Here is a 128,372-nt window from a genome sequence, read left to right as displayed (position 1 = left end):
GCATTACGTCTATTGCAATACCCTTTGTTTTAACCCAAAGATATGACTTACACCACCTTTAAGTAGTTTTTTTAGTAAGTATTAATTTCACCTGGTTTCTTGACAAGTTAGTCTGAGCCACTTGGTGGGCTGAGATTAAACCCTGGGCCCAGCTCGGAGCGGCCATTTCCAACAGGGCTGTCGGCTAGACGACATGCAGCATGCAAAGGAAGGACAATGAGAAAAGCAGAGGAGAACAGGACAGAGAGAGAGAGAGAGAGAGAGAGAAGTAGAAAGAGAGAGAGAACAAGGGAAATAAGCATGGGGAAAGAAACGATAGAGAAAAGATAGAGAAGTGAGAACACTAGCCAGCTTCGGCACCACCTGAGGAGGCCAGCCCACTAACCCAGTGGTTCTCAAACTTTGACATTTGAAGGTCTCCCCTGAACTTTGACAGTGTACAAATGGAACCAAATGGATTTAGTTCCATTTGAATGCTGTCAAAGTTACAGACTTGTAAGAGTCAATGAAGACCCCCATAAAGGAACCTAGAGAGTCCCTGGAATCCACTTTGAGAACCAGTGCACTAACCCTTATAACTAAGACCTGGGGCCCATTCCACAAATGCCTTCTGAATCAGTAGTTCTCAAGATTTTTTCAAAATCATTTCCAAAATACCATCCCAGGCCGCGTTCTCGCTCGCTCTGGATCAAGAGTGCCTGCTAAACGACTAAATTGTAAATGGTTCTCAAAGCACTGTATGTACGGACCACCTCTCCCAGGCCGTGGTCCCCCGCAGCCGCAGGCTTCAAAATGGCCACCCCTGCGCCTGTCCTCCGAGCGCACCAAGGTAACTTGCCTGAATGACTGGAGACCTGCCGCGCTCACCACAAATTGTCAACAAATAAAAAATAAATAAAAAAGGCTGGCGAGAGATTGCATCTGTTCCCATGCTACCTCCGCCCATGCCTCGTCGGACTCGTGGCAATGTGCATACGCGTCTAAACAGATCCACCGACAATGCAATTGCCACGGCTGTTCACACAGCCCTTTCTCACCTGTAGGATGAGAGAGAGGGTGGAGGGGGACAAAAAGTGCACGCGCATGCTTTTTGTGGACTACAGCTCAGCAACAGGCACGTGCACACATAGACATCAAAGGGCGCTTGAGCCCCTGCCCTTTTATCCGTCTGTAAAAAGTGCCCTCTCCAGACCGTGAATGCAGTTTTATTGTGAAAGAAATGCAAATGCCCTCTTTCCATGCCATACCCGAAGGCAGCATTCAAGTGAATTGACTTGTCCAAACTCTCCTGAACTTGAATGCAGTATCTTATGTTGAAAGAATTGCCCTCTCTGTGTAGAAATCCATACACCAAATCTCTTGTATTGAATGGATTATGCTTAGTTCAGTGTGGTATAACGCACCGGAAATAGCCGACCTCCAAGCCCACAATGCTGCAACGCATTGTGAGCTTGGAGGTCGGCTATTTTCTATATTTCCACCAAATGCCCTTTTTAGAAATGTCAGCCCCTGCCTCTCTAACATTCTCTGCACGTCCCTGCTCAGCATTCAACCAAAATAGCTCCTGCCAAGTTTAACACAAGAGAGAGACCCAGAGGCCTGCAGGCCAGCGTGTGCAACCGGATACCTGACGAACCGCCACCTAGTGGTGAGAATAGGCAACATCACTTCAGAGCCCCTGAGCCTCAACAACACAGGAGCCCCGCCCCCTAAGGGCGGCAAGGCGCCTCCTCTCTTCAAGTCTCTGTACACACACAACCGTGTGGCCACACACACAGGGGTGTCACACCAAATTCTGGGCCCTGGGTGCAAGGATTCACCGCGGGCCCCCCCATGAATGTTCTTCATGTAAGGGGAGGAGGTTTAACCCATTTAGACATGGGAACGCATTATTATGCATTATGCTGTGCTTTAACTATTGAAAAATAGCAGATATACAATCTCAAAAATGCTTGAAAATGTGTGCAAGTCTTTGAATATTTCAAATCCTTCTAAGGTTTTTTGAAAAACCTATGTTTCTATGTCAGTGGTGCTCAAACTTTTTCATGTGAAGGACCCCCAAAATGATATGTATTTGGTCACGGACCCCCAACTCCAAATATTTTGTTCCAGGGACCCCCCCCCAGAAGCAAAAGTTTGCTTAAAAATACATATATTCAAAGATTTGCACAAATTTTCGCGACTTTTCAAAAATAGCAGATCTACAAGCTCGCAAGCGGCACTCGGTGCCACACTTTGAGCTTGTATATCTGAGTGCTATTTTTCAATAGCTAAAGTATAAAATTATAAAGGCCCCTCCACCTGGGGCCCTAGTAACTCAGTCCCACTCCCCCCCCCCCCCCTTCCCCCCCTTGTGACGCCCCTGCACACACACACACAGCTCCAATGTCATCATCAAGTATGCCCGTGACACGACAAGCGATAGGCTGTATTGTCGCCGTCGTCGGCGAGACTGCCCTGCAGGGACGAACGAGGTCAGATGATCACTGACACTTTGGTGTCAGGAGTACAATCTCACTCTCAGTGTCAACAAAACCACGTCTAGATGATCGTAGACTACAGCGGCGGTTCTCAACCTTTTCAGGCCACCACCCACCCAAAATAATAATGTTTGAACCGAGGACCAACCAAAATAAGGATAAAATATGATTAAACATAATCATATTTGAACGGGTAACTGGTTTAGGTATTAAAGCAGGGGTCTTCAACAGGGGGTCCGTCCGGGACCCCTAGGGGGTCCTCAGAGTTACTACAGGGGGTCCTACAAATCTTTGTGTGATATAAACTTTTTTCTATATTAACCACTTGAACCCTAGCGTCAATATTCTGAGAACTTTTGCCAAAAATAGCCGATCTACAAGCTCACAACGCCTCGCGCTGCGAGGCGTTGTGAGCTTGTAGATTGGCTATTTTCGGCAAAGCTTTGGTGTAGAGGGGAAAAAGAGCAGACAAAGTACGGAGTGAAAGGTAAAGTTTATTAAGTGTTGACGGTTCAAGTGGTTAAATGTCTGAAAACACAAATTGACATGAATCCAAAATACACTGATGACTGTGCTGTCAAACGATGAAACTATATGGAATCCACGAAAAGGTGGGGGTCCCTGCTTCATCTCTCTCTCAACTAAGGGGTCCTTGGCCTGAAAACGTTGAAGACCCCTGTATTAAAGAGGTCTTAAGAATTCCTTAAATTGTCACTTTACTGACATATGGGGGACCCTCCCCCCAAAAACAAAATCACGTGGGAACCCCCCTTGGGGGTCCCGAACCACAGGTTGAGAACCACTCAACAGGACATCATACCACCAGATCTCTGAGCGTTTTCTACCTGACTGCCGTCAACAAGCACTCCAGCCATGCCTGTTCGACACACAGGATTACTTTTTCTGTGCACGGCTGCACAGGCGCTCTGCTGCTACTGCTACTTATGTTGCCATAGCTGAGTGGTTTAGTGAGCCCGCCTGGTGAGCCAGGTACAATTCCAGGCCTGACCAAACAAGCACCAAGCGCCGTAGAATGGATGTGTTCCATTGCCGATATGTTCTTGTAACCATGCGCCTTATGTATGTATATCGACGTTGTCGGGTGGAAACCTTGTATGTCCAAAACATTATCATTTTAAAAATGATTTAAACTAGTGAAAACAGACGATCTATAAGCACACAACGCCTCGCACCGCGAGGCCTTGTGTGCTTGTAGATCTGCTGTTTTCACTACTTTTGTGCAACAGCCTTGTATGGTGAAGCAGGGCTTTACTTTGCAAAAGAAAACAGCAAATTTGAAACTTGGAGATACGAGGTTTCTGCCTGACAGTGACAATATAATTTACTCTACTCATCTATTTTCCTTATCTTTCTTTGCATCTCTATTCTCTTCCCCTTTCCTGAAAACGGCTAATGATTGGGAACTCGTATGACAAAAGAATTTCACCCACTTTTCTACACCTGTAAAACTGTGATGTGACAATAAAGTTGAAGTTGAAGAGATAGGAGAGATGTAGACATCGAAGAAAAAAAGGTAAAAAGTAGAACAGAGAGACAGACGACAATGCAAGACCAACAGGCATGTTAATAGGCTACTAGATTAGTAATTAAGAAGAACGCCAGACAAGCCAGCTTTCAACTATAAAGATAAATTATGCAATTTTTTGGAACGCCAAGTCCATATACCACACACACACACACGCGCGTGCGCACGCACGCACGCACGCACGCACGCACGCACGCACGCACGCACGCACGCACGCACGCACGCACGCACGCACGCACGCACGCACGCACGCACGCACGCACGCACGCACGCACGCACGCACGCACGCACGCACGCACGCACGCACGCACGCACGCACGCACGCACGCACGCACGCACGCACGCACGCACACACACACACACACACACACACACACACACACACACACACACACACACACACACACACACACACACACACACACACACACACACACACACACACACACACACACACACACTGTATACAGTCACTCAAATTCTTGTTCACACACTGAAACATACATGAAGAAAATACGGTATATAGTGCAAATACACAAACAACTGTATTCCCACGCACTGTTACTGTACCTTGGCGATCTTGGCTTCATCCTTCTTCTTCCCTTTCTGTACTGAAGCAAAGTGATGTCTGGCGCTGTCAAAGTCTGTCATCTTCCTCTCGCGCTTTGCTATGCGGGCCTGCGGGGGATAAGAGAGAATTTTCAAAAGATGTTATGGGTGCATTCGGAAACCCGCACCGGTTGTGTGCTCAGTGTAGTGAGTGCAGTGGGCGTGACGTTGGAGAGTGCGTTCAGTGTGGCTTATTTACGAACGACCAGTTTTAGAGGCAGCTGTGCGCTTTTTCACTCTGAACTCTGAAGGTAAACTTTCTGAAAAGCAGCAGTTGCTAAAGTATTGAAAGGAGATGTAATTCCTAACATTGGCATACCTGCTGTTAGTTTACACGTTGATGCGTGTGAAACTATCAAGCCCAAACAACCAATTAAGCTGCAAATGTTGCATTTTTGCGGTCATTTCCTCCATTGTTCACAGCTGAGAAGCGCTCGAGACATGGATGACCATGAAAACCAACCAATCAGAACACCGCACTGACGCACCACACTGCCAAACCCCATCTTCTGAGTAGGGTTGGAGAGTGCGTGCACTCAGAACACCGGTGCGCCGCGCACTGGATTTCCGAACGACAACGCACCAAGTGCACTGAATAAACAAACGACAACATGGCACACCAGTGCATTGAGTGCGCATTTCCGAACGCACCTTATGTTTCTAGTCACTTCTGTCCCTGCCAGAGGTTTCCGTCCAATTGTTTTAACAGGAGCAATATGGTATGAGCAATATTGCGTTGGAAAAGCCGAATTGTAATGGGACATTTTGATAAAGAGATAACGTGAGGCCACAAAGGACACATGGAAACTTGAAAAACAGTGCATTCATTTGTGAGACATTACAGTACATTGCTTTACAACAGGCAACCGTCTATAAACACAACACCAGATATCTGTCTAAACACCTGAATGTGGCCAGAGAGCTCTGTCTTCTGGTCTGTGGAATGTAAAATAAGAGCACTGTTTACCTATAACCCTAACCCTAACCCTAACCCTAACCCTGCTGTTTTTACTGTTGCTACACTTAAAAATATAAAATAAGTGTGAAACCATATACATATTCAATCATAGCTATGTACAGTATTTTCTGGACTATAAGGCGCACCTGACTATAAGGCGCACTGTCAATGAATGGTCTATTTTCAAACTGTTTTCATATATAAGGCGCACCTGACTATAAGGCGCACATAATAGACGCTACCGTTGCGTTATGCATCAAACAGATGGAGCTGTGCTAAAGGGAATGTCAATGTCAATGAATGATCCATATATAAGGCGCACTGGACTATAAGGCGCACTGTAGTTTTTTGAGAAAATTAAAGGCTTTTAAGTGCGCCTTATAGTCCGGAAAATACGGTAGGTATTTGGATTTGGACGTATTGAGGTATGATCACACAGCCCCAGAAAGTAAAGAAATAAGTGTTAAATTGAGCGGTAATTAAAATCTTACCTATCATGTTATAATGGGCTATTTACTTTTCGGGCAAGTGTGCATGACCTTTGGGCAAGTAGAACATGACCTGTACTTGCCCGACGGGCAAGTGCCTCTGAGGCCTTAGTGTCAACCCCTGCAATACTGCAATGTAGAAATACTCATAATGAGAACATTCTGCATAATGTACTCAATAACAATCAAAAACAAAGTCAAACGTCTAATTCCAATTTTCACATGTTGAATCAACCAGGAGTGCAGCTTCTATCTCTTTTCGGGAAAAAAATCATTAGATCTAGTATATACGCCAAAGTATGGCTGCCAGCTGATAAACTCTATTTGTGCGTGGCGGACTAAAAACGCAGAGAGCGCACTCTGTCCCATAGCCTGTGACGCACCTGTCACTCACTTCCAGGACCCTCCCCGTATCCGCCTTCGACTCACCCGATTGGACAGAGGGGGAAAACCGGTGAATGTATCTGCTCCAGCATAAACGCAAGGCCTGCACGCAGAATTCCTCTACTGGCATGAAAGCGCTCCATTACCATTGAAATACATTGGCGGAATGGGGAATCCACTGTCATAGGTACATTGCGTGACCACAGCCTTACACAAATTTAGTACAGTAAAGTACAGTACTTGTGTAAATGTACTTAGTTACTTTACACCTGGTGCTACAATATACTGTATGAGCGAATATGTAAACTATAATGGACAGCATGGTAGGGCTAGATAGACACGTGTGTGTGCACACGCACGCACGCACGCACGCACGCACGCACGCACGCACGCACGCACGCACGCACGCACGCACGCACGCACGCACGCACGCACGCACGCACGCACGCACGCACGCACGCACGCACGCACGCACGCACGCACGCACGCACACACACACACACACACACACACACACACACACACACACACACACACACACACACACACACAACACACACACACACACACACACACACACAGATATACATACCTTAATGTCAGTGAACTGGGTAAGGTAAGTGTCCAAAGAGATCACAGGGTTTTCGTTGACTTTGTCATGATAGTCTGTCCATAGCACATCTGTCTCCTGCAAGACACACACACATGCACGCACACGCAAAAGTCATGACCCCATGTACACCTACATCTAACTAGCAAAGAGCTGTGGTTGGTTGGTAATTCTACTGGTGTCGCTAGTTGACCTACTCATTAGAATTAACCACCAAAGAAGGCATAGGGAAAGAACCACTGAAGAAGACATGTGTAGGGCAGCTAAAACCTATTCTAATTAACCACCAGAAGAAGAATAGGGTAAGGCAGCTACAACTCATAATTAACCACCGAAGAAGAAGCGGTAGGGCAGCTAGCTGCCTTTTACCTCCAAGTTATAATCCATCTCTTTCTCAATCATCTCCTGTAGATGCATGGGTGGTGGGGGGGATAAAGGTGAGAAACATGCAGTGATGAAAAAGAAAAAGATAAGCCACTGAAGATGTAGTAAGATGTAACTGTTAGAAGAACTGGAAAGAGGTAAGAGAGAGGAGAAGAGGAGAGGTGAAGAATATCTCCTACATTTCTGTCATTCTCAAAGAGGGATCAGAAAGTGGCCGGGTTGACTTGACACAAAATACTCTCATGATGAATTATTACACATTCATTTGAGCCCTCTCTCTATCTCTGTTTCTCTCTCTCTCTCTCTCTCTCTCTCTCTCTCTCTCTCTCTCTCTCTCTCTCTCTCTCTCTCTCTCTCTCTCTTTCACACAAACACTCAAACAGGAAGACCCACTCATAAGCGTTATGGCTCAAGCCCATGATTTATACTAAGGCTGGGCGATATTAGGAAAACTTTGATATTTGATAACGTTGTTGAATACCTCGATATTGATATTACTCATGATATTAGTAAAAACAATTGTATTATATTGTTTTTAATGTTTTTCTGCTTTAGGTCCACTGCCTGTCTAACCCAAATAATGAATATCATATCCATGCATGCACACTGCACAGCACACATAGAATTAAGAAATGAAATGCCTTATTTCCATTTTCCAACAATGGTTTTATTGAAATACCTCACCTGGTTACAGATGGACTGCTTTTTTGCATGTGCTACGTGCATGCATAGTGTGCCTGTTAATTTATTTGACACATAGACCAATACCTCATGTCAAGCCGTCTTCGTCGATACTGTATGTATACCTTGCATGCTGATACCTCGATATCGATATATTTTCGATATATTGCCTAGCCTTAATTTATACATCATTGTACACTTGTGTTGTGAGAGAGAGAGGGAGAGAGAGAGAGAGAGAGAGACATTGCCTTTCATCTCACCTCTGCCATGGAATCCATCTCCTCCTTGCCAAACCAATCAGGTTCATACATATCTGCCAGACAATCCTGTAGTCTTCGCGATGCCTCGTGCATTGCTGAAACAAGAGAGAGAGAGAGAGAGAGAGAGAGAGAGAGAGAGAGAGAGAGAGAGAGAGAGAGAGAGAGAGAGAGAGAGAGAGCATTCCGTTTATCATTTTATCAAAGTCACATCCAATGATGTAAAAATGATCCACTTTAATACAATAACCTACTGCTTCAGTTTGTGGACACAAATCTCCGTGGCACACAAATATATTACATATTAAAATAAAGCCCATAAGACTGACAGGCAATATCTACACTCTCACAGACAATATAGATTCTTACTTTTAACTGCTACGAGGTAAGCCTTCATGTCCCTCTGCAATTTAGTGCCGTCCAGCTGGAAACGCAAACACAAAATGTGTGAACAAGAGTTATTGCTGTCAGTGGTTCTGAAACGTTTTCAAGACCCCCCAAATTAAGTACAAGCTCATGCGCTGCTTACTGGTATATTTGAATAGTTGAAGTATAAGAAAAGGCTGATGCACACCTCAAAGGCTGGTTACCAGGTGCGTAAGACAAAAATGCATATATCAAAAAGGTTTCTCTGATAGCGGAATCAAAGAAGGGGACCTGCACTGTAGAACTTGCAAATAAGAACAAAAAGAAAGCTAAAACACTGTTTTTAAGTGGGGTGGGTCTAACATGATAGTGATGGGAGTGTCTTTGCGGTGTATGATTGCTTGTGCAGCCAATAGGCAAAATTTCCACTGACCACCATTCCAGTAGGAGCGAGATCATTTAGCGACCTACAACCGGGTCGCGACGTGGTCGGTAGTTTTCAGCGACCGGGTCGCTAAATCGAGCGACCGGGTCGCTAAATCACCGACCGCGCCGCTAAATCGACCGACCCGGTCGCTAAATCTACCGACCTGCCTGCAGTTTTAGGTCGGTAGATTTAGCGACCCGGTCGGAAGATTTTGCGCCCCAGTCGGTCGATTTAGCGACCCGGTCGCTCGCTTTTTCTGTGATTTAGCGACGCGGTCGGTGATTTAGCGACCCGGTCGGGAGGTTGTGTGGCAGGTTAGCCTAACTGAGGTAACGGTCGGGAGGTTGCGTGGCAGGTTAGCCTAACTGAGGTAAGGTTACTGAGGTTAGGTTTAGGGTTAGGGTTAGGGTTAGGGTTAGTAGGTCGGTGGAAGCGACCACCGGTCGGTGGATTTACCTACCCGGTCGCTGGATTAGCGTCCCAGTCGGTGGAATTAGCGTCCCGGTCGATGGAATTAGCGTCCCAGTCGGTCGATTTAGCGACCCGGTCGCTCGCTTTAGTGCCGCGGTCGGTTATTTAGCGACCCGGTCGCTCCATTTAGCGACCCGGTCGCTCGCTTTAGTGCCGCGGTCGGTGATTTAGCGACCCGGTCGCTCCATTTAGCGACCCGGTCGCTCGATTTTGCGACCCGGTCGCTGAAAACTACCGACCACGTCGCGACCCGGTTGTAGGTCGCTAAATGATCTCGCCCTCTCTCCACCATAATGTGGGTGTAGCCTATAAATGTTTGGTGACAAAATAAAGCTACCTTTCTTCTTATTTGCAAGTTCTACAGTGTGCGCCGGGTCCCCTTCTTTGATTCCACTATCCGACAAACCTTTTTGATAGTTGAAGTATAAAATAGGGTTAAAGTGGTTATACCGATTTTGCTGGGGACCCCCTGGAACCCCCTCAAAGAAGCCTGGGGGGTCCCAGACCCCACTTTGCCCCATATTTCTCAAACATGTAAACTCAATGTGCTCCACAGGAAACGCATGCAGCCATGCATAACACACAATCAAAAAATAGCATACATTTCCGTAAAGAGGAAGAAGGGGAACAACAAGGGCAACAACAAGAAAAAGTCTAGTAGTGTCTGCAGGGGTGTCACAAGGGGGGGGGGGGGGGGGGGGGGAATGGGACTGAGTTACTAGGTGGAGGGGCCTGGAATTATTTTATACTTTAGCTATTGAAAAATAGCAGATCTACAAGCTCACAGCGCGACACCGAGTGCCGCGCTGCGAGCTTGTAGATCTGCTATTTTTTGAAAAGTCGTGAAAATGGGTGCAAATCTTTGAATATATGTGTTTTTTAAGCGAACATTTCTAACTCAAATTTGGCTTCTGGGGGGTCCCTGGAACTAAATATTTTGAGATGGGGGGGGTCTGTGGCCAAATACAAATCCTTTTGGGGGTCCTTTGCATGAAAAGGTTTGAGCACAACCGAGTCTGACATAGAAACATAGCTTTTTCAAAAAACCTTAATAGAAGGATTTGAAATATTCAAACACTATTTTCACAATTTTTTCAAAAATAGCAGATCAACAAGCTCCCAGCGCAGCACTCGGTGCCACGCTGTGAGCTTGTATATCTGCTATTTTTCAATAGTTAAAGCACAAAATGTGAGTGAATCCTCGTAGCCAGGGCCCAGAATTTGGTGCGACACCCCTGACTATCTGAGTTCATAGAAAGTGAGAGTAAGAAGTAGTCACCATCTGTTTGTTGAAGTTGGCCACCAGCTCTTCAAAGGCTGTGTCTCTGGTCTCATCCGCTTTGCCCAGCTTCTGCATAACCTGAGAAAGACATGATGACACTCCTGAAATACACCACAAAACCACTGGCATTTCATTCACACTTCTATTATGTTTTTTTTCTTCTTTTTCTTTTTTTGAAGCGGTGAAAGCCGCTTCCAAGGAGTGGCTTTGTCTGTCCCGTACATGTTTTTTTTAGGATTCCCATAGATTCTCAAGGAGTGAGAATGTCTGTCCCGTACATGTCCCGTGCATGCAGAATTGAGGATTGGTCAAGCTTCACATGACAATTTGGCCCTCCGGACAAAATCATTCATTCATTCAGAATTCATAAAAATATAGAACTAAAGCACATAGAAAGTATAGATCTAGAACACAGAATGTATAGATCTAGAACACAGATTTCATAGCTCTAGAACACATAGAATAAAAATTCACCGCTTCACTTCGAACCGAGGTCTGATTTTTATCTTCCTTTCTTAAACCATATTTCTTTTTTACAGCAATACGGGAAAACATCTTTCCTATACTTGGCGGTTTGAGCAGTTCCTTTGAAAAAGTCATACTAAAGAGATGGTTGGCCAATAATATGTCTTAATTTTAAACTAAGTACTGATCTTTTAGAAGAAGAAAAACAATATGCATTTTGTTACGAACACTAGAAACAAGCCTCCGGGCTTTCTCGTGCCTTCATCCTTTTTCATTCACATTTCAATAAACTCTTCAGTCAATCAATAAATCAATCAACCCGCTTAATCCATAAGGTTACTTTCCGTAAGCCCAGTCCTCTGATATTTTATAGCGTGTACTGTGTCACGTGGCAAAAATAGCCGATCTACAAGCCCACTAGATCTTATAGTGACCAACCATCTCTTTGTTACAGTAAGCTGTATAGATCTGGAAATAGACCTGTGTATTTTTAGAAGGCCATATGGAGCCAAGGATCTCCTTTCCTCACCTGTCTCCCACATGCAGGCCTTTGTGAGTGTTCCAGCCATGGGAGCATCACCATTAGCAACAGTTTGAATGTGCGGTGGTGGAAAGGGTACTCATATTTTCAGGCCGGCACCACAGTACGTAGCAACATATTTGTTTCTGTAATTTTTGGAATAGTATTCGACGATTTTCAGAAAACTTAGGTCAGGCCTAAATGGGCTAAGTAAAAGTATCAATACTGCAATGTAGAAATGCTCTGTTACAAGTAAAAGTCCCGAATTCATAATCCACTCGAGTAAAAGTACAAAAGCATTGCTATCAAAATGTACTTGAAGTACCAAAGGTAGAAAGTACTCATTATGCAAAATGTCTCAAGTAGCTAAATAGCTTTGAAAATAGCTCAGTAGAACGGCTATTTCAAATGGTATATAGTATATAGTATATGTATAGAGGCCAGGGCTGAACGTGGTTAATGTATGTTTTGTAATAATAATCAAAATCTACAAAGTAACTTAAGTTTTCAAATAATTGTAGAGGAGTAAAAGTACAATATTTGACTCTCTGAGATGAAGTGGAGTAGGCCTACAAGTAAAAGTAACAGCAATTGGAAATTCTCCGGTGAAGTAGAACTACCCCCAAATTGTACTCATGTACAGTACTTGACTGTCCTGTTACAGTATGAAGTACATTGTTATCCTGTTAGTATACAATGCAGAACGCTGCACTGTCACTGGACTATTCATACCAACAAGAGCACATTGGTAGTCCGGCAGTTATTGTCTGATGATTGTGCCAAAGCAAAGCTCTTATGTGACTGAAATAAATACCCAAGACAAAACACTAGAGTCATGTATGCCAGGGATTCTCAACCTCAAACAGATTAATAATCTCTGCAACACTAATCTACACCATAGAAAACAGTTAATTACTTAACTTTGGAATTGATTATGACGATTAGGCAAAATAATGGCGATTACCTCACATAATTGCGATTAGACGATTATGTGACAGGCCCACAGCTGGAACCCCGCCACAAGAACCGCCGGGGGTTCCCGGATCCCAGACTGAGCTACTGTATGTTAGTAGTCATGCTGCACCAACAGATGTACTAATGTACTCTGTTGACTAATCTATCATCCATGTTGACGAATCACATCTGATTATGTCATGTCTATGTGTACTTTGTTGTCCAATGTGAATTCCTTGTACAGCGGAAGTGTTATAATAGGCTAACGACTCTGACTGAGTGTTTCTGTGGGCTAGCCGCTAGGGTGTGTGTGTGTGTGTGTGTGTGTGTGTGTGTGTGTGTGTGTGTGTGTGTGTGTGTGTGTGTGTGCGTGCGTGCGTGCGTGCGTGCGTGCGTGAGTGCGTGCGTGAGTGCGTGCGTGAGTGCGTGTGTCCACTGTACAATATTGTTGTTGTACGGATTCTCTCTCCTTCACTGACTTCTGCATTCTGTTAAGCTGCCAAGTCCCTGACTCGACAAAAAAAACCAAAGCATTTTCTAAAGGTCAGGAAAAGGCCTCAAAACTACGACCAAACAGGAAGTGGGAACAGGGTTTACGAGGAAAGAGGAAGGCTGTCATGAAAAAAAGGAAGGATAGGGCTATATCGGAAATAGAAAGACATTAGAGACATTACACATACACCATGGCACAAATGCCATGAAGTACAACTCAAAGCTGGAATCAGCATGTAAGCATTCCACATATTATTCCATTTTCCTTTTTGCCAAAGACCCGGACATAGAGACAAAAGGGGGGGAAAAAACTCTGAACCATTACTTTTATGCCTATAGATTATACTTGTTTGGATTGGTGAGCCTGTGGATCGACTTTTTTACTATTTTCAACTGTAGAGGGTATGCATCATATGCCACTCAGTGCCAATGAAGCCGATATGTGCCACTCAAGCCGATACTCAGTGCCACTCAAGCCATCGTATGCCACTCAAGTCGATACGTGCCACTCAAGCCGATGCGTGCCACTAAAGCCGATACTCAGTGCCACTAAAGCCGATACTCAGTGCCACTCAAGCCGATACTCAGTGCCACTCAAGCCGATACTCAGTGCCACTCAAGCCATCATATGCCACTCAAGTGCTTGTTGGGAAACTCCTCCTGACTCCTCCTCACTCCTACTGACTCCTACTGACTCTGTTTTTTGCCACTCATGCAGTAGCATAACATCCGGGTACGATGATGTCACCTCTATTTGCAATGCATGACACCTTGGTGCATAATAATAATATAATAGTTACCTACTCCTCCCGCGAGGGAAATTCAGTATTTGCAGTCCGACCCAGCTGCTTCGCAGCCCACAAGGAGCGCGTGAGCAATTAGGGGTTAAGAGTCTTGCTCAGGGACACACATCGACATTGCTATCCTGGCCGGGAATCGAACCAGGGACAACCAGGGCCCCAGGCAGGCTCCCTAACCATTCAGCTATGGCCACCACCGTCTTATGAGTATATCTTATGGGTATAATTCAGGCATCATGGTTAGCCGTTTGGTGCTATTGTAGCACCAAACATGTTTACTGCTGCAGAATGGAAGTGGGATCCCAAAACACAGATTGATCTTTTTTTCACTTATATCTATACTATAATTTTGCGAATGTCTGTCTGTCTGTCTGTCTGTCTGTCTGTCTGTCTGTCTGTCTGTCTGTCAGTGGTGAAAGTGAGCCGGAACGGCCGGAACCCCCGTTCCGTTAAAACATTTGGGGCCGGAACGGAGTTCCGTTAAGACGAGGAGAAGCCAGCTGTCAAAATCCCATGTTAAATAACCTCCCACAAACGCACGTCCAGGAAGAAAACAATAGCCTATACCAAAGTCAGATTAACATACAGTAGGCTACACAAGTGTTACTAGTTAGGCTATATTTTCTGATAAAGTGCTTCTAAATTATTCCCGTGGGTTTGTGTAGGTCAGTGTGATCCATTCTGTTCGCGTTTCAGTGTTTGTTTGACACGGAGCGAATAGAGGTGGGACGTTCGCGAACGAGTAGAGTCTTTTGAACGGCTCTTTGAAATGAACGATAGGATTCGGTTCACAGTAGGGAGCCGTTCCTTTCTAATGAACAGTGGCCGTCTTTTGAACGGCTCTTTGAAAGGAACGGATCCCAGAGATCCGGCTCACTTCAAAGAGCCATAAATCCCATCTCTAGGAGGACTCGTTGTGTCTGTGCCTGCATGGATGCTATTCTGCATGTGTAGTGGAGTAGAATTAAAAGTATTGGAAATACTCCAGTAAAGTAGGCTAGGCTATACTTAAAACCTGTACTTAAATACACTACTTTAGTAAATGTACTTAGTTTACTTTAGATAACTGGTTATAATAATATTAATAATAATATGGGTAATAATATAATAAATATAATAATAATATATAGATACTTACCCTTCTGTATGGAACAATGAACAATATGAACAATATGAAGAGGCTTATTATAGATATTTCATTTAGGATTTCAATCATGTTTCATGTTACAGTAAGTGTAATGCCGTTGCCTAATTCAGGTGTAGGACCTGTAGTGTTTTTATTGTGTGTAGGCCTATAACTGTTCCAAAATGCAGTTTTCTATGCATTTCAGGGGTTTTGGGGGGTTAGAGCCTCCCAATTTTTTTCGGCCGCGCAGCTTCGCCGCGCGGCCAATTTATGACAGTTCCGGCAAGAATTTCAAACCACTTTCACCCCTGCTGTCTGTCTGAGTGAGTGTCTGTCTGTCTGTCTGTCTGTCTGTCTGTCTGTCTGTCTGTCTGTCTGTCTGTCTGTCTGTCTGTCTGTCTGTCTGTCTGTCTGTCTGTCTGAGTGAGTGTCTGTCACAGCGTTTCTCCTCAGTGGCTGGAGCAATTGATCTGAAATCGCATCACCATTAGCATATGAACACACCTGACATAACTGTGAAGCCCGTTTGTGACTTTCACAAATCATGCTGTATATTAGCATTTTTATGGTGTATCTACTATCTATTCTGCATCTAGCATGAGGCATATCTATTCTGCATCTAGCACGGGGCAACATGTTTAACCAGCTCTGTGTGTGTGTGTGTGTGTGTGTGTGTGTGTGTGTGTGTGTGTGTGTGTGTGTGTGTGGGTGTGTGTGTGTGTGTGTGTGTCTGTGTGTGTGTGTGTGTGTGTGTGTGGGGGGGGGGGGTGTTGGCTGGCCCTGTTACAGAGATGTTGTCATGAAGATCGGTGCGCAGTATCTCTGTAGGCTTTAAACGAAACGGGTATTTCTTACATTGATGCTCCTACATATTATCATGCAAGCACCAGAAAGTTACTTTCCATCCCTCATATACTGTGTGCACAGTGCACACCCCATAACCCACACACTGCACATCATTTCGGAGCTCATATCTTTGAACGGGTAAGGACTAGTTTTATTAATTTTCCAAAACATAACAACATATAGGACAATTATTTTGGGGGGTCCCCAGATAATTAGCTTAATGTGCCACATTGTTTTCTCACTCAACCGTAAACAAACTAACATATGGTTTAAGAGTAGGGTTTATGCACATTTCTAAGTGACAATTTAAGAAGTTATTAATGCCTCTAAAATTACTAATTAAACATTGGCCAAATTGTCAAATATTAAGAGAAACAGAAATTGTGAAAATAGCCGATCTACATGCTCACAACAATGTGGATCTGCTATTTACACAATAGAACCTTGTTATACAAAATGTAATGCCTCAACCCTGCTCGTCAGGGTGGTGGTGGGGGGGTCCCCAGTTATAATATGATTATTTTTGGGGGTCGCGGCCTGAAAAGGTTGAGAACCACACTAGGGCATTCACGAATAGTGAATTTTAGTATTCGAATTATTCGACCTCAAAGTTTTCGAATATTCGACAGGACTGGCCAAACTGTCAAATATTAAGTAGCAAGAGGCAAACATTGTGAAAATAGCAGATCTACATGCTCACAGTGAGCATGTAGATCGGCTATTTTCACAATATTTATCTGTGGAACCGAGTCACATTAATACCTACAATTCCAAGTGCTTGTCAGGGTGGGGGTCGATCCCCAGTTCAAAAATGTTTATTTTGGGGGTCATGGCCTAAAAAGCTTTGAGAAGCCCTGGTATAGAGCATTAACACATTCATCCACCAGGGGCATTGACAACTCATTCTTATGACTGAACAACGTCGAATAGTGACGTATATTCGAATATTCAAATATTTGTGAATGCCCTAAACCACACTGGGGTCGATGACGAGAGAGAAGAGCAGAGAAATGCACGGTGAGGATGTGTTGGTTTTGGTCGGCCATCAGGATGTTGTTGTGGCGCATGGCTACAAGGTCGCGGTGCTAATCTGATCAGATGACTAACTTGGAACACATATGTTGGGGGCTCCACCACCGCGGCCACCTGCCACCAGCCTTTAATCCTGCCCCACACACCACTGCATGCTCTCATGGCCAACACGGGTCCAGGGGGACTTCCCCTACTACGTGAACACCCTCCCCCCCTCCCATCCACACCACCGGTGTAAAGTAACTGAGTACATTTACTTAACTACTGCACATACTCGAGTACAAATCAGACAAAACAGATCGGCTATTTTCAAATAGTCGATGTATACAGTGCATCATAGGGCTCGTGGCGCTATAAAAGGCAGATCCTTGGCCTCTAGGGAGTGCGCATACAAAGTTTTACACTGATCGGTTGAGTTATAGCTAAAAACACGAACCGGCCTGTTATAGTGTCACCAGGAGGCTGTTTTGAAATCATTTTAAGTGACATTTCTTCCTCTGCCTAGTGGGAATGATTTAAGGCATTTTGGTCAAAACGGAGCAATCCTGCAAACGTTTGAAGCCAATCTTAGTCTACCTGATTTTTGGACATAATCTGTAGAAGTACTGTCCAAAAATGTGTTTTGCTCAAATCTGCCTCATGGTGGAGCTAGTACAGGCCCATGTGAAAAATGTGGTGCAGAGGTTCTGAATTGGCATCCAGGGAGTGTGTGTGCACAGTTTGGCTGCGACCGGGCCAACGGCGCCGGAGATTAGCCTTCGGGACATCAAATATATATATCTGCTACAAGCTTGTAGATATGCCATTTTTGAAAAGCCAAAGTATAAAATGACACAGAAGCTTTCCCAGTTTTAATGGGTTAAGAATACTCCACTCGGCTCAGGGGGAGGGGAGTGGTGGAGGGGGGGGGGGAGACAGACACACACACATATGCCAAAAATAGCAGATCTACAAGCGTCATGGATCGACTATTTTTGGCAAAGAGATTTAAGTGTAGACAACTAAGAATAGAGGCTTTAGGTGGTTGAAAGGAGCACTGTGTAACTTTCATGTCCTATGGCAGGGGGTCCGGGACCCCTAGGGGGTCCTCAGAGTTAATACAGGGGGTCCTCCAAATCTTCCAATCCTTTTTATATTAACAACTTGAACCCTAGTGTCCATATTCTGAGAACTGTAGCCAATAATAGCAGAGATCGTCAAAGATGAGCTGTTTTCGGCAAAGATGTTTGGTGTAGAGGGGAAAAAGAGCAGACTAAGTACAGAGTAAAAGATCAAGTTTATTTGGTAATGACGGCTCAAGTGGTTAAATATCTGAACACACACATTGACATGAATCCAAAATACACTGATGATTGTGCCATCAAAAGATGAAACTATGTGGAATCTATTAACAGGTTGTGTGGGGGTCCCTGCTTCATCTCTCTCTCAACTAAGGGGTCCTTGGCCTGAAAACGTTTGAAGACCCCTGTTCTATGGCATTTAAACCCAGGCAGGTCCTTTGTATCGCTGTTGTCGGGTGGGAACCGTGTATGTCAAAAACCGTTGTTATTCATCATTTAAAGAAAAACAACTTAAAAACTAACTTAAAATAGTGAAAATATTTTCACTAGCTTTGTGCAACAGTCTTATATGACGAGGGATAGGACGGGGACGATATGCGAGTGCTACTGTAAATGTTTTGCAGTTGAGCACGAGGAGCATGCATGTTTTGGGAAGACAATTTCCAGATTTCAGTTTCATGCCTAATACCTCTTCTCAACCAGCAGTGGTGGAAAAAATAGTACTAAAGGTATCAATATGGAAATGTAGAAATATTCTTTTTGTAGAAATACTCTGTCACAAGTAGAAGAACATTTCTCAAGATGTACTTGAGTAAAAGTACAAAAGTATCGGCATCAACATATACTTAAAGTACCAAAAGTAAAAGTACTCATTGTGCAGAATGTCACATTTAACAACCCATTCCCTGCGAACTTAAAATATGGATGTGCGCTAAAACTGCCGGGAAATAGCTATATTTTATTAACATGATAGGGTTTTTTCAAAGCTATGATGATAAACCACCACCAAAAAGACCACTAGAGCGCGCCATCGTAACACTAAAACTTTCAGAATAAGCCATGTTTGAAGGATGGATAGGTGACGTCGCTCCATTGATTCACAATGGTAGACACGGCTATAATCAACGGCACGCCATATGTGCTCATTACTGTTCAATTCGTGCTTGATCGTCTAAAACCACCATCGGTCTGGGCAACGGATCGTATACAGACGCCACGCACACAATTTCCGAATCAAAATCTGATCTAGTGAAGCTGCGTAATGGACGATGGTTTGTATTGAGCTAAACGGCTAGCAGACGCTATTGTAAACAGACGAGGCCTGGTTTAGCGGTGACGTCATCAGCGTATCCTTTTTTTTCACGGTCTCTCGTTATAACCAGCTGAAGGTAAGGGAACCCATTTGCTCCGTCAAAATACCCAAATAAATGCTTAAAAAAAGCTTTTTATATAAATGTCGATTAATGTCGCTCGGCAGAGCCGCCGCTAATGAGAATGTTGTTTTAAAAGTCGACCCGCAGGCAAGAAGTTAACAAAATGTATGAAAATATTAAATCTTTTGCAAACAGCCGATCTACAAGCTCACAATGCGTCGCATCGCGACACACTGTGGGCTTGTTGATCTGCAATGGCCGAAATATATGGGGCTGAAGTGGTTAGAGTGTTTTGTAATAATGATTAAAAAAAAATACAAAAATACAAAAAGGTTTAAGTTTTCACATAATTGTTGTAAAAGTATAATATTTCCCTCTGAGGTGAAGTAAAGTAGAAGGAAAAGTACTGAAAATTGGGAGTACTACAGTAAAGTAAAGGTACCTCAGAAGTACAGTACTTAAGTAAATGTACTTAGTTACTTTACACCATTGTCAACCAGCAGTGGTCATATACCCAACCACAGTATCTGAATGTCGCAGGGAGTCCAACTACGACCATCGCAACTGTGTTTTTACAGTACCATACCGAGTGGATAAAACCTTTTTACAAAGAAAAGTTACATTGCAGCCTTCAATGTGCCCCTTTGGCGATGCCTATACATTACAAGATATCCCAAAACTGTACAAAAGTGTCCTACAAATGACAAGGTACATAGAGAGTGAAGGCTTGTGAGACAAACTGGAGGTTAGGGTAGACAGCAGGCAGGCAGATACACAAATAGACATCAAAGGGGGCTTGATCCCCTGCCCTTTTATCTGTCTGTAAAAAGTGCCCTCTCCAGACCACGAATGCAGTTTTTACTATGGTGAAAGAAATGCAAATGCCCACTTTCCATGCCATACTTGAAGGCAGCATTCAAGATAATTGCCTTTTCCGAACTCTCCTGGACTTGAATGCAGCATCTTATGTTGAAAGAATTGCCCTCTCTTTGTAGAAAACCATGCCGTACACCACATCTCCAGTATTGACTTGATATGCTGAGTTCAGGGTTTTACCACAAACCGAAAATAGCCGACCTCCAAGCTCACAAGCTCACAAGTTGTGAGCTGGGAGGTCTGCTATTTTCGATATTTCCACCAAAAGGCCTTTTTAGAAATTTCAGACCCTGCCTATCTAACAGTCTCTGCACGTCCCTGACAGCAGGTATAGCAGGGCGCTCTGTGAGGGTGAAACCCAGTAGGACACATACCCAGATTTAGGGTAAGGGGCCAAAGCTTGCATGGGCTGGGATAAGGTTATAGCTAAAGTTAGTAGTATCTCTATTAACTTTGTGGTCTATACTTAGCCTTTACTAAGCAGCATGGACTCTGTGTGTGTGTGTGTGTGTGTGTGTGTGTGTGTGTGTGTGTGTGTGTGTGTGTGTGTGTGTGTGTGTGTGTGTGTGTGTGTGTGTGTGTGTGTGTGTGTGTGTGTGTGTGTGTGTGTGTGTGTGTGCGTGTGTGTCTCTCAGGGTGGAACTTTGGAACTTTAACCACATGAACTCTAGTGTCCCCATATTGGCCATGTAGGCATACAGTAGGAATTCTGCAAGGTGAACATTGGTGGCAAAAACTACAAGTGTACATTGTCGTTGTTGATGTAGTTACTGGGACACCCCCAGTTGGTTCTCCATGAATGACAGACACTGTCACGTCACACTCCATGGAGACACCAGCCAATCGGAAAAGGGTTAATTTCCTCCAGCCCCGCGATCTACACTGCTGCCCATACTGTTGACCAATAAAAACAGCATTAAAAAAAACTGACTGACTGCCCGACTGGCAGGCTCCACCAATAGTTGGGGGGTCAAGGGGCCCTGCCCCTGTCCAGGAACTTGACAGGACAGAAGGGTCAGAATCAGAAATCCTATCAGGCCCTGCCCAACCTTTCTGACTTAAAAGTACAGGCCAGTGTCTGTACAGCTTGCAATAGAGTGGATGACGATTCTTTCATATTTTTAAAGGATAATATCAGTGTCTATTCATAGCTGCTCCGGCCATATATCGCACACAAAAAATAAAAAATAAAAAACTATTTTCCCATTGATTTGTTTTTAGATTTTGCGTTCACATTTCCTCCAAAGTCAATAACATTTTAGTGAAAATAGCTGATATACAGTATGTATATGTATATATTAGGTTTGTTTATGGGCATTGTCTGAGTCACAGTGATGTGACCGTGGTCCAGCCTATAGACCCTCCCATTAGCCAATTTGAATCTAGGATGCCGTACTGAAAAGGAATCCAGTGGATTCCTTAGGAATCAACCAAACAACAGGATGCTTGGAAATAGGTCTTTCTACTTGATTCATAATAAACCTTGACCTTGAGGCAAAGTGTTTTGTTTTTCCAATCACACCCTATGTGAATATTGCCAAAAGAAATACATCATTGTTTTTATTGTCATGCCACCTACAGCACATATGGTCCAATCTCACGTGAGCAGGGGTCATCATGTCCGTACATGGACAAATGTGTCCATGGCAAGACTTGGTTTTGTCTGTGGAATTATTTTTTACATTATAGTTTTCTTATTTTCATCATAAGACCCAATTACTGATTGCCAGTTTCCAGGTTTTCTTCAGAATATGTATGACACACAGTAGGCCTATATGTACTATGACATTAGGAGTCCACTAATACTAGTGGTTCTCAAAATGTTTTATTTGCAAGGACCCCCATAACACTGAGAGCGTACAAATGGAACCAAATGGACCCGTAAGGGTCCATTTGGTTCCATTTGTACGCTCTCAGTGTTACAGACCTGTTATGGTCATTCAGGGCTATCTCTTTGTGTCTTCTCATTTTGTATGTCCGTGGCAAAAAACAAATATTTTGACAAAAATGTTCACCACAAGCGAAAAGGCCCTGAACTACAGGTCCTGGCCTGGTCTCCCTGCCTGCCTGGCCAACTGGCCAACCATCCTCTCAAAGAAACAAACCCAATTTCCCCAAGCCTCTTCGGTGTTTACTGTGCAGCTCCCAAGACAAATAAACTATGTCGACATTTAACACCCCGGCGGCCACTGACTGCATGGTACCTGGTACAACTGGTCTCAGTAAGCTTAGCAATTGTGGTACTGTGCCTTTAAATCAAAGTCTCGCTTTTGGGAAGCTTATGGGGCAGCTTAGGGCAAAGTGTGCGTGTGTGTGTGTGTGTGTGTGTGTGTGTGTGTGTGTGTGTGTGTGTGCGTGCGTGCGTGCGTGCGTGCGTGCGTGCGTGCGTGCGTGCGTGCGTGTGTGTGTGAACCTGAGGTCTCTGTGGTGACTTACTCTCCAAGTTCACGGTTATTAATTGTTACATATTATGTAAAGGTACGTACATAAGAGTTATTGTTACATGTTATGTAAAGGTACATACAAGTTTTGTTTACATATTGTGTAAAGGTAGCCTTAGTTGGTCGTTTACTAGGCTAGTGTAAAGGTACATAAGAGTAAAAGTAAGCCATTTACCATGAGAGGGAGTGGGTTGTTGGCTGATTTACCACTGTTTCAGGGTTGTGGCACGAGGCGAAGCCGAGTGCCACAACCCTGAAATCCTGAAATCCAGTATCTGAACATGTGACCACAAAAAGTGGTAGAAGTTGCTACTTCTCTGACTAATGATTAATGATGATCACAGCAACATATAAGCAACATCAACTGTAGCTGGAGATTGTAGTATGTCCTGTTAGTTTGTAATAAAGGGTTTTATTACAAACTAGATAGATCCGGTCCATAGGAATATCCCTTTGTCTGATGGTTAAGATGTTGGACTCTCACTTGGGAGACCCGGGTTCGAATACAGATTACAGATAGATAGATAGACCTGACCACCACTAGTACTTTGATAGCCTCAGAGATTACACTATGCGTGTGTGTGTGTTTCATTAAAGAGTACAGTGCAGATAGGGGGAGGAAATGACGTGACCCAGGTCAGAAGCTCCCTGGAGCAAACAGGATGCCTCAAAGTAAATTATGACTCCGTCTGCAGACGCTAGTTGGCCTTACAGTTATAACACAAGTTAGCAGGTCTTTCCGTTATCAAACATATAATTTTGCGAATGTCTGTCTGTCTGTCTGTCTGAGTGAGTGTCTGTCTGAGTGAGTGTCTGTCTGTCTGTCACAGCGTTTCTCCTCAGTGGCTGGAGCAATTGATCTGAAATCGCATCACCATTAGCATATGAACACACCTGACATAACTGTGAAGCCCGTTTGTCACTTTCACAAATCATATGCTGTATATTAGCATTTTTATGGTGTATATATATCTATTCTGCATCTAGCATGAGGCATATCTATTCTGCATCTAGCATGAGGCAACATGTTTAACCAGCTCTGTGTGTGTGTGTGTGTGTGTGTGTGTGTGTGTGTGTGTGTGTGTGTGTGTGTGTGTGTGTGTGTGTGTGTGTGTGTGTAGGCGGGTGGGCGGTTGTCTGGCCCTGTTACAGATGTTGTCCAAAAATCATGCAGATCGGTACACAGTATCTCTATAGCCATTAAATGAAACGGGTATTTCTTACATTGATGCTCCTACATATTATCATGCAAGCACCAGTTAAAGTTACTTTCCATCCCTCGTATACTGTGTGCACAGTGCACACCCCATAACCCACACACTGCACATCATTTCGGAGCTCATATCTTTGAACGGGTAAGGGCTAGTTATAACACAAGCAGGTATTTCAGTTATAACACAAACTAGCAGATCGTTCAATTATAACACAAGCTAGCATGTCTTTCAGTTACTGTAAAACACAAGCTAGCATGACTTTTAAGTTATAATGCAAGCTAGAAGTTCTTTCAATCTATACTATAATTTTGCGAATGTCTGTCTGTCTGAGTGTCTGTCTGAGTGAGTGTCTGAGTGAGTGTCTGTCACAGCGTTTCTCCTCAGTGGCTGGAGCAATTGATCTGAAATCGCATCACCATAAGCATATGAACACACCTGACATAACTGTGAAGCCCGTTTGTCACTTTCACAAATCGTATGCTGTATATTAGCATTTTTATGGTGTATCTACTATCTATTCTGCATCTAGCTTGAGGCACATCTATTCTGCATCTAGCATGAGGCAAAATGTTTAACCAGCTCTGTGTGTGTGTGTGTGTGTGTGTGTGTGTGTGTGTGTGTGTGTGTATGTGTGTGTGTGTGTGTGTGTGTGTGTGTGTGTGTGTGTGTGTGTGTGTGTGTGTGTGTGTGTGTGTGTGTAGGCAGGCGGGTGTGTGTGCAGGCGGGTGGGCGGGCGGGCTGGGGGGGGGGGGGGGGGACAGTATCTCTGTAGCCATTAAACGAAACGGGTTTCTTACATTGATGCTCCTACAGTACATCATGCAAGCACCAGTTAAAGTTACTTTCCATCCCTCATATACTGTGTGCACAGTGCACATCCCATAACCCACACACTGCACATCATTTTGGAGCTCATATCTTTGAACGGGTAAGGGCTAGTTATTATAACACAAGCTAGAAGGTCTTTCAGTTATTATAACACAAGCTAGAGGGTCTTTCAGTTAACACAGGGCAGGTCTTTCAGATATAACAGCAACTAGCTGACCTTTTACTTCACAGGGACGTTCCCCTAAAGTAGACTGCATATACTAATGTCACGGCCTCCTGACTATCTGGTAAATTATGATGCACCCTTATCTTTTGGCTGCAGTGAGTGAGGGCTGGGGGGAACCCAGACGTCTGAGGTTTCCAACAGGTAGTTAGCTAAAACACTAATGTGACCTGGCATCATATAGATCAAAGCGAATTGACAATTGTCATAGAGTGATTTATATGCAGCATTGCATCACACTGCACGCATGATGCATGACAGGCCATGCGCGTATTGGTATGCAGAGCTGAACGTGTGTGTGTGTGTGTGTGTGTGTGTGTGTGTGTGTGTGTGTGTGTGTGTGTGTGTGTGTGTGTGTGTGTGTGTGTGTGTGTGTGTGTGTGTGTGTGTGTGTGTGTGTGTGTGAGACCATCCGTTTCACAGAGGCCATAGCAGAAAACTGGTGTTCAATTTCAGATCCCAAAATACACAGCCATTCTCAACTGGCTGCCAATTCATATATGCAAACATGCTCTCTCTCTCTCTCTCTCTCTCTCTCTCTCTCTCTCTCTCTCTCTCTCTCTCTCTCTCTCTCTCTCTCTCTCTCTCTCTCTCTCTCTCTCTCTCTCTCTCTCTCTCTCTCTCTCTCTCTCTCTCTCTCTCTCACTCACTCACTCACACACACACACACACACACACACACACACACACACACACACACACACACACACACACACACACACACACACACACACACACACACACACACACACACACACACACACACACACACACACACACACACACACACACACACGCACTCTCTCTCTCTCCCCCCGTCTGACAATCTTCTACGACAGTGGTTCTCAAAGTGGGGTTCAGGACCCCCAGTGGTCCCTGAGGTGCCCCAGAAAAATGATTGATAGTTTGGAAACCAAATGGGCATTATAATTCCGACAGTGTAGAAAATGGAACCAAATGGACCCTTTACGAGTCCATTTGGTCCATAGGGCACGATCACACCGCACTTTTATTCTACCTACGAGGGTGGAGTCTGCCAATGCATTTCAATGAGAATAATGTTGTTTGCTGTCATTTGCTGCAAAAAAAGAAAAGAAAAGAAAAAAAAAACCGCTCCAAGTGCGGTGGGACAGCGCCTTTAAAGAAGTAGTTCACTTTTTGTGTAATTTGTCACATTCCTAAATCAAAAATTTGGATGTGGTAAATTTACCCCCATTGATTCCGGATGGGGACCCAAATGGATGTGGTAAATTTACCCCCATTGATTCCGGATAGGGACCCAAATGCATTTGGGTCCCCATCCGGAATCAATGGGGGTACATTTATTGTAATCACATTATGTGACAAAAAACTAAAACTATTATTGAACTCAAGTCTCCATGGCGTGAGTAATCAATCAATATAAAAAATAAAAAAAAAGCTGATCTACAATTCAAACAAGAGTATGTCTACATTGCAGTACTGATACTCTTACTTAGGTAAAATGTGAGTACTGCTTCCGCCACTGCAGTCTTGTCGTGGCGTGTATCATCAGAGTGACGAGACAGAGAGGCATGGGGTCTATAGTTAGCTGCCCCGCCCCCGCCCATGTGGTCGTTTATACAGGAAGGCATGCAGGGCAAGGGGAGGAGGGGGGGGGGACAGGTGTAAGGCAGAGGGGGGGGGGGGGGAGGGGGGCTGGGACCTTAGAGATCAGAACAGAATGCAAGTGGTACACTGTAAACTCCTCAGTTGTTCATTCAACTCTTGACAGAGCGACGGGTCCATCTTTCCCCTGCTCGGGGTTAAATTCCGAGGTGGAAAAAGTACTCGCATACATTTCTTACTCGCGTGGAAATAGTCTGTTACAAGTAAAAGTCCGGTGAAAGTACAAAGTATTGGCCTCAAAATGTATTTCAACAGGACACCCTGTTGAAGCCCCCTGTATTAAAATAACGTGGGCCAGTGACTGATATGTTGACAAGGCCCTTGTGGTAAACTATATTTATCAGGAGCATCACGGGCAAGTGTGCAGCAAAGACAGTGCTCAGTTCTTGTAAAAAGACTTTTTTTATTTGCCAGCGACTTTAATTGAGATTTTGGACTAATTTATTGTATTGCACAGTAATTCTATTGAAATGCGTCAGTTTTATTTGACCTTCTTATTTTCTATTCTATTAAGTATTTGATACCTAGTATTTAGTGTCATTTTATGGCCTTGTTTTGTTGCTTATAGCCGGGGATCCAGTCCCTCAAAATGGGAGAAAAGTCCACCCAAAACTGTGAAAAGTGAGGGGGAAAAAGTGATGACTCATCACTTTTCACAGTTTTTGAGGGCCAATATTTTGCCCAAGGAATGTTTTTCATGCAAAACAAATGCTTGCAATGGATTCAGAATGATGAAGAACCCCTAGTTTGACCCCTCACATGCTACTTAAAGCAGATTTTTCATTTCTTTTTTTAATATTTCTAGTGGAGTCAATGGGACAGTGAATATACAAATGGCCATAACTTTCTTTTGCGACGTTTCCGGCAGAGCAGGCCTCTCATTCTGTGGACCTTAATGACCAAACTAATAGATACAACAGAAATAAAAAGTGTTGCAGAACATCACAGGTTCAACCCTATTCCTTGAGCTTTTGGGCATGTGGATCCCCGACTATTAGTCCAGCCTTTGCGGATGAGGATGATTCATTTGAACTATGATCCTGTAACTTCCCACCACAGAATATATTTTTGATTACAGCATCCATGAACGCATGTGACGTCATCCCACTTGTTTTAGCACCACTGAGGTCAAGTGGCATCATTGTGAAACAGACAAAGGGATTGGCCTTTATTTCATACCTGAAACAAGCTTGGCAAAAAGTGAAAGTATCAAACCGTGGTGCCTCATATCGTCTTCTCTCAAGGAAGTTAGGATTCTAAAACTTTAACAAATAGTAAGTCAGTAGTTCTCAACCTGTGGTTCGGGACCCCCTGAGAGGTCCCCGAATAATTTTGGGGGGTCCCCATTTGTTTTCTCACTCAACTGTAAACAAACCAACATACAGTTTAAGTGTACAGAGGGTTAATGCACATTTCTAAAGTGACAATTTCAGGACTTTTTAATACCTCTGAAATGACAAATTAAACATTGGTCAAATTGTAAAATATTAGAGGCTGAAATTGTGAAAATAGCCGATCTACATGCTCACAACACCTCGCAACTCGAGGCGTTGTGAGCATGTAGATATTTTGACAATAGAACAATAGAACTCTTATTGCTCGTCAGGGTGGGGGGGGGGGGGTCCCCAGTTAAAATATGATTATTTTGGGGGTCGCGGCCTGAAAATGTTGAGAACCACTGAGTTAAGTGACCTTTTTTAGATGAATATTTGATTCAATGTGGGTTGCTGGGGTCAGAGTCAAGGGGTTATAAGTCAGTAGTACAGTACTTGAGTAAATGTACTGAGGCATTTTGACTTTACTGGAGTGTTTCAGATTTTCAATACTTTGACTTCTACATCTCAGAGACAAATACTGTACTTTTTACTCCACCACAATTATTTGGAAAATGTAGTTACAAGTTACTTTGTAGATTATGATTATTATTACAAAACATACATTAACGACTTCAGCCCCCCCTGTATATTTTTGTCTACAAACTCACAATGCCTCGCAGCCTCGCTTTGTGACGCATTGTGAGCTTTTTGTAGCCTGACACTCAGCCTGAATTGACATTTCGTTTCACTCCATTAGTGGCTAGCGATTCAAGGTCTGGAACTAGGCTAAGCTTTTTGTATATTCTATGCTTTTGAAAACCTGTGAAATGGGACATTCTGAGTAATGAGTACTTTTACAGTGGGTGCTTTAAGTATACTTTGATACCATTACCAAATACTTTTACTCAAGTACATTTTGAATACCAAACTTTTACTTGCAAGTGACCATTTCTACATTGTGATATTAGTACCTCCAAGTCAGACAGACCTCCAAAGGGCCTCACCTCCTGTTCACACCACGACCAACCTCAGCAGGGGGAATTCTCGGTGGTGACGCAGCTGTTCTGTACTGTAAATGGTCTTGCATTTGATATAGCCATGTTTGCCTAACGTTCACCCATACCTTCACACCAACAGATAGGAGGCAACATGCAAGGAAGTCACCGTGACTGCTCATTTGGGAGCAGTTGGGGTTAAATGCCTCGTTCAAGGACACTTTGACGTGCATATTAGGAGGAGCCATGCAGGGTTCAAACCAGGAACCCCCTCTGCCTTCCAGATGGCCACGCTACCATCTGAGCAACTGATAGAGTCTCAGTGGGAGTAGTCTCGCGTAGCCAGACAACTATTCCACAATCTCCGAATGCTATATAGAGTCTGGAACGGCAGCTCCCGAACGGCGAGTATCGGAAGTAGCCAGTGCTGCACTGAACTGTAGTCCCATTGGAAATATAACAGAAACACAATAGCTCAGACAAAGTCATTCGAGCGGCCTATTCTTGTTATGAGTGTATAGTTTAAGAAAACGTTTGAAAACAACATGGAAGTAACACCAACAACACCAGAGAAAGACAAAATAATGCCCCAAAAAATAAAGAAAGGAGACATAACGCTTCCAGTAGGACATGTTATTGCTACTGCACCAAGGGAGCGGTTGCGTCACATCCGCTTTATCTTGCACTCATCATTTCTATTCCGGTTTGCCAGACTGTATGCCGGGAGGAGCATTTGGCCAAATCGCGGATGCAACAGTCTGGCCACGTGAGACTACAGTGGGAGACACAGGATTTAAACTTCTAGTCAGAGATTCAACATTTTAAACAGCGAAACCAGTTATAAATCAAGTATGGGCAAATTCTTCTGCAACTTTATACAGTACATAAATAATTAGTCAGACCAGACTAGTATTGCCATTAAAGATGGAAGTAAACACAGTAAGGTTATGCTAGCTAGACTGTTTGTACGTCAATATTCATGATGATATTTAAGACATGAGGGCTAAAGAAAGTGAAGAAAGGGGTCTGTTTTTAAATAGCCTACTCTTCTAATTGCATCAAGTAATATTGTTGCTTCAGATCTGTTGCCATATGAATGATCCATTGCTGTGCAAAGAAATGGTGCTGTTGAGGATCCACTGGACTTTTTTGTGTGATCCTTTCAGACAAAGTGTTTGACTGTACTTCGTGCCGTTGCTTTTCTGTCTAATAAAATATTCACTCAATCAAAAGGTCTGCATAAACAAGGGGAGATATGACTACTCATTCATGCTCTATCGTATGACAGTCACCCACTGAAAATAGCAGATTCTCTTTGGTGTCCGACACCGGCGTTCGTCGAAGTATAAATCGGGCTTAGCATCCAGTGCATTGGAAACGTACTTTAGGAATTCCACATCATCCGATACCGGTGCCAAAATGAACACATAGTTAGGTATGTGCAGCTGAGCTGCATGGTGATGGAGAGATAATGATAGCAGAGGCAGGGATGGCGTATAATCAGTAAGAATGTGGCACTGTGGCATATAGCCTAGTCTTAGGACAGTGGTTATCAACCTTTTCAGGCTGCGACCCCCAACATAATCATAGTTGAACTGGGGACCTCCCACCCTGGCGAGCACTTGGAGTTGAGGCATTACGTTTTGTATAACAAATTTCTGCCTCTAATATTTGACAATTTGGCCAATGTTTAATTTGTCATGTTAGAGGTATTAAAAAAGTCCTTCAATTGTCGCTTTAGAAATGTGAAGATACAATCTATATACACGTAAACTTCATGTTGGTTTGTTTACTGTGGAGGGAGAAAACAATGTTGCACATTAAGCTAATCATTTGGGGATCCCCCTGGGGGTCCCGACTCACAGGTTGAGAACCACTGTCTTAGGAAACTAGCTTGTGCCAGAGAGCTCGCAGGTTTGATGCCCTCATTAGTACTACTGTTGTATGTAGGCCTATGTTGTGTCCCAAGAGAACCGGATATGGTAGAGAGAGAGAGAGGTAGAAACCTATCGAGGTCCCTGGGTTGACAGACAGTCAGAGGCCCTCGAATATTTCACACAGTTTAAGGATTTTTAGGGTATCAAATGCTCCAGTTGGGTCCATCAATGGCCAAGTGTCCTTTCTCAAAAGATACCCGGGATAGCAGTGTCTGTCAGCTCTATGACTAATGTGGTGAAGGTACAAGCTAACCAGAGACAGCTGTAGAGAGGGGCCTACCACTTCTTTGTCTGTCTGTCTGTCTGTCTGTCTGTCTGTCTGTCTGTCTGTCTGTCTGTCTGTCTGTCTGTCTGTCTGTCTGTCTGTCTGTCTGTCTGTCTCTCTGTCTCTGTCTCTCTCTCTGTCTCTTTCTCTCTCACACACACAAAGAGAGAGAGAAAGAGAGACACACAGAGAGAGACAGAAAGAGAGAGAGAGAGAGAGAGAGAGAGAGAGAGAGAGAGAGAGAGAGAGAGAGAGAGAGAGAGAGTTAAATAAAACAATATAAGTAGGCCTACTTCATGTTTTTCTTTCACGTCTTTCTTTGCCCTCATCCAAAACACAATTTCCTCCCTGCTGCTAGCTAGACACTGAAGACACTTGTAGTTGTGGCGTCATTAAAGAGTAAACACCTGACGGCTTAAGCAACGAGAGTGATTAGGTCAGACAATAATAGACCAGCTATAGTTTGGAGCCTCTTCTACCGATCGATTTACTCCATTCTAAAGATCAGATCCCAGATCTTTCACCCATGCTTTCCGTTGTAGCCGCTCGGGCGCTGGTTTCACCGATGACACCCGGGGCAACGCAAATAGCACCGTCGGCCCCGGAGCGGTTTGACATTTAGCTAAGAGGTGAACCGAAGGGACGAGTGCGCCTTATAATAAACACCGGAGCGCAGTGCACGAAGGACCGTTAGTTTCTAGAGCGTCTGTGCACTGCGCTCTTGGTAGACCCATGACAATAAATCGCTTTATGATTGAGTGGGTTTAATGACATGTCTATTGTATTGTCAACAGGTGTTTATGAAGCGAAAGAACATACCTTTTCTTGCGCTCTGGTGAACCTTTTCTGGATGTTGATCCCCAACTTCCCCAGTTGATCCGGTTTCCCTGTCTCAGCCATGTTTGCGCGGAGTTTCGGGGGGTCCACCAAAAAAATTCACAACGTGGAGCCGAGCGGCGAGAGAGAGACCCTGATGTCGGGCAGGACTGCTGGTCAAAGGAGGGAGAGGTCTCCCCTCTGCGCTAAACCCCCCTGGAGGACTGGGACGGAGCTACGGGGTAATTCTAATCCCGGCCTAGAGCTCCTTAAAGGTGTAATGCGTAATTCGACACGCCCGGGGTTCATCAATTACCAAACGCACCCGTGCACGAAACAATCCTAAAACTTTGGGCTTGGTGCGAGGAAGAAAACCAGGGCGCGACGGACTTCAACGGAATCAAACCGTGTCTCCTTGGTTGTGTTGCTCCCTGGCGTTAATTGATGCTGCTCTTTAGTCCGATGTGGAGATATTGGGTTTCCTTTTGTGACATCGCCCGTCCCCTTAAAGGCACAGCAATAGAAACCGTTATAATTAGATGACAACTGTTGTCGAAGGCGAGCGTCGACACGGACCTGTTGTTGCTTTCTTTTGCGCACACACACACACACACACACACACACACACACACACACACACACACACACACACAGCTGTTTCCAATTCCACCCGCTTCTGCTAAAATCATCCCACTGTTTTTACTACTATGCGATTCACACGGCCATATGGCCATTATAGGCTATAATTCTAATGGGAAATATTACTTGTTACTTATTACATATTAGCCTACTCTTTAGAAAAGTTAGGCCTATAGCATATTACTTGGAATCGTATTACTTGGAATCAAGAGTAGGCTAATATATGTTATAGGCCTATTATGTTACATATGAGCCTACTTTTTCACCCCCCACCTGCTAAAAAAAAAAAAAAAAGGAAAAAAGAAAAGAGCCGGTCGATTTGACATATGGCCCAAGTGTGTGCCACCAAAACTGTGGGAGAAGTAGCACAGCAAAATAAAGTTTATCTGGAAAGAAAGAAAGAAAGAAAGAAAGAAAGAAAGAAAGAAATATGGAAGAAAGTCAGACAAGTATAGTCTGGTTGCAACCACAATAAATATGTAGGCCTGGCTATAGGCATACTATTTTTTTTCCCCTCTTTTTTTTTTTTTTTTTTTTTACATTAGTGATGGTTTATTACTGTTTTGGCAGAGTAATCCCTTACATTACTCGTAACTGGGTAAATGAATAATATTACAGTAATATATGACAGTAATAGATAACACTGCATAATTCACACATAATGGGCATATTGAGCAGACTATAAAAGAGATGTTGATGACAAGCCAGTAGAGGTCAGCAAAAGCGCATTTTACGCATGAGATACCTTATGCATTATGCACAGGGGCCTAACATAATTTACAAACATACACATGCACGCACGCACGCACGCACGCACGCACACACACACACACACACACACACACACACACACACACACACACACACACACACACACACACACACACACACACACACACACACACACACACACACACACACACACACACACACACACACACACACACACACACACACACACACACACACACACACACACACACACACATGCACTCACGCACACACAACCCCAAATTTGCACTTGCACTCAGGACACAAGAAGAAGAAGAGAGAGAGGTGGAGAGAGAGAGAGAAAAAAAACATTAGTCCAATAGGTTTCCTTAAAATTTAATTTCCAAAAATAGATCTCTTAATATCTCATCACCCACAACATCGTCACATTAGATTTCTATCAACAAAATACTCTTAAATAGATTATTATCACTTCTTCTAAATCTTTATATGCAGCTTTGGAATATTAAACAATAATGTTACATAGAGCTCTTTTAGAAAAACTGGAGAAAATCTCCATGATATATTTCTTTCTTTTAGCTTTTTTTATTTCCCACACAGTGCAAAAAAAAGGGTGGGAAAAAAGAAAATACATTTCACATCTTTCAAAATATACATAAAATTGGTCCAAGCATTTGAGGACATATTTAGGACTCTTGAAATAGAGCAGTAAAACTATTTCTCTGAACATTTTCTCCCATATAGGCAACGAGTGAAAGGTATTTTCCTGCGATATGGGTCAACTCATGCCATCTGTGTGAATGAGTTCACCCACGCAATCTCGGTACAGTCAAAACTGTCACAGAAAGTTTTTCACAACATTCCCCATCGTGCATTTTGTTGTGTCTGCAGATGTTTACATTGCATTCTGGGAACGTTTTAACAGGGTGGATCCCAGCTAGGATTTTGTCCATCACAATCCACGTTTCCTGTTGAACTGCAAAGTCCTGAGTGCACTGTAAAAAAAAACGGTGCCAATTTAACTCTGGTACTGTCAAAACCACAAGAGTTTTACTGTGAGTTCATTTGATTTAAAGTCCTGTGTACATGTCCATTTCTTATACGCTTCACTTAGTTCACTTAACACTCAGGATTTTACCACTGGAAGAAGTCTTAGGGCCCTATTTTCGTCCATGCCTTAACTCATTTGCCATGTTTTACTATTTAGATTTTTATCTTATCAAATAGCTGATCTACAAGCTCACAACGTTTCAATGTAGATCGACTATTTGACGTATTTGAAAATGTTTTTCAAAGTAGTAAAAAAAAAAGGCAAAGAAGTTTAGGGATAAGAGGTAAGGCATGGACACAAATATAGCCCTTAGTCTTAAATGTGTAAAATGTCATTACTCTTTTTTCTTCTTTCTGCACGGACTAAAAACAGCCATGAGGTGTGTGTGTGTGTAGCAAGGTTTTGTCCTGTCCCATGCGAAGACATCCCACCTTCTGCATGGGAGATGAAAGTGTAGCTGACCAGTCCTCATTGCCAAGAGGTCCATCAACTCGACTGTCTTTAGTTTAGCGGGCAGCACATGGCACACCAGAACCGAGAGGTTAATTTACAGTGAAGCTCAAATGGGCTACACAACGGCTTTGGCTACCCAGCGGGGACGCCCCTTGCCGTATGAACGCAAGCCCTCGTGGCAGCGTTTACGCGACTCCCTCCCACTGGCTCCCAGCAGACCCTCACCTGGCCACCTGGTCCGTCCCCCAGGGGTGGAAGCGTTCCGAGTCCAGCAGCAGCCTCCCCAGCCAGTGTAAGACCTGCGAGTACCAGTGGAGTCCGGTCCCCCGGGCGGCCTCCCTCGCCCCGGCGGTCCCGGTCCACCGGTGCAAGAGCCGGAGCGGCGCGAACGCCCCGTGGGCGAGCGCGTGGCGGTCGACGGCCGCGTAGCAGGACGCCGCCACCCCGTCCACCACCACTGTCCCCCGCTCGGTGAGCGGGGCGTACGCCCCCCGGCGCTCGCGCACGCTCACCCGGGAGATGCGCGAGAGCCGGCCGCCCCGCCCCGCCTCGGCCCCCTCGGTCACCAGCACACACTGTCCCGGCCGCGCGTCGCTGGCATACACGGCTCTCATGGCCGAGCCGTTCGCCGGGCCGCCCTCTGAGCAGTTCCCCTCGGCCACGAAGAGCAGATGCGCCGCCGTGAGGGACAGGGAGGCGTCAGACTCCGTGTGGACGGTGTAGAACAGCTTCCAGGCCGCGGGGTCGCTGTCCAGGAACGCGAGGACTTCGCTGAAGGCCGGCTCCCCGCTCCCGCCGCCGCTCCCCGGCCACGAGAGCACCCGCTCGCCCACGTGCAAGTCACGCATGGGTTTCCGAAGGCCACTGTCCAAGGTCACCAGGGCCTCTCCTGGGAAACAGCCCCCTGATTTGGCTGCTACGGAGTGTTCTGAATGAGAGAGAGAGAGAGAGAGACAGAGACCGAGAGAGGAGAAAGTGGTGAGATTTTCCATCAGCCGGTCCTAACCTGGTATGATTATCTGCATGTGGCATTTACAGTAGAAAACAAAACAACAACATAGACATGACTCCACTGAGGAATATATCGTCGCTGTCGGGTGGAAACCTTGTATGTCCAAAACCGTTCGTTTTGCAATTATCATTTTAAAAACGATTTAAACTAGTGAAAACAGCCGATCCACTTAGATCGGCTGTTTTCACTACTTTTGTGCGACGGCCTTGTATGATGAAGCAGGGCTTTACTTTGCTAAAGAACGTACAAATTTGAAACTTGGAGATACAAGGTTTCCACCCGACAACGACGATATGAATGAGACAAATCAAGACAGAGTGAGATTGCAAAAGACAGACAGATATGTATACAGTATACTGTGTGTGTGTGTATATATATATATATATATATATATATATATATATATATATATATATATATATATATGTATATAGATAGATAGATAGATAGAGACAGAGAGCGAGAGAGAACAAAATCAAAGATTTGAAAAACGGATGTCATTATTCCTGAAGGTCTCTGCGTACACAGTAAATCTTTCCAACTCCCCTTAGCTAAATATTTACTGCTCTTTTCCTCCACTCCACATAAAAGAACAATGTGGATCTGAAAGATAAAGGCTCCGGTTTGCCATTCATGAATAGGTGTGTGTGTGTGTGTGTGTGTGTGTGTGTGTGTGTGTGTGTATGGTGTGTGTGCGTGCGTGCGTGCGTGCGTGCGTGCGCATGTGAGAATGTGTGTGTAGTCGTGCATGTATGCAGGCCAGATAGCACAACGTGTGCGCACATTTTTCAAGACTTGCACGTGACTGTGTAGGTAAACACATAAACGTGTGTGTGTGTGTGTGTGTGTGTGTGTGTGTGTGTGTGTGCATTTAGTTCAAGTCTACATAAACGCACATAATACAAATGGCCTGCCGATGCATCCAGGTGTGTGTGTGTGTGTGTGTGTGTGTGTGTGTGTGTGTGTGTGTGTGTGTGTGTGTGTGTGTGTGTGTGTGTGTCACTCCAATACGTCCATACAGGCACTTGAATGTGACATGGGACCGTCTCAAGTCTATCAGACTTGAGACGGTAAATATTTGGGGAAGGCAGGAGAGCCAAGGCCAGGTGATAAGATACGTCTCACTGAAGGAGATTGCGGAAAGGAAAACGGGAAGGCGGCCAATATGTAGAACCACTTAAGCCACATTATATACGATGGATAGCAAAAAACAAGGAATGCCAGGTTTAATCATCTGACAAACCAGATTCAACCCCTAACTGGATCTTTGCCTTGATTTCTGAAAAACTATTAGCCGTTAACATAGGGTCATAGTCTATATGTGTTAGGGGGAGATCCCAGCTAAAGGTTGTGTTCCCCTTTGGATATAACTTTGAATCGATAAATGACAGGATTTATCCACAGGTCAACTCTATATAGGTCAATCTGCGGTGTTGTTCATTGGTGTTTCACTGTGGTCTGCTTGCTCTTGAACGGATAGATGCAATCATGCAACAGATGAGTGTCCTGTGCGCTCGTAGGCCTATTTGTGCATTGTCTGCAGCACAGCGCGAAATCAACTTGCGTTGGGCTGAAACTCATCCTTGGAATTACAGTGTTTTAGAATAGGGGTCTTCAACAGGGGGTCGAGGACCCCTAGGGGGTCCTCAGAGTTACTACAGGGGGGCCACCAAATCTTTCTGATAGGATCATTCTTTTAAATTAACAACTTGAACCCTCGCATCCCTATTCTGAGGAGAACTTTATGCAAAATAGCAGATCTCAAGCTCTCAACGCCTCGCAGAGAGCTTGTAGATTGTCTATTTTCGGCAAATAGGTTTGGTGTAGAGGTAAAAAAGAGCAGACCAAGTAGAGAGTGAAAGGTCAAGTTAAATAAAAACACAAATCCAACATAGACTGATGACAGTGCTGTCATACAAGTCTATGAATCTATATATGAAATCGATGAAAATCTTCATCACACATACAATATGAGGGGGTCCCTGCTGCTTCATCTCTCTCCCAGCTAAGGGGTCCTTAGCCTGAAAACGTTGAAGACCCCTGTTTTAGAATGTTATAAGCTTCATGTCTATGTACCTTTACTAGCCAGATCTTGATGCAAGCAATCGAGCACTTGTACTTCTCGTCACCGCTCCGAGACATTGTGGCTGTGGCTCTCGAGGGCCCCGAAACGGGCCCGGGTCTTCAAATACTTCGGGTCAGGTGCTCCGTGGTGTATTTGGTCTTCTCATGCGTGTCCCTGAACCCAGACCCTCACCCATGTCAGGATTGGAACCCACCCACCACTCAATTCAGCCATTCATCTGAGTTGGGTTGCAGTGAGTTATCACCGCTGCCCCCTAGTGGTCGTTTCCCCCTCTGGGTCACTGCTGTCCAATGGTCCCCTCAGTAAGTGCTTAGTATTCTTATTAAACCAAACGATGTGGACAGTTATCAGCGGGGAGGTGGAAGCCGGGTTCATGACCACCTACACAGTGGCATTCCCCTGTTGACTTCATCAATCGATGGATTGAGGAAAGATGACTGTTTCTGTGTTGTCTTTAACAGGAGTGTGAGTGGGAGGGGTTGTTGCACGAACAAAAAATATATATGAAATATAATTACGACTTGAAGGGTTGCCCTTCCGATCAAGTCAAGGACTGGGCACTCGCCACCCGATCTGGGTAGGAAAAAGAGAGAAAGAAGGAAGACAGGAGGGGACAATGGATTGAAAGAATGAAGAGGGGAAAGAGGAGAGAAATAGGGAAGGGGGGAAAAAAAAGAAGAGTCTCAGTTACCACTCATTGAACAACCAAAGAAGGTGCTTTTTGTTTAGGGCAGTGCTAATTTTGACAGCAAATTTTGATTTAGTTTTAGTCATAGTCTTTTGAATACATTTTCATTCCGTTTTTCGTTTTTGTCATATTTAGTCAACACATGTTTGAGTCTTAGATGGCGTCGTTGCAAGTTGGAAAGAGCCAATTTACAAGCTTACGACGCGTCGCAGCGCGATGCGTTGTGAGCTTGTAGATCCGCTATTTTCAGAGCGCAACCAAACACGAAATGACTTGGATTACTGGATCTCTTCTCCCCTAGTCTCTCCCTAACATTTTAGTCTAGTTTTTATTTGTTTGGTGAAATTGTCAATATTTAGTTAGTTTAATTAGATTTAGTTTAGTTTCGTTAGTTTTTACAAAACTGTGGTAAAAAAATAAAGAAATAAAAGAATAAGAATAACAATATTCTGTTGATTCTCTATTATTGCACGTTGTTTGGACCGTCTGAACTATGGCCAATTAATTCTATGTAATTCTATGTGAATCATATATATGTCACCGGATATAAGAGAACCAGCACATTCGAGACGCGGAGCACTCGTGATGCGGCACGGGGCGGAGCAAGCGGTCGCCACAACAACGTATTCCAGGCGGTGCGCCGCTCTATTGTCCACGACACTGCGAGCGGCTACCGAAGCCCCCCTGTATCCACGAAGCCCAAACGAGTTACGAGGCCCCCCTGGGTCCACGAAGCCCCAAGCGGCGCGAAGGCCAGCGGACCTTGGTCCTGCTCTTCGCCCCCGAGCGCCGCAGGCGCGAGTGGCCGCGAAGAGCGGGCCAGGGCCGCGCGGCCGGCGGAGCGCCGCGCGAGTTACGAAGCCGTGGTGAATGCAATCGTTATATTTATGCCCAGGCCGTAAGGCCTGGGCAAGCGCACGTTAAACGCCCTGTCCAAGTGACTACAATGGAGCTAATGGCTAGGCTAGGCTAGGCTAGGCTAGGCTAGGCTAGGCTAGGCTAGGCTAGGCTAGTAAATAAAGAGTAAACACTTCCGGTCTGCGGCGAGTTCAAAGCGTGACGTAACTCTCTTATCCAGTGGCTGACGTCGCCATCTGGTGGTGATTAGTGTGTGGTGAACGTCAAAACGAGTGCTCCTTGACAACTTTTACTGGTTTCTTGAACATACTGTAACATATACACCAGTATGAATTAGCTTAGTTTAGCTACAAATACAGTACCACTTAATCCCCTCTATACAACGGACCTGAAAAGAGCACATTTGGTACGCTCTACACAAATCGATTCGCCAAAAATAGCAGAACTTCTAGATCTGCTATTTTTTGGCAAATCGTGACATGTAATTTTCATCCCCCATCTCTAGATGGGTCCAAAAGAGTTGGACCATATAATGTTTATTAGTAGTAACACATTAGTTTATTGTAAGATAACTCTGGGGGGACACAGGAGCTGAGTGGCAAATGAGATGGCAGAGAAGGAGAGTGATAAAGGCATCCACACACAAATGTTTCTGTGTTAGGCAAACATGAGTTATGGGAATAGAACAGGGGTCAGAGAGAGAATGAAATGTTAGAAAGAAAGTTGGGAAATGGTCGGCCAAAAGAAAAAACAAATGGAGAGGAAAGATAAAATGCTGTTGAAAAACTGCGTAGAATTACAGATGAAAGTGTGCCTTCGGGTCTGTAGACACCAGTAGTCTTCTGTTTGTTTGTTTTTGTTCCACATCTCTCAGTTTAGACCACAATTTAAAATAAAATCGATCCGTCATACAGTGGTGTTCAAATCCGGTTTCAGAGCAGAGTGCCTTCAGGTTTTCATTGCACCCGAGCACTAGATCAGTGGTTCTCAAGCTGTGGGGGTCCCCAAATTATTGTGGGGGGGTCCCCAGGATGGTTAACTTAATGTGCAACACTGTTTTCTCTCTCAACAGTAAACAAACCAACACAAAGTGTATAGAGGGTATCTGCACATTTCTAAAGTGACAGTTTTAAGGGGAGAACCATCCATTTTCAACATTGAACTATGTCATTAATATACCTTTGAGTTGTTATGTGGAAATAAGAAAAAAAAAGTCTGGAGGATTGATTGTGGGGTTTGGCTTGCAAAGTACTCTTTGATGATGACATCAAAGTGCACTTTGCAAGCCAAGCTCCACATTCAATCAGTTGATCAGGTGTGTTATGTGTGAGTGGCAGTTAGTGGCGGTTAATGGAAAATAACCAGCATTCACCTACGTTATTCAAATGTTACCAAACAAAACTAAATAGTCGAGTCAAAATCATTTACGGGCATTTGCTGTAAAAAAGCTTTAAAATCGGCACCATAGGCAGGTGGAGGTGGAAGGGTTGAGTGGGTGTGGGCGTGGCTGTGGAGGTCAGTGTGGAGCTAGATGGGGGAGGAGTCAAGTGTATCCGGGCTAGGGAGCATTACTGGCGGGTAAAGGTCAGGGATGTGCTGGCCATTGGGAAAAGCAGGGCAACTCCCGAACGGCCGGTTGATTCCCAGCCTGTCCAGGCCGGCCATTAGGAAAGAAATTAAAATAAAATGTCGGCCTTCGTTCCATTTTGGGGGCTGGGCGGCCAACAAAGTAAATCGTCACTGTCGGACAGAAACCTCGTATCTCCAAGTTTCAAATGTATAAATTTTTTCGCAAAACAAAGCCCTGCTTCATCATACAAGACCGTCGCACGAAAGTAGTGAAAACAGACGATCTACAAGGACACAACGCCTCGCGGTGCGAGGCGTTGTGTGCTTGTAGATCAGCTGTTTTCACTAGTTTAAATCATTTTTAAAATGATATATACAAAACAAACGGTTTTGGACATGCAAGGTTTCCACCCGACAACGACGAAATATAACTCTGGCTTGTCACTTGTCATGATCTGAAATGGCAAATCTTTGAGTAGCAGCAGCGCTACAGAGAGAGATCTCTCTCTATAGTGCGCAATGAGGGCCTCTCCAACTCTTTTTCCCGGGCTGAATCAGCGGCCCAGCATGTCCCTGGTAAAGGTGGCTGGGTTGAATAAGTGTGACAGTGACACCACACCACACACGTGGTGTCATTGGAAAGCCTAGCCGGTCCTCTTTGGTTACGCCAACGAGTACAAAGATAAACGCCAGAACTCAATGTCCACTACAGATGACATAAAGGCCAGGTCTCAGAAGGATAGTCTAATAGTTGTGGGTGGCGGGACTGGTGATGACATTCCTTTTGACACAATACTGGGAATGGATCACGCACCATTCTGAGCACAGTTCTGAGCACAGTTGCCCAACAACAACAACAACAACAACAACAGACAACTGCAGTTTAGTCCCTGCTGCTAATATGCACCTCTAATAAGGCTGGGCGATATTAGGACAACCTTCGATATTCGATAACAGTGTTGAATAGCTAGATGTTACTCACGATATTAGTCAAAACTATTGCAGATATACACACAGATAGTAGATATACAAGCTTGTATATCTACTATTTTTGAAAAGTTGTGAAAATGTGCGCACATTTTTGAATATATGTATTTTTTTAAGCGAACATTTGTAACTAAAATTTTGCCTCTGGGGGGTCCCTGGAACTAAATATTTTGAGATGAGGGGTCCGTGGCCAAATACATATCATTTTGGGGGTCCTTCACATGAGCACCACTGACGTTTTCAAAAAACCTTAGAAGGATTTGAAAAAATAAAATAAAATACAAAAATTGTATAGCTTGTATATCTGCTATTTTTCAATGGTTAAAGTACCCAGGGTGCTCTCACCTGACTTGACGCTGCAGTGGACGTGGGCCTTGGACTCGTAGTAGACCCAGTCGAAGCCGGCCTCCACGGCCAGGCGAGCCAGCATGGCGTACTTGTTGCGGTCCCGGTCCGAGGTGGTGATGTCCACCGCGCGGCCCTCGTAGTGCAGGGACTCCTCCGAGTGGTGGCCGTCCTCGTCCCAGCCCTCGGTGACCCGCAGGCGGACCCCCGGCCACAGGTTCATGACGGAGATGGCCAGCGAGTTGAGCTTGTCCTTGCAGCGCTGCAGAGGGGACAGGAGAGGAATAAAAGTGTTGATTTCGTAGACTAAAAACAGTGACGAGAAATGATCATCGGCTACCTTTTTTGGGGATTGCCCATAAGTCCTACATCTCATTAGTCCTACATCTCATTAGTCCGAATTTAGTTAGGGTCAGGTTTTGGCATAGTTTTACTGAGGTTTGGGTTAGGTTTAGGCATAGTTTCTACTGAGGTTTGGGTTAGGTTTAGGCATAGTTTTACTGGGTCCGCATCAGAGTTCCGACGGTCCGGTATTCCGACACTAAAACTATAACCCTAACTCTACCCCCAACCCTAAACCTAACCTCAGTAAACCTTACCTCAGTAACTAACCTGCCGACGCTAAGTAACTAACCTGCCTTACGCTAAGTAACTAACCTGCCTTACGCTAAGTAACTAACCTGCCGACGCTAAGTAACTAACCTGCCGACCATGTCGGAACAGCGGATAGTCGGGATAGTGAGCGCTTCCCAGTTTTACTGAGGTTTGATTGATTGATTGAAGACATAGTTTAAATGGTAAATGGTGCTTTTATCCAAGGCGCTTTACATAGATTGTGCATTACATTCACCCATTCACACACACATTCATACACCGAGGAGGAAACCATGCAAGGCACCAACCTACTCACCGGGAGCAACTAGGGGTTCAGAGTCTTGCTCAAGGACTCTTCGACATTAACCCTTTGGGAACCCTTCGTGCTCTAATGTCGGTTTCTCTACCCCTGAGCTATGCCACCCCATGTTTAAAAGTTTGCATAGCAAAAGGTACAGTTTCATGACAGTACAGTTCACTGGTACACGGTCAACTAAACGGATACCACAAAAAAGCTTTTGGGCTTGTTTCAATTGGGGTCCTTTTTTAACGCATAAAATAGAATGACAGACAAATAAAACACAGTACTATGCAGAATATATAAAAATTCACACCAGTGTGAACTGAGCGGTCGTGTCCATTCATTTCAAGGCTGTGTGTGTGTGTGTGTGTGTGTGTGTGTGTGTGTGTGTGTGTGTGTGTGTGTGTGTGTGTGCGTGCGTGCGTGCTCGTACATGCATGTACATTTCAAGGCTGCTCAACAGCACTTCTCTGGTCACCCAGCGGTACTCAGGCTACATACAGACACACACGCATACATACATATATACACAGATACTAGAAAGGTGTAATTCTGGGAAATTGCAAGTGTGGTTGCCTATTTATAGGCTATCTACGTGATGTCACGCTTGCACCACTCCTCCACTGAATTCAGCTGGGTTTTGGGGTTACTCTATAAAGTTGGACAAGAACTCTTGTGTGTTGCCTTTGGTGACGCCACCGAGAACGCTGCTGAATTCCCCCACCTGGATCTCCATATACAGCATGAAGACCACGATTCTGAGGTGAGCTTTAGCCCAAAAAAATATCATATCTGCTATTTTCGGCAAAGAGGTTTAATGTAAAGGGAAACCAAGTACAAAGTGAAAGGTCAAGTTTACCAAGTATTGGTGGTTTAAGTGGTTAACTGAAACCACCTGCCTGAAAATAAACCTTAACGTGAATACAATATACAGTACACGGAGATAGTGCTGTCAAACAAGTCTATCTAAAGTATAAAGTCTATATGAAAAGGTTTAATCTGCGACACAATGCAGTGGGGGTCCCTGCTTCATCTCTCTCTCAGCTAAGGGGCCGATGGCTGCATGCAAAGCGTTGAAGACCCCTGTATTACAAACTCTCTCGCATAGCTTTTTGCTTGATCCATATCCGCTTTGCGTGGGTCAAGACAGAAGAATCAACAGAGCCATAATGATCAATTTAAGCTTTGCTGTAGTTAGTGCCGCACAGTGATTGAAACAAATGAAACCAAGTGGGCCCGTCAAGGTCAGTTCGGTTCCATTTACAGTCAATAAAATGAACACTCTGCATTTGTACTCAGGGGTGTCTCACCAAATTCTGGGCCCTGGGTACAAGGATTCACTGTGGGCCCCCCATGAATGCTTTAACTATTTAAAAAATAGCAGATATACAAGCTCACAGCGCGGCACCGAGTGCCGCGCTGCGAGCTTGTAGATCTGCTATTTTTTTCTTTTTTTTTAAAGTCTTTGATTATTTCAAATCCTTCTGAGGTTTTTGGAAAAAAACTATGTTTCTATGTCATTGGTGCTCAAACCTTTTCATGTGAAGGATCCCCAAAATGATAACCCTATATATATTTGAATATGTATTCAAAGATTTGCACACATTTTCACAACTTTTCAAAAATAGCAGATCTACAAGCTTGCAGTGCGGCGATCAGTGTCTTGCTGTGAGCTTGTATATCTGCTATTTTTCAACAGCTAAAGTATAACATAATTAAGGCCTCTCCACCTTGGGCCCTAGTAACTCAGTCCCACTTTTCCCCCCTTGTGACGCCCCTGTTTGTACTGCCTGTACTCTCTCCATCCATCCAACCAAACTATCCCCTCTTCCAGCAGCCTGACCAACAACCTCCACCCTACACCTCCACCCCCACCCCCACCCTCCTCTCCATCCTCTTCACCACCAGCCTTCTCTGTGGCTAGGGCCTTGAATACCCACAATGCAACGCGGCTGTCCCGTGGTTGTTTGCTCTCCGTGGTGAAAGAGGGAGCCAGTGGGGCTCCTATATACGCTAAGGCCTGTGAAGGATGGAGCCGAGGGCAGAGAGGGTGAAGTTATAGGGTGGTTGGTGGGGTGGGGTGGGCTGGCGGGGCGGTGGGGGTCTGGCACATACAGAACAGAGGACCTAATAGAGGACCTCCGAAACCGAGGGTCTGTTGAGGGTGAGCAAACACAAAGTGAGAAGGGCCCATTGAGGCCCCCGGTGCACAATTCCATGTTCTATTTCTCTACACATGTGTGGTCGTGTGACAAACGTGCTAAATAACTGAAAGAGATTAATTGTAAAGCCTAAACACCAGGGACGTGCTGGGCCCCTGATTCAGCCCGGGAAAAAGAATTGGAGAGGCCCTCATTGCGCGCTATAGAGAGAGATAGCTGCTGCTACTCAAAGATATGCCATTTCAGATCATGACAAGTGACAAGCCAGTGGGCCAATTACATTAGTTATATTTCGTCGTTGTCGGGTGGAAACCTTGTATGTCCAAAACCGTTTGTTTTGTATTTATCATTTAAAAAATGATTTAAACTAGTGAAAACAGCAGATCTACAAGCACAAAACACCTTGCGGTGCGAGGCGTTGTGTGCTTGTAGATCGGCTGTTTTCACTACTTTTGTGAAAACAGTTTAATTTTTTCCTAATGGCAGGCCTGGACCGTCCGGGAATGAACCGGCCGTTAGGGAGTTGTCCCGCTTTTTCCAATGGCCTGCACGTCCCTGCTAAACACATTATGTTTTCTCTTTTAGTAAACTATGGGGCCGTTTCCACCAGCAAAGAACCGGTTCGGGTTCTTACTCCCACCTATGAGATGGCAACTTTCTTGGAACCATGGTTTGTTCTTGCGAATAGTTCCGAACCAACTTTTACGGTTCAGAACCAACTCGGTTTCTCGGTGGAAAAGTTCACCTCTGGTTCATCCCATAGGCGGGAGAAAGAACCTGAACCGGCCCCGAAGAAAGCAAGGTCAGAGACAGCGCCCCGGTTTGAACCAATCAGCGGCAGCTTTATGGGCGGGATCTGAGCGATCGAGAAGCGCCTGTTGCAGTTGCACTGTAGTTTTTGAGCGGTGGTAAACCGCTCCTAAGAGTGGCTGTGCGAGTGTCTGTAGCCACTTTTCCTCAGCGTTTTGCCATAGCAATGTGTTTTCCTCAGCGTTTTGCCATAGCAATATGCGTGTGTGCGTAGCCATATTACATCATATTACATCACCAATTATCTGTAGCCACTATCTGTAGCCACCTTTCCTCAGCGTTTTGCCATAGCAATGTGTTTTCCTCAGCATTTTGCCATAGCAATATGTGTGTGTGTAGCCATATTACATCACCAATTACAAACAGCAGATCTGCAAGCACACAACGCCTCGCACGTTGTGGGGAAATCTGATTGAGGAACCCTGGGTTAGGCTATTCCTCTGCTGCTACTGTATGAGCAGACCTCTGGCTCTGAAACAGCAGCTTCAGGGATGCCGGCTCTCACTAAACTCAAGTCGTATTAAGAGTGAAACGTCGGAATTAAAACCAATAAATGTCTTTTTTCCCCCCCATCCATGCTGAGCTGTCTCTCTCTGGCCTGAGCCTGACTTGTGATAAGAATAGACCACGGCGGAGTCCACCGTCCATAGATGCCCTTTCTGTTCAACTGGACAGTGTGGATTTTAACGTCTATTTCCCTTCTTTTTTCCCCCCCCTTCTCCCCCTTAACTCTCTGCGGTCAGAGAACCGACCCGGCCGTCCATAAATCAGACTGAATGAATTTTGTTGGCTTTCCTTTCAAGGTCCGGGGTCGACGGGGGTCTGCTAGTAGGAGCGGTTTAGCACTAAAAAACCACGAGCTACACAAACACCGAGCGGCTCCCGAGGTTGACGCACCTCCAGACGCGAACACAGTCCCGTCCTGTGTGAGCAGTGTGTGAGCCACCGGCGCAACAACCATGCAGAGGCGTCATTTCAGAATTAAAGAAACAGGGGAGGTGGCAAAAAATAAGTTACCGCTTAATGCTCCATTTTCTAAAATAGAAAAGTGAGAGAAAGAGAAAATCTTTGAAGGTGTTCGCCTATAATGACATTCTCAAAATGGGGATGCCACTTTGAAGGTGGTTAATACATGAATGGTTGCATACAATAAAAGGGGACTAGATATGGGGTCTTCAACGTTTTCAGGCCAAGGACCCCTTAGTTGAGAGAGAGATGAAGCAGGGACCCCCACAACCTGTTCATAGATTCCATATAGTTTCATTGTTTGACAGCCCAATCATCAGTGTATTTTGGATTCATGTTAATTTGTGTTTTCAGATATTTAACTACTTGATATACTTGACAGATATTGAATAAACTTAATACTTAATAAACTTGACCTTTCACTCTGTACCTGGTATACTCTTTTTTCCCTCTACACCAAAGCTCTTTGCAGAAAATAGCAGATCTACAAGCTCACAACGCTTGTAGATCTGCTATGTTTGGCTAAAGTTCTCAGAATATGGACGCTAGGGTTCAAGTGGTTAATATAAATAAGGAGAAAAAAAGGTTTCTATCACACAAAGATTTGGAGGACCCCCTGTACTAACCCTGAGGACCCCCTGTTGAAGAGCCCTGGACTAGATTATAACACGTGTCACATTTACAGTACTTTACGTAGATGGACGGGCATCGATTGTGATGAAATCAGATTATGCTTAGTTTAGTGTGGTATCACACACCAAAAACAGCCGACCTCCAAGCGCAGCGCGACGCGCTGTTGTGAACTTGGAAGTCTGCTATTGTCAATATTTTCACCAAAAGCCCTTTTAGAAATGTATGCCCCTGCCTCTCACGCTCTCTGCACGTCCCTGTTGGGGACAGTATTAGGGCCTATAAAATAACCAAATTTGAGGTTAAAGGTGATCACTAGGGGGGTGGCAACTGCCCCCTCCTAGTGCCCCCCCCCCCCCAAATGACGCCCCCGGCACCAACAAGGACGTCACCATGCACCACCACCTCCACACCGCCCGCCGAATAAAAAATAAGAGGCGAAAAAAATGTGTATAATTAAGGCCCCCAAGAAACACAAGTGAAGAAGTGGGGACTATTTTCGCAGACCAGCAGCGTGGCTTTAGCGAGAGAGAGAGAAAAAAAACACAAACAGAAAAATAACACGGAATGGTTAAAAAACAAACAAACAGGAGGCTGTCTCCTGCGGCCGGGCCCGGCGGGCGGCGGCGGTCGCCGGGCGTCTGGAGCCCATAAATTGTGCGCAGGTCAATGGCGCTGTAGACGCGCGCCTCGCGGCGTGACCGCGCCGGGAGAGAGGGAGAGAGAGAGAGAGAGAGGTGACAGCTAGAGAGAGGAGAGGAGAGGAGAGTGGGGCACTTTCATTCCCACGTGGGACCGTGTGTGTGTGTGTGTGTGTGTGTGTGTGTGTGTGTGTGTGTGTGTGCAGGGGCGTCACAACAAACTCTGGGCCCTGGGTACAACGATTCAATGCGAGCCCCCCATGAATGTTAACTATTGAAAAATAGTAGATAGACAAGCTTACAGCGGCATTTTTTTTTTTTATTGTGAAAATGTGTGCAAGAGAAGAAACCTATGTTTCCATGTCAGTGGTGCTTTTTCACGTCAAGGACCCCCAAGATGATATGTGTTTGGCCACGGACCCCCATCTCAAAATATTTAGTTCCAGGGACCAGGGAATTTTAGTTACAAATGTTTGCTTAAAAAATACATATATTCAAAGATTTGCAAACATTTTCACGATTTTTCAAAAATAGCAGATCTACAAGCTCGCAGCGCGGCATTCAGCCGCGCTGTGAGCTTGTATATCTGCTATTTTCCAATAGCTAAAGTTACTAGGGCCCCTCCACCTTGGGCCCTAGTAACTCAGTCCCACTTCCCTCCCCCCTTGTGACGCCCCTGTGTGTGTGTGTGTGTGTGTGTGTGCGCGCGTGTGTGTGTTATGCGTGTAGCCTGCGTGCGTGCGTGCGTGCATGCGTGTGTGTCTGTGTGGACATAAACGGCTGGTGCTTTTTGAGAGGAAGCCCGCGGTCGCGAGAGGCAGATATAAATACTTTATTCCTGGGGAATTGGGAGTCAAATAAATTCCAGCCCGGGGACCACATCAATGCCGGCGTCGTAAAACATTTGACAGTCCAAAAGGCGACCGTTAACTCTGGCCAGTCGGGGAGGCTAAAAACGAAATGGTAAACATCACTAAACGGCTTGACCCAGGTTTTCTGACCAAATACAACTTATCGGCTGTTTTCCCCCCAAAAAAACTGATGCAAAACAGAGGACATAGTGTTTTAATTAAGAGCAACCACTTTTCCGTGCTCTTTTTTTTTAGACGGGTTGCGCACTTTTAGGCAGACTGTATACATGCAAGGTTTGAGGCCATTGCATTTCTTTATTTTCTTTTTTTCCGTTCATGATAGGCTTAAGCTTAACTATAGGCCATCAGTCTTTTATGAAATACATTATTATTTATGGTTTGCGTTTGCGGCTGACCAGACCGCACCTCTGGGGCGAGTCGACCAAAGCTTTGGGCAAGAGCTTTCGGGCGAGTGTGAATTTGGGCGAGCGATCTGGTTACCATAAATTCTGTCAAAATATTCTAGAAGCCGCTGTAAATCAGATCAAATTAACCCGCACAGACTAGAGACACGCATTTCTTAAGTCAACTGTTTTCGTCTTAATAATAATATTGTATGAGTTCAGTTGAGAATGGAGTAGTGGCCTTTAAGGAGCGCAAAACGGGCCAGTCCGCTGCAACCGGAGAAGGAGTCAATAACCGCTGGATCGATAACAGCCTCCACGCGTTTTACAGGCTGGACAAAGTGCAACATTCATTGTAGGCGAGGAGGGGGACCCGGCCCGCAGTGTTCCAGAGAGAGACGTCTATTCTATAACAGTGGTTTCCAACCCTTTTCATATCAAGGTCCATTAGTTATTGGGCATTTGAGCCACGGACCACCATTTGATGAGATGTAGCTTCTCAGACCCAGAATATTTTGTTATTGGATAGGATTTTGTCCACAATTCCATGCTGTATTGATGTGGTATACGAGATAACAGGCAAAACGTTCAAAATATCAAATTCTCCTACATTCTCTAATTGGGTAGACTTCTTGTAAATGAAGTAGGCCTAATGCAGATATGTTTAACAATAAGTTAACTCTTTCTGGAGCACGTAAAACGCGCAAGAGTTAAAGGTCTATAAGGGTCCGTTTGGTTATACCGACTCTCCATCATTTAGCCGGGGACCACCTGGAACCCCGTCAAGGACCACTTAAACCACTGGTCTATAAAACAAGGTTTCACTGCGAGCCTACCTGGGTCATCATGCGGTCCGCCCCCGTGTTCTCCTCGTCCTTGAAGATGATGTCGGGGTTGTAGTTGGGCGTGAGCTCCTTGAAGCGCTCGGAGCTGCGCGTGATCTTCCCCTCGTACCTCCCGCTGGCGCCGAGCGTCTTCTCCGCCACGTTGGGGCTGAACTGCTTGTAGGCGAGCGGCGCGAGCTTCCGCGGCGACCGCCTCTTGCCATAGCCCCGGCCCGGCCCGCAGCCCTCGCTGGCCGGCGGCGAGACGAGGAAGACGCACCCGGCGAGGTACGTCACCAGCTTCGGGAGCAGCATTGATGATCCACCCCGGGGTGCCGGCGTGCGCAACACACCCCGGCGGGTGGCAATAGTGTCACCGATGTATTATTTCGTCTTTAATGTCTCCTCCTCCACAACTGGCCTGGGAACGCCTGGGGATCCCCCCCGGAGGAAGTTGCTCAGGAGAGGGAACACTGGGAAATCTCCGTTGGAACTGTTAACACCCGATTCCGGATAAGCGGTTGAAGATGTCCCCGTTTTTATTCTATCTCCCCGGGCGCTTTAGAGCCCGAGGTAGAGAGGAGAACAGGACCCAGGGCAGCGGAGCCCCCACAGGTCGCCATCCCCAGCGCGTAAAAGTGGCCACTTTGCGCATTCATGCAGTCCGCCGGAGACGCCGCGTTATCAAGCCGGTCACCGTTGCAAAAGATCTCGCCCGATGATGGTCCTCCGGTGGTCCCCCTCCTCCCGCTGCTGGCTGCCCTCCTCTGTCTCCTATCCCAGGTCCATGGGGGAGGCAGGGGCATAAATAGGCGACGTCCGTTTATCTTGGCAGCCAGGTTCAAAGCATGTCTCTCTGTGTGTAGCTGTGAGAAACGACCAGAGAAGGTCCACAGACAGACAAACACATACATACACACACACACTCACACACACACACTCACTCACTCACTCACACATGCAGGCTTGGTGCGTGGGCTGGCTGCGCCCTCTGGGCACGGCGGTCAAACGGTGTCCCCGCAGCGGTTAGTGCCACTGTGCTGCTGTTCTCAATGCGTCCCTGTGGCGTAAGCAGCAGCAGCAGCAGGGTTGTTGGCACACATGGAAATGGAAGAGATCCGACTACAGATGAGGTGCCGTGGAGGGGGTTAGAGTTTAGACCGCACCCTGCAAGCCCTGCCCTCTGGCCTAGGGCTGTCACAATTAGTACATAATCGTCTAATGATCGTGGTTATTTGACATAATCGCGATTATTTTTCATTATGGTTTCCATGTTGAAAAAAGTCGAACATAGTGGAAATAGCAGATCTACAAGCTTTGCATCGCGACGCGTTGTAGGTCGGCTTCCACTATATCAATGTTCTTTTTTAAGTATAAAGTTGTCAAATATGTCAGTCATTTCTTTGTAGGTTATGTGTCATATCTGCCATGTGCAACTACAAGCCAAACAGAAATGTAATTGTCAACAACAGAAACACAATTGAATCGTTAATCGCAATCATTTGAGTGACAATTAATCACTTAATTAATGTCAAATGTCATAATCGTGACAGCCCTACTCTGTCTGATCCCATGCATGTAGCCTGCGCTCGCCGCACCTCTCCTCTCCTCCTGCCTTCATCATCTTCACTCAGTGTCTCCGCTTGGCGCTTTGTCCCACTCGACGCGACTCTGAAAGTGTACAAATGAAACCATCGGTTCCCTAGCACTGTACAATGTCAGAGTCATATCGACACTCAGGGTTTTATTGTGTAGACAAACATCAGCCCACTTGGCCGTCTAGACTGGCGGCCTGGCGCTGACATTGTCCTTTGGACTCGCCTGTGCTTGCGAATGTCTTCAAATCGACAGCACAAACCTGAGACGCGTGCGCACGGAGCCGGACGCAGGTGCGCGCTCGCATACACAGACAGCAGTCCAGTTTTCGCAGCAGACAGGCAGACGGATTATAGGCCTAGAATAACTGGGAGGAGACGGGGGCTCCCGGCCTCCCGGCATTGTGCACGGGGATCAAGGCCGCGGAAAACGGAACGGATCGGTGAGAGGCGCGGTGAATTATGTCGGGGGGGACAACAGGTCCGGTTTCACTGAACGGAGACAAGACATCCAATACCCGGCGACTGGGACGGGACCGTACCCCACTGAGACTCCGCTCTACTCTGCCCCATCATGCGCCATCAAAGTGGCTTGAACCGAATCCACATTACGCAAAAAATATCACTTTCCACAGTTTCACTTATAATCAGTGGTGGATAAAGTAGGCCTACTAGTTTTTTTTTTACTTGAGTAAAAGTATCAATTCTGCAATGTAAAAATACTCCGTTAGGGTGCCCACACACCAAAATACCTAGAGTGTAATCTGCCAATGCATTTCAATGAGAATGGAGCGTTTTTAGCAGAAATCCTCTACTGGCAAAAAAAAACGCTCCATTCTCATTGAAATGCATTGGCGGATTCCACTCTAGGTATTTTGGTGTGAGGGCACCCTAAACAAGTAAAAGTCCAGAATTCAAAATGTACTTGAGTAAAATTACGGAAGTATTGGCATCGAAATGTACTAAAAGTACCAAAAGTAATACAAAATAGCAGAAGTAAAAGTACAAAATACCAGATCTACAAGCTCACAACGCGTCGCATCTATTTTCAAATAGCTAAGGTATAGAATAGGGCTAAAGTGGTTAATGTATGTTTTATGATATTATAATTTATATCTGCAAACTAACTAGTAACTAAAGTTTTCAAATACATGTAGTGGAGTAAAAGTACAATATTTTGACCCGAGATGTAGTGGAGTAGAGGTAAAAGTACTGGATATTGGAAATACTCAAGTAAAGTACAAATACCTCAATGTACTTAGTTACTTTAGTTTACACCACTGCTTATAATGCTAGAAAAGCGTTTGGGCTATTAGGCCCACCTCAGGAATTTAAGGATAGAAACATGTCAAATGGTTCCATGAACCATACAGTCAAACAGTGACTTTCCAATTGAGACTTCAATAGCATTCCTTAGATGCTGCAACACCTTGAGTCAATATGTCACTCTCCCCCGAGAAAAGGCCTGCAATGTGGATGTGGCTTGTCTGGGAGGCAAGGCAACTAGTGGGTTGGCTTAACAAAATTATCGAAACGAAGTGGATAAAAGCACCAAACTTTTTTTGAAGCTTCTTTAGGACCTATAACGATGGATTTTAGCCTTAATTGGGTACCAAACTTTATTTTGAAAATTACCCATAGAATTATCCATATCAAGTTGGGCTCCCATCGACTTTCTATAAAGGAGGAAAATACCCAGAAAAAGAAATCTGCTTTAAGTAGGATGTGAGGGGTCTAACTAGGGGTTTGTCAAAAACTTTCCTTGGGCTAGAAATGGCCACACAAAACGATGGTTTAGTGATGAGTCATCACTTTCACAGTTTTGTGGGTGTTTTTGGGGGCCATTCCTAGCCCAAGGAAAATTTTGTAATGGATTCAGATTCATGACATTGTAGTACATCTGCTATGTTTTAAAATATTAGAAATATCTTTGGAAAAGATTGGAAAATGTTGAATAAACTGTGACAAATATTCTCTTCCGGGGGTCCCCGCCTGGCACATTTGTCAAATGAGGATTAGGGAGGGGACGATAATGAAAATTTCATATCACGATTATTGTGACAAAAGAATTTGTGATTTACGATATTATCGCGATAATCAAAATCCATTATCCTGGGACGGAGCGTTTGCAAAAAAAAAAAAAAAAGCAGATCCACAAACTCGTCGCAATGTTAGCTTGTAGATCGGCTATGTTTTGGCAAAGACATTTGATAGAGAGTGAAAAAAGACTATCAAGTACATATTATTATTATAAGTGCCTTTTACCAATTATAGAGGGTCTAAAAGTGGTACCGGATATGATGCTCGGCAAATAAAAGGTGAATTTATCTCGGTGCATGACGGAGGACGATATCATGATAAATGAAATCTCCACGATATGATTATCGTGAGTGTTTTTTATCACGATAAACGATAATAACGATCATCGTCCCATCACTAATGGGGATCTGCGGTATCAAATACATATCAATTTGGGGGGTTGTGACATGGAAAGGTGTGGATCTGAACCCCTATGGCAGGGTTCCCCAATAGGCGGCCTGCGGGCCCCCACGGGGGGCTACTGTCTGGCCCCCACCAACCCCAGTAATAATGGTGGTATAAGAGCAGCAACAACACTAGTATATCGTCATTGTCAGGTGGAAACCTTGTATCTCCAAATTTGTACATTCATTCGCAAAGTAAAGCCCTGCTTCATCATTCAAGGCCGTCTCACAAAAGTAGTGAAAACAGCAGATCTACAAGCACACAGCGCCTCGCGGTGCGAGGCGTTGTGTGCTTGTAGATCGGCTGTTATCACTAGTTTAAAACATTTTTAAAATGATAAATGCAAAACGAACGGTTTTGGACGTACAAGATTTTCACCCGACAACGACGATATCTGAACTGTCGCTGGAGTAGTGGGAACGCCACCGTCGCCCCCTGTAATGTTGTGGCCCTCAGCTTGGTACCCTAGACATGATTCGGCCCTTGGGGAAAACTAATTGGGGAACCCTGCCTTATAGACTCTGTCGTGGACAGGTGCACCCTGCGCTGCGAGAGCGCCCCTTGATGTTCTTACTTTATATGTCTAAAGTAGCTCCTAATTAGACTAGACTTTAAAACCAGCAGTACACACACCGGTGTCCAGGGAAAGCAGTGGTGGAAAAAGTACTAAGTAAAAAGTAAAAGTATCAATACCACAATGCAGAAATACTCTGTTACAAGTAGAAGTCCGGAGTTCAAAATGTACTTGAGTAAAAGTACAAAAGTAATGGCACCAAAATGTACTTAAAGTACCAAAAGTAAAAGTACTGATTAGGCAGAATGTCCCATTTCAAGTTTTCAAATGTATAGAAATCATTTGAAAATAGCAGATCTACAAGCTCACAATGCGTCGCATCGCAACGCATTGGAAATTGGATATACTCAATTAAAGTACAAATACCTCAAAATTGTACTTAAGTACAGTAGTTAAGTAAATGTACACCTCTGAGGGAAAGCAGTAAAGAATCTCTTTTTATAAAATATTTTCGAAACATTTTTATTTTAGTGTCCGTTTTTCAAGAAAAAGTTGACTATAGCTCCTTTAAGATACTCACCACCAAAAGATTCTGCCGTTAATTCATTTATTTTAAACCCTGCCTGGAAGTCCCTGTTTGTTCAATGACACTTCCTCCACCCACCTCCAACACTAAACCCACTATACATCAGTGGTTCTCAACCCAGGGGCGTCCCCAAATTATATTGAGGGGTCCCCAGATGTTTAACTTAATGAGCAACATTGTTTTCTCACTCGACAGTAAACAAACCAACATAACGTTTGAGTGTATATGCCACAGTTTTTTTGAGAATCAGTGAGATCGAGAACAGGAGCGCTCGTCGTGCGGCGCGGGGCAGAACAAGCGGTCGCTTTGATCCACGACAACGACAACGTAGCGTCGGAAGGAATGATAGCGCCTCACCCCACGGAGGTTATGGTTAGGGTTGGGTTAGGGTTAGGGTTAGGCATAGTTTTACTGAGATTAAAGTTAGGGTTAGAGTTAGGCATAGTAAGCTAATGGCTAAACACAGCTGAGCTAGGCTAGTAGATAAACAAAGAAAGAGTGGTCGCAAACGAGTGACGTCAGCCACTACACAAGTGAATGGCTGTTGTCGCCATCTCATTGTGAATACGCAGAATTACACAGGTGCGCTGATAAGAGACAATCAAAGTGAATTGATCCAGGTGGTGTTAGGGGTGTGTGGTGAACTACAAAACGAGCGCTCTTACCCCGATCTCACTGAGTTACCCAAACTGACTGTAGCATATAGACTAGAGAGGGTATCTGCACATTTCTAAAATGACAATTTAAGGACTTTTTAATACCTCTAAAATGGCTATTTTCACAATAGAACAGTCTTGTACAAAATCGAATTCCTTCACTTAGTGCTTGCCGGGGTGGAGGGGTCCGCAGTTAAAATATGATTATTTTGGGGGTCGCGGCCTGAGTTACTACAGTGCCAAATCTTTATGTGATATAAACCTTTTATCTTCTTTTTTAACATCCACTTGAACCCTAGTATCCCCTTTTCTGATGGGACACCAAAAATAGCAGATCTACAAGCTCACACCGCTTGTAGATCGGATAATTGTCGGCAAAGACGTTTGGTGTAGAGGGGAAAAAGAGCTGACCAAGTACGAGTTTTCTAAGTAACAAGGGTTTAAGTGGTTAACTGGCAGAAAATACACATGAACATGAATCCGACACAATGCTACACAACGATAGGGCTGTCTAACAAGTCTATGAAGCTACTGTGTCTATGAAATCTATCAAAAACAATTGCAATACAACTTTATACACAGTATGCTTAAAAAAATAAGAAAAACTAATCTGAAACCTCTGCTCTACATTTTAGGAATATAGGCTGATGTATAATGTTGATATTCAAGTTTTTTCTGGACAGATGCTCTTCGTTTGTCTTCTACGTTGCCCTTGGCGCTGGGTATCATTGGAACAGTCCCTTCCCCTTCTTCTTCTTCGGTTTCGAGGGGGAGCCCGTCCCCGGCACACTCTGTAGGGAACAAAGCAAGTGTACTATTTTCTCCAAGTGTACTATTTTCTCCGAAATATAAACCGCCTTATTCGCCCCTCACTCGCTCCTAACAGTGTCCACTCTCTCCTCACTTCCCGCTTGGATTATTGCAATTCCATACTTTTTGGTCTCCCCCAAAAACTCCTCCATAACGGTAGCTTTTAACTACACCGAAGCGTTTGCTGTCGAAAGGGAGCCATCGGCAGCTTTTTGGCAAGAGACAATTGCTGTCGATAAAGCCGGGACCCGTTGATGGATAACCGGGCTGGCTCAGTCGGCTCTGATGGCATCATAACGACTGATTGTAATCATTGCATGCTGAAAATAGACGATCTACAAGCTCACAACACGTCACACTGTGAGCTTGCAGATCTGCTATTATTCAGAGTGCAACACTCAAGCTCAGCACCATTGCGCCAGCAGAGCGTGCAAGTACTGCATTCGGCTGCGCATGTAAGTAGGTAGGTAGGTAGGTAGGTAGCTGTGTGTGTTTAAGCCCCATAGCCCATTCAGGGACCAGCATTTCTGGCAACGTTATCATTAACAGCCAATTAAGGACGAGCATCCCTGGTGATGCCATTAATGTCATTGGCATCGCCAGTGGTGATACCAGTGGCGCAAGTTGCCACCTCGACAGAGTGCAGTTCTAGTTATTAATTAGTTTCGTCAGTGAAAAAAAGGGTAGTTGTCGAACATCTTTCATAGACGAAACGAACTCTGTATGAAACATCAGTGCCCACACCCTAGGTGGGGTTGGCAAAAGGGCCTTTCTGTGTGGAGTTTGCACCAGGAGCCCCTGGACAGCCGGGGCGCCTGGTGGAGAGGAAGGTAACTGGTTGGGAGAGTGTTTTCTGCTGGGGTTTCAGTCCGAGTGTATCAAAGGGTGCTTTCGGAAATGCGCACCGGGTGTGTGCTCAGTGTAGTGAGTGCCTAAACCTAACCCTAACCCTTACCTCAGTAAAACTATGCCTAAACCCAACCCTAACCCTACCCCTAAACTCAGTAAAACTATGCCTAAACCTAACCCTAACCAGACCAGGTGCGCATTTCCGAACGCACCCTCGGACTGAAACACCAGCAGAAAACACTCTCCCGTAACTGGTTGGAATAACGTGGTCCTTCCACACGCTACGTCCAACCGGGGAAACTCCCCCCTGTCAGGTGAGAAGAAGCAACTTGGACTCCTCATGCATAGAAGGAAGCGTGAGGTCAGTCGGTTGTCTCCCCAGGTTGGCAGAGGGAGTGCAGCGCCCAGGATTACATTACACAATATTGACACCGGGTGAAAGATGGGTTACAAAATCGTGGGATAAAAATAAAACACAGTTTCGTGATTTCACCTGCGGTTGCGTGCTGGTGGGCATCCGACCAGGACTGTTCACAACGTCACGACTCTGACCTCTGGCTCCACGGTCCGGCTCAGCGCTCGCAGCCGACTCACCTAAAGCAGGGGTCTTCAACGTTTTCTGGCGAAGGACCCCTTAGTTGAGAGAGAGATGAAGCACAACCTTTTCATAGATTGCATAGTTTCATTGTTTGACAGCACAATCATCAGTGTATTCTGGATTCATGTCAATTTGTGTTTTCATGTATTTAACCAGTTGAACCATCAATACTTAATACACTTGACCTTTTACTCTATAATTAGTCTTTTCTTTTTCCCCTCTACACCAAACCTCTTTGCTGAAAATAGCCGATCTACAAGTTCACAAGCTTGTAGATCTGCTATTTTTGGCTAAAGATCTGCTAAAGATCTGCTATTTTTGGCTAAAGTCCCCCCCCCCCCCCCCCCCCGTACACGGGGACAGGAGGGCGGGTTGAACGTGTGTCGCAATAATAACGCTCACGCGATGGTGTTTTTCACTAGACAATGAAACTCAACGGTGAACGTGAACGGATCATTGCCGTGAACATGAACGAAATCGTCCGTTCACCGAAATGAATGTTTATTTTTTTCCCCCCACCACTAGACAGTAGAACACGCTCAGCTGGGGACTTCTGGTCCATATTATTTGCAAACACACATGCACGCACACAGACCCCCACTGCACCCCCGTCCCCCGTCCCAACCACAGAGCTGACAGATGAGTGTGCATGTAAACCTGTGCGGCATTATGCAAACACACTGTTTATTATGCAATTATGCAAACGCACGGCGGGTGCATATAGGAAAACACACCTCGTTCATTAAAGCCCTCTCTTTCTGTGCTTTCCCCCCCCCCTAAACCGAGTCAAAACGAGACGACTTGGAGACAGTGGTGTAAAGTAACAATTTTGAGGTATGTTTTACTTTCCTGGAGAATTTACAGTTTTCACATTTCAGAGGCAAATATTGTACTTTTTACTCCAATATAATTATTTGAAAATAATCTACTAGCTCACAATGCGTCGCGACGCAATGCATTGTCAGCTTGCAGTTAAGATTCTGCTACGATTGTTTTGAAAACTCTGCACAATGAGTACTTTCTACTTTGGTACTTTAAAGGAGTAGTTCACCCCCAAAATGCCTTTTTTTCTATTGATTATTCACGCCTAAGGACACTTGAGTTCAATAATATTTGTAGTTTTTTGTCGCATTCCCAAGACAAAGATTTTACCAGTAATGCTCCCTAATCGGGAGATAAGGGACCTTCAGGTCGCATACACAAACTTTAGAAGGCAATCGTAGGCAATCAGGAGGGAATATGGGAAATGGGACAGATCTATGTTGATGACTTGATTTTAGAAATACTGTGTACCGCTTTGTGTGATTTTAGGACAAAATCTGTAGGAGCAGTGTCCAAAAATGTGTTTTGCAAAAATCAGCCTGATGGTGGCACTAGAAGAGGGCCATGTGAGAAATCAGGTGTGGAGGTTGTGATTTGCTATCCAAGGAGTGTGTGTGTGCAAAGTTTGGCATGGATAGGGGCAACGGTTGCAGAGATAAGAGTAGGTTTCCATGGCACGAGTAATCAATAGAAAAATCATTTTTGGGGTGAACTACTCCTTTAAGTACATTTTCATAATCATACCAATACTTTTGTACTTTTTTACTTGAGTACATTTTGAATTCTGGTCTTTTTTTTTTTTATATATATTTTTTATCCCACGTTTTTTGCAACCCATTTTTCTCTATAGTCCTGGTTTCCGCTCTCCCCCTGCCGCGCCAGGGGACATTGGGGAGCACCCGGCTGGCTAGGGGGAGGTAGTATAGAAACCAGGACTACTGCATGTTTTTGTGTGAGGGCCTATGCCCAAGGAGACACGGGGAGAACATGCAAACTCACCACAGAGAGGCCCTATCGCCAACCCCACCTAGGGTGTGGGTGCTGATGACGCGGGTGGAGGAACACGCCCCCAGCGCCCACAGCTTCCCCCGGCGGGAATCAAACCCAGGACCTTCTAACTGTGAGGCGAAGTGCTAACCACTGCACCACCGTGCCCCTTCTGGTCTTTTACTTGTAACCCGAGTACTGGAACTGAGTAACCTTTCCCACCACTGACCTGTGGAAGGGGTGCGGTCAACCTCGGTGTGCTGCTGGGTGGGAGGAGACTGCAGGTCGCGGCTCTCCTCCGACCGCTTGCGTTTGCGCGTGCCGTGGCCCACGACGGTCCCGTAGAGGGCCTGGAGGTCGCCCGCCAACCCGAAACCCACCGGCTGCCTGGAACACAGCTCGGGCAGAGTCTGAGAGACACACAGAGAGAGAGAGAGAGAGAGAGAGAGAGAGAGAGAGAGAGAGAGAGAGAGAGAGAGAATCAGTAAGTTAGCACATTTTATTCCATTAAAGGTTCTACACCATGCATTTAAAAATAATTTATATAACATTGTTGGTGTCCCAAAAACGTTTTTCAAAAGGTTTGAGGCTAAATTACCACTCCTGAATACAGAACCCCTGTCATTTCTTTTTTTTATTTAATTTTTTTTTATCCCACGATTTTGCAACCCATTTTTCACCCAGTGCGTATTGTCTATGTAATCCTGGGCTCTGCTCTCCCTCTGCCGCGCCTGGGGAGACAACGGACTGACCTCATGCTTCCTTCATTGCATGAGTAGTCCAAGTTGTTTCTTTTCACCTGACAGGGGGGATATCCCCGGGATGGACATAGCGCGTGGAAGGAACACGTTATTCCAACCAGTTCCTTTCCCCTCCATCAAGCGCCCCGGCTGGCCAGGGGGAGGCATTATTGAGACCAGGATTACTGCATGTTTTTGTGAGGGTATCAACCCTAGGAGACACGGGGAGAACATGCAAACTCCACACAGAAAGGCCCTATCGCCGACCCCACCTAAGGTGTGGGCGCTGATGACGCGGAGGGAGAAACACGCCCCCAGCACCCACAGCGTCCCCTTGCGGGAATCGAACCCAGGACCTTCTAGCTGTGAGGCGAAGCGCTAACCACTGCGCCACCGTGCCCCCAGCCCCTGTCATTTCTGCCTGGCTTTCAGAGCATTTTCAGCTGCAGTACCACCTTGTCCTCAGTGGGAGGACTGCACTATTGAGCCAATTTGGGCCCCACACTCCTCCTGCCCACCCCTCCCCAACGCTCTCCCAGCTCCTCCTGCCTCCTTCTCAGGCCTGCCCACCCCTGCCCAACTCAGCACAGCAGTAGCAGTTGGTCCCGATTGTGATGTCACAATCGGACCTAAAATCAGACAGCCCGTTCTGAGACCTGCTTACATAGATCTGTCCATAAACTGAGAAAGACACAATGGTCAGAAATAGGACTTTGTGAGGATAGAAGGTGCGATTAATCAGATTGAATTAATCCTTAATCCTTATTGCGACCGTAGGTCGCATTTACTATCAAAAGCTCCAGGGGCTGTCTGTCAGTCCGTCAGTCCGTCAGTCAGTCACACTTTTGCCCTGCTCATATCTCCACAACCGTTGCCCCGATCCATGCCAAAATTTCCACACAAACTCCTTGCCTGCCAAACTACAACCTCCAAGGATCCCCGGAGTTCCAGGGACCCCCAGGTCCCTGGGGGACCCCCAGGTGTAAAAACATTACCACATACACGTCACACTTTCCCCCTACTCATATCTCGGCCACCGTTGCCCCGATCCATGCCAAAATTTCCCCCAGGTGTAAAAAAAATACCAAATGTGCAAAAATGACCAAATGACCACCCCCACGGGGCTGCTCACGGGGAATTCCCGGGGACCACCCACTCCTGGTACTCCAGAACGGATGCAAAAGTGGTGGCGCCCCCAGTGGAGGACCCCCTCCACTGCAGCTCACATAAAATGCCCTAACTCTGCCTAGGAGCGTCCGGGAGAGCCGGGGCCGGTACCTATTCGTCCACCAAGGCAACGCGGAGACCCCACCCCTCATTTCTCACATGGCCCTCTTCGAGCGAGACCTACGGTCGCTTATCTCCCGATTAGGGAGTCTTACTGGTATATATATGTGTGTGTGTGTGTGTGTGTGTGTGTGTGTGTGTGTGTGTGTGTGTGTGTGTGTGTGTGTGTGTGTGTGATTGTTTCTGGTAACTCATGTGACCCATGTTATTGCCTGATTAGACAATAACATGACCAAATTTTTTTTTGAAAGTGAAATATCCCTTTAAGACTGGAACACACAATATTAGCAATACTTCAGCACATGAACCGAAGACAACGGTGAGTCTTTAGTAGTTGTTGTTGTTGTTTTGTAGCATTTGGGAATGAACCTCACTGTGATTTTTCATACGAGGCCTGTAATGTAATATGTACTGTAACTCCTATGACCACATTGCCATGTATGTATATCAAATATTTGACTTCATAAGGCCAATATACTGTATTTGCCGTTGAAATATGGAAAACCAAAAATAAGAGTAAGGTGAGGAGAACCAGAAATAGGATGTGACCTACGCAAATATGTCCCGACTGCTCGTTGAGAGGAGAAGAGACGCTTGGAAGGGAAAGCGTAGATCAGAAGGTGAGGGTGAATATGATAGTACACAGCAGTGTTTTTTCTTTTTTTTTTTGGAACGCATTAATTGCGACCGTAGGTCGCATTTACTACCAAAACCTCCACAGGCTGTCTGTCAGTCAGTCAGTCAGTCACACTTTTGCCCTGCTCATATCTCCGCAACCGTTGCCCCCATCCATGCCAAATTTTGCACACACACTCCTTGACTGCCAAACTACAACCTCCAAGGACCCCCGGAGCCCCAGGGACCCCCAGGTCCCTGGGGGACCCCCAGATGTAAAAAATGACCAAATGTGCTCACACGTCACACGTCACACTTTTTCCCTGCTTATATCTCCGCACCCGTTGACCCGATCCATGCCAGATTTTACACACACACTCCTTGCCTGCCAAACTACAACCTCCAAGGACCCCCGGAGCCCCAGGGACCCCCAGGTCCCTGGGGGACCCCCAGATGTAAAAAATGACCAAATGTGCAAAAATGACCAAATGACCACCCCAACGGGGCTGCTCACGGGGAATTCCCGGGGACCACCGACTCCTGCTGCTCCAGAACGGATGCAAAAGTGGTGGCGCCCCCAGTGGAGGACCCCCTGCCACTGCAGCGCACATAAAATGCCGTAACTCGGGCTAGGAGCGTCCGGGAGAGCCGGGGCCGGTACCTATTCGTCCGCCAAGGCAACGCGGAGACCCCACCCCTCATTTCTCACATGGCCCTATTCTAGCGCCACCTTCAGGCCGATTTTTAAAACACATTTTTGGACACTGCTCCTACAGTTTTTGCCCTAAAATCACGAATATGACTACACAGCATGTCTACACTCATGTCATCAACATGGATCAGGAAGATTTGGGAAAAACACATTTTTGCCCTATTTGTGGAGATAAGCCACCTACGGTCGCTTATCTCCCGATTAGGGAGTCTTACTGGTACACATTATTACTTTAACTATTATTATATGCTTTAACCATTTAATAGCAGATATACAAGCTCACAGCGGCAGAGTACCGTGCTGCGAAGATTTGTGCAAGTCTTTGAATATTTTGACCCGATTCTATAAATGTCTTCTAAATCCTTCTTCTAAATCAGTGGTTCTCAAACATTTTCCTTAACTCATTTAGTGCCCATGAAATTAACGGATTATAAAGTCCACGATGCCAGTCTCAGGTTGGCATCACCCCCGTTATCTTATTTTGAAGGCCAGAAGTCCACAGCGCAAACACTTCCGGTCTGACGTCATCGCGTCCTGCGCCGGAACCGATCGTTGTCCACGTGGAGTTGTGTAATGGCGGACCGGAGCGTTTATACATGTGTAACATAAGCGAGCATCTGCCTCCATCCTAGCTTCTAAAGTGTAGTTTTGAGATAATGGACGTTAAAGATGAGATCGGCCGTCCACCTCAATGTTATGGATGGGACTATTTTGTGCTCGTGGAGCCGTGATGATGCGAAATCAGCGACGGATTTCGTCTCCGGACCTCCGGCCATTGTACTCGGTAATGTATCCGCCGTTACAGTAATATATTACTTTTCACGAGTATACTCAGGATTGGCACTCCGGGTACTCGAGTACTTTTCACGAGTCTTCGCGGGATTGGCACTATATGAGTTAACACATTGGCCGCCATTTTAACATTGACTGTATGGCTCTCCTGCCATTTTGTTTAATAAAGAAATGTATATATATTTTTTATATTGACATTTGTTCGCTCGACAATGTCATACAGTACCTGAAATGAAGGACAACCTCTAGTCTCACCAAAAAAATAAAAAAAATAAAAAAGGCTTTTTATTCTATAGTTGTAGCCATCTCAAAATTGCAATTTTTTTTTACCAAAATCCAGCTATAATTGAAAGAACTGGAGATATTGACCTTTTTGTGATTGATGGCTTTTCGAGCGAATAACTCAGTTGATATTTGTATTTATGGCGTCAGGCACTTATCAGATAAGTGTACTAGTGTAATAAGTGTAATTGTGTAATAGGGCAATAACTGGAATAGTGTAATAGGGCTGTAATAGGTCACCTCTTGCCCTTAGGGCGTCTTACTGACTTCACACAAATAGAAATAAGCTTTTTACCTTTTATTCAACGTTCAAGTGTTTTATTTTGCACAGATCACATTTTGATCTGTGCACACACACACACACACACACACACACACACGTGTATAACTTTATATAAGGCCTATGTGTATAACTGTAAATATGTTCCACACATTCAACTGTTTTTATTTTATTTGTGGCACTTGCTTTGGCGATGTAAACATTATGTTTTCTCATGCCAATAAAGAATCGCTCAGTGAAAAGATATAATCTGCACTCCCAATATCCAGTTTAAAAGTCTTTTTTATTGCAGAATAGCAGCAGCAGCAGGCAAACAAACAGACGCGTTTCGGCTATGCCGTCATCAGTGTTAACTGAAATGTTAACACTGATGACGGCATAGCCGAAACGCGTCTGTTTGTTTGCCTGCTGCTGCTGCTATTCTGCAATAAAAAAGACTCTTAAACTGGATATTGGGAGTGCGGATTATATCTTTTCACTGAATTATACTTTGAATCTGCACCCGGAACCCCTTCAGACCGCTTACTGAAATAGAGTTGAGCTGACCTGGCCCTGCATGAATAAAGAATCGCTCTCATGCTGTTGATGTGCTCTCATGTGTAACTACTGTAGCTGGCCTGGTAAAGAACTGATAGGAATCAAGTTACTCTGCTTGTTGCTGATCTGGCCTGGGTCTATAACGGATGCGGAAACGTTTCTTGCATGCATGTGAGTGTTACATAACCGGATACAGTACTAGGCGGGCTTTAGAACGGAACAGACTGCAGCGATCACACACGCCCAGTGGTGATATTGCTCCGGGAGCACGTTTCCTTCTTTTCAGGCTGCAAGCACTTGCGCTGTTGCGCGGCGCGCCTCCAACATGCGCACATGCGCGTGCACAAACGCAGCAGCAGCCAGCCCGAGCCAGCCAAGTGAGGAGGAAGAACAGTAGTTTAGGTTTGGATGGAAACAACATCAATAAACTTACTGACAATGATGATCGTCGTGTTTGCGCTTCTTCCTCGTTGGATTCCACTCGTCGCGACGCGTTGTAGATCTGCTATTTTCACTACTTTTTTTTGTTACACCGCTGGGAGTTTGGATGCGACCCTTTCGTGAGAACTGGAATATAATACACCTAGAACAACTCCTCCCATCAGGCTCCATGGTCGCGCTTGGATGCGAGGCGTTGTGTGCTTGCAGATCTGCTATTTTCACCAGTTTTGTTACATACCGATGGACGTTATATGGACGCGACGCGTTGCTTTTCTTCAGACCACCGAGAACAATGGTCGCCTGACTGAGGACTCCGCCGGGGGGGGGGGGGGGGGGGGGGATATTTTCTCCTCTCCACTCCCGTAGCAGGGCTTGAAGATCGGTTGGTGGGGCCGACGGCGCTGCATCTTGTCCAGTAGGTGATGTGTTGTTTGTAACCTCGCCTCACCAGGCTTTCTATGTGTTTGTAGTGGGTTGTTTGGTTCAGAGAGGCTGAGGATCTGTTCCAACTGGGTGTCGGACCAAATGCTGGGCCCTGGGTACAAGGATTCACTGCGGGCCCCCCATGAATTTTCTTCATAGGGGAATTTCAAAAATAGATATATACAAGCTCACAGCATGGCACCGAGTGTCGCGCTACAAGCTTGTAGATCTGCTATTTTTCAATAGCAAAAGTATAAAATAATGAAGCCCCTTCCACCTTGGGCCCTAGTAACTCAGACTCAGTCCCACTTTTCCCTTGTGATTCTCCTGCTCTGATCTTGTTGTCTGGCTGGGACATAATATTTTGCTGTGGAGACTTTGGGGGTTATGAAGCTGTGTGTTGTGTTGGCCCATGTGGCAGGTCATGGCTTTCCAAGTGAACATTTTACTGGATTTTGTTTGATTTGTGCAGAATGGTCTCAGATCCAGCTGCTCCGTTTATGTTGTCGCTTCTGCTAGCCCTTGCACCAGGCATGTACACACATAGACATCAAAGGGGGCTTGAGCCCCTGCCCTTTTATCCATCTGTAAAAAGTGCCCTCTTCAAACTACGAATGCATTTTGTTTTTTTTATGGTAAAAGAAAAGCAAATGTCCCCTTTCCATACCATAACTGATGTCCCCTTTCCATACCATAACTGATGTCCCCTTTCCATACCATAACTGAGGGCTGCATTCAAGAGAATTGTCCACCAAAAGGCCCCTTTAGAAATGTCAGCCCCTGCCTCTCTACATTCTCTGCACATCCCTGCCCCACATCCCTCTACATGCGTGTGGCCATTGTGCCGCTGATTGCACTCTGCGGGCTGCGCTCTGCCACGCTAAATGTATTCACTGTGGTTTATTGGGAGTTTTATTCATTTTTATTGAGATTTATACATTATTACACTCTTGTTTTCAAACACACTTACTTTGATGAGTGATATTGTTGGTTCCCTTTATGACAGACGGCTCAAACTTTGTCACAGGCTGGGGAAGAGTGTAATTAAACATTACATTATATAAAAGCAAATTCTCTGGACTATCGGGCCTGGCAGAGAAGGACATTGGGATTTTCTCGGGACTATCGGGGGAGGCGGTAAATGAGTTAAGGACCCCCAAGATTACATGTATTTGGCCGCAGACCCCCCATCTCAAAATATGTTGTACCAGGGACCTCCCAGAAGCGAATATTTGAGTTACAAATGTTTGCTTTTAAAATGATAAATTCAAAGATTTGAAAAAAAAAAGAAAAAAAATCAAATATGGCAGATCTACAAGCTGTGAGCTTGTAGATCTGCTATTTATCAATAGCTAAAGTATAAAATAATTCCAGGTCTTAATGGGTAAAAGTATCAATACTGCAATAGAGAAATACTAATTCAAAAGGAGCTATAGTCAACCTTTTCTTGAAAAACGGACACTAAAATAAAAATGTTGCTCAAACCTTTTCATGTCAACCCCCATTTCAAAATATTATTGTATCAGGGTCAGGGACCCCCCAGAAGCAAACATTTGAATTACAAATGTTCGCTATATTCAAAGATTTGCCCAAATTTTCATGATTTCTCAAAAGTGCTGCACTGCGAGCTTGTAGATCTGCTATTTTTAAGTTAAAGTGAGTAAGTTAAAGCGAAAAGTAAGTTCAAGTGGTTAAAATCTAGAGTGACATGGATGCAAGTCCAAATGGGTTGAACTATGGGATAAACGCCAAATGTAAAAATATGGAGATAAGAGGTTTCTGCCCGACAGCAACATATCGTCAATGTCGGGCAGAAAACTTGTATCTCCAAGTTTCAAATTGTTAGGCCGTCGAACAAAAGTAGTGAAAACAGCAGATCTACAAGCACTCAACGCCTCGCACCGCGAGGTGTTGTAGATCAGCTGTTTTCACTAGTTTAGTTTGTTTTTCCAAAAGATGAAAAGGAATGGTTTTAGACATACAAGGTTTCCACCCGACAACGACGATATGTAATTACACATGACATGTAAGCTAACATGCAGAACAATAAAACCATGGGGGACAACACAAGCACACTGAGAATCACAATCAAGCTTTATTGCCCCATCACAGGTTTACAGAAATACAAAAGTGGGTGAAATTCATTTAGTTCCCATTGTATCGTTATTTCCATAGATAAAAAGAAAGGTAAGAAGGGGGGGCAAAATTGTGACGATCATATAATCCACATAAGGCAGACTGACACTGGTATGATCCGCAAGTCAGGTATTACTTTCAGGGCTTCCTTCCCGGTTGTGCCCGGTTGCCTTCGTACGGGGGCGTGTTTGTTTTACAGCAAACCTGGTCTGTGCCCTGCAGGTGCCCGGGGCGGGGGAGTCACAGGGCGAGGTGTGTGTGATACGGCCGCCGAGTGACGGCGTTTTGCGATAAGGCTCCGTAATCATAGCTACGTTATTGGCACAGCTGACCGCGGGTTCCGCAGGCAAACAGGAACAACGCAACGGGGGATACGAGCACGCGTGCATTCGCGCATGTATGGTACTGTGCACTTAAGGACACACACACACACACACACACACACACACACACACACACACACACACACACACACACACACACGCACACGCACACGCACACACACACACACCATCTCTCCCTCTGGACCACAGAGCTGACAGATAAGGGTGCGTGTAAACTCAAGCGACATTATGCGGACGCACGGCCAACATATAGGAAAACACACCTCATTCACTAAAGCCCTCTCTCACTCTCTCTATCTCGCTCCCCCCCCCTTTTTTTCAAGAACGGGAGAGAGAGGACAAACTCTCCAAATTAGCTCCTCAAATATTGACCGAATCGGTGGTCTCTCTCTCCGCGCTCCGCTGTCAGAGCCGAGGGGGCTCCAGTCAGAGCACACACGTCGGTCAGGGGTTTTCGAGGTTTTCACGTTGATTTATTTTTTGCTATTTGTTTGTTTAAATATCGTAAAAAATAAATGTATGCCCTGGGTTTTGGAGCCTTAGTTCTCCTTCGGGCACAGAGGGACTAATGTGCTCCGAGGTGAAGGGGTGGAGGGGAGGGGGGGGCACGAGAGGGAGAGAAAGGTTGGTGGAAAAGCCAACGTTCTCTAATCCCCCCCAGCCGCCCCCCCCCCACAACCCACTTGTGCCCCCCCTCACCCACCCTCACTTAAGATTATATGGCCTGAAACTTTGAGCTCAATTTGTCAGCCCCCGCCGTCTATAAATCAAAAGCCACCTTCAAAATCTTGGAACTTAATCTCGTCTTTGTCGCCTGTCGGGAGAGTGCTTTTTTGCAGGTCTTTCAGTCCGAGTGTGTCAAAAAAAGCAACCGGATTAAGGCAGCGGAAGCTTGTGATTGGCTGCCAAAAGTCGGGGGGGACTGAGATACACCTAAACCTAACCTTAACCCTAACCCTAACCTCAGTAAAACTAACGCTGGTGAAATGCTAACCTGGTGAAATGCTAACCTGGTGAAATGCTAACCTGCCGACGCTGGTGAATGCTAACCTGCCGATGCTGGTGAATGCTAACCTGGTGAAATGCTAACCTACCGACACTGGTGAATGCTAACCTGGTGAATGTTAAACTGTTCGGACGACTCGGACCATTGGTGCTTAAGTTAACCCAGTTGCTTTTTTGATACACTCGAACTGAAAGACCTGCAAAAAACACTCTCCTGTCATGCACAGACACACGTGCGCGCGCACGTCTGTTGACCCCTGGGGTCAATTCACCAAATCTCTATGCCAAAAATAGCTTGCAAGCTTGTAGATCATTGCAGATCATTTTGGGCGTATGTTTTAAGAGGGGAGCATTTCTGTGCAAAATACTGTAACTTACAGTATTTTGCACAGAAATGCTCCCCTCTTAAAACATACGCCCAAAATATGGACGCAAGGGTGGTTGGTTAAAGCAAGAGACCATCTGACCGCATCTGCAGGGAAAGTTAGCCAAGCGTTGATAAGACGCAGTGATTGTTTTGCCGCTCACTCCACCTGTGTGAAGGAATGCTAACAGAGGCAGATCATATAGGGCAGGGGTTCCCAAACCTTTTTGTCTCAGGGTACCCCTAAATACTTTTTTAACCTGAGGCACCCCTACATTATAATTTTCACTTTATACTTATAGCATATCGTCGTTGTCGGGTGGAAACCTTGTATGTCCAAAACCGTTCGTTTTGTATTTATCATCTATAAAATGTACTAAACTAGTGAAAACAGCAGATCTACAAGCACACACCTTGTAGATCGGCTGATTTCACTAGTTTTGTGCGACAGCCTTGTATGATGAAGTAGGGCTTTGCTTTACCAAAAGACGTAAACATTTGAAACTGGAGATACGAGGTTTCTGCCCGACAGTGACGATATTTTAGTGATTATGTTGCGAGGAAAACGTTGAGATAATAGCCATTTTGGTTAGAAACGACTGAAAATAACTTTGTACTTCAAAGTTTAAAATGCTACTGAATATTTAGTGTCCAAATAAATTCCAAATATTATCAAATTATCTTGCGGCACCCCTGGACTGCCGTCACGGCACCCCAGGGTGCCCCGTCACCCACTTTGAAAACCCCTGATATACAGTAGGGTACAAAGTAACTGCAGAGGCCGGTCAACGACCTCTCATCTGCATTTCTCCCCCAAGTTCAACGCAGTCCTTTAACCCATTTAGACCGGGAAACACATATTACTTTAACTATTATTTTATCCTTTAACTATTACAAAAATTGCAGATCTGCTAATCGTGAAGATTTGTCTTTGAATATTTTTGACCCGATTCTATAAATGTCTTCTAAATCATTCTAAGGTTTTTGAAAGACGCATGTTTCTACGTCAGTCGCTGCAGCAGACCAAAGTCCGTCCTCCGGGCCCGACCGAGGTGCTCACGCGAAGGCCACACCTTTCCCCTTAGGTCTCTCAGTCAGCACAGACCAGTGGTGGAAAAAGTACTACATTTTTTATTTTTACTAGAATTAGAATTATTGAATTCTTTAACTATTGAAAAATAGCAGATATACAAGCTTGCGAGCTTGTAGATCTGCTATTTTTAAAAAGTCGTGAAAATGTGTGCACATTTTTGACTATATGTATTTTCAAAGCGAACGTTTGTAACTCAAATTTTGCTTCTGGGTGGTCCCTGGAACGAAATATTTTGAGATGGGGCATGTCATTTTGGGGGTCCTTCACATGAAAAGGTTTGAGAACCACTGACATAGTAGTCTCTCAAGAACAGACTAACTGAGCTCCAGTTAAGTGAAAAGGACCTTTTCTTTGACGATGGCTGGCCAGATTGCTGACATAGAAACATAGGTTTTTCCAAAAAACCTTAGAAGGATTCAAAAGACACAGAAAAATAGCAGATCTACAAGCTCGCAGCGCGGCACTCGGTGCCGCGCTGTGAGCTTGTATATCTGCTATTTTTCAATAGTTAAAGCATAAAATAATGATACACCATAATGTGTACCCGTTCTGAATGGGTTAAAGGACCGCTGACACGCCCCTGAAATGATCATAGTATGATACAGTATGTCACGTGGTCTCTCTGAAAACAGTCTGAAACTACTAGTTCGGCCCTCGCGAAAATGTATTTTATTTATAAATCTGTGTATATCAAAATTATATTTCCACACAAATCTGGTTGTTACATCAACCCTCTCCCAGCTCCTCCCGCCTCCTGCTCAGGCCTGCCCACCCTTCCCCAATCCCTACTCAGCACAGCACACAACACAGCAGTAGCAGTAGGTCCCTCTGGTGATGTTACCAGAGGGAGAAAATCTGACAGCCCCTTGTGAGGCCTGCTAAACTGAGAAAGACACAATGGTCAGAAATAGGATTTTGTGAGGATAGAAGGTGCTGGTGGGAGACCAAAAAAATGCATACAAATAGGAAAAAGTCAAATTCACAGTGTAGTCCTTTTAACTAAAACACCCAGTGGCGACAGTTGCGAAAATCTGAAAGAATCGACCCTGCTCTGAAAATAAATACAAAACGGCAGTGTGCAAACGTGATTGACATAACGTGAGGTCGATTTAACACCTTAACACATTGACCGCCATTTTAACATACCTCCGTACTCCCACCTGCCATTCGTCTCCATAGACTTCCATGTAATTGGGTGTGCACGGATCATGCACACCCATGCCTAGATAATGCACCACGTGTGTCCACCTTGCTCACAGCTTTCAAACAAAAAAATCCGAATGGAAATCCGTTCAGGCATTCCTGAGATAACAGCCACTATGTTTAACAAAGATGGCTGCCAAAATGGCTGCCATGCTTGAAAGATGGGGTTGCTATGGGGGTTAAACATGACATTTTGCGATTGCTATCATGCCTACTCCATTTTTTGGGGTCAAAATTAAAAAAAAAAAAAACTATCGGGCCTGGCGGGGAAAGACATTGGAATAATCTCGGGACTATCGGGCCTGGCAGGGAATGAGTTAAACACTCAATAAAAGGGGGAAATAAAAATAAAACACACTTTTTCCACCATCTTATCATACGTGATGTCTGCAATGCATTCTATGTTCAATCCCAATCTTTTTCAGCTTCTGTAAATCAAGGCTTTCCTCCTAATACTGTAACTGAAAATCTACAACTAAGACTAAAACTTAAAATTAAACTAAAACAAGTACTTTTTTAAAACTGAAACTCTGTATACACGTGTAAAACTGAAAAAGAACTAAAAAGAACTAAACTGAAATAACAAACCAAACGAAAGACTAACGAAAACAAATGAATATTTAAAACCTACAACAACTCTGGTGTGTGTGTGAGTGTGTGTGTGTGTGTGTGTGTGTGTGTGTGTGTGTGTGTGTGTGTGTGTGTGTGTGTGTGTGTGTGTGTGTGTGTGTGTGTGCGTGCGTGCGTGCGTGTGTGTGTGTGTGTGCTTTCGCTGCAATTCAACACCAGCTCACCAGCTGATTTGACTAATTAAACCACCTTTTAACCAGAGAGGAAGGCGGGGCTGCTCAAGGTTTGGCACAACTATTTGGAGTCTCACAGTGCTCTGTACAGCCCGGACTTAGAAAGGACTTAGTTGGTGCCTTGCCTGGTTTCTTCCGTCATCGATGTATGAATGTGTGTGAATGGGTGAATGTAATGCACAATCTATGTGAAGCGCTTTGGATAAAAAGCGCTATATAAATGCACCATTTAAAGGAGTCATTCAGACCAAAACACATGTAGGGTTAAATCTGCCTTTTATCATAGCCCTTCATACCTGCTTTAGTCGATTTCTTTCATAGCTGCCCCTGTTGCTAGATTTCGGCTGCCCCTGTTGCTAGATTTCGCGGGCCCTCTCATAACTAACAGAGTAGATAGTCTTTATTCTAGTGTGGTTATTTCTTTAGCTTCAAAGTTAGTATTTTTTATTGGATTGTGTTTACACAACGTCCTGAGACCAACCAAAAACCGCTGTTTTTAGATGCGCATTGTCACAACTATTACATCATCGCAATTATTTGATTATCTTTCAAACATTTTCCCAAAAAATCCAGAAATAGCTGATCTAAAACTTTACAACACATCACTTCGTGACTTTGTGACATGTTGGAGGCTTGTAGATCAGGTATTTCTGCTATTTCAGTATAAAATTATTAAATGTGTCAATAATCACGCATTCCTAAGACAATAATTTGATTTATTACCCGACTTGGTTGAATGCTTGATTCTGATTGGTCGAGCGCTGAAATCAGCGGTGAATTATGAGCGTATAATGACCGCTCCGCTCTATAATTCACCGCTGCCTAATCAAAGGCTCAGAGCAACTGCTGCAGTCAGGATGCACTGTGTGTTTTAGTGCCGTATCCAACATGGCAGCCATGTAAACAAACACACAGCGTCATTTACAACTAAACGTTGCTCTGAAAAATGTTTTAAAAACCATTTGAGGCGAGAAATAGACGACGCAGTAACAGAAAATGGATTCTATTTGACCAGCACTTCCTTGTTTTCCAAGGCGACCGTGTTGTGCTCGGAGGCGACGCACTTTCAGCCGTCTGTAAACAAGGAAATACTTTGTTTTATTTTTAATTTTGAGTCAAATTATTAATTTTATGTATTAGCCGGGTAATAAGTGCTATAAGGTCTTGCTGCTTGGTCATTATGGCTTATATGGACACTTCGGGCTGATAATTCCCCTCGGCTCCGCCTCTGGGAATTATCACCCCGTCGTGTCCATATAAGCCATAATGACCGTGCAGCAAGACCTTATCGCATACTTATAACGCTTATAATAAATTTACCCCCATTGATCCCAGATGGGGACCCAAATGCATTTGGATTTCCAGAATGCGATTTTCTTCAGAATGCGACGGAAAAAGAAATACACACACACACACACACACACACACACACACACACACACACACACACACACACACACACACACACACACACACACACACACACACACACACACACACACACACACACACGCAATTTGTGATTACGAAGCCTAAGTAAAAATTTAACAAATTGAAATTGTATTCATATGTTCCAATGCTCAATGCCATAAATGCAATGGTTAATTGCAATTATTATTTGTGTGACAATTAATCGTCAACTTAAACGTGTTAATGGTGAAAGCCCTGTGTAGAAGTAGTAGGAATAAACACAGCATGGACCTGTCTGATGTTACTTTGGTTAAGGATGGGGTTGACTGTGTTTACACTGTATATTTAGCTGTCGATGTGGGATCAAACCTGTAACCTCCAGATATGAGGACAGCCTTTTAAACTGCTGTGGTTAAAGTTATGAACACATACACATACGGTCCTCAACAGGGAGTCCTCAGAGCTACTATAGGGTGTCTGCCAAATCTTTGTGTAACAGAAACCTGTTTTCTTATTTTTTTAACCCATTTAGGGCCTAGAATTATTGAATGCTTTAACCAGTGAAAAATAGCAGATCTACAAGCTCACAGCGCGGCACCGAGTGCCGCGCTGCGAGCTTGTAGAGCTGCTATTTTTGAAAAAGTCGTGAAAACGTGTGCAAATCTTTGAATATATGTATTTTCAAAGCGAACGTTTGTAACTCAAATTTTGCTTCTGGGTGGTCCCTGGAACTAGATATTTTGAGATGGGGGTCCGTGGCCAAATACATATCATTTTGGGGGTCCTTCACATGAAAAGGTTTGAGAACCACTGACATAGTAGTCTCTCAAGAACAGACTAACTGAGCTCCAGTTAAGTGAAAAGGACCTTTTCTTTGACGATGGCTGGCCAGATTGCTGACATATAGAAACATAGGTTTTTCAAAAAGTCTTAGAAGGATTCAAAAGACACTTATAGAATCGGGTCAAAATTGAAATTTTCACGATTTTTCAAAAATAGCAGATCTAGCAAATAGCAGATCGCAGCGCGGCACTGAGAGCTTGTATATCTGCTATTTTTCAATAGTTAAAAGCATAAAATAATGATACACTATAAGGTGTACCCGTTCTGAATGGGTTAATATTAACCACTTGAACCCGAATTACCTTATTCTGAGAACTTTAGCCAAACATAGCCGATCTACAAGCTCACAACGACTCACGCTGCGAGGCGTTGTGAGCTTGTAGACCGGTTATTTTTTGGCAAAGAGGTTTGGTGTAGAGGGGGGAAAAGCAGAGTGAAGCAGAGTAATTACAGGGTGAAAGGTCAAGTTTATTAACTCATTTGCTGCCATTTAACAATACCTTTGTACTCCAATCCTGCCAAACTGTCTCCATAGACTTCCATGTAATTCATAGTGCACGGATCATGCACACCCATGCCTAGATAATGCACCACGTGTGTCCACATTGCTCACAGCTTTCAAACAAAAGAATCCGAATGGAAATCCGTTCAGGCATTCATGAGATAGCAGCCACTATGTTTTACACTGTTGTGAGCTTGGAGGTCTGCTACCTGAGTTGTATGGGGGTTGTATGGGGGTTAAACAAGCAATTTCGCGATCGCTATCATGCCTACTAACGTTTTTGGGGTCCAAAAAAAAAAAAAAAAAAAAAAAAATGAAAAAAAAAAAAAAAAAAATCAAAATGGCGGCCATTCTCGGGTTCCTCGGGCGTGGCAGGGAGGGACATCCCAAAATTCTCGGGTTCCTCGGGCTTGGCAGGGTATGAGTTAAGTATTAACGGTTCAAGTGGTTAAATATCTGAAAACACAAATTGACATGAATCCAAAATACACTGATGATTGTGCTGTCAAACGATGAAACTATATGCAATCTATGAACAGGTTGTGGGGGTCCCTGCTTCATCTCTCTCTCAACTAAGGGGTCCTTGGCCTGAAAACGTTGAATACCCATACTGTACATCAACTGCATAGAGAGCCAGGTAAACCAAGAACCACCAAGTACGTTTTCAGTACTTCTACTCCACCACATCTCGAGAGGCAAATATTGCACACATTGTGTCGCGACAAGCTTATAGATCTGCCAATTTAAGACGAATTCTATAAATTTGAAAACTTGTGAAATGGGATATTCTGCATAATGAGTACTTTCTGCTTTTGGTACTTTAAGTACATTTCGATAACAATACTTACTACTCCGCAAATTGCATAAGGGCACGTTCACACCGCACTTTTATTCTACCTACAGCAGGGGTCTTCAACAGGGGGTCCGGGACCCCTAGGGGGTCCTCAGAGTTACTACAGGGGGGCCGCCAAATCCTTGTGTGATAGGATCATTCTTTTAAATTAATTAACAACCTGAACCATCGCATCCCTATTCCGAGGAGAACTTTGGCCAAATATAGCCGATCTACAAGCTCTCAACGCCTCGCAGCGTTTTTTTTTTTTTTTTTCGGCAAATAGGTTTGGTGTAGAGGTCAAAAAGAGCAGACCAAGTACATAGAGAAAGGTCAAGTTTACAAAATATTGACCTCTCCCTGACGATTTAACATGAATCCAACATAGACTGACGACGGTGCTGTCAAACAAGTCTATGAATCTATCTATGAAATCGATGAAAATCTGCATCACAGATCACACATTTATACAATATGTTGAGGGGGGTCCCTGCTTCATCTCTCTCTCAGCTAAGGGGTCCTTGGCCAGAAAACGTTGAAGACCCCTAGCTGACCTACTATGAGAGCGGATTCTGCCCCCCATGCACCCCCACCCAAACAGACACACACACACACACACACACACACAACACACACACAACACACATAACACGCGTGCGTGAGCACGCACAGCCTGGCGGCAGGTCTGAGGCAAAATAAACAGAGGCAGGTGAAGTCTTAATCGTGCTTTGGGGAAATGGAATCCCACAGAGAGAGTTACATTTCAACCATAAATCTGTCCTCACACATCCCCCTGTCGTCTGTCTAGCTCCTTCCAGAGCTCCTGTCTTCTCTCTGTATCTCTCTGTATTATCTTCTCCCCTGGCCCGTCGCCAATCACCATGAGGTTACATTATATTCTTTCTGCTTGCTAGTCGCAGCGTTTCCACCTCGCGGTGTCAAGAAGAAGGTGTTAATCTGACAGCTGGAAACACACACACACGCGCACACACACGCACGCACGCACGCACACACACACACACACACACACACACACACACACACACACACACACACACACACACACACACACACACACACACACACACACACACACACACACACACACACACACACACACACACACACACACACACACACACACACACACACACACACACACACACACACACAGGTTTGCAATTGCTACTTTGTGGGGACATTACACATAGTCTACTAGCTTTGTGGGGACATTCCATTCATTTTGAACCCTAATCCTAACCCAAACCCTTAACCTAACCCCTAAACACCTTGTGGGGACTTATTAATAAGCCCCCACAAGGTTTTTTCCTCTGATTGTACTATCGTAGTAATTCCCTGTCTGTCCACACACACACACACACACACACACACACACACACACACACACACACACACACACACACACACACACACACACACACACACACACACACACACACACACACACACACACACACACACACACACACACACACACACACACACAGACAACGACGAAATATGTATTCAAATAATATTACATAATGTTGCTACAGTATATACTGTACATAGCAACAAAAACCCCAAAAGGTGTTCCTGTCCTAAATGTGTTAAATGATCAGATGACTGACAGTCAAGCCAATTAACTAATTCACATACGATCTGAATGACAGCAGAGTCTGACCGATATATCTGCCATCATTTGACTTTTTTGGCGACCTTTTATGACGACCGTTTCGGCAATCATGCAGTCAATGTGTGGTGATTTTTTTTTAACCACTTTCAACCAGGTGTCACTATTTTGGTCACGTCTATTATAGGTAAAAATCTTAAACATTTTCAAAACAGCCTAAGCTCCCAATGCGTCACGAATCACGATGCGATGCATTCATAGTGAACTTGCCGATGGGCTATTATAGTTGAATAAGCTTAAATAGTTAAAACTATACTATGTAACTCTCCTGTTCTGAGTTAATAGAGCCGGTCTGCTTGGTTGGGGGAGTTACTTCATTTTGACTTCCAGGTCAAAATTTGGGTGACTTGCCTGACTGGCTGGCTAGCTGAGTTCTTTACAGAAATGCTTTGTTTAATAGGATTTAACAATCATGACATTAAACCTTCTATAGATCGCAACCAAGAACTGTGTGGGGACTGGGGAGTTTTTGTCTCACATTGTTTGCCAACAGCGGTGTTCTTCCTATGCATCGGTCACCAACTTACATCCAGGTGTGCAAAAGACCTGCAAAAAGCCGGAAGGGCAGATGCAAAACTAGCAGAAATCGGGCGACACTGCGGAGTCGTGCGGACTGGACTGCCTTGTCTGCTTATCCGCTTACTGCATAGCCTGCCCATCCTGTTCATGACATGTGCCAGGCTGTGGACTACCGATCCTTCAGTTATAGTCGAGATGACGGAGAAGGGAGAGGGAAGAGAAGGGCGAGGGTGAGTGAGCAGGAGAAAGAGAGGAGTTGAGAGTAGGGATGGGACGATATGAAAATGTCAAATTATTGTGACAAAAAAAACGCAATTTGCGATATTATCACGATAATCAAAATCCATTATCCTGGGGCGGAACATTTTCCAAAAAATAGCCGATCTACAAGCTCACAATATATTTTTTGGCAGACTTCTGAGAGTGAAAAAAAGTATGAAGTATCAAGTTATAAGTACCTTGTACCAATTATAGAGGTAAACCCTCTAACGGATATGCAGCTCAATAAATAAAGTGTGAATTGATCTCAGTGCATGACGGGGGAAAGATATCACGATAAGTAAAATCTCCACTATACGAATATCGTGAGTGTTTTTCATCCCGATAAATGATAATATCGCGCATCGTCCCATCCCTAGAGAGGAGTTGAGAGAAATTGAGTAAGCGAGCAGAGGAGAGAGTGAGGAAGAGATGGACAGGGACAGAGAGAGAGAGAGAGAGAGAGAGAGAGAGAGAGAGAGAGAGAGAGAGAGAGAGAGAGAGAGAGAGAGCGAGACGAGAGAGAGAGCGCCAGGCCACAGCGGCCTAAATTACAGGGCCCGGCCCGGGGGACAACCCTGTGGAAAGTGTGTGCAAGGAACAGCAGGGAAGCAAGATGGGAGAACGGAAAAGACAGAGGACGAGAGAGACCCTCGTGCTTTCCCACACACAAAAACAACGTGAGCCAAGATGGCTATTAGGGCATTAAATGGCTATCAGTTAAGGATGATTACTGGGGCCTTGAAGGGCCCGGTGCTCAATTACAGAAGAGCGTCCGCCGCCACCACCACCACCACCACCCCTACCCCCCAAAGGACATGCCCCACTCCAGTGTTGTTTTTGACAGCAAAATTTGATTTAGTTTTAGTCATAATCTTTTGAATAAAATCTCATTTAGTTTTAGTCATAATTTAGTCTCCTGAAAAGTTTTAGTTTTAGTTTTTTAAGATTTATTTGACTAAATCTACAGTTGATTTAGTCAACTAAAATGTATTTTGGCAGGCCTTGATGGCTTCGTAATGACTGATTTTACACTTGGTTGCATGGAAATAGCCGATCTACAAGGTCACAACGTGTCGCGCTGCGACGCGTTGTGAGCTTGTAGATCTGCTATTTTCAGCATGCAACACCTGAGAGCAACCAAACATAAAATGACTCTCTTCTCCACTAGTCCCTCCCTAACGGAAGATAGGTGGAAAGCAGACTGTGGTGCAAGCAAGTAGCAACCTGCGGACACAGAAAATACATGGAGAGTCAGAATGACACAAAGCCACTATAGATTGCCTCAAGCCAAGACAAAGTGTCCTTGCGGAATCCTTAAAGAGGTGGTGCCATAGTTTTGTTCTTTTTCTGGTTTTCATGTGTCTATGAGGTTGACAGTACTTGATTAGACCGCCCGGTGTGGTTGTTATGAGCAATTATGTATTCCCTTGTATTTTGGATTTCTTCCTGGAGGCTGACAAAAACAAACAGCGATTAAATGACATCATAAAATCATCCCCTCCCCTTTTACCATTCACCCAACACTGTGGGTGTGGCTAACTTCAGCTGGGTCACCACCCACCATGACAACCAGGCATACTTAATGATCTGGTGGGTGTGGCCACCTAAAAACCTAATTTTAACTCTTTCTGTACACTCTTTTGGAAAAAGAAATCCTCCTCCTAGTATAATCATAATACCTGATAATCATGTTTTAGGGGGGAAATAAATCATGGTACTGCATCTTTAAGCATTAACTCATTGTACCAGGTAACCACTCGCCTCTTGTGGCTTATTGCTTCAATATATTTTCGACGGCTCGACTCAAACAATTGGCGTCGATTCCGAGGGCTTAAAACGACTCGTTGATTCGTCGAACTTTAGAAGACAGCCCTACGTTGGTGGCATCCCTATGATTTATGCAGTGCTTTGAAATGGAGAACTGCCTCAATGCACCGAATGGCAATGTCATCAACATTTGGATCAAACTTGTTTGCCATGAGGTGATGTTGTTTTTAGCTGTGAGACAATTGTGAGACAACTGTGAGACAACTGTGAGACAATTGTCTCTGTTGCCGTGAGGGCAACAATTTGAGTTTTGTTTTACCTTTTTGCAAAACCAACTGCCATTCTATATCTAATTGTTCATCCCCTCTGCACCACTTTCTCATAGTTTTATTTATTTCCTCTTCTTTTAGTTCATTTCTTTTTGTTTTTGTTTTTTTACATCTTTACCTTTATTGCTGGATAATTGTGGGCTCGCTGAAAGGCGAGACCAGTATGTTATACCAAATCTTTGTCAAGTTTATTCTCCTAAAATAATTACCCACAGTATAAAGGCAGGGTCAAGTTTATTCTCCACAAAATAATTACCGACAGTACAAAGGCAGGGCCATTGGCCAATGAGGAGCAACGTTCTAGATGACATCATCACCAACAAGTGCGACCTGATATAGTGGGCTCGAGGCCAGTATGTTTTATCAGTATGTTAGACCAAAACTTTATTGACCAAAGTTATTGTCCTCAAAAAATGTACCGACAGTACAGAGGCAGGGCCCTTAACCAATGAGGAGCAGCCAAAGGGTAGATCTTTGTGCCCATATGGTGTTCCATGCGAGCCCACACTGTTTCGTAGGAACAGTATTTCTAGTTAAAAGAAAGCATTGTGTTTGTCTTGTAAGAGAAGAACAGACTTATCTGGCAATAAAAGGGGGTTGCCAGGAGATGAGAGGCAGTCTTAGTACGAGCGAATTGCAGGAGGGATGGGGGCACACTCCTGTTCATTGAGAGAACTATCAATCACAGGGCGGTATTCCAAAGTCACCTTTCCAGTCTTGGGATCCATATAGGACAGTGTATGCTTCCTCCAGTGCTTTTCAAAGGGCTTCTTCTCCTGGCCATGGAGAGGTTTAGAGTAATCATACTCGTCAAGGCGGTCTATGAAGTCCTCTCTTGCGTGAGCTCCCCTGCTCTCCTGTCGCTGCTCTGCTGAGTGGATCGTCTGAACGGCGTTCAACATGAGGTTCTGAAGTTCCAGTGTTTCCACCAGATCCGTGTTCCACACCGCGCCTCTGTCAAAGGTCTTGATGTGCTCCAAGGACTGGTAGACGGCATGCATCTTGTCGCATCCCTCCTTCAGAACAGAGCCAGTGCGGAAGACTGCAGCATGGTTTTGCATGGTCTTTTGCATGTCGAGTCGAATCTCAGAGGTTCTCAGGCTTCCATCGGCGAACCTCAGTCGATCCAAATTGGCCACAGATTCCTCTCCTGCACTGGGCTTCAGATGGGTTAGCTTCTCTCCTGGTTTGTCCTTCTCTGCGATGTCGATGGCACAAGCTCTGCCGAACACCACCAGGTCCAGCAGGGAGTTGGCACCCAGCCGGTTGGCCCCGTGGACACTGGCAGACGCCGCTTCTCCGCAGGCATACAGGCCTGGCACCACCTTGTCTTCTCCGTTGGTGTGGGTGATCACCTGTCCCTTGTAGTTGGTAGGTATCCCTCCCATGTTATAATGGACAGTAGGCAGCACTGGGATGGGATCTTTTGTAACATCCACTCCAGCAAAGATCATGGCAGTCTCCGAGATGCCAGGCAGTCTGGTGGCCAACTGCTCAGGAGGCAGGTGGTGCAGTTGGAGGTGCACATGGTCCTTTTGTGGGCCAACACCTCTTCCCTCTCTAATCTCAACGGTTATGGCACGGGACACAACATCTCTGGAGGCCAGATCTTTGGCGTTGGGGGCGTATCGCTCCATGAAGCGCTCTCCCTCACTGTTTATCAGGATTCCCCCCTCACCACGGCAGCCCTCTGTAATCAGGCAGCCAGCACCGTAGATACCAGTGGGGTGGAACTGTACAAACTCCAAATCCTGGCAGGGCAGACCTGCTCTTGTCACCATGGCATTACCATCTCCAGTACAGGTATGGGCCGACGTACAGCTGAAATATGCGCGCCCATAACCCCCAGTAGCAATAACCGTGTTCTTGGCTCTGAAGCGGTGGATAGATCCGTCCTCCAGGCAGAGAGCGATCACTCCTTTACACTCCCCATCTTCCATCAGCAGATCAAGAGCAAAATACTCCACAAAGTAGCTGGTGTCATAACGAAGTGACCGTCCATATAGAGTGTGCAGCATGGAGTGTCCTGTCCTGTCTGCCACACAGCAGCAGCGATGTGCCTGGCCTCCCTTTCCGTACTTCAAACTCTGGCCTCCGAATGCTCTTTGGTAGATCTTCCCATCGTCTGTGCGACTGAACGGCATTCCAAAGTTCTCCAGCTCCACCACGGCTGCCGGGGCCTGCTCGGTCATGTGGTGGATAGCGTCCTGGTCTCCCAACCAATCGGATCCCTTCACGGTGTCGTAGAAGTGCCACCTCCAGTCGTCTCCCTCCATGTTCCCCAGGGCCGCGTTGATCCCACCCTGTGCGGCGACCGTATGAGATCTGGTGGGGAACAGCTTGGTGACGCATGCTGTGTTGAACCCGGCCTCTGACAAGCCTAAAGCGGCCCTAAGTCCTGCCCCTCCGGCACCAACCACTACAGCGTCAAACTCGTGGTCCACGACAGGGTACCGGGTGGAGATATCATCTGACACTTTGGCGTTCTTCTTGCTGTAGATGGAGAGATGAAAGTTCTTGGAAACCTGAGCAGCAGCAGCAACAGGGACTGTTTTAGTTTTGGAGTATAGTATCCTTTTGGAAAGGAGCTGGGATGCAAGACGTATGCTAGCCATGACGTGTTTCCAATGGAAGGTTGAACCCTCAATATACCCGTATATATAACGTTTTATAAAAAATTGTATACAATTTCTAATGTCCCAGCTAGCCCTGAAGGTGACAGACTTTTTGACTGGTGAACAAAGCTTCTGGGTGAAATATGACAGAGGAGCAGCTACAGCATGCTAACGTTTGAGAATAACTCTATCTAGAAAGTATGACGGGTCTATAGAGAATCCCTAGAGGGTGCAGGAATCTGCTTTGCGTGTTGGTATCGCCAATATATGGAGATTAATGAACTCTCCCAAAACTGACTGGTTGAAACACTGCCCAAATATGGAGATCCCCAAACTCTCTTAAGCTGATTGGTTAAAAAAGTGTCATTATGACTTATCTATGACATATTCATGACGCATGACTCCATAGTTGGGCCTGGTTCCAGCCTGATCTGACACCATTGACTTAATACATTAATACATTCATCATACATTCTAAATTAAATTTATATTATTATATATTATGTTTTATTGTCTCCAAAATTAGATGGTTTTGAACAGATATTTCCGTTTGTGACAGCAAAAAGCAAGAAAACAAAGGTTTTGAACATACCTGTCTTGACTGATTGCTATGAACCCGATTTTCACTAACAAGCCAATTAACAATTAACAATTTCGACCAGTGGTCCTCAAAATGGGCTCCAGGGACTCTCTGGGTTCCTTTTGACCCTGTCAGAGTTAAAGAGGTGGTGCCATAGTTTTGTACTTTTTCTGTTTTTCATGTGTCTAGGAGGTTGAAAGTACTTCATTAGACCCCCTTATGTGTGTTTTTTTTTTTTTGAAATGATGTATTCTCTTAGTATTTGTTTGTTTTCTCTTGGAGGCTGCCACCTTGTGGTGAAAAGTGTCAGTTAAAAAACACAGATACTAAGTATGTCACAGTATCAACTCCTCCCCTATTTACCATTCACCCAACACTGTGGGGTGTGGCTATATCAGCTGGGTCACCACCCACCATGCCATCCATGCATACTTAATGAACTGGGGGTGTGGCCACATAAAAACCCAATTCTAACTCTTTCTGTATACTTTTTTGGAAAAAATCTTCCTCCTAGTATAATCATAATACCTGATAATCATGTTTTATAGGGGGGGGAATCATGGCACCACCTCTTTAATGGCGAGACCTTAACATTTTAAAGTTTGAGAACTACTGATTTAGACCAAAATGCAGGTTTAAATGGAGTCTGCAATGAATCCATGTATTAACAGTTCAATAAGATTGTTTTTATAAAGCATTGTATCACGATATATAGGATATCTCTGAAAAAGTGTATTGTGGAGACATTGTATCGTCTCAGCGATATTTATCACCATATCGCCCACCCCTAGACCAAACTACTAAATCCAGATCCACCATGAAGTGATAGGCAACATGGCAAAGTAGGCTAGTGAGAACAGTTGTGTGGTCTCAACAGTTGCACATTTCTGCTGACCGCTTGGGCCGTTTGTTCCTGTCCAGCTTGATTGGCTCAGGGAACCCACAGTACAGCTCCTCCTCAGTGTCCTGTGTAAGAGCGGCGCGCGCAATAGCCTGGAAGGCCTGCTCCACATTGATTGCCTCCTTGGCGCTTGTTTCAAAGTAGGGGATGTTGTTCTTGCTCTGGCACCAAGCTTGCGCTCGTTTGGTAGTTACCAGTCGTTTCTCCAAGTCGGTCTTGTTGCCCAGCACCACAAAGGGGAAGTTCTCTGGGTTCCGCGGACTAGCCTGAATCAGGAATTCGTCCATCCAGCTCTCCAGGGCCTTAAAGGTTTTGGGTGCCGTCACGTCAAACGCCAGCACACAGCAGTCTGCTCCGCGGTAGAACGCCAGACCTAAGGACTGGAACCTCTCCTGTCCAGCCGTGTCCCAAATCTGCATTGTGACGAGTCTGTCGTCCACCGTGACTTCTTTTGTCAAGAAATCTGCGCCTATTGTGGCTTTGTACTGGTTACTGAACCTCTTTCTCACATACTGGTTCATCAAAGAGGTCTTTCCAACTGCAGAGTCTCCAAGGATGAGGACTTTAAACAGCATTTTCTTCCTAGACTCCATTGTGTCTCAACTGGATGAAGCTCCTGTTGATGTCAAAGTGGACTTTCCCTCTGGCCTGGTTAAACTAGCCAAGCTATACAGTATGTCTGCCTTGACTTGCCTAGGGGGATTAAGACACGCACTACCAGCTAAGCTATTCAAGATAGCTAAACTACCAAGTTAATTGAATAGCTAAGCTACTCACACCGACCACCGCTAAAGACTATTTGGACTCCTTTCACTGAAAAACAGTGATGTTCTGGGTTTTATTTGGGCAAGGTCATATTGATGAGGCCAGTGTGGAACTTCATATTTGGGCAAGACATTAAGGCCAGTGTGAAACTTCATATTTGGGCAAGACAATGATACTATGATACTATGGATACTATGGAAAGACATTGATACTATGATCAGATCAGATCTGATCCCATGGGCAGCTTAGGACGTCAGTCCTGTATGATGCATCTATGACACAGCCACGTCACTATAACTTAACCATAAACAAACCCCATAAGGAATGTCACTATGACTCAGACATAACCATAAACAAACATACACCCATATTCCATATATCCGTTTGTCCAGAGCGACAGATCCGACCGCTATGCCCATATATGGTCAAGTGCATATATGGGGCCGACAGACTTCAAACTCACTCGCAAGGGCTCGAGGGAGTGCGGAGCACGCCATCAAGTAGTTCGGAAATATGCGGTTGTCCAGAACCGCAGACGTTTGATAAGCCCATATATGGGCTTATCGATCTTTACTTTTGTGAGGGCTACCTAGCACCCTGAACCTATAATAACTCCATATTTGGGCAAGGTTTCAGCCTAAAAGTTCTGTTCTGACTACGCTCGCTACGTTCTATCAATGCATTGTGTGTCTCCCCTCTCCACTCCAGTCACTGCATGGTTGGTTTCTATGCATGGGAAAGAACAGCGTGTTTTTTTTTCCCCAAAAGAATTGCGATAGGCCTACTACAGCCTGAAGTATCGATACAGTATCAGGAAATAAACTATCGCGATGTATTGGCCGTAACAATTATATTGCCCATCCCTAATCACAGTGTCTTGTGAGTCACATCTCCCTGCATCGGGATCACAGTGCCCGAGTGTTGTTTGACCCCTCCCCCTGGTGCCCAAGCCCCGCCTTCTTCCCACCCGGGCCCTGAATTCCTCAGGCGTGTGTGATAAAGAGCCTCTCAATGCTGTTCAACGGAGACCGCCAGTCAATGATTCACCGAACAGAGAAGGAAAGAAGAGAGACAGAGAGAGAGATAAGAGAGCGAGAGACAGAGAAAGAGGATGAGAAAAAAGGAGAGACAGAGAGAGAAGCAGAGAGAGGAACAAGGAGATAAAAACAAACCTAAAGCACCTTAAACCTATATATATACGTCTATTTTAAGGTAGACGATCGACAAGCTCCCAGCACCTCGCATAGGGAGCTTGTAGATCTGCTATTTTCCAAAAGAATCAAGTCTCTGGCACAAAATATTTTCAGATGGGGGGCCAGTGGACAAATAATAAATAATTTAGGTGTGCTTTACATGAAATAAAATAAAACGCAACGACCAAAATTTACAAGCAACTTCACAGAAAAACAAGCCCAAAGTCACTGCTTATAATAAGCAGACATGGCAACAGCGGCAGAGGCTGCTTATAACATGATACACTGCTTTTCACCTGTAAGTCAATTTTCTGATAAACATATGTTGCTATTTATCAGTGTTGCTCAAATCCCCCCCCATCTCAAAATATTTTGTTCAAGGGACCCCCAAGAAGCAAATATTTGATTTAAAAAGGTTTGCTTTGAAAAAACCTGTCCAAAGATTTGCACAAGTTTCAAGATTTTTTCGAAAATTGCAGATCTACAAGCTCATAGCGTGGCACGAAGTTGTTATTACTAACAAACATATCAAAAAGGTTTGACATTGTACACTGAAGACTAAAACACTAAAATACGTTTTCAGGTGTGTGTGTGTGTGTGTGTGTGTGTGTGTGTGTGTGTGTGTGTGTGTGTGTGTGTGTGTGTGTGTGTGTGTGTGTGTGTGCGCGCGCGCGTGCGTGCGTGCGTGTGTGTGTGTCAACGTGCTCAAATCAATCAAGACAGTCAGGACAAAGACCAAGTCGACAATTCCACAAAACAACGAAGCGGAAAAAGGACTTTTTTTTTCTATTACAAATTATATTGGATTCAATCTCTACCCTCTGCAACTGTCAAGTAGAACCGAGTAGCGTTTTGGAAGGGAGAGGAAAAACAAATTCACAAAACAGACATACTACCCGTATGTACGTTGTTTATTATTACATTGCTGTGTACTGTAGTTGCTGCGGAGCTGTCAAGTGGCCATCGTGAACCCAAACCCCGGACAGATTAGAGACTTTCCCCCTTTAACCAGTGACAAGTTGCATTTTGCTGATGATAAGTGGAATACTACTGTATTTCTGTCTCTTGGGGCTGCAGCAGCAGGCTGCGAGCTCCGCCAAACACAGCCTGTCAGCACCCAAAACCCCAAAAGTCCTGCGTCATTCAGCAGGGGTGTTGCAACCAAATTCTGGGCCCTGGGTACAAGGATTCACTGCGGACCCCTCGTGAATGTTCTTCACAGGGGGAAGGGGGGTTTAACCCATTTAGACTGGGAACGCATTATTACGCATTATTTTGTTCTTTAACTATTCAAAAATAGAAGATATACAAGCTCACTGCGAGCTTGTAGATCTGCTATTTTTTGAAAAATCGTGCCAATGTGTGCAAGTGAATATTTCAAATCGTTCTAAGGTTTTTTGAAAAACTGTCATGTCAAGGACCCCCAACATGAAATGTATTTGGCGACGGACCCCCATGTCAAAATATTTAGTTCCAGGGACCCCCCCAGAAGCAACATTTTAGTTACAAATGTTCGCTTAAAAAATGCATATACAGTATTCAAAGATTTTCAAAAATAGCAGATCTACAAGCTCACAGCGCAGCACTCGTTGCCGCGCTGTGAGCTTGTATATTTGCTATTTTTCAATAGCTAAAGTATAACATAATTAAGGCCCCTCCGCCTTGGGCCCTATTAACTCAGTCCCACTTCCCCCCCCCCTTGTGACGCCCCTGACAGTCAGAGCACGGCACAACACACGCACACTCCTCAAAATCATGCAAATGTGGTGGTGTGCAGAGTGCTGTACAGTACTTTTACTCAAGTACTGTACTTTTATTGTTATTTCCAATTTCCAGTAATTTTACTTCTACCCCACTACATGTCACTGATGTCAGAGGCATATATTGTACTTTTACTCCGCTACGAAAACTTTAGTTACAACTTGTTACTTTGTAGATTTTGATTGTTATTACATAACAAGGGGCGGCATAGCTGACTGGTTAGGGAGCCCGGCTGGGGAACCAGGGTCCCTGGTTGTCCCAGGTTCAATTCCAGGCCAGGGTAGCAATGTCGAGATTTGAGTACTTTTTACACCACTGGTGGTGGGCACATATGCACAGAAATAATATGTGCATGCTCATTTGCATTGCAAAAGCACACACAAGCGCGTGCAGAAATCAATCACACGAACAACAGTCAATAGTTCTTCCCCAACCGCGCACATACAGTACACCCTCTCAAAACCTATTCCATGCGTCACCAGTGCTGTGTGTGGACAGCGATAGCGACTTCCCTATGCCAAGTCAGTCAGTCAGTCACGCGCACACACACGCGCACGCACGCACAACATTTAAAGAACCAGATGGAAGCTGATATGACTTTCTGAAAGGATAAACATTTCCCCCCCCCTTTCAACAACTCAAAAGGACAAGCTAATTTAGCTTTAGTGTGTGTGTGTGTGTGTGTGTGTGTGTGTGTGTGTGTGTGTGTGTGTGTGTGTGTGTGTGTGTGTGTGTGTGTGTGTGTGTGTCTGTGTCGGAGACGAGTGCATGTCTGCGTTGTGCGTTTGAGTCCACATGTCCCCACGTGTGTATCAGTGGGGAAGAGAAGGCTAATTCCGCCCATGTAAATGTTGACCCGAGCTGGGTGGGGTGTTTGTGTGGTGGTGGCTAGCAGTGTGCGTTTGTGTGTGTAGGTTTTGGGGGGTGGGTGGGTGTGTGTGTGTGTGTGAGGGGGCTTCTGTGGGAAGCTAGGCCTCTCGCTCCACTCATCATTCTCACCACCATCTTCATCTTCATCATCATCTAGTCCAGGGGTCTTCAACAGGGGGTCCGGGACCCCTAGGGGGTCCTCAGAGTTACTACAGGGGGGCCGCCAAATCTTTGTGTGATAGGATCGTTCTTTATTAACAACTTGAAACCTCACATCCCTATTCTGAGGAGAACTTTAGACAAAAAAAACATAAAAAAAAAGAGCAGACCAAGTATAGAATGAAAGGTCAAGTTAACTAAAAACACAAATCCAACATAGACTGATGACAGTGCTGTCATACAAGTCTATGAATCTATCTCTATCTATGAAAATCTGTATCACACATTTATACAATATGTAGAGGGGGTCCCTGCTTCATCTCTCTCTCAGCTAAGGGGTCCCTGGCCTGAAAACATTGAAGACCCCTGATCTAGTCTCCTCCACCACTCCCATCTTTCCCTACATCCAGTGTCCATCAACTAAAACTATGACGAAAAAACGTTCGTCCACAACCCATTTTTCACTGACAAAAAAACAAACAAATAAAAACTAAGCTATGATGACTAAAACTGAGACTAAGGGCCCTATTATGATCCAGGTCTTATGCCTTATTCCTTAACTTCTTTGCCTTTTTTTACTATTTAGTTTTTGTTTTTTAAATATTTCAAATAGCTAATCTGCAAGTTCACAACGTGCAGATGTAGATCAGCATTTGAAGTATTTAAAAATGTTTTTCAAAATAGTGAAAAAAAGGTAAAGAAGTTAAGGCATAAGGCATAAGACCTGGATCATAATAGGGCCCTAAATATTGTTGTCAATTTCATCAACAATTAAAAACTAGACTAAAATCTTAGTGAGGGACTAGGAGGAAGAGATCCAGTAGAACTAAAAGGCAAGTTATTTTGTGTTTGGTTGGTTGCCCGAGTGTTGCAATCTGAAAATAGAAGAGTGCAACACAAGCTCACAACATGTTGTGAGCTTGTAGATCTGCTATTTTCAGCATGCAACCAAGTATAAAATATGCCACTACGATTATGATTTTGTCGACAAAAAAATATATATTTTGGCAGGACAAAATAATCGACAAAATCAACTAGAGTGCTTCAATTCAAGTTCAACTAGAGTGCTTCTCAAACGTTCTCGTGCCAAAGACCCCCGAATCGATATATATTTGGCTGTGGACCCTCATCTGAAAATGTTTTTTGCCAAGGACCCCCAGAAGAGAATATTTATGTAAAAAACTAAAACTAAATTTATTTGTATAATTATTCAAAATCTTCCAAAGATAAAGTGACGTGCCATAAGCTTGTAGATCTGCTATGTTTGAATAGCCAACTTATAAATGGATAAAGTGGTTAAAATGATTGTGAAGCTACATGAGGCAGCTGCGTTGTGTCAATTACTTTTTTCATTTATTTTTTATATTTTTTTGGGGAAAAGAAAAAAGGAATTAATTTTATTTTTCTGGAATTCAAAATGTACTTGAGTAAATGTACAAAAGTATTGGTATCAAAATGTACTTAACTCATACCCTGCCAAAAAATATGTTTCTATGATAAAAACGTCTTTAAAACGTCTTTTTCACTATGGACCTCCCTGCCAGACGTCTTCTGAACGTCTTTTTTAAAATAATAATAAAAAAAAAAAAAAAAAAAAAATTGAAAAAAGAAATTTTGAAAAAAAAAAATTTTGGACCTCCAACAGTGTACTAGGCATGATCGCGATCGCGAAATTGCATGTTTAACCCCCATACCAACCCCATCTTTCAAACATGGCAGCCATGTTTGTTTACATTTGAAGAAAACATAAGGGCTCCTTTCTCCTGAATGCCTGAACGGATTTCCAAGCGGATTTTTTTGTTTGAAAGCTGTGAAAAGCATGCACATGCATAGTGCATGATCTGTGCACGAATGTGTGCACCAGCGTGCACACTATTTTTTTAACCCTTTGTTGGCGAACCGGCAATATAAGAGGTCATCCCACTTTAAATATGGCACCGACTGAGTTAATGTCCCAAAAGTAGAGCGGCATAGCTCAGGGGTAGAGAAACCGTTATTAGAGCACGAAGGGTTCCCAGTTCGAATCCGGGCTCCCCCTGGGTGAATGTCGAAGAGTCCTTGAGCAAGACTCTGAACCCCTAGTTGCTCCCGCTGAGCAGGTTGGTGCCTTGCATGGTTTCCTCCGCCACCGGTGTATGAATGTGTGCGTGAATGGGTGAATGTAATGCACAATCTATGTAAAGCGCTTTGGATAAAAGCGCTATATAAATGCACCATTTAGAAAGTACTCGTTATGGCATTTCACGATTCCAAAGTTTTCAAATGTATAATAGGGCTGAAGTGGTTACTGTATGTTTGGTAATAATAACATAAATCAAAGTAACTCATTTTCAAAAAATAGAGTAAAAGTACAATATTTGCCTCTGAGATGTAGTGGAGTAGAAAAAGTATTGAAAATTGGAAAAATGGAAATACTCCAGTAAAGAAAAAAAAATATACCTCAAAACTGTAATTAAAGGGCCACTTCACCTCTGGGATAACCCTATCTTATTTTATTGTTGTTATTTATTGAGTTATTTGTTTGTGTTCAGTCTGTGTTTTTAGATATTTTAGTATTTCAGCCTGACTAGTGATGTATTTTGCATCATCAGTAATGCGTTTTGCATCATTTGATGCAAAACGCATCACTAGTACATGCTGAAATACTAAAATATCTCAAAAAACAGATTGAACACAAAGAATTACTCAGGATTATGTTGATCGTGTCCCAAACAACAATAAAATAAGATAGGGTTGTCCCAGAGGTGAAGTGGCCCTTTAAGTATAGTACTTGAGTAAATGTACTTTAGTTTAGACTAGTGCTTGTGCATGTGCGTGTGTGTGTGCACGTGCGTGCATGGTGCTGGCAAACAGAGAAAAAGACAACCAACCCCACCTCCGCTCCAACTCCAACTCCACCCACACAGCCTGAACGTCTCCTCCTTTTCATTTCTTTTTTACGAGAGAGAGAGAGAAACGTTTTTTTCATCCCGTCGAAAATACTCTCCGCTTTGATGGCGAGCCGTGTCATCTTTTAATGGCCGAGATAAAATGAAGAAAAAAAAAATGAAACGGGCCATTGGGCATCAGTTCCCGTCAAAGTGGAGGTGGGGGGGGGGGTGGGGGAGGGAGGGAGGGGGGCTCTGGCTGGCCGATGTTTGCGGAGGTGAGCCGGAGAGGTGAGTGGAGCCATTATCTAGGAGGCAGGGGTGTCGCAACAAATTCTGTGCCCTGGGTACAAGGATTTACTGCGTTATTTTGTGCTTTAACTATTGAAAAAATAGCAGATATACAAGCTCACAGCGCGGCCCCGAGTGCCGCGCTGTGAGCTTGTAGATCTGCTATTTTTTTTTAAACGTGAAAAATGTGTCTTTGAAGGTTTTTTGAAAGACCTATGTTTCTATGTCAGTGGTGCTCAAACTTTTTCATGTGAAGGACCCCCAAAATGATATGTATTTGGCCATGGACCCCCATCTTAAAATATTTCGTTCCAGGGACCCCCCAGAAGCAGAATTTGACTTACAAATGTTCGCTTAAAAAATACATATTCAAAAGATTTGCACACATTTTCACAACTTTTCAAAAATTGCAGATCTATAAGCTCGCAGCGTGGCACTCGGTGCCGCGCTGTGAGCTTGTATATCTGCTATTTTTCAATAGCTAAAGTATTACATAATCAAGGCCCCTCCACCTTGGGCCCTAGTAACTCAGTCCCACTTTCCCCGCCCTTGTGACGCCCCTGTCTGGAGGGTCGGGCTCTCTGTGACGCAGAGCGTCCTAGTATAAGACAGTGGTGGAAAAAAGGACTCACGTTTTGAGAAAAAGTATCAATGCTGCAATGTTGAAATACTCTGTTACAATAAGTAAAAGTCTGGAATTCAAAATGTACTCAAGTAAAAGCACAAAGTTATTGGTATACATAAAGTACCACAAGTAGAAAGTACTTGTTGTGCAGAATATCCCGTTTTCACGTGTATAAAAATCTTTGGAAAAGATCTACATCTGCATCGTGCGCTTGTCGATCGTCTATTTTCAAGTGGCCGAAATGTATATAGGGCTGAAGTTGGTAATGTATGTTTTGTAGAAATAATCAACGTCTATAAAGTAACTAGTAACTAAAGTTTTCAAATAATTGTAAGCGAAGTAGAGTACTAGTATTTCCCTCTGACTTGTGGTGGAGTAGAAGTAAAAGTACTGAATAACCTCAAAATGACTGAGTAAATTTACTTTACACCACTGTCGGATGGTCTGTGACGCAGACCTTCCTAGTAAAGAAACCTAGATGGGACAACGTGCACACACACACACACGTGCGCGCGCACACACACACCAACACTTCTAAGAAGTGAGCTCTGTTTGTAGATAAACCCACACACACACACATGCATATACACACACCTCCGAGTTAGCACTGGGCCATATGAAATATCGCGATATGCTTGGCCAAATACCTCGATATGGTCACAATATATTGTCGATCTATGCACGCACTCATTGTACGCTTACATATCATCTATTTCGGCATTTTTTTTAAAGTATAAGATTAGGGTTAAAACCAGAAAAGGACAACATGTACTATATCCTCCTGTTTCCACAAGACTTTACTGTAGCATTATCTGCGGGGCACTTCCGGTTAACAGCAGACATACAAGCTCACGTCGCGTCGCAGATGCAACCGTTGTGAGCTTGTAAATCACACTCGGCTGCGACGGCGGAAATGCTGCTCGCCTTCTGCGCAATGCACGATGGGATGTTGGAAAGTTGTGGATAGGTGTTTCATTTTACAATATCACAATTCCCAGATGATATCCAGTCTCATATTATCAATAGAATATTGTTAGATTACACTACTGTGTACTAATTCTCTTTTTCACTCGCGTTCTCTCATCCGTTTCTTCCTCACCACTGACACCCTATAACAAGGGTCTTCAAAAGGGGTCCGTGACCCCTAAGGGGTCTGCGGGGATACTGCAGGGGGTCCCCGAAATTGTAAAAACTTTTTATATATTTTTAATTTTTATTTAAAAAAAGAGAAAATGTAATTTGTCTTTAAATCTAAAAAAAACATGACTTTTGAATAGCTTGTATACATGATTATTGTGCAATTGACAGATTGTTATTGATAGATTGATAGTATTGACAGATAAGGTATGTTTATAAATGGCAGTGGCACTTGTACAAACATGCATGTTTAAAATAAAAGCATGGATATATCAATCTATTATTTTAATAGATTGATATTATAGTATTGATATGATAGTATTGAATGCACAATAACATGGTATGTTTATACACATTTTTACACATAAATATAAAATACACGTTGTAGCCCCACCCTCACCCTACGAGGTAGTTGGTCCCTGCTCCATCTCCCCATCAGTTTGGGGGTCCCTGGTCTGAAAACATTTAAGACCCCTGCCTTATAACTAACTGTCTGTTGTCTTTCAACTGTGGCCTTGTCCGTTTTTTGTCCAGTGTGTGATCAAGCCCTCTCTCATTTTGCGCGTCCCAGTGACATTTTTCCCAGACACATTTTATTTCAGTTTCGGACTTTGGTCCAAAGACGCCCTTGTCGCCGCCTGGTGGAATTTGCCACGTTCAGGAGAAGAGGGAAGAGAGAAGCAAGGTGGGGGTGATGCACGTGCGCGTGTGTGCGTGTGTGTGTGTGTGTGTGGCTGTGAGATGGTGAGTAAAAAAAAAAATGGGTGGAGTTGGGAGAATGTTGTACTTTGATCCGTGAGGGAAAGAAGTTTTGAGAGACAGCCACGTCTCTGTGTCAGTTCCGTCTGGCTGTACAGCTTGCCAAAAGTACAAAGGGAGAAAAAAAGAAAATGCCATTTTCAAAATGTGTAATTGAAACGGATGCTGAACATTTGAGGCATTGTATTGCTGGAAAAGCATAGAACAGTAGGGCTGTCACGATTATGACATTTTACATGATGATTAATTGTCACTCGAATAATTGCGATTAAAGATTTAATTGTGTTTTTGTGGTTGACAATTACATTTCTGTTTGGCTTTTAGGCTTTGAAGTTGCACATGGCAGATATGACACATAACCTAAATATACAAAGAAATTACTGACATTTTTGACAACTTCATACTTAAAAAAGTACATTGATAGTGGAAATAGCCGATCTACAAGTGACGCGTTGTGAGCTTGTAGATCTGCTTTTTCCAATACTTTTTGAAAGTGTTTGAAAGTGAAACTACGATTTTGTTGGGGCTCACCTGGTAAGAGCCAGTGGTGGAAAAAGTAATAGTATCAATACTGCAATGTGGAAAATACGAAATTCAAAATGTACTAAAGCAGCCACTGAAATCAAAATCGCAAAAAAACGCTAAAAGGATAGAAATCGGTAAATGAAAAAATTTTAACACCCATCTTTTCTTTTCTCTAATTACAATCTAAAATATGAACCCTTGTTGTAAAAAAAAACTAAGTTGTCTTTAGGCTTGAACTTTGAAAGTTTTCTGAAAAACATCAAATATTATTCCAAAATTGCAAAAACAAATATGTTGCTGCTACATGCTGTACATGGTACTGTACTACACAAAAATGTGTTCCCGGCCTGAATGGGTTAACCCATCTAGGCCTAGAATTATTGAATGCTTTAGCTATTGAAAAATAGCAGATATACAAGCAGATCTGCTATTTTTTGGCAAATGTTCCGCCCCGGGATAATGAATTTTGATTATTGTGATAAATATCGTAAATCACGATTTCTTTTGTCACAATAATCGTGATATGAAACTTTCATATCGTCCCATCCCTAGGCACTGGCAGTGGTGTAAAGTACATTTACAGTAGGCTACTTAAACGCCTTCTAGCAGCCGTCACAGGCTCGAATCCGGCGTACATCGCCCTCTCTCTCTACCACCTTCCCATCTCTGTCTGCTACAGATCATCCGTCTACTACAGATCACTATCAAATAAACACAACAATTACCCCGAAATAACCTTCAAACACGATCTACAGTAGACACACAGAATGAGTCAATGAAAAGAGCTGTATGACTGGGATGACTTAAGCTGGAGAGAGAAGCAAGGTCACACCTTGAGGCATTCCACAGGTGGCTTTGAAATACCGTCTCTTTCACTCACTCACTCAGTCACACACACACACACACACACACACACACACACACACACACACACACACACACACACACACACACACACACACACACACACACACACACACACACACACACACACACACACACACACACACACACACACACACACACACACACACACACACGGTCGTAGACAGAGGTCACCAAAGCGAGGGAGGGTTGAGAAATTCCACACCCTTATACAGTAAACAGACGCACGCACGCAGCCACGCACACACACACACACACACACACACACACACACACACACACACACACACACACACACACACACACACACACACACACACACACACACACACACACACACACACACACACACACACACACACACACACACACACACACCCCCCCCATCACAACAAAGACAATCTAAAAATCGAAATCAATCCCACACTTGTTCTTCTATTAGAGAGAGGGGGAGAGACTATTCTAGACAGCTTGTGTGTTTTTTGTGGTCATGTGGTCACAGCAGCCACGGTCGGTCACTACTTCCGCTTAACGTTTAGGGACAAAGTGGTAAAAGGAATTCATAGGAAGAAAATACCCCCAAAAAAGCTGGGGGCAACACCGTACCGGATCAAGCTGGCTCACTAGCGTGACAAGTGAGCAAAGAGTTACAGTCACACAAACTCGCGTGGTGGGGTTATGTTGTGTTGTAGGTTGCATTGCTCTATGACACACTGAGCCATGTGACACAAACATCACAGGGTGTGTGTGTGTGTGTGTGTGTGTGTGTGTGTGTGTGTGTGTGTGTGTGTGTGTGTGTGTGTGTGTGTGTGTGTGTGTGTGTGTCAAAATATCATGCATCTACAGTGAGAAATGTACAAACATTCTAACACATCTCTGACAGTTAATACACCAGATGTTGTTGTGGTTGAACAGTCCAGGGAAGTGTCTGTATAATAGAGATAGCCTGCATTTCTTTTTTAGGTATTAAAAAACGTCATTTGTCACTTCATTGTCACCCGGGGAACCCCGCCCTCAAAATCACGTGGTCCTGACCCGCAGGCTCAGCACCACTACAGTAGAACAGAGGTTCTTTTTCTCCCCCATAATAACATAGATCAGGGGTCTTCAACGTTTTCAGGCCAAGGACCCCTTAGTTGAGAGAGAGATGAAGCAGGGACCCCCCACAACCTGTTCATAGATTCCATATACGGTAGTTTCATTGTTTGACAGCAAAATCGTCAATGTATTTTGAATTCATGTCAATTTGTGTTTTCAGATATTTAACAATCAATACTTAATAAACTTGACCTTTCACTCTGTACTTAGTCTGCTCTCTTTCCCCTCTAAACCAAAGCTCTTTGCCGAAAATAGCCGATCTACAAGCTCACAACGCCTCGCAGCGCGAGGCGTTGTGAGCTTGTAGATCTGCTATTTTTGGCTAAAGTTCTCAGAATATGGACGCCAGGGTTAAAGTGGTTATCTATACTATAATTTTGCGAATGTCTGAGTGTCTGTCTGTCACAGCGTTTCTCCTCAGTGGCTGGAGCAATTCATCTGAAATCGCATCACCATAAGCATATGAACACACCTGACATAACTGTGAAGCCCGTTTGTCACTTTCACAAATCATATGCTGTATATTAGCATTTTTATGGTGTATCTATATCTATTCTGCATCTAGCTTGAGGCGTTTCTCCTCAGTGGCTGGAGCAATTGATCTGAAATCGCATCACCATTAGCATATGAACACACCTAACATAACTGTGAAGCCCGTTTGTCACTTTCACAAATCATATGCTGTATATTAGCATTTTTATGGTGTATCTATATCTATTCTGCATCTAGCTTGAGGCATATCTATTCTGCATCTAGCATGAGGCAACATGTTTAACCTGTGTGTGTGTGTGTGTGTGTGTGTGTGTGTGTGTGTGTGTGTGTGTGTGTGTGTGTGTGGGGGGGGGGGGGGGGGGGGGGGGGGGGGGGGGGGGGGGGGGGGGGGGGGTGGGGGGGGGCGGGGGGGGGGGGTTGTCTGGCCCAGTTACAGATTTTGTCCAAAATCATGCAGATCGGTACACAGTATCTCTGTAGCCATTAAACGAAACGGGTATTTCTTACATTGATGCTCCTACATATTATCATGCAAGCACCAGTTAAAGTTACTTTCCATCCCTCATATACTGTGTGCACAGTGCACATCCCATAACCCACACACTGCACATCATTTCAGAGCTCATATCTTTGAACGGTTAAGGACTAGTTATAAAAAAAAGGAGAGAAAAGGTTTCTATCACTCAAAGATTTGGAGGACCTTCTGTAGTAACTCTGAGGACCCCCTAGGGGTCCCGGACCCCGTTGTTGAAGACCCATGACGTAGATGACTTGAAGATTGCTCACCTGTGTGATAAAGTTCTCTCCGTAGCTTTGCTCATCAAAGAGCTCTGTCTGCAGGCGTTCTGGGTGCACAGAGAGAGAGAGAGAGAGAGAGAGAGAGAGAGAGAGAGAGAGAGAGAGAGAGAGAGAGAGAGAGAGAGAGAGAGAGACAATTGGCACTCAACAATGTCATTCTGCAAGGTTCTGAAAACCTGGGCCTCTATAGGGGCATGGCATTATGACTTGCCACCGATCGGAAGCACATTCTTTTTTCCCATCCAGGCTCCTGGTGAATCAGTGTGACCACAAAATATTTGATTCTGTGAAAAGATATATTTGGAAAACGCGAAACGAAGAGTATTTATTCAATTTAGTGTATATCATATAATTAAATATTCATTATTCAGCAGGAGCCTGGATGGCTTGGTTCTAGGCTTAAAACCCATTTTGTGCCCATTTCTTTGGGCAGAAGGGGGCGCTGGTGCCGTGATTTCCGTCCATAGGCGTCCACTCTCTTATTTTGAAGGACCGGAAGTGATCGAGCTCACCGATCCCAACTTGACGATTTTTTTTTCTTCACCCGAACTAGTCCCTGTTCAGGGGGTGATCAAATATGGAGGATTGTTGTTGTCATCCGAGTGCTATTTTATCAAATAAACATGCCAGCATTGGCATAAAAAGTATTTTTTTCGAGTAAATGGACTCTAAAGATCAGAACAGTCATTGTTTTCAATTTTCTGTATATAAAGTATATAACCCGGTGATCTTCGGGATAGGCAAGGCTTAATGACTTTATTAATCCCGAAGATCTTCGGGATAGGCTACAGATGAGTTAAAATATAATTGATAATTTTGGAAATCTCTATCCACAAGTTTCCGCGGGAGTTTACTGGAGACTATCAGGAACAAACTTCCGGGTTTAACAGCAGACATACAAGCTCACGTCGCGTCGCAGATGCAACCCGTTGTGAGCTTGTAAATCGGCGGCGGAAGATCGGTGCAGACGTCTGCGCAATGCACTATGGGGCGTAGGAAACTCGTGGATAGGAAATATTTAATGGCTTTCGATTGGTTGCACCAGAAAATGCCCTATTTATGCACAGAACCTACTGTATTTAGGAAATACAACAATGGCCAGTATAGAGTATATAGTCTTATCTCTAAAATGGATCTTCACCAATAACGTTAGGCCGTTGCTCTGGAAAATGAGAAATGGGAGATGTGGGATATGACGAATCAGGGAAGGACACGACATCATGGCTGATAAGAAGACCTAGTCAGGTAGCGAGTGTGGGCGTCTGTGTCATCGTTTGTCAAAGATTTCCGTTCCTCCCTGACCAGACTAATGTGCAGGGGTGTCACAAGGGTGGGGGAGTGGGTCTGAGTTACTAGGGCCCAAAGTGGAGGAGCCTTAATTATTTGATGGCTTTAGCTATTGAAAAATAGCAGATATACAAGCTCACAGCGCCGAGTGCCATGCTGTGAGCTTGTAGATCTGCTATCTTTTTAAAGGTCGTGAAAATGTGTGCAATTCTTTGAATATATGTATTATTTAAGCGAACATTTGTAACTAAAATGTTGCTTCTGGGGGTCCTTGGAACTAAATATTTTGAGATGTGGGTCCGCGGCCAAATACATATCATTTTTGGGGTCCTTCACGTGAAGAAGTGTGAGCACCACTGACATAAAAACATCACGATTTTTTCAAAAATAACAGATCTACAAGCTCGCAGCGCGGCACTCGTGGGAGTGTGTGTGTGTGTGTGTGTGTGTGTGTGTGTGTGTGTGTGTGTGTGTGTGTGTGTGTGTGTGTGTGCGTGCGTGCGTGCGTGCGTGCGTGTACCTCTACTGAGTGTCGCTCCGTTCTCCTTGTAGTCCTGGATCTCAGCATCTTTCCTCAGCAGCAGCCCGCCCATGTGCTCCACCTGCCCCTGTAGCAGCCTGCTCATCAATAGTAAGGGGCGCACCAGCTGGCTACACACCTGGAAAACACACACGATTGGAATCGGAATCAGGCCTTGATTTAATTACGGTGATTGGCATTATTAATGAACTGGTGTGGCCACATAAAAACTTCTTGCAATGGATTCAGAATCATGAAGAACCCCTAGTTTGACCCTTCACATGCTAATTAATTCAGACTTTTTTTTTCTTTTTTTTATAATTCTAGAGGAATCAATGGGACAGTGAATATACAAATGGTCATAACTTTTTTTTGCGATGTTTCCGGCAGAGCAGGCCTCTCATTCTGTGGACCTTAATGACCAAACTAATAGATAAAACAGAAATATAAAGTGTGGCAGAAAATCACAGGTCCCCTCCCATTTTGGTGACTGGGTCCCCGGCTAAAATCACTTTCTAATCTATTTTGACAGATCATGCCATATAATTAAAGTAAACCATACATACCATTGTCACAGGGGCAGAGGTGCAGCGGAACTCCCAGTAGAACGGGAGGCCCGCCAGTTCGCTCTTCAGCTTGACGTCGAGGTGCCTGCCCGCCTGGCGCACCAGAGACACTTGGGCAGCTCCCTCCGCTTGCCCACCGCCCATCAGGCAGGGCTGCGCCACGTCACGCAGGTGGGAGAAGAAGGCTTTCACTGGGGCACGCAATCGCTTGTTCAGCTCCTGGACAGGGACCGGGTGTGGAGAGACGGATTGTGTCAATAGGGCTGTCACAATTATTACATAATCGTCTAATCGCAATTATTTGACATAATCGCGATTATTTTTCATAATTGTCACAATCGTTTCCATGTTGAAAAATGTTCATATATTTTTTGAAAGTAAAGAAATTGTGGAAATAGCAGATCTACAAGCTCACAACGCGCCTTTGTTAGGTGCTCAATACATAAACAAAGTGCGCTCTAGAGAAAAGAGGAAATAAACATGGATTAATAAATAGAGAGATAAGAGTACAAAGAAATTAGTTAAACAATTAAAGGCCCAGTTCACCGCTGGGACAACCAGATCTTTGGGATCAGAGATCAGCACAATCCTGAGTTATTTTTTGTGTTCAATCTGTGTGCAAAATGCATCATCATCATCAGGCTTTTCTCTTTGAAATGCCTGGATCATGAGGCTAGGGAAAATGTGACAGCATCTATCTTGTGATTTAACCACTTCAACCAATCTACAAGCTCAAAAGTGCCACACGCAAAACATTGTGAGCATCTAGATTGGCTGTTTTCTTTCTTTTTTTTCCATTGATAACTTTATTCATTGATAACAGCACGAGGTACAGTCAGGCATTAAGGCTAAGGCTGTTTCCATTGTGCTCCTATGTATTCAATTCATCAATGTAGCATAAAAAACAACACACTAATGGGGAGAAAAGGAGGAAAACATCAGCAGTGAATGACACCTCCTTTCTATAGGAAATTGCATTTACCTCCCCTTGTGGTCTCAGAATAGATAGTTTATCTGTCTAGTTTTGAAAGAAACCAGTGATTCACATCTTTTAATGGATGGTGTCAGAGCATTCCACATTTTGGTGTCAGAGTAGTAGAATACGAATTTTCCCGTGTTTGTTCTATATTTGGGTAGTACCAGATTGTTGTCGCTCTCTCTATCAGGGATGTCGCACCAAATTCTGGGTCCTGGGTACAAGGATTCACTGTGTTATTTTGTGCTTTAACTATTGAAAAACAGTAGATATACAAGCTCACAGCGCGGCACTCGCTGCGCTGTGAGCTTGTGGATATGCTATTTTCTAAAATGTGTGCAAGTCTTTGAAGGTTTTTTGAAAAACCTATGTTTCTATGTCAGTGGTGCTCAAACTTTTTCATGTGAAGGACCCCAAAATGATATTTATTTGGCCACAGACCCCCATCTCAAAATATCTAGTTCCAGGGACGACCCAGAAGCAAAATTTGAGTTACAGACTTTTGCTTTGAAAATACATATATTCAAAGATTTGCATACATTTTCACGACTTTTTCCAAAAATAGCAGATCTACAAGCTCACAGCGCGGCACTCGGTGCCGCGCTGTGAGCTTGTATATCTGCTATTTTTCACTGGTTAAAGCATTCAATAATTCTAGGCCTAAATGGGTTAATCAATGAAGGGTGCTCCACTGCCGACGTTGCGCTGCTGTGTGCTGCGTATGTGACGGCGTCTAAACTAAAAAGATTGCCCCGGTTAATTTTTTGACGCCGTCCATAACAGTCCAGTAATGTATAAAATATGATTAAATGTAATTGCATTGAATATTTAAATGTAGGCCTATATTACGTGCTTTTCTGCTGTTGGCTATCCATTCACGTCATTCACAAGGGTGACCAGATGTCCCAGAAATCCTAGATTATTTTTTTATACTAATTACAGTGGTCTTCTTTGATAAAATTACCTATAAACATAACAGGCTATAATCATGACAAAACAAAGTGGTCAGTTGTGCATTGTCGCTCTCTGCTGTTTGTGTCACAACATGAACATTCAGGTCGGTCACAAATAGTTTTATTCCCGTTTCAAAGGGATTTTCTTGTTGTGTTAGAAATGGCATATTGCCATTTACAATGAATAACTCACAGCCACTGCGGTGGAGCCGCTCGGACGTCAACGTGGCGGCGTCAATGAAGCCATCACGACTCAGAGCAACGCGACGCTCCCGATGGAGCCCTGGCCTAACATCACAGGCCAGTAGGGCTGTCACGATATGACATTTTACATGACGATTAATTGTCACTCAAATAATTGGCGATTAACGATTTAATTGTGTTTTTGTTGTTGATAATTACATTTCTGTTTGGCTTTTAGGCTTTGAAGTTGTACATGGCAGATATGACACATAACCTAAATATACAAAGAAATTATTTACATATTTGACAACTTACTACTTAAAAATCAAACCTTGGTTCGAAGTGGAGCGGTGAATCTGAGCGTGCGTGCGTGCGTGCGTGCGTGTGTGTGTGTGAGTGAGTGGTGAGTGTGCCTGGCCTGCACAAAACAGCGCCCCTCCTTTAACTAGTGTGTTGTGTGTGGCCACTCAAGGTATTGCCAGGCTACGGACACGGCCAGCCACCCAGCCACCCAGCCACCCACCCAGGGACATACCCACGGACATACCTGTCTATTGGGAGCGCTTTCACCGCTCCAAAAATAACTTTGATAGTGGAAATAGCCGATCTACAAGCTCACAACGCGACGCGTTGTGAGCTTGTAGATCTGCTATTTCCACTATTTCGGGCATTTTTCAACATTCACGATTATGACAAAATAATTGCGATAATGTCAAATAATCACGATTAGACAATTATGTAATAATAATTGTGACAGCCCTACAGGCCAGCACAACAGCCTGGCAGCACCTCGAGATAGGCATAAGAAATCACTTGTATCTCCTGCAGTACCTGTGCTCTCCTCTGGATGGGAACGGCATCCATGCTCTCCTCCCAGACACAGTTCATGTCAGTCAAGAGGACATGGTAGGCGGTGTCCCCGAAGCGAGCCTTGGCCAGGAGCTGTTTGTTGCTGATGCACACAGGATTCCAGGGGTAGTGCAGAAGATCCTCTGCTTCGTAGGTGTCACTGTACTCCATCGCGGGGCTGTGTGAGGTTGGAAGACAAATTAGGCACGTTATTACAGTGGTTCTCAACCCTTTCAGTCCGCAACCCCCAAAATAATATTTTTTTAATAATATTTTAATAATAATATTTTAACCGGAGAGCCCCCCGCCTTACATTTTTGTATAACACGGTTCTATTGTGAAAATAGACAAAATTGTCACTTTAGAAACATGCAGATTCCCTGTATACACTTAAACTTTGTTGGTTTGTTTACTGTTGAGAGAAAAAAATGTTGCACATTAAGATAATCATCTGGAGACCCCCCCCCCCTAAAATAATTTGGGGACCCTCCTGGGGATCCCGACACACAGGTTGAGTACCACTGAGTTATGGTGCCATTAGCCCTATTCACGGCCCGCCCACTCACAAACTTCCTGGTGCATAAGTCACGTTTTGAAGGGTATAACCCTGCTAAAAGCCCATAGAGTTAACACAGAAATCGCAAATTTAATGCAATTTCAGAATAGTAAAGTATAAAATACGGTTAGCATGATCAAGAACACAATATAGTAAAAGGCACAAAGCATTATAATTTACTTTACCGTTCGAAATAATGATTTGTTGGCTTTAAGTCCCGCAATTTCTGTGTTATTTTACCCTTCAAAGCTGACGTCAGCACCAGGAAGTTGCTGAGAAATTTGCTGAGTGGGCGGGCCGTGAATAGGGCTTATTCGTGGGGGAGTGCGTCGGGATCTGCTTGCAGGTTTCTAATCAGCGTGACTGGTGTGCCACCCCCTACTTTCAACTTGAGGTTATGATCAGGGATTCCAGAGGGTGTCAGCGATCCCTGATGAGACTAGTAGGGCAGTGGTTCCCAAACTGAGAGTCCCCAAATAATTTTGAGGGGTCCCCAGCTCGAGGAGCGAAATCCGTGCAGGTCGCGACCTAGTTGCCACCAAAGTTGACGCCCCCCAGTCACTACGTCAGACCCAGGCTAGGCTTGCGATGCAGAAGGGAGGCGAAGGGAGACCTCTTGTGTCAAGCGCATCTCTGCAGACAGAAGTAGTAGCGGGCGGCGCATACATAAAAAAATAAACACTTCTTTGGTAATTGTCGCAGGTAAACAGATAAAGCCTATCCTTACCAAATACCATTATTTTGTCATTTGCATTGTGTTTTACGAGTTTAACACCATTATTTTGCATTGTGTTCTACAAGTTTTTTTTTTTTCTTCTTCTTTTTCTGCATAGGACTAGTACTGTGATTTGTCTGTCATTCTATGTTGTAAGTTAAAAGGACCCAAATTGTTTGACAAAAGCTTTTTTTGAGGTATCCTTTTAGTTGACCGTGACACTACCAGTAAATTGTGGTACAGTGGTCAAAACTGTAAGGGGGCATCAACTTTGGTCGCAACATGCACAGATTTCTCACTCAACAGTAAACAAAACCAACACACAATAGAGACGTATCAGTCAGCCCCCAATGTAGGTCAAATTGGGCCCAATCTGAGCTAGGGCATTCACAAATAGTGATTTTTAGTATTCTAATTATTCGACCTCAAAGTATTCGAATAGTCGAATATTCGACAGGACTGGCCAAACTGTCAAATATTAAGTAAGCAAGAGGCGAACATTGTGAAAATAGCCGATCTACATGCTCACAACGCCTCGCAACGCGAGGCGTTGTGAGCATTGTAGATCTGCTATTTTTCACGATATTTATCTGTGGAACCGAGTCACATTAAATGTAATACCTAATATTCCAAGTGCTTGTCAGGGTGGGGGTCCCCAGTTCAAATATGTTTATTTTGGGGGTCATGGCTTAAAAAGGTTTGAGAACCCCTGGTATAGAGCATTAACAAATTCATCCACCAGGAGCACTGACAGCTCATTCTTATGAGTTCCTATCCAAGCTTTATAAACTATATATATAAAAAAAAAGAAGAAAAAAAAAGAATATTCGACTTCGGTGAACAACGTCAAATAGTGACTTTGATATTCGAATATTCAAATATTCTAATATTTGGTGAATGCCCTAATCTGAGCGCATGGTGCATTTTTTATGTTTTGGTTGTTCTCTGGGAAGTGGGTGCCAATTAACACCCACGCCCAACGGCACGGGCGTGTAATTTTCTTTTTTACCATCACACGTTGATTTTACATCACTCACCTCCAAGGAATGCACTCCCCAGGCGCAGGGGGGGGACCCGGGACACAGATCGGTCTTAACCCCGGGTTCCAGACGCCGTCCTCGGCCGCATAATCACCACCTCCACCCCCCCTGTAGACCGCAGGGCACCGCGGGCAGCTCCTGTGGGCTCACTCCGGGGGAGGGGACCTGCTTTCGGGAAAGGAAAACGCGGCATTTCTCGTCATTTTTGGCCATTTTAAATACACGCATGGCATGCTTCCGAGGCCGGTGACTCACTGCAATTTGAAAGCTGCCCAAAAAAAAGTCACTTTATGGCTCCATTTTACCATATTATAGTATTTACTAATATCAGAGGTGGGAAAAAAGTACTCATATATGTTACTTAAGTAAAAGAATCAATACTGCAAAGTAAAAGTCTGGAATTCAAAATGTACTAACTTCTAATGTACTAAAGTCTTGAGTAAATGTACAAAAGTATTGGCATCAAAATGTACTTAAAGTACCAAAAGTAGAAAGTACTCCTTATGTAGAATGTCCCATTTGAAGTTTTCAAATGTGTAACACGGTAACAATATTTTGAAAATATCAGATCTACAAGCTAACAATGCGTCGCATCGCATCGCAAAATTGTGAGCTTGTAGATCGGCTACTTTCAAATGGCCAACGTGTATATATGGTTGAAGTGGTAAATGTAGACCTATGTTTTGTAATAATTCATAAAAAGTCTGCAAAGTAACTAAAGTTTGCAAATAAATGTAGTGGAGTAAATTTTAAATATACAATATTTGGATCTGAGATGGACTGGAAATTGGAATTACTCTGGTAAAATATAAATACCTCAGAACTGTACATACTACCAAAATGTCTTTTTTTCTATTGATTTCTCACACCATGGAGACTTGAGTTCAATCATACAATGAATTAAAAAAAAGTCAAGATGGGGGCCCAAATGCATTCGGAATCAATTGGGGTAAATGTACAAATGCATTCGGAATCAATTGGGGTACATTTACTATATTCAAAATGTTGTGTTTAGAATGGGTCAACAACCAAACGATATTATTGAACTCAAGTCTCCACGGGGTGAGTAATCAATAGAAAAAATGCATTTTGGGGGTGAACTACTCCTTTAAGTACAATACTTAATTGATTGAAGTATTTATTAGAAGATTGCATAGGGAAAGGTACAGTTCACTGGTACAAGATCAACTAAGGATCTAAGGAAACTCAGGTAAGTCTTGCAGCTTATTTCCAAGGAGATCTATCTAAAGTAAATGTACTGTAGTTACTAGGGGCGTAACAATACATTGTAATAGCAATTCAATACATAGCACGATACATGGATGATATTGGTTAATTCATGGCGATACGATACGATTCGATTATTTAAAATGATTTTAGCGAAGAAATTAATTCTATCTGAAAAGTGTGGATAGTGCAGGTTTTTAAGGGAGACATGTATTATTATGGATTATAAATAAGTAAGCACAGTGATTATCTGGCAAATACATCGACATTGTATTTGAACACATATGGACAAACCTGCACCTTGACATGAACCCACAACCCAGAGATTACACACATGTATCGATAGAACAGTAGCTATACCCCTCTTTTTAAAATGTTCTTCTTAAAAATGCTAAATATATTAAATGCACAAGTAGGTAGTATCATACAATAGATTATTTGCACTACCGATTCGATTTTAGCTGTTTTTATTTTCGATATACTTATACTTATATCGTTACACCCCTAGTAGTTAAATTACACCACAGTTTTGGCCATTTAAATACATGCATGGCATGCTTCCGAGGTGACTCACTGCAATTTGAAAGCTGCCCAAAAAAAGCCACTTTATGGCTGCATTTCACCGCATTATAGTAGCCTACTGTATTATACACGGTTATACAGCCATTGTAAAGCGCAACAAAGAATGCCAGCGGTTTGGTGTTGTGCGCGCCGAAAATAGCAGATCTGCAAGCTCACAACGCGTCGCAGCGCGACGTGTTGTGAGCTAGTAGATCGGCTATATTCGGCGCGAGCTCCATGTGTAACTTACCGAACTGTTCGCTGGATTTGTTATGACTGGGAATTAAAACCAGTGGTCTGGTGTTGGAGGAACAATATTATGGAACTATAATTATAACCCGCCGAAGACAATTAATGTTGGCCAAAGTGCGCAGCAAATATCAAATAAATGCTCCAACCATGGAGTTATTTTTGACAATATTTTGTTTCCAACTTCATGAAAAGGTGGGCGTTCTCTTCCGTGTTGTTGGGTCCGGCTTCCGACGGGTCACGGGGGGAAACAAAAGCCGCTTCCAAGGTTCCGCTTGAAAACTCCCTCCCTCAGAAAATTATCTCAAAATGTCTCACTTAATAATAATGAATTTGAGTAAACGCCGGGGGAAATTGTACTACTGGAGTATAAGATAAGTAAAATTAGATCATTCATCTGTGGATTTAGGCTATTTTAGAATTTAGACACAGCTTATAATAGAGGCAATGAAATGAAATGTTGACAAATATCATTTTATAATTTGAGTTAGTTTAACTTCATTACTTTATAGGCTATTTTGCGCAGCTGTGAGCAAATGAAATGACTGGGGGAAATATTTAAATTGAATTTGATTTACCCGTTATCTGTACAAAAAAAGTCTGTAGGATATATTCAGTGGTAGAAAAAAAGTACTCCAATGTTTTACTGAAATAAAAGTATCAATGCTACAATAGGAAATTCAGAAATCAAAATGTAGCCTACTTGAGTAAAAGTAGGCTACAAAAGTATCGGCATCAAAATATACTTAAAGTACCAAAAGTAAAAGTACTCATTATGCAGAATGTCCATTCACAAGTTCAAAGTGTATTAAAAAAAAGTTGGAACATAGCCGATATACAAGCACACTATGCATCGCACCCTATTTTCAAATGGCCTAAATATATATAGGGCTGAAGTGGTTAGTGTGTCCTGTAATAATAATATAGTAACTAACGTTTTCATATTATAATGGGATAAAAGTACAATATTTTCCTCAGAGATTTAGTGGAGTAGAAGTAAAACTATTGACAATTATTGTTGAGGGTATCGACACATTTCTAACGTGACAATTTAAGGACTTTTAAGACCTTACCTGGTTAAACATTGGCAAAATTGTCAAATATTAGAGGCAGAAATTGTGAAAATAGCAAATCTACATGCTAAAAATGCCTCACAAAAGTGTTGTGAGCATGTAGATCGGCTATTTTCACAATGGAACAGATAAAGTCAAACTAACTATAATACCAACTCCTACAATTCCAAGTCCTTGTATTAGTCTAGTGGTTTTTCTGAAAAATGTGATTGTTAGAGGTATTTTGGGGTAAAAGTTGGGAACCAGTCTATTTCACACAATTCAAGGGTGCTGAATCTGAAAAAAATGGTTCCCAAGCAGAAATTTGAGTTTTTGACCTTCTAATTTGCATAACAAAATAGCTGCCGAATTGTCAATTTTAAACTATTTCTTCAAGAGATATTTCACTTTCAAAAAACCCTTAGTAATTTTAACGTCTAATCAAGCGTTTGGAAACACCCAGGACAGTTTTTGAGTTGTTTGATTTAGTTTAGATTTAGATATTTGATATTCATTTTATCAGACACGCCCCCTTCCTATACAAACCCATTGTAACTTCAAACTCCATTTTAACCATGATTGATTTAATGAAAACACCCGTCCTTTTTTCTGGTGACTCCTGACATCCTCCTAATACGTGTTTTGTCAATAACATTTTTCATTTATTTTTAATAATTTCTTAATTGGATTTAATTTTTTTCATTTTCCCAAATAATTATAAAAAATCACACCCGTGTGAACTGAGCGGTGGTTTACCCAACCAAAGTTTTTTGAAAAAAAAAATTTTTTGGGAAAAAAAAAGTTTTTTGGGAAAAAAAAAGTTTTTTGAAAAAAAAATTTTTTTGAAAAAAAAGGTTTTTTGAAAAAAAAAGTTTTTGAAAAAAAAAAAAGGTTTTTGGAAAAAAAAAAAGTTTTGGAAAAAAACGTTTTTGAAAAAAAAAAAAAGGTTTTGAAAAAAAAAAGATTTGAAAAAACTCGGGCGTGCTCAAACAACAGTAATAACTGTGTATTAGCTTACTGTACTTTACTGTACTGTATACTGTACCTAACTGTACTGTATACTGTACTCTACTGTACCTAACTGTACTGTACTGTACATATTCTGTGTTCTATATCTATGAATTCTGTGTTCTGAATTGTGTGTGTGTGTGTGTGTGTGGGGGGGGGGGGGGGGGCTGTGTGTGTGTGTGTGTGTGTGTGTGTGTGTGTGTGTGTGTGTGTGTGTGTTGCAGTTGATGCTCAGGGCAGGCTAGACTCAACAGCACCTCTCTGGTCACCCAGGGTACTCAGGCTACACCAGAGGCTACATACAGACAGACACACACAGAGGCTACATACAGACAGACACACATACACACACGGCCACGCTATGGAGACGGTGTGACCACCGCTCAAAAATACACTAAAAAGGTTATCGAAAGAACACTGCCTGTTCATATATTAGAAGGGCATCAGGAGTCACCAGAAAAAAGGATGGGTGTTTTAATTGAATCTATCATGGTTAAAATGTTTTATTGAGCGGTGGTCACACCGTCTCCATAGCGTGGCCGTGTGTGTGTGTGTGTGTGTGTGTCTGTCTGTATGTAGCCTCTGGTGTGTGTCTGTCTGTATGTAGCCTGCCTGTGGTGTAGTACCTTTTATGACCACACATGTTAAGGGAGGGGCGCTGTTTTCAGGCCAGGCCAGGCACACACACACACACACACACACACGCGGGGGGGGGGGGGGGGGGGGGGATGGGTAAACCACCGCTCAGTTCACACTGGTGTGATTTTTTTTATTTAAAAGGGATATTTCACTTAAATACAAACACATTTTAACCATGATAGATTCAATGAAAACACCCATCCTTTTTTCTGGTGACTCCTGATGCCCTCCTAATACACAAACAGGCAATGTTTTTTCGATAACTTTTTTAGTTTCTTTTTAATAATTATTTGGGAAAATGAAAAATAAATAAATACAAAGAATATATTTTTTTAAATAAATGAAAGGAGTTATCGAAAGAACACGACCTGCTCACGTATTAGGAGGGCGTCAGGAGTCACCAGAAAAAAGGATGGGTGTTTTCATTAAATCTATCATGGTTAGAATGGAGTTTGAAGTTACAATGGGTTTGTATAGGAAGGGGGCGTGTCTGATAAAAATGAATATGAAATACCTAAATATAAACTGATTCAAGCACCTCAAAAACTGTCCTGGGTGTTCACAAAAGCCTGATTATATGATAAAATGATGAAAAGTTTTTTTGAAAGAGAAATATTGCTTGAATAAATAGTTCAAAATGTACAATTCAGCAGCCACTTTGTTATGCAAATTAGAAGGTCAAAAACTAAAAATTTTGATTGGGAACCAGGTTTTTCAGATTCGGCACCCTTGAATTATGTAAAATAGCCTGGTTCCCCACTTTTACCCCCAAATGCCTCTAACCTGCTTATAGAAGGCCTTTTTTCAGAATTTCCGCCTGACTATATGGGGTGGGGGGGGATCCCCCAGTTCAAATATGATTATTTCTGCTATACATTTTTGCACCACTAAGAAATTAGATTTACTTAGCACCACTTTACCACCTGGACTATCTGGAGTCTTCACTGTTTGAACTAAAACAGCACGCAGGTCGCCTTTGTTCTCTGAAGGAAATTAGATTGTTGGTTCCCATAATTCATGGGATTTATCATAAAAAATGGGATGCCTTGATTCGGCTAAATGACTCAACTAAATGTTACAATTTTGTACCATCTCCAAAAATATATATTTCCACGCCACAACGTGAACAAGAACTTAATATAATCTTTTTCCCCCCTCCTTATACAAAAAATTGACAACACCAAAGGCCAAGTGGCCTTGCCCCTAAAACGACAAAATTCCAGGCCTGACTGTATGGCATGTTAATATTTTGATTTCACCATAATTTTTAAAGTGTCATTTCTCCATACCTCAGTAAATAGAAAATACTCTTTCGGGTCAGGATAGCAATTTGACCCAATCAGGAGAGAGAATTCATACAGGATCAACATGTGAAATTAGAAGTCAAATGAAACAACGAAAATGAGCAGAACTTTTTGGAACTGCAACACTATAAAAATGTAAGCTGGTAAATTATCTCGATTGGATGAAATTGGTGACCACTGTGACCCAGTTGAAAGTGCATGTTCCGTTTTATTATAGAGCTGGAATTCAAGGAGACCCCTGTTAACCTAGCCTGACACTCAGCCTGAATTTTCAAATGGGCATGGCTAGAGATTCAGGGACTGGAGTCAGGCTACTATTAATCCATTTAAACCTCTAAAGGCCAAAGTTTTTCATTAAAACAATTGTAAATAAATATTATGTTGCTATATATAGTATATAGCAACAACTAAAACAGCACAGACACTATCCTGGATTGAAAGGTACATTATAACGTATAGGTTTAACCGGTCAAATGGGTTAATGAACAATCACTCTATACTATAGCAATGATTACTATCATAATAGTAACCTGGAACCAGACCAATCCGCCTAGGCAAAAAAACGTACGCAGTGAGGAATAGTTTGAGCAACGCCAGGCTAAGAATATAGCGCTATAACTTTTATATGATTACAATACAACAATAACTGAAATGAAATATATTCTTTATTAATGATTCTCGTCCATTTATTATTTTGTTAATTGTTATATACAAATGCGCAGGGCCCCCCAAAGGGTCACCTGGAACCCCTTCTCATTTTCCTTTACACCAAATCTCTTCGCCGTAAACAGCTGCTCTACATGCTTACACGTTGTAAGTTACAACGTTGTGAACTTGTACAGTAAATCGGATATCTTTTGCCAAATGTCCGCCTCTTATGACATTGCCAGAACGGGGACTCCATAGGGTTCATGTGGGTCAAAGAGTAGGTGGTTTTGGAGAAGGTGAGAGTTGGACTAAAGGTGGTCCTGCCAGGGCACCTGACCAGCGGGGGACACAAAATATTGCGTGAACCGTTCCCTCACTTGCATGGCTTGTCGGCTGGCGTTGTTGCTGCCCAGCCGGTGGCTATTTTGCATCCCCAGGAACGTTTCCGGCGGAATGTCCAGCGCGGCGTCGTCAACGTCGTCCCCGTGGAGGAAGTTGTGGAGCATGCACGTGGCTTTCACCACGGTCTCCGCCACCGGCGGCGATATCCCGTGCACCCTCCGGTACAGCTGCCACCGCGACGCCAGCATGCTAAAGGCGTACTCCACCATCCGCCTGGCGTGAGAGAGGCGGTTGTTGAACACCTGTAATGGAAATGATAAAACACTACTTCAGTATAGAATTGAATTCTCACGAAAGGTAGAGTGAAATGAAACCATATATTTATTAACAAAATATCAAGAGCTCTTGGAGACGATAAACATGCAAGTGCCGCTCCTGACTGGTCAGGCTTATTTATACAGAACAGGAGAACACAAATAGCAGGAGGTGTGTTTATATAGTGAGTCATACATGGCTCTACTTAGAAACGGTTATTCTGACAGGCTACAAACAGGTGTGAACATGGCTTGCCTACTGTGAGTTGTAAATAGATCTGCAGGGTGGGCAAATGTCCTTCTAAGTGGAAGTGTCGTAGGAGTTATAACCAACATCGTGGTTAGTACTAATAGGGATGCACCGAATATTCGGCCACCGAAAATATTCGGCCGAACAGATACAAAATAACGCATATTCAGTTTGATTTTACGACAGAATAAATATTATCGAATAGTACCGAATACCAAATACCGAATATTACCGAATACAGAATACCAAATAATGTATAGGCTATTCAATATTTTATTTATTTTTATTTTATTTATTTATTTTTAATCATTTATTACATTTTTTACATTGATATTTCTTTATTATACAATAATACAACTGTATCATGGCATGTTAATATTTATTATTACAAATTTACTATACAATAGTAAAGAAATAATTCTACACAATAAATAAATATATGTTTTAAATAACTCAATATGGACCCTTATACTTTTTGCCATAATCGTATAGCTCTACAACAGAGGCACAGCCATGACAACAATGGTAAGAAAAAAGTATATATAATTACAAATTCGGCTATTCGGTATTCGGTTTTCGGCCAACTAAGTGTTTCCTATATTCGGTCCTTTCGGTACATCCCTAATAGTTAGAACAGTGTAGTATCGTCATTGATTCGATAACACACCTTCTTCTCGCCGACGTTGTTGCCCGGGTAGGGGCGGAGGAGGTGCTTCTTAAGGGGGAAGGCCTCGTCCGCGATGAACACGTGGGGCAGGCGGCCCAGGTGCTCGGCTCCGGGGATCGGAACGTCCGCGGGGAGGTCCAGCGTCTCGTGGTGCAGGGCGTTGCCGAAGGGCGAGGAGGTCAGCGTGCTGGTGCGGCCGTCGCTCCTCTTCTCGTAGGTGCCCACCTCCACCACCCTGAAGCGGTACCTGGCAGGAGCGGGGAAAGTGTGCGCATTTTTTTACTTAAAGGGGGCCTGTCACCCAAAGGGTTACTGTCACTTTAAGAATCATCTTAAAAAACAAGTTAATATTTTTATGATGTCATTGTGGGGATGCGCAATTATAACGAATCAAATTAATTGTCTGTTTAGCCTGACTGTATGACTACTAACTGTATTGGTCAGCTGTTGTTGGGGGGCGAGGGGCAGATTACACTGTGACATGAGCTTCAGACTGTTTCAGACCGTTTTCAGAGAAACTTTAAGTAATACGGCAAATGTAGATTGTTACAAGTAGAAGTCCCATATTCAAAATGTTTTTGAATAAAAGTTAAAAAAGAATCTGCATAAAAATATACTTGAAGTACAAAAAGTAAAAGAACTCATTGTGCGGAATGTCCGGTTTCAAGTTTTCAAATGTATAAAGATCTTTTGAAAATAGCCGATCTACGAGCTCACAATGTGAGCTTGTAGATCGGCCATTTTCAAATGGCCAAAGTGTATATAGGGCTGAAGTGGTTAGTGTATGTTTTGTTATAATACAAATCTACAAAGTAACTAAAAACTCAAGTTTTCAAATAAATGCAGTGGAGTAAAAGTACAATATTTGTATCCGAGATGTAGTGGAGTAGAAGTACAACTTTCAAGTATTGGAAATTGGAAATACTCCAGTAAAGTACGAATACCTCAAAATTGTACAGTACAAAACAGTACTTAATGGTACTTGGTTACTTTACACCACTGGTACCTGGTGCTCCTCTGCTGTGGAATGCTCTCCTTGACCACCTGAGAGCACTACAGTCAGTCGATGCTTTTAAAAGGGTAAAGACCTTGCTTTTTAACAAGGCATTTGCCTAGAAGGACTTTTTGGATGCCTTACATGCTTTTAACCCTTTCTTAGCTGTGTAATAATAGGTGATCACTATGTGCTTTTAAACTGCCGTGTATAATACCATAGGTATGCACAGTTTTTGACCATTTTAAGTCCTTTTAAATCTTGCTGTTATCTTGCTTGTTGTTTGTTTCTTTGCCCATTTGAATGTAGCACTTTGAGATTTGTTTCAAATATAAAGTGTGTTACAAATTAAATGTATTATATTATTATTACCTGGCGTCCACGACGGCGAGGATGAAGATGGAGAACGTGCCCCTGTCATTGAACGGCAAGGAGCCAGTGGGCGGCGGGGCCTCGATGACGATGTGCTTTTTATCGATGGCTCCGACGCAGTTGGGGAAATCCAGCGCGACCTGGAAGTCCTGGGCGATCTTCCCCCACTCCGCCTTGTCTGGGATTAGGGATGGGACGATATGAAAATGTCATGTCACGATTATTGTGACCAAAGAAATCGCGATTTACGATATTATCGCGATAATTATGAAAATATCCCCAACATCCTTTATCCTGGGGCGGAGCGTTTGCCAAAAAATAGCCGATCTACGAGCAAGTGAGCTTGTAGATCGGCAAGGAGATTTGGTAGAGAGTGAAAAAAAGACTGTATCAAGTACGTATATTATAAGTACGTTTTACCAATAGAGGGTTTAAAGCTATACTGTGTAAGATGCTCAACTGGTGGTCAGTAGCCCTATAGCAAACCGCGGTCGCGTCCGCGTCTTTCGGCCGTTTTTCGTACCTTCACACCCCCGCGTCTGCCTCCACCTCGCCAAGAGCTATCTTTAGAGGGGTCCCTGGTTCCTGTGCGTTCAGGCATTCCGGAGAAAAGGAACTCCTTCACCCTGCCTGGTAGGCGAGATTACCTTTTGAGTATAGAGACACACGGGCGACTACAAATATGGCCGCCATTGCGACCCCACTTCAAGATGCGCTGTGATTGGCCGGCAGTGTATAACCCTCGCTGTGATTGGCCGGTAGTGTGATGACGTAATTTTACCGCGAAATCCGGACCCCGGCAAGGATCATAGAAAACATATAAAGAGAAGGCTTTAGAAGCTGAAAATAACGGAGTGGGTGTTCTAAAACTTTAGCGATTTAACAGTTAGGACAATTTTAAGATTTGTTTTATAAAAAAAGTTACATGGTATAACTTTAAATGGTATACCGGATATGGAGCTTGACAAATAAAAGGTGAATTGATCCCAGTGCATGACGGGGGACGGTTTCACAATAAATTAAATCTCCACGATACGATTATCGCGAGTGTTTTTTATCAAGATAAACGATAATAACGCTTATCGTCCCACCCCTACCTGGCATGGGCATGAACTCTGGCAGGAGACAGTCCCAGATGGCCTTGCAGACGCTCCGCACGATGCGCGCCACGGTGCCGTGTCCAACCCGGAATATGAAGGCTATGGAACGGAAGGAGTCCCCAGTTGCCAGATACCTTAAAAAAAGAAAAAAAGGTGAAAAAGAAACATAAATAAATAATAAAATAGCACATTCCTTCACTATTTAAAAGCAAGGATAAAACAATGTGTTTTCAGAAATAGGCCTATCTATAATAGGCCTAACAGAAATACCGGTATGCAATCATAAACCTTTATTTGTGCCATTGAGATTGAATCTCTTTTAAGGGAGCCCTGGCCAAGAAAGTGATCAACATAAAATGCAGAAAATGCATTATTAAATACATCAGTAAAAAATAAAATAAAATAGCTGCACACCTCAGTTTTAGCGTACAGTATAAGTTAGAGTATAAATGTTGCTCCAGTTCCTTGTCCAGGGGCGCAAATTTCTGCTTTTGTCTTCATGGGGTGACAGGGGAGGTTCTGAGACTAGCCACTTCGCTGCCATTTCGCCTCCCGTGTGTGTGTGTGTGTGTGTGTGTGTGTGTGTGTGTGTGTGTGTGTGTAGTGTGTGCGTATTTCTCTTACCACAGACAAATGCAAAGCCTCTCGTGCGCGCTGATGCTCTCCCTGCACCGTGTCTGCTCTCTGAGCATCTCCGGTGCGACGCTCCTCAGCAGCTCCTCGAACTGGCCCTTGCTCAGCTTGAAGTAGGCTTTGAAGCGCGCCTCGTCCAGACTGAGCTCCTGCACCAGGTCGTGGTACGAGCCGTACCGCCGTCGGCCACGGATCGCTTCCTCCTCTTCTTGTGCCTCCACCAAAGCCAAGGCCAGGAGGATCTTTCTCCTCTTGGCCATGGCTCTTGGCCACAGCGACGTATTTAGGGGAGGGCAAAAATATATAGGCCTACGTGATCTGATATATCGTGATTTTTAATGCCCGATATTAAAATCGAATCTTAGACGGGTGGCTGGTATCTCCCTTAGAGATAGCGTGAGAAGTTCAGTCACCCGAGAGACTTGGAGTAGAACCGCTGCTCCTACTCTTGGAAAGGAGTCAGCTTAGGTGGTTCGGGCATCTAGTACGGATGCCCCCCGAGCGCCTTCCTAGGAAGGTCCTCGATGCACGTCCCACTGGGAGGAGACCCCGTGGCAGACCAAAGACCAGACGGAAGGACTATATCTCCAAACTGGCTTGGGAACGCCTCGGTTTACTCCCTGAGGGAGTGGAGGAAGTTGCACAGGATAAGGAAATCTGGAAGTCTCAGTTGGAACTGTTACCCCCGCGACCCGATTCCGGATAAGCGGTTGAAGATGGATGGATGGATGGAGGTTCAGAAAAATAACCTGGAGGGGGGTGGGGGGTTGGGGGTCGCAATAATAGTTGAATGAATCGCAATATAATTAAGAATCGCAATATAAATCGAATCGGCCCCGTAGGTATCGAGATCGTATCGAATAGGGAGGTAGGTGAATCGTCCCTTTTGCAAAAGCATTGCAAGGCAAAACACACACACACGCACGCACACACACATAAAATGCAAAAGGCAGTAGGCACACTCTAGGAAGCGCCCTGTTCTTCATAAAAGGCGTGCGTGTGTGAGGTGTTGTCGTTGTACAGACACAAATCTATTTTCCTACCTACGCGACTGTTGTTTTTGGCGAGCTGACACACACGACACATGGCTCCTTCTTTGGGGCAACTTTGTAGTTATCTGTGACACAGCAGCAGTGTTGCCAGATTCTTTTGAGAGAAATAAGCAGACAGGTATAGGAAAACAAGCCCAAAAGAAGCGACTATTACTAGTATTCTGTGAACCACTGTTTCACACCGATATCAAAAAAATAAAAAAAAATGAAAAAATTCTATTTATTTTAGAAAACTCTAAGAAATTGCATACATTTAAAAAGAAGCACAGACACCGGAACTGTCAATAAAAAGTTGCTTATAATAAGCAGACCTGGCAACGCTGGCTACTGCGCCTTTAACTGTCACGTGACGGGCGGGTCGCCTAGGAGAAAAATGTTGTTTACTTCCGGGTTGTTTCAGACAAAAACAAGCGAGGCCACGCCCACGGGCGTACAGCAGTGTGAGTGTGTAATGTATGTGTGTGTGTGTGAGCCAGTGAAAGAGGATTAGCAGCACACACACACAATGGCAGGGGAGACTGACGACGAAATACCTGGTAAACATGTCCACATTGTCACAGTGTTTAATAGTGTTTCTTGTGTTTGATCGGAGCGAATAGCGGTCTAGTAGTTATTGCACACGCACAAACAACGATCAGGCTTGCTAAACGGTAGCCTCGCCTTTAGCTCGGTTGCTACTAGCAACAGCTCAGCCGAACGATGTTTTTAAAAGTCCACCTTGCGGCGTGTGGCGTTGGACCTGATCACCACCTAATCCTGCTGCTGTAGCCTACTGACACCACTTGCTTTGCATGTGACAGATCTTTCTCATTGTCATTGCTAGGCAAAAGTCTACAGTGTGTTCAGAAGAAGTAAACTCTTTTAGGTTTCGTGATGCAATGTCCAACATGTACATTATTTATTGACTTGTGACATTGTGATTTAAATTTTGTCCGTGGCTGGTTTTAAATAATGCATTAGCCTCATCATCGTGAGCCCATAAGCCTCATATACGTTTTAAACAAATTAAAAGTTTCTGAACTTTCATCACTGTTATGGCTGTTGTATTGTTTGTAGGCTATTTGCCCATTTAGCCATCACTGACAATTATTTATGAAATATTAATGAAAATATGAAATTATGCTAAATCAAATATCTAAATATGTTTGTTAAAACACCAATACAATCTCATTTTGTAGATATTTTTGTTAAAACACCAATAGTCATCTCCACATTCTACAGGGGTGTAATGAAGTATAAGCTTTCTACCAGTAAGACTCCCTAATCGGGAGATAAGCGACCGTTGGTCGCTTATCTCCACAAATATCACAACCTCCACCTCTCACGTCATACGGGTAGCCATAGTTACACCTGGAATGTTGAATCTCCATATATGGAGATAACCTACGCATCACACAAAGTCTGACCTCACCAGCCCATACTTGGGCATGGACGACTTATATCTCCATATACGGAGATGGCCATATATGGAGATACGATGACATCACAGAGTCCACAGCTGATGATGTGGCGTGATGTCATACAATACACAAACAAGCCCTATATAAAGGGGCAATTCTCACCAGGGAAGAGAGCATTGCCTGGAATGTTGAATCTCCATATATGGAGATAACCTACGCATCACACAAAGTCTGACCTCACCAGCCCATACTTGGGCATGGACGACTTATATCTCCATATACGGAGATGGCCATATATGGAGATACGATGACATCACAGAGTCCACAGCTGATGATGTGGCGTGATGTCATACAATAAACAAACAAGCCCTATATACTGATGCGATACGATGACATCACAGAGTCCACAGCTGATGATGTGGCGTGATGTCATACAATAAACAAACAAGCCCTATATACTGATGCGGAGATATGAGCAGGGCAAAGGTGTGACGTGTGACGTGTGACCGACCGACCGACCGACCGACGGACGGACGGACGGACGGCCGGTGGAGGTTTTCATAGTAAACTGCTCCCTGACGGTCGCAATTATCTAGTTACATAGGACCCCCAGGGGTCCTTTGGGGAGTTCCAGGGGGTCCCCAGCAAAAGTAGTTAAATATAGCACAGTCATTTGAACCATTTAACCATATTGTATTAGTATACTATTCAAAAATAGACAATATGGCTGCTATTATTGAAAATTTGTGAAAATCTTAGCAAAATCTTTGAATGTATATATAAATTGTAAATTCCCACAATTCTGTAAACCATTTTTCATCCAGTGCCAATTGCCCAAAATCCTGGGTGTTACTCTCCCTCTGCCAACCTGGGGAGAGCCCCGAACTGAGCTCATGCTTCCTTCAATGCACGAGGAGTGAGCAGGCTGCCTCTTATCACCTAACGGGGGAGTTTCCCCGTAGGGCTTGGCGCATGGAAGGAACACGTTATTCCAACCAGTTCCTTTCCCCTCCATCAATCTTTGCTTCTGGAGGCCCCTGACAACATATTTTTGAGATGGGAGTCGCAGCCAAATACATATCATTTTGACATGAAAATGTTTGAGAACCACGTGGTCTAGTAGTTGGTAGTGTGATCCTATTATAACCATGCGTGTGTTTCCTTTCAGAATCGGGTGCTGTCTTCACATTTGGAAAGAGCAAATTTGCTGACAACATCCCCAGTAAATTCTGGCTTAAAAATGATGTACCCCTCAAAATTGCATGCGGGGATGAGCATACAGCCTTGATAACAGGTAAGAAGTTAACATTACACATTAATAACCATTATAAGAGGGTTTATTACTCCAAATCTTACTTTGAGATAATTGTTCTTAATTCAATTTGCATTCAATGCATTGGCTTGTCACAATTATTACAACATCGCCTAATCTCAATTATTTGAGATAAAATTATTCTGCATTATCGCCCTAATGTTGAAAAAAATGTTCTTAGATTTTGAAAAAATCTTCCAAAAATAGTGGCAATAGCTAATCGAAAAGCTCACAAAGTGGGCGTGTAGTTCGGCTATTTCGACTATCTTACAAATATGAATTATTACAAATGATTACATTTGTCAATCTCTCATTTAAGTTATTTGTCATATCTGCTTTGTTTACAAAGCCTAAAAGACAAATGGAATAAAACTTTTTTTTTTCTTTCTTTCATATCTGTTCAATGCCTAAAAGCAATTAAATCGTTAACCGCAATTATTTGTATGACAATTATTCGTCAAATAAAATGTTGTATAAATGCATTCAATTTCTTTATTTTCATATATTTTGCTGACTAAATGACTAAATGATAGTCATTGCCAGGCACACCTGGACTGTCTATTTATCTTTGCTGTATAGCTCATGTTTACAGTGTGTATTCTATTGACTTATTGCCAAAAGGACAACAAAGTAAACTGTGTATCTTGTTCTTCTGACTTCATTTTCACAGAGAATGGGAAGCTCTTCATGTTTGGCAGCAACAACTGGGGCCAGCTTGGTTTGGGAACTAAATCCAGTGTTAATAAGCCCACTTGTGTGAAAGGTTGGTCCTGAAATAGCTACCATTTCCACTTTTGCATTGCCACCAACAGATGCTTTCCGGCAGTGGAGAGGCTAGTTAAGAGGAATTTCCTAGAAAACACGCTCCTTCATTTACATTTAGGACATTACAGTCTTCTGGGCTGAGTGGGCTCTTGACCTGCTGCCAGTTTTCACAAATACATGGCTGTCAGGCAGAAAATAAGAATGATTTTCTTTTCTGTCTATGTTTTTTTGTCTTCTTCTCCACAGCAGTGACTTTTGTTAGAGGGTGTTCACCTTTAACTCCAAGGTGTCATGTCTTTTTAGTCGATATTCGATAATTATTGTTGTTAAAACCTACTGTCTCCCCACTGTCTTGGACATTTCTTGATGAGGGGGGGGGAAACATTAAAGCCCTGCCTATTTTATACTTCGTCATATGGTGTTGCATGGCCAACAGTTGGCTTTATGCTTGAAACGTGTAGCCACTGCTGCGTGTATTTCAGCCTTTTTGTGTTCAAATTCTGGCACTTTGTGTGCTTTAATGATAGCACCCCAATTATGAAGTAAATCGGGTTTTCTTGCATCAAGTGGCATCCAATGTTTTTCACTGACATTTTTTGAGGCCCTGTGTGAGGTCATTATTGAAGTCAGCTGGGTGTACTGTCTGGCTGGCATATGATCAAGCTCCTTATTTGTTACTACAGTAATCCCAATCTGTAGGGTCCGTAATCTGTCATAATCTAGAGCACTCGGGAACTCCCTTGGTTCTCCTGAAATTGCAATGATCCGTACATGTATTGGCCCAATTCTACTTACAGTATCAGCATTGTACTAATCTTATCAACCAAATCTAATGGAAAGACATATGACAATATGGATAGAGCACAATTATACAGTAGAGAAAAGCGTTAGTATTTTAAAGCTGTCATTCCACAGTACTCCCTGACAGGAAGATAAGACGATATAGATATCGGTGGTTGAAAAAGTACTCCCTTTCTTTACTCAATTAAAAGTTTCAATACTGCAATGTAGAAAGAAAAAAGTAAAAGTGCAAAAGTATTGGTATCAAAATGTAACTAGAAAATATTGTTCCTTCGAAACAATTGTGGGCTCGCTTCAAGCCAGAAAACAATGGCTATAAAAGTACACAATGTCAAGATCGCAGGCAGTGCTCTCTTTGACGTTACTGACGTCAAAGATTGGTCCATTTTGTTCCAAAAATGTGTTGTGCAAAAGTTGACCTGCTGGTGGCGCTATAACAGGCCAATGTGAGAAGGGTGGTATCTGTTCCTTGACCTATTGGGAATGTGCTTGCAAGATGATTTAGAGGCAGAAGAATAATTTGCATAAAACTGCAATATTCATTGAATTATTAAAAAAGCATGTTTACATTTTAAAGAAATCCGATCTGACAGATCTTTAGATATCGGTCCAAAGTTCACGTAAAAAAAGTTTTGTGCACGTGGAGCGAAAATTCCAGAATAAAAGCGGGTTTACGCGTTTTACAAACTGCTCAAAATGGCGGAAAATCGAAGGGCGGCGCTTACTTAACAATGACACAGATGTCTTCCGCACGAGTCAAAGCACGCGTGTAAGCAAGTTGCATGACTTCAAACGAAACGAGTCATGACTTATGCCCGTTTGAAGTTTGAAATTTCAAACGCTTCGTATAGCGCCCCCCTTTGGCCGATTGGAATAAAATTGGTTTCAGTGATACTTTGACTAACCCTCTACATCTTTGCCAAATGCCATGAACGTGTAACTTTGCATGTATGATTTAGAGGCCGAAGAATAATTTGCATAAAACCGCAATATACATTGAATTATTAAAAAATTATATTTCACTTTAAAAGAAATCCGCCGAGATAAATCTGACCGTATTGGTCCAAAGTTCATGTAAAAAAAAGTTTCGTGCGCGTAACGAAAAAAACCCAGGAGGAGATAGATTTTTACTGTTTTTCATATAATTCCGAATTGTGGGAGACCTAAAGGTCAGAGGTCAAAAGTTAGAGGGTAAAAGTTGTTCGGCATGAGGAGACGCATAAGTGTATACAGGTTTCATGGCTGTATGTATAACACAGCATGAGCTATACCTGTTCAAAGATCGCACTTTCGAAGGCTTCCTACAGCGCCACCATTTGGCCGATTGCTATAGAAAATAATAGCACACTTCGCCACTGTAAACTGAACACATTGATGTTTTTATTTTCATTTTCTCACTAAGTATGTAGGAGTAGAACGGAACCGAAGTTCCCGTCTACAGTATGCATGATAGATAAATAATGACAAGAACTAAAGTGTGCTCAAGTACCAAAGGTAGAAAGTACTCATTGTGCAGAATTTCCCATTTCTCAAGTTCAAAATGTAAAAAAAAAGGGGGGGAAAAAAGATTCTTTTGAAAATAGAAATATGGCCGAAATATATATACTGTAGGGCTGAAGTGGTTAGTGTGTTTTGTAATGATAATAAAAATCTACAAAGTAACTGAATTTTTCATATACTTGTAGTGGAGTTAAAAGTACAATATTTTCCTCTGATATGTAGTGGGGTAGAAGTACAAAATATAGAAGATTGTAAATACTGAAGGAAGTAAAGAAATGCCTAAAAATTGTACATTAATTGAGTACAGGTACTTCGTTACTTTATACCACTCATAGATATTCATGATAAGGAATGCACATTAGGAAACATACAAACTCTGTTCCTCCAACTTTATTCCTTCCTACAGCTTTGAAGTCTGAGAAAGTGCGGCTCGTGGCCTGTGGAAGGAATCACTCCATTATCTACACAGGTGCGTATATGAAATTAGATGTAAGCAATACACATAGCCTACTGTATTATTCTTAGAGACGGAAATTACCTGTGTGTGTGTGTGTGTGTGTGTGTGTGTGTGTGTGTGTGTGTGTGTGTGTGTGTGTGTGTGTGTGTGTGTGTGTGTGTGTGTGTGTGTGTGTGTGTGTGTGTGTGTGTGTGTGTGTGTGTGTGTGTGTGTGTGTGTGTGTGTGTGCGCGTGTACATAGCTCAGGGAAACCTATACACCACAGGCGGGAACAATGAGGGGCAGCTTGGCCTTGGCGACTGCGAGGAGAGAACGTCCTTCGAGTTGGTCGACTTCTTCGGCAAACGCGGACCAATCAAAATGCTCGCTGCGGGTTCGAACACGTCGGCCGCTCTCACTGGTAAGACTCACTCCAGTAACACTGTAAGAGTTAGAGTTAGTGGTTCCCAAACTTTGGGGGGGTTCCCCAGACGATTAGCTTAATGTGAAATATTGTTTGTTTTCTCATTCAGCAGTCAGTAAACAAACCAACATACAGTAGCTACAGGCTCACAACACAAGCTCGAGTTTTAAATGTGAAACTCGGGCTATGGCAGGGAATGTGTTAACATTTCCTTACAACATGGATATGTATTAAGCCATTTAGTCCTGAACGCAAATCTGTGTCACTTTAGATTTTCCACTTTAACCATTATTTTATGCTTTAACTATTAAAAAATAGCAGATATACAAGCTCACAGCATGGCACTCTGTGCCATGCTGTGAGCTTGTAGAGCTTGTAGATCTGCTATTTTAGAAAAATCCCTTTGAATATTTTTGACCCGATTGTATAAATGTCTTCTAAATCCTTCTTCTAAATCAGTGGTTCTCAAACCTTTTCATGTCAAATTCCATGTATTTGGCCGCAGACACCCATCTCAAAATATGTTGTTCCAGGGACCACCCCAGAAGGAAATATTTGAGTTACAAATGTTCACATTTAAAAAGATATATTCCAATGAACATATTTCAAGAAATGGGATTATCTATATCTGCTTTTTAATAGTTAAAGCATTAAATAATTATTGGCCTAAATGGTTTAATCAATTTGACCTCTGCTCTAGAGAGTGGAAAGCTGTTCATGTGGGGTGACAACACGGAGGGACAGATAGGTCTGGGTAAAGAGACCAATGCCATCGCCCCGCGGGAAGTCAGCGTGGGCCAGCCGGTGGCCTGGGTGTCGTGTGGGTACTACCACTCTGCCTTTGTCACAGGTGAGTAGCAGTGTCCTAGTGTTAATTTTATGAGACATTTCTTTTTAATTTAATGTCAGTCTGAGTCCTGTTTCAATCGCCCTTGTTAGTTTTTATCACATTTAGTCAACCCCATCCTGTTTTTATTTAGTCAAGTTTTAGTCAACGAAAAGTCGAGCTTTTTAGTAAGTCTTTTTAGTAAGTCTTAGTCCAAGACGTAATTTTATTTAGTCTTTTTTTTAGTCGACAAAAACTGTTGACATTTTAGTCTAGTTTTAGTCAGGACAATTATTTTACGTCATAGCTTAGTGTTTATTTAATTTGTATATTTTTTTTACAGAATTTTCAGTACATTTAGTCTTAGTTTTAGTCATCAGCTTAGTTTTTATCTAGTTTTTTATTCCGTTTTCGTCAGTGAAAAAAGGTAGTTGACTAAAAACATTTTAGTCGACGAAATTAACACTACAGGGCTTGCTGCTTTCTCCATTGTTTCCTCGACACTTTGCTAACATCCCTGTGTTTTTGCTAGTCGACGGCGATTTGTACACGTTCGGGGAACGCGACAGCGGCAAACTGGGCCTGGACAATGATCAGCTGGTGGGCCATCGGCTACCGCAGCTGGTGAGGGCCATCGCAGAGA

The 128,372-nt window shown here is 43.7% G+C and overlaps 6 protein-coding genes across 7 annotated transcripts in view; all 6 read right to left on the bottom strand.

The window, feature by feature from the left end:
• Positions 1–32,254, bottom strand: part of LOC308280236 (myc box-dependent-interacting protein 1-like) — a gene marked incomplete at its 5' end in the record, with an annotated part of 48,380 nt that extends 16,126 nt beyond the window's left edge. Inside the window, 8 exons of the mRNA XM_080720497.1 lie at positions 92–184; positions 4,597–4,704; positions 7,058–7,153; positions 7,445–7,480; positions 8,401–8,495; positions 8,767–8,821; positions 10,941–11,021; positions 32,174–32,254. Coding sequence (XP_080576623.1) covers positions 92–184; positions 4,597–4,704; positions 7,058–7,153; positions 7,445–7,480; positions 8,401–8,495; positions 8,767–8,821; positions 10,941–11,021; positions 32,174–32,254 — 645 coding nt within the window. The remainder of the gene's footprint in view (positions 1–91; positions 185–4,596; positions 4,705–7,057; positions 7,154–7,444; positions 7,481–8,400; positions 8,496–8,766; positions 8,822–10,940; positions 11,022–32,173) is intronic.
• Positions 32,255–35,266: 3,012 nt separating this feature from the next.
• Positions 35,267–51,088, bottom strand: LOC308280409 (indian hedgehog B protein-like; the record flags this gene model as incomplete). The annotated part of the gene is made up of 3 exons (XM_080720677.1): positions 35,267–35,973; positions 42,591–42,852; positions 50,786–51,088. The coding sequence occupies 3 exons, from the start codon at positions 51,086–51,088 to the stop codon at positions 35,267–35,269; spliced, it is 1,272 nt and encodes a 423-aa protein (XP_080576803.1).
• A 5,894-nt stretch (positions 51,089–56,982) lies between these two features.
• Positions 56,983–110,068, bottom strand: nhej1 (nonhomologous end-joining factor 1). Of its 2 annotated transcripts, none has more exons than XM_080720742.1 (9): positions 109,892–110,068; positions 107,851–108,021; positions 105,525–105,720; positions 102,582–102,800; positions 102,016–102,154; positions 100,197–100,255; positions 60,904–61,084; positions 58,761–58,900; positions 56,983–57,399 (listed from the first exon to the last, which is right to left on the bottom strand). In XM_080720742.1, the coding sequence occupies exons 3-9, from the start codon at positions 105,711–105,713 to the stop codon at positions 57,334–57,336; spliced, it is 993 nt and encodes a 330-aa protein (XP_080576868.1). In that variant the 5' UTR covers positions 105,714–105,720; positions 107,851–108,021; positions 109,892–110,068; the 3' UTR covers positions 56,983–57,333. The 2 variants fall into 2 exon arrangements, with proteins under 2 accessions (XP_080576868.1, XP_080576869.1); XM_080720743.1 differs by having other exon boundaries at positions 107,851–108,018.
• On the bottom strand, positions 82,508–84,502 carry LOC308280415 (succinate dehydrogenase [ubiquinone] flavoprotein subunit, mitochondrial-like; the record flags this gene model as incomplete). The annotated part of the gene is made up of 1 exon (XM_080720682.1): positions 82,508–84,502. The coding sequence occupies one exon, from the start codon at positions 84,500–84,502 to the stop codon at positions 82,508–82,510; it is 1,995 nt and encodes a 664-aa protein (XP_080576808.1).
• Positions 85,953–86,576, bottom strand: LOC308280411 (ras-related protein rab7-like; the record flags this gene model as incomplete). The annotated part of the gene is made up of 1 exon (XM_080720679.1): positions 85,953–86,576. One exon carries the CDS (start codon positions 86,574–86,576, stop codon positions 85,953–85,955), a length of 624 nt encoding a protein of 207 aa, XP_080576805.1.
• Positions 110,069–114,590: 4,522 nt separating the features above from the next.
• On the bottom strand, positions 114,591–120,287 carry LOC308280074 (uncharacterized protein). The gene is made up of 5 exons (XM_080720336.1): positions 119,205–120,287; positions 118,578–118,714; positions 117,481–117,658; positions 116,115–116,361; positions 114,591–115,185 (listed from the first exon to the last, which is right to left on the bottom strand). The coding sequence occupies exons 1-5, from the start codon at positions 119,471–119,473 to the stop codon at positions 114,850–114,852; spliced, it is 1,167 nt and encodes a 388-aa protein (XP_080576462.1). The 5' UTR covers positions 119,474–120,287; the 3' UTR covers positions 114,591–114,849.
• Positions 120,288–128,372: the final 8,085 nt, after the last annotated feature.

This window comes from Nannobrachium achirus (genome assembly GCF_963921795.1).
Source record: "Nannobrachium achirus genome assembly, chromosome: 24".
In the NCBI taxonomy this organism is placed as follows: domain Eukaryota; kingdom Metazoa; phylum Chordata; class Actinopteri; order Myctophiformes; family Myctophidae; genus Nannobrachium; species Nannobrachium achirus.
The sequence above is the reverse complement of the archived record's forward strand: the minus strand, read 5'-3'. Positions and strand labels throughout refer to the sequence as shown.

Excerpts from the sequence above, each read along its gene's own strand:
- nhej1 (XM_080720742.1), bottom strand. The coding sequence starts at position 105,713 with ATGGAGTACAGTGACACCTACGAAGCAGAGGATCTTCTGCACTACCCC. Across the intron at positions 61,085-100,196 it reads GAGAGAACTTTATCACACAG|ACTCTGCCCGAGCTGTGTTC; the intron begins GTGAGCAATCTT and ends TGTGTCTCTCAG. Across the intron at positions 57,400-58,760 it reads CCACCAGCACGCAACCGCAG|AGTGTGCCGGGGACGGGCTC; the intron begins GTGAAATCACGA and ends TGTTCCCTACAG.
- LOC308280074 (XM_080720336.1), bottom strand. The coding sequence starts at position 119,473 with ATGGCCAAGAGGAGAAAGATCCTCCTGGCCTTGGCTTTGGTGGAGGCA. Across the intron at positions 118,715-119,204 it reads AGGCTTTGCATTTGTCTGTG|GTATCTGGCAACTGGGGACT; the intron begins GTAAGAGAAATA and ends TCTTTTTTTAAG. Across the intron at positions 116,362-117,480 it reads CTCGCCGTCGTGGACGCCAG|GTACCGCTTCAGGGTGGTGG; the intron begins GTAATAATAATA and ends CGCTCCTGCCAG.